This window comes from Ochotona princeps, chromosome 18 (assembly GCF_030435755.1).
Source record: "Ochotona princeps isolate mOchPri1 chromosome 18, mOchPri1.hap1, whole genome shotgun sequence".
Classification (NCBI taxonomy): Eukaryota; Metazoa; Chordata; class Mammalia; order Lagomorpha; family Ochotonidae; genus Ochotona; species Ochotona princeps.
The window spans coordinates 34297739-34422362 of NC_080849.1; the positions used below are offsets into that span (position 1 = coordinate 34297739).

General features: G+C 41.7%; 1 protein-coding gene across 1 annotated transcript; it reads left to right on the forward strand.

Annotated features, from left to right (window-relative positions):
* The first annotated feature begins 416 nt into the window (after nt 1-416).
* On the forward strand, nt 417-94483 carry TAF4B (TATA-box binding protein associated factor 4b). The gene is made up of 15 exons (XM_036493589.2): nt 417-879; nt 5835-5980; nt 6980-7087; nt 10960-11121; nt 11228-11350; nt 13289-13378; nt 15818-16435; nt 24838-24958; nt 26286-26391; nt 48114-48283; nt 51730-51860; nt 56880-57005; nt 64798-64854; nt 74751-74855; nt 93484-94483. The coding sequence occupies exons 1-15, from the start codon at nt 543-545 to the stop codon at nt 93649-93651; spliced, it is 2568 nt and encodes an 855-aa protein (XP_036349482.2). The 5' UTR covers nt 417-542; the 3' UTR covers nt 93652-94483.
* The last annotated feature ends 30141 nt before the right edge of the window (nt 94484-124624 follow it).

Here is a 124624-nt window from a genome sequence, read left to right on the forward strand (position 1 = left end):
AGGCGCCGGCGACCTAGGCGCGTGCGCGAGAGCTCCGCGTGGCTATATAAACATGGCTGGCGTGGTCGCGCAGCCGGGTCGAGCCGGGCGCGTCTTGGGGGTTTGCGGGTCTCTCTGGGTCTGTAGTTTTGAAATTTTTGGCGGGATGGGGGGAACCGCCTGGAAGAGTTAGGTTCGGAGGTCTACTAGTGGCGCCGTCCCGCCATCCACGGGATCTGCGGCAGCAGGACCCGAGGCTGTGGTGCCGGGTTGAGCCGGCGCACGTGTGAGCCCCGCTGAGGGAGCAGCAGGCGGCCGTGCCGGTGGTGCTCTCCCGGGCCGCCCAGACTCGCGCGGACGCGGGGCGGAAGGTCTGAGACGTGCGGGTCCCGGTGCCAGGTCGGCGTCCGCCACGGACTCATCCGCCGCGGCCCCCGCGCCTGTCGTCGCCCGCGATGCTGTGGAGCCTGAAGTGCGCTGGAGCCGGCCGCCGCTTCCCGAGCCCCACCTCGCTTCAGCTCCCGGAACGGCAGCGCCGCGGCTGCCGCTGAGCCCCGGAGGGGATGCCCGCGGGCCTCACCGAACCGGCGGGCGCCGCTCCCTCAGCCGTCGGGAGCGCCTCAGGGACCGTGACCATGGCCCCCGCCGGGACTGTGCCGCTCCGGGTGGAGAGCGCGCCCCTGGCCGGCGTGACGAAGAGGCCCGTCGGTGTCTGCGCCGATCCCTCGGCGTCTCAGCAGCCCCTGCGGTCCCCGGTGGGGACCGTGGTGACCAAGGTGGCTCCTGTCAGTGCGCTTCCTCAACCCGGCGGCTCTAGGCTGCCCGCGCCTCAGATAGTTGCGGTGAAAACCCCCAACACCACGACCATCCAGTTGCCGGCTAATTTGCAGCTTCCTCCAGGTAGGTGGATCGCCCCTCCTGGGCTTCTCGGGCGGCCCCAGATGGCTGCCTCTCGCTGGGATCTCTTCGAAGCAACGAGCCTAGGGATTCGGCCGTGATCTTGACTTTGCGGGCTGTGCTTTAGCTTTCTGATGAGTGTGACCTCTTTGTACTTTGGCTCCGATCGTAGTGTAACGCGTGTTTTCACCCAGGTGACACCGTCAAAGCTGGACCAGCATCTCCAGGGAGCTCCCGGGGGCTTTGGCCTCTGGGTGTCGGGGTGGACAGGTGATATAGCTCAAGTTACCTTGCCAGGGAGAGAAAGAGCCGGTTGGTATTTTCACGCACATGGGACTGGATGTCTCAAGTGTAACTGAAAATGTCTTGTGTGTTAAGACTGAAGGGCAGTTTTTAGTGTCGCTCAGCGAGAGTGAGTGTTGAGCTGGCCGTGCAGCGCCAGCAACACGCGGCTCCCTGCGCGGTGTGTGATGCGTGGCGGTTGTAGCTTGCAGTTGAAGGAATCTCTCCGGGAACAGGTGTCCGAGGGGACAGGGAAGGGGTGTGACCGCCCCTGTGCCCGAGTCTTGGTGTCCTTCTGGGGGCTGTCTCGATGATTCACACGCACATTTTTGCCTTGTGAGCCTTCTCATACTGTAAGTATGCTGAATGAAATCTGAGAGTTTTACCTTCAGTCTTTCCTCAACTGGGTAAAATCGTCTGGAATTTGTCTTCTGTTAATTTCCTTAAGCAGCGGTTGGAGCTCTTTCCACAGGGCAAGGCAGTGAGACACCGTAAGATTTTGGAAGCCGCTAGCAAAATGACAGGAGTTCTTTCTGGAACTCTGGGAGCAGATTACATCCTGGACTTCTGATGAAGTTTTGTTTTAGTTTATGGTACACCAGGTGTGCACACTTGTTCAGGCCGTGTGCAGCACCACATGTTTTTTTTTTTTTTTCTTTTTTCACTGAATCTGGGTTGCCCTCTTGCATATAGACTCGTATAATACATTTCTGTCTGGTTACTGGTTTGTTTAGAATTACTCAAAAGTATTAGGACAGATAGGCAAAGGTAGGCGAAGGAAAAAGGAGTCTCATTATATTCTTAGTATCTGAACTCTATTGAATCTGTTCAAACTAAAAAACTAAAATAAATAAATAAAGGTTCACAGAGAAAAAATGGTAGTAAGATAGAAGGACTGTCAAAAGTGAGAGCATTCCAGTCAGTTGCAACTGATGACTTATCAAGTTTTACTGTGTTAGATGCTTTTCTACGTTTATATTCTTTTATTCGTTGGACTTAAAAGGCAGGTAGCAAAACGTGCAAAAAGGTCTCCCAGGATAAATAATTTGCCCAACTCATAGGTATTTCAGAGGGGATTTGAATCCAAATCTATTTAACTGTTAGCACATACTGTGGTTACCACTGTAAGCTTCATTATATGTCAGTGCTGAAAGGCAATTTAGAGAGTTTTAGAGCCTAGCTTTTGATTCTATACACCAAGGACCGAAAGCTGAATCTTGTCTGGATTCAATAGCAGTAAATTCAGACTACAGCCTGGTTATGTTGATTGTATGGTACTAGGCTGTTTTATGTGGGGCCAGCATCGACTTCGTGGAACACCTGTAATCCGTGTCAGAGCGCCTGGGTTTCTGTCCCAGCTGCCCTCCTGATTCCTGTCACTGTGCCTCTGGGGAGGTAGCAGGTGACGTCTCTGGTCCGTGGGTCCTTGCTGCTCGTGTTGGAGACTCCTGGCCATTGGAAATCTTTGGGGAATGGATCTGTAGATAGGTACGTTCACCAACTTTCTGCTTCTTAAATAAATAGAAGAAATTTGAAAAGATATTTTAGACCTTGGAAACCCCCCTCACAAAGGAAAGAACTGTTGGTGGGGAAGTTCTTTATTGAGCTGCTTTGGGGAGTTTCTGCTGTTGTGTAGCTGAAGGGCGTACGAATACATTTGTGCACTTCTTGGTGTAGAATAAGGTAGTCAATAGTTGAATGAATTGGAAGCACCCATTACAGTGATTTAAAAAGAGGTTATGAATCTTGTGTTATTTCATTTGTAGTGAGAATTAATAGCGATGCTGAATATATATCAATTCTGTGCGATTTTCAATGTGCTAAATCTTTATTTGAGAGTTTCCTCTGTGAACAAAACTGGTCTTAAAAATATACATATCCCCCACAGGTTTTTCTACAGAGTAGGGGCTGGAAATAAAAAGTTATGTGGGGGACCCTATGAGAAAATGAAAGATCTTTTTGCACTTGCGAATGTGTGGAATTTTATGTCAAAATGTTGCCCTTTCTCTTTTGGGTGTTCTGAATCTCTTCTGTCACTTGAGTGATGGACAAGGACTTGATGATGTCTTTTCTGTCATAATCTGTGACAGTTTCTTCATTATAGACATATCGTTCAAGTTTCTCAAAGTTGTGGAGCAATTGTGGTCTTTTTTTTCATTAACCTGATTTCATAGTGAAGAAGAGCATAGAATTTACGTATTCTTTCTTTAGTACCAGAGTTACAGAGAGGAAGAGATAGTGGGATCTTCCATTCACTGGTTCATTTCCTGAGTGGTCACACTGAACAGGGCTCAGGTGGAAGCTAGGAGTTTCATTCTTGTCTCCCACATGGGTGGGAGGGGCTTATGCAGCTGTGCTGTCCTCTCCTGCTTTTACATATGACTAACAGGGAGCTGGAGCAGAAGTGGAGCAGCCAGGACACGAACGGGCACCCGTATGGGATACCTGTACTGGCAGATGCTTTACGAGCAATGCTGCAGCACCAACCTTGTTAATAGCCTTTTTTTTTTTTTTATTACATTTGATTTTTTTAAAGATTTATTTATTTTTTATTACAAGTCAGATGTACAGAGAGGAGGAGAGACAGAGAGGAAGATCTATCGTCCGATGATTCACTGTCCAAGTGACCGCAACGGCTGGTGCTGCGCCGATCCGAAGCCAGGATCCAAGAACTTCCTGCGGGTCTCCCACACTGGTGCAAGGTCCCAAAGCTTTGGGCCATCCTCGACTGCCCTCCCAGGCCACAGGCAGAGAGCTGGATGGGAAGTGGAGCTGCCGGGACTAGAACTGGTGCACACATGGGATCCCAGTGTGTTCAAGGCAAAGACTTTAGCCGCTAGGCCATGCCGCCTGGCCCTATTACATTTGATTTTATGACAGTTTCATAGGCTCTGGGATTCCCCCAACCCCTCCCCGTACCTTTCCCCCATGGTGGATTTCTCCACCTAGTTGCAGTATTACAGTTCACATCCAATCATAATTCTTTCATTGCAAGCATGTACTTTGCATAGAGTCCAGCATCTTATTGTCCAGATAAGCTCAACAGTTTCTTGGGCAGACCATCTCTGGTCTGAAGGCAGAGCTGGCAGAATATCATCCTGACCAATAAAAAGCCACAACATAGCATCAACAACAAATCATCAACAATTGAGTGACCAATATGTTAGAAAAGATAATAGCCTCTCTAACAGAAGTGAAATGATCATTTTGTGGATTTGATTTGCATTTCCCTGATCACTGGTGACAGTGAGCAATTTTTATGTTTGTTGGCCATTTGTATTTTTTCTTTTGAGAACTGTCAGTTTAGGTCATTTGTCTTTATTAACAGGATTGGCTGTTGTTTTATTGAATTTTCTCAGTTCCTAATATATTCTGGACATGAATTATTTGTTGTATAAATAGCTTGCAAAAATTTTCTTCAATTTTATTGGATTTCGAAATTGATTTTTTTGGCAGTGCAAATGCTGAGTTCAATATAATTCCATTTGTTTAGCTCTCTTTTAAAATTTTATTCCTGTTTTACCTTTTAGGGCTTTATTCAGGAAATCGTTGTTGAAGGACGGTGGGTTAATCCATGGCCTTGTGATGCCAACCTGACCCATCCTGGACTTTGTGGCCCCTTGGGGAATGAAGCTGTGGGTAGAAAACTAAATTTAAAAATGGAAGAAATAATTGCCTTCCAAAGTCTTGAAATGTTTCCCCTATATTTTCTTTTAGTATTTTTACAGTTCTTACATTTAGGTTTGGTCTATCGTACTGAATTTTGTATATGGTGAGAGGTTGGGATCATTTCAATTTTTAGTGTATGTGCTGCCAAAGCAAGCATCTGACAGGTGGGATCAAATTTCATTCTTAATATGTATGTCCAGATTTCCCAGCACCATTTGTTAAAGTTTTTTTTTTTTTTGGTATGTGTCCTTGTTACCTTTGTAAAAAAAATCAATTGGGTGTAGGTATGTGCATTATTTTCTGAGTACTGCATTCCATTGTTCTTTTTCAGTTTTTAATGTCTGTTTCCAGGCTGTTTGAATTATTATAGCTTTGTGATATGCTCTGAAACCAAGTATTGTGATGCCCAGAGCTTTACTTTTTTCCCCCCCAACTCAGGGTCTTTTTGGCTATTCTGAGTCTTTGTGGTTGCATATGAATTTTAGGATTGGTGTTCGTAATTCTGTTAAGAATGTCACTATTTAATATTGGTATAACATTAACTGGGTTGTTTTAGGTAATAGGAACATCTTAATTGTATTCTTCCAATCCATAAGAAAGAAAATCTGTCCATTTTTTGTGTTCATGATTTATTTTAATCAGTGTTTTATAATTTTCATTGTAGAGATCTTTTGCTTCTTTGATTAATTTATTCCTAAATATTTAATTTTTTTTCAGTGGAGTAGCTAGAGTTCCCCATGCACAGGTTCATGCCATGTTAATTACTATAGTTTATAAAATTTTTTGATTTTATAAAGGGAAAAGGCTTTGCATTATTTAGGATTGCTTTGTCATATGCTCAGATTAGTCGTATTTTAATTTGAGTGAAAATAGTTCTCTGTGTTGTATGTGATAATTAGCACGTCTGGAATTCAGTGTACCAGCTAGTCTACTCAGAGGAATGCAAGACAGTATGTGATGTTTATCTCTTGTTTTCTCAAGTTACTTTTGTTTTTTTTAAACTATAGGAACAGTTTTGATCAAAAGTAACAGTGGTCAGTTGATGTTGGTATCTCCCCAGCAAGCTGTGACAAGATCTGAGGCCACAACTAATGCACTTTCAAGGCCAGCAGTACCAGCAAATACTCAAACAGTCAAAATCTGTACCGTGCCGGTAATTAGCTTGAAAGTTCTTTTCCTTTTCCTTAGTTTCCCATTTTGATTTACAAATGTATATATATACCTTTGCCTTTTAAAAATGTTGAAGTGATGATCCCATTCAAGTTTCCAAATAGTATATTTCTTTGAATAAGTTAATTTAACAAGATTTTTTGTGTTATCATTTTATAATTTGTGAAATAATGAAAATTCTGAATGGTCTTTTCAAAGGAAAATGTGCATCTTACTAGGGAGAAAAAGAAGCATTTTGCCTCAATTTGTGGCAAAATATTGACACTTTATAGTATTTATTTTTATTCATATCTTACAGTAATTATCCAAAAATACACAATTTTGGCATTGGTAGAAAATGACTTATTTTGTGTACATAATGACCTTTCTAGATATCTGAAGCTTACCTTAAATGACAGAATTTTTAAAAATGTGTGGGTATTTTTATTTAAACAGAAAATGCTGAATTTCATTCAGCATGACTCAGGCTCAACCTGTGGAAAGACTGAATTATTTTTAATGTGAATCATTCTCTTCCAGTGTTGTGTTCTCCTAATTTAACCGGAGGTGCTCAATTTGTTATTTTTTGGCAGTAATGGGTGCTCCTTCATTTACTAATTTGGTTTATCTAACTGTTGTGTTGAGATAATGTTAGCCAAGTTTTGTTTGTAATTAAATATTAAAAAAGAAGCTATATGTTTTTATATGAACCAAATAATCAAGTTTAAATCTTCATGCTAAATGCTATAATACTTACTTTGAAATTTCAGTTAATGGGGTGTATTTATTCAGTCACTTGACGCCTCACAAACCTGCAGTAAGTATAAACTAAACAGTTGGTGAGTTAGATTTATAGTGTAAAATGCACATAAAGCTGACAAAGCTATAAAGTCAATTATGAAAAGTAAGTTTGCTATGGTTAAGTATGCTACTATTTAGCATAGTACTGATTCCTCAGTCACTAATGCTGATGACTTTGTCTTATTTTGCCTCTTCTCCCAAGAACTCTAGTTCACAAGTAATCAAGAAAGTGGCATTGGCACCTGTTAAAAAGTTGGCACAAGTAGGAACTACTGTGGTAACCACTGTTCCGACGTCTTCCTCAGTACAAGTAAGTTGTGACTTACTTGTAGCTATGTGTACGCTGGTCATTTAGCTATTTCCTGCCAAATGCATGTTATTGGCTGAGTGTGTTTGCAAGAGCAGGGATCTTTGAGGACCAAAACCAGTGCTGTATGAGATACATGCTGCTGGCTCCATATACTATACACTTCTCAAGGCACTTTACATCTGTCATCTCATTTCATCCTTCCGACTATAAATACAAAAAAGTTCATTGAAAGATGAATTTGAAGGATGAGCGTATTTTGGGGTAAATATTTTCAACTCTATATGCGATATTTTCATAATATGTGTTTTCCATGAAGTTTTCAAGGACCCATTGTGTGCGCAGATCCATTTTTCTTCCCAAGCCAAATATGCTTAAGCCTTTTTTAAAAAAAAGGTTTATATATTTTTATTTTATTTATCTTTAAGATTTATTTTATTTTTTACTGGAAAGTCAGATTTACAGAGAGAAGGAGAGGCAGAGAGAAAGATCTTCTGTCTGCTGATTCACTGCCCAAGTGGCTGCAATGGTCAGAACTGTGCCAGTCCAAAGCCAGGAGCAGGAGCTTCTTCCGGGTTTGCCATGCGGGTGCAGGGTCCCAAAGCTTTTGGCCGTGCTCTGACTGCTTTCACAGGCCACAGGCAGGGAGCTGGAAGGAAAGTGGAGCAGCTGAGATTAGAACTGACGCTCAAATGGGATCTTGGTGCATGCAGTGTGATGACTTTAACCCTAGGCTACTGCGTCAGGCCCTGTACTTTTATTTGAAAGACAAAATTGCAAAAGAAGAGACAAAGACAAGGCCGAAGAACTTCCTTCCACTGTTCCTCTCCCCAAATGGCCACAAGAGCCGGAGCTGGTCTGGTCTTAAACCAGGAGCCAGGAGTTTCTTCTGGGTTTCATGTGTGGGTGCAGGGTCCCAAGGACTTGGAGCTTTTTCAACTGCGTTCACAGACACATTAGCAGGGAGTTGGATTGGAAATGGAGCAGCTAGGGACCTGGTGCAAAGGCCCAGTGGCTAAATCCTCACCTTGCACCCGCTGGGGTTCCATATGGGTGCCAGTTCCTGTCCTGGATGCTCCATTTCCCATCCAGCTCCCTGCTTGTGGCCTGGGAAAGCAGTGGAGGATGACCCAAAGCCTTGGGACCCTGCCACCCACATGGGAGTCTTGGAGGACATTCCTGCTCCTGTCTTTGGATCAGCTCAGTGTTGGGTATTGTAGTTATCTGGGGAGTGAACCAGCAGATGGAAGGTCTTTGTCTGTCCTTCTCTCTGTAGATCTGGTTTTCCAATAAAAATAAATATATACATATATATTTTTAAAATAAAGGATATGGAGTAGCTGGGACTGGAACAGTGCCCAAATGGGATGCTGGTACTGCAGGTAGAGGCTTAGCTTGCTATGCCATGGCGGTGGCTCCTGCTTAATTTCATTTCTCATAAACTTTAAGTGCCCTCACTAGCTAATTTTATATATGTGGAAATAATTGTAGAGAGGTTAAAAAACTTGCTTGCTTTCCAGCAAGGTGATGCAGAGTGAGAATCTGAACCTAATTCTCTCTTATTCTGGATACTGAACCTGTATGTTGAAGGTCGGACAGTGTAATAAATTTGTTTTGGTTTTCTCTTGTATAATTTTTTAAAAAGTTTTGTTTTTAATTGGAAAGTTAGACTTATAGAGAGAAGGAGAGAGAAAGAAAGATGTTCCGTCTGCTGGTTTATTCCCAAGTGGCCACTACGGCCGGAGCTGAGCCAATCTGAAGTCAGGAGCCAGGAGCTTTTTCTGGGTCTCTCATGGAGGTGTAGGGCTTTGGGCTGTCCTTGACTGATTTTCTAGGTCACAGGCAGGGAGCTAGATGGGAAGTGGAGCAGCTGAGAGAAGAACTGAGAGAAGAACTGGAGCCCATCCAGGATCCCGGCGCATACAAGTGAGGACTTTAGCCACTAGGCTACCGTTCCGGGCCTGTATAATGAATTTTAATAACACTGTTGTGCCAGGCCCTGCACAGTAGCCTAGTAGCTAAATTCCTCACCTTGCATGTGTTGGGATCCCATATGGCGCCGGTTTGTGTCCCACTGACCCCGTTTCCCATTCAGCTCTCTGTTTGTGGTCTGGGAAAACAGTCAAGGATGCCCGAAACCTTGGGACCCTTCACCCATGTGGGAGACCTGGGAGAAGCTTTTGACTCCTGGCTTCAGATTGGCTCAGTTCCGGCCACTGTGGCCACTTGGGGAGTGAGTCATTGAATGGAAGATCTTCCTCTCTGTCTCTCCTCGTCTCTGTATATATGATTTTCCAATAAAAATTATAAATATTTATTGACCAAAAAAAGGTTGTTGTGCCAAAGAGTATGAGTTTAAGCCTGTTGAAAGCTACCACTGTATTATCAAAGTGCTCAACTATTTTAGTTAGTGGTACTTTGAGTAAAACAGCTTGTTTTTTTCTCTTAAAATTTTTATTAGAAGATATAGTATTTGTAATGCTTGAAACATATGTATATATGCTGAGGAAATTCCACTGTGCTCATTATTCTTCAGGGCCCTTCTAGGAGTAAGTTTAGGTTTGAATTTCTTAGATGTTCCTCCCTTGAGTATTAGAGATTTTCCACTTCCACTGACTTTAATCTCCTCGTTGTCAATTTTGCTTCTTTGTTCTCTGAGTATTGGAGTCTTACTATTTCTGAAACATGAAAGCTTGAGTTCATTTAGTTGGTGATCACAATTGGTGGATAATAGTTATGTTTGTGATTTTTTAAAGGGACAGGAGCAGGGGTTTATAAGCTAAAATGTTTGAATTCAAATGGGAGAAAAACCTTTATTTCTTTATTACATGCCTGTGAAACATAATGCATTTAAATTAACATGGTAATACAATATTGAGTTTTCTACGTGAATTATAAGTACTGTTTTTTCTCATCACCTTCATGCTTTTCATATGACTGTAACTTTTAGTATTTGTCTTTAAATAACATTGCCGTTTTGTTTCAATGGCATTTTCTCAGTCATTGTCCCATTTATGATTTCTTGTGCATTAACCTTTTGGTCCTGCAGGTGGTGCTGGAGTCATACCTCATTTCATTAGAGGATAGAAGAAATAATTGACCTTTTCAGTATGAAAATATCATGTTTGTAATCTTTTTGCTTACTGTAGTGGTCTACTTAGAAGAAGCATATCTGAGTATCAGATTATCTGCTCACTTTGCTTTGTTATTGAAGAAAAAGCAGAAAATTACAGGACAGGAAATTTTATATTTTCTTAGGCTTTCTATCTTAATTATTTTTGGAGAAGCAATAATCATATTTTGAGGGCCTGTATGCTTGACATTGTTTTTTACAAACAGCTTTGGAGCAGTAAGTACCATTGCTGTGTGTGCTTTTTTTCTAAGACAAGGATCAGGATTTGCAGGGTTGAAAAACTGCTATGAAGTCAGTACTGCATTGGGTGAGATAAGTAGGAAGCTGGATGAGAATGAAGCTTGGATCTTCTGGAGTCCAGAGTTCTTAAACTTTGCTGATGCAAAGGAGAGACAGAGAGAAAGATCTTCTATCTGATGGTTCATTCCCCAAGTGGCCATAATGGCCAGAGCTGAGGTGATGTGAAGCCAGGAGCTTCCAGGTCTCCCATGCGGGTGCAGGGTCCCAAGGCTTTGGGTCAACCTCTACTGCTTTCCCAGGCCGCTAGCAGGGAGCTGGATGGGAAATGGAGCAGCTGGGGCATGAACTAGCTACTGTATGGATTGTGGTACAAGGATTTAGCCACTGAGCCATTGTGCCAGTCCCAGACTTGTAGAATTAAACATTAAAGCAAATTTCTAGTCTAGTAAGTTTAAAGGTAGATACTTGCTAATCTTTGTTATAATTCTTTTTTTAATTTTAGTCCATGGCTGTGCCAACCAATACTGTCACAGTAACTCCTGCCAAGCCGTTGAACACAGTAACTACTCTGAAACCTTTAAGTGTGGGAACATCATCCACCTCCTCAAATGAGCCCAGTCTGAAAATGGAGGGGCCAGCAAGTGCTCAGACCACTCTTTCTCCAGTAAGTGCTCGTGTGTACCTTATGCAAATATAATTCTTACAAATTTTGTTGAATCCTGTCTGCTATCCAAAAATTACGATTTTCTTGTTTATATTTTCATATTTAGACAATGCTGGAAAATGTGAAGAAATGTAAGAACTTCCTTGCAATGTTAATCAAACTAGCATGTAGTGGGTCACAGTCCCCAGAAATGGGGCAAAATGTGAAGAAGCTTGTGGAGCAACTTTTGGTAAGTGAGGACCATAAAATCTTGCAAGCTCTGTGAGAATCTACAGAACGTACTTTAAATGGGAAATATTTGTTTTAAATGAGGTTATTTTAAATATGCTTCTTGATAAACTTGGTTTTTTGCCTCTTAAAATCTTTGTAATGGTTGTAAATCTTAGATGAGTCCATCTAGTATGCATTACTTTAAAATTTATTTTAACATTTATTTTTATTTGAAAGGCAGAGTTACAGAGGGAGAGGGAAAATGTGAGGGGGAGAGAAAGAGACAGAGACAGAGCGAGCGAGCGAGCTTCCATATTTATTGGTTCACTTTCTGTATGGCTGCAATGACCAGATAAGTATGTTCCCATGCCAGGAATTTCTTCCTTTTTTAAAAAATTTATTTTTCTTGCAAAGTCATATATATATAGAGGAGGAGAGACAGAGAGAAAGATCTTCCACCTGGTGATTCACTCCCCAAGTGGCCACAATGGCTAGAGCTGTGCCTATCCAAAGCCAGGAGCCAGGAGCCTTTTCTAGGTCTCCTATGCAGGTGTAGGTTCCCGAGGCTTTGGGCCGTCCTTGACTGCTTTCCCAGACCACAAGCTGGGAGTTGAATGGGAATTGGGCTGCCGGGATTAGAACTGGCAGCTATAAGGGATCCCAGCACACACAAGGCAATGACTTTAGCCACTAGCTACCACGCCGGGCCCCAGGAATTTCTTCTGGGTCTCCTACATGAGTTACAGGCATTGAGTGTAGGCAGTGTAATGTGAAACGCAAGTGTATTATCCACTAGATCCAATACTTACCCTCTACTTTATTTTTTTAATTCTTATTTTTTATTTTATATATTTTATACAGTATGTTTTTATATATGTATATGTAGTTAAATGTATAATCTATTTTTCCTCTATATCAGTGTTTCTTCCCTTAGCCTGAAGATGTTGGAGAGAAGGCTGCAAGTAGATTGTTATTAAGATTATAAAGTACCAAAAAGCTAGGCTATCAATAGACAAGATTATAAAATACCAAAAAGCTAGGCTATCAAGTTCTCATATGTCCAAATATCAAGCCTTGGGCTTTCTGGAACTTAACTTTCTTAGAGCTCAACTTTCTTATCTGTAAGAGGAGTAAAGTAAATGTGATGTTTTTAAAGGTTTCTATAACTGCCATAGTACTCTGTCTTAGCTACAAATTATACATCCTCAGCTGCTTATATCCTCCTTCAGGTAAAATGCTTTGATACAGTAAAGAGAAAGATGGTGAAAGTTAGCTGTTTTTTTATATTATGAATTGAACTGCAAGAAACATGGGTATGCAAATAACTCTTTATGCTGATTTCGTTTCATAAAACTAATTTTTATTGCTTCAGCAAGGACATAATTGGTTCTATTTTTTTTAATTGTCATTGTCTTTCTTGCCAGCAGGTATACTTGTTTACTTTTACACCATCAGTGCTTAGGACAATGCAAAAGGCAAAAAACAAGGCAAAAGCAGACTTAAGTATTAATCTGAACATAATTTATTCATCAGAGAAGCTAAAGTGCCTCCAATGTAGTTCTTTGGAACTGCTACAATGGATTGGTACAGTGTTAGGTTGGTTACAGTGATTTAAAAGTTGTAATGACAGAATACCTTAAGGCCACCACACCTGTTCTCTACCCTTTCTAGTTGTGTTTGGATTTAGGAATGGTGCATTATTCAGGTCATCAGATCTTCTCTATTACTTTGCTTGCTGGAGTCTTCAAAGAAAGAAAAGGAAAAACAAATTATCCCATAATTATATTCCCCATGGGTAAACCTCTGTATTATTTGCAGATACTAAGATGATATGCAAAAAGAAAAAGGCTTCTTTTAATGATGATCTTTACTGATTGTGAAAAGTCATCAGTTACACAATTTGTCCTCAAATATTAGAACACCTAACTGTGTTGTGTTTCTCCCGTTCCTCCCTCAGGATGCAAAAATTGAAGCGGAAGAGTTTACTAAGAAACTGTATGTTGAACTGAAGTCTTCACCTCAGCCTCACCTAGTTCCTTTTCTTAAGGTGGAGTTACGTAATTGTTTGGGTTAGGTTACCTTGGAATAATTAATAACCTGATTGTTTCAATATGCCAATAGTTCAGAGATATTAACAGTGTGGTAGAAACCTTTCTGTGCTTTGGTAAATTACAGATCACACTCAGGATTCTTTTGATTTGAATACTGTATGAAAGCTGAATTGGCCTCTTCTTCATGAACAGATTTATGATTTTATACTACAGGAATATATAAATACTCAGAAGATTTTGGGGGGTGTGTATGAGAGAGAGAGACAAAAAGAGAGGGGCAGTAATTGGACCTTTTGTTTTAGGCCAATGACGTTTATAATAATAAACCACATATTGCTAGGTTTGGTGGGAAGGTGAAAACTTACTTCGCATATGCTTTTTTTTTTGTATGATTTATTTATTTTTATTGGAAAGGCAGATTTACGGAGAAGAGACAGAAAAATCCTCCATCTGCTGATTCACTCCCCAAATGGCTGCAGTGGCTGGACCTGAGCTGATCCAAAACCAGGAGCCAAGTGCTGTTTCTGGATCTCCCATGTGGGTATAGGATCCGAAGGCTTTGGGCCAACCCACACTTCCTTCCCAAATCACAAGCTGGGAGCTGGATAGGAAGTAGAGCATCTGGGACATTAACTGGTGCACATATGGGATGTTGGTGCTTGCAGGTGGAGGATTAGCCAGTTGAGCCATCATGCCAGCCCTAGGCATAGGTTTTTGTATGATTTATTGAATCACATCTATTTTTTTAAAAAGATTTTTTATTTATTTTATTGGAAAGTCAGATATGCAGGGAGGAGGAGAGACAGAGAGGAAGATCTTACAAGCGCTGAATCACTCCCCAAGTGGCCACAGCAGCCAGAGCTAAGCCAATCTGAAGCCAGGAGCCAGGAGCCTCCTCTAGGTCTCCCACACTGATGCAGGGTCCCAAGGCTTTAGGCAGTCCTTGAGTGCTTTCCCTGGCTACAAGCAGGGAGCTGGATGGGAAGCGGAGCTTCTGGGAAATGAACCGGCACCCATACGGATCCTGGTGTGTGCAAAGCGAGGACTTTAGCCACTAGGCTACTGCGTCAGGCCTTCACATAAAGTTTTGACAGCAATAACAACTTAAAAACAAGAGTTTGTTTTGGCAGATTGTGTATTTGGGACTGCAGTTGTGGCTCAAGGTGCTTCAACACCCGCGTCCTATATGAATGCTGGTTCAACTCTTGGCTCCTCTGCTTCTGATCAAGCTGCCTGCTAGTACACCTGAAAGGGCAGAGTGATGCGACAGATGTTTGGGCCCTTAACCACGGCGTGGTAGATGTAGGTGAGGTTTCTGCCTTCTGGCTTCAGCTCCACTCAGTCCTGCTGTTGGCTATTATTTGGGGAGTGAACCAACAGATGGAGACCCCCTACCACTGCCCTCCGCTTTCTTTTTCCATCTCCCTCTCACCTTCTTCTCTAGCTCTTAGTAGGCAGTTTGACTGAATGTGTCATACCAGGAAATATTCTAAAACCCAAAGATAACCATCTGTGTTTTTGCATCTCATTTTTTTTTCCTAGTAAATAAGAAACAAACCCAGAGGATGACAAAGCTAAACATACTGGTTTTACATTGGAAAATTTTTAGTACTTATTTATTTTTAGTTGAAAGGCAGATTTTACCGAGGAAGAAGGAGAGACATAGAGAGATCTTGCATCTGATTGGTTCACCCCCCAAATGGCTGTAATGGTTGGAGCTGAGCCAGTCTGAAGCCAGAAGCCCGGAGCTTCTTCCAGGTCTCCTATGTGGGGCCATCTTCTGCTTTCCCAGGCGCATTAACAGTTTGCTGGATCAGAAGTGGAGCAATTGGGACTAAGTGACCATTTGGGATGGTGGTACTGCAAGCTGAGGCCTGTCTTGCTGTGCCTTGGCACCAGCTCCTGACTTATCTTTCTTCTTCTATCAGGATACAAACATAGACACAACACTTGATATCCAGTCAGAAAACATGCTGGTTCAATTAGGAATTTAGTCACAATTTACTATTTACTTTGAGTTAGTTTTATTTTTGTGCGGAGATCACTTTTGTTCAAGGTTCAAAACTATTTGCAAAAGGATCTAGCTTCTGTTGTGATATCAGTGAGTTTATAGAGTCTAAAATTATTTTCCTTTAGGAATTTAAAAAATTATGGAAATGTGTGATTCCGTGTTTTGCTTTACTAGTGTGCTGTTGAGTTATGTAAAATAAGTTCAGTACTAGTGTAATAATGTAACATTTTAATTAATAGTGTTTGGGAGCTTTAAATTGATTGTATCCTGGGTATTGACAGAATGTAAGTGACAATTAAATTCCTTTACTGAAACATTTGATTTTGACTTTATATTTCTAAGATGATGAAGAGCAAAATTTTTGTTTTGTCTGTAGCTAATCTCTTTAGTTATTAGTGTTTCTTTTTCCCCCTCATATTTCTAGAAAAGTGTGATTGCCTTACGACAGCTTCTACCTAATGCCCAGAGCTTCATTCAGCAGTGTGTTGAGCAGACCTCTTGTGAGGGTGTCATTGCCACCTGTACCACAGCAGTGACAACTGCTCCCGCGGTGACGACTACAGTTTCCGTCATTCAGCCTGAAAAGCCCATTGTGGTTTCTGCAGCAGCAGCACCCAGAGCTGTGTCGGTGCAGACTCTGAATACACTTGCTGGTGCAGATGGAGTAAAACCTGGAGTTGTGACTCTTCATTCTGTGGGTCCAGCTACTGTACAAGGAGGAACAGCAGCTGGAACTGTTTTGCTTCAAACTTCAAAACCACTTGTGACATCTATACCAAATACAGTTACAACGGTCCCACTTCAGGCTGAGAAGCCAGTTGCCTCTGGAGCAGCAGTGACCCTGGCCCTTCCTTCAGTAGCTTTTCGAGAAACTTCAGCTACAGCTCTTTGTCTTCCATCTGTAAAACCTGTTGTTACTCCTGCTGGGAGCACATCTGACAAGCCTGTTGTTGGCGCTCCGGTCCACATCAAAATTGCCCAGCCGAGTCCTGCTCTTTCACAGCCAACTGGGGTTCCACAGGCAGTCAAAGTCAAGCAACTAGTGAGTAACATTTTGCTTTCTTTTCTTTTTTATGTGATTTATTTCTGTGTTGTTTTTTACGTAGTTGAGAGGGATGCATGCCCATGTGGGCTTCCAGTTAGGGTAGAGAGCGTCAAAGTATGGAGGAAAGTGGGTGGGCAAATGTTTTAGTTCTTTTTGTTTCTCCTGCGTTTGCTGGGGTGGAAGGAGAGGGGAGCCACTTGTCAAACTGCATCAGCACTGGGGATGGCGGAAGGGGGGTGGCTTTTTGATGACATTTTAGACACCTTGCTGTGGGGAAGAATGTAGTGGGTGTTAATTGAGTGTTTGTTTTTTTTTTTTAAAGATTTATTCATTTTATTACAGCCAGATATACACAGAGGAGGAGAGACAGAGAGGAAGATCTTCCGTCCGATGATTCATTCCCCAAGTGAGCCGCAACGGGCCGATGCGCGCCGATCCGAAGCCAGGAACCTGGAACCTCTTCCGGGTCTCCCACGCGGGTGCAGAGTCCCAAGGCCTTGGGCCGTCCTCGACTGCTTTCCCAGGCCACAAGCAGGGAGCTGGATGGGAAGTGGAGCTGCCGGGATTAGAACCGGCGCCCATATGGGATCCCGGGTCTTTCAAGGCGAAGACTTAAGTCGCTAGGCCAACCCGCCGGGCCCAATTGAGTGGTTTTAATAGGTTTGAGTTGCCACTGGCTTTATTGCACCAAGGTTGAGAAAATCTTTCCGTAGTCTGTTGGCTGACCAAGTCCACCTTAGTGCATCCACGAGCCTAGGAACATGTTGCAAAGCTTGGCTAGGAGAGCTGCCCAAACTGTTCTGCTTTCCATCCTCTGATGAGGCACTTGTTATGATGCTAGCCTGGGTGAGCTGTCGTTCCGCTGTGTGCATCTGGGTAGGCTATCCATTATGTGGGCATCGGCAGCTGAGGAGGCTCAGTCCTGACACAGGCACTCCAAGGTCAGAACATGTACATTGTGGTTTCCCCTGTGACTGGTTTGTTTATTTTTATTTTTGTTGATATTTACATAATTGATCAGTGTGGAAAGTATTGAGAGTTAGGGGAAAGTAGGTGAGACCATTGTTTCCAAATTTTCTTTTTCTTCCTCCTGTATGTAGGGTATGGGGAGAGAAAAGGGGAGAAGCCACACCCAGCCTCCCAACTGCTTCAGTACCTGGGGATGAGGGAACATGTGGCCGGGTTTTGAGGCTGCCATCTAACTGGGGAGTCTGCCAAGAAACCTCTCTTGGGGTGACCTCAGACTTGACTCTTGTGTGCACCAGCCAGTGCAGGGTCAGGCTTGGTCTGTCTGCACCAGCCAAAGAACGTAACAGTGGATGCAACTGCATGGTCACCACTGGGTGTATGGCCCAGCCCAGCTGGCTCTACACAAACCCAGTCCTGGTGTATACCAGCAGGTCTGTAGCCTAGTTGGGACTACCACCAATAACCTCTACCAGACCTTCCCCTAACCCTGGGTTTTATATGTGTCAGCATCTGCTGCAACCTAGCGCAACCCAGCCCATGTCCCAGTTGGCTCCTGTGCTCCCCTATGAGTGCTGCAGCTTAGTTTGGCTCACCCCATCCCCATAATCTCTTGTATGCTGAGAGATGCCACCACTTTGTCCAGCCTGGCCTGCCTCTAGTCCTGGTTCTTGTGCTCTCCAGTGATAGGTACACTCCTAGCAAGGGAGTGCATACGGTCCCCCTGCCAGGCATGTTTCCTGTCCCAGATCTTATGCCTATGATCAATCCTTGGACAACATGCACCTAGTCCTGGCAACTTGTCAGCTGGTGCTGCGGCCTACCCCGGCTGGCCCACACTGTCGTCAGTTCCGCATCTAGCCGCATCTCTCATGTGAACTGATGGGTTCTGTGGCCTAGTCAAGCCCAACCCACCACAGGTCCAAGTCCTTACGCATACCAATGGGTGCCACAACCTGGTTGGGGTGACTCCGAGTAACCCCCATTAGGCATTCCCCCAGTCCAAGTTTTTGTATGTACTGGCATGTGCTGCAGCCTAGCTCAGACTGTCCCACATCCCAGCTAGCTCTTACGCACACCTGCAAGTGTCAGGTGAGTTCTGCAGTCCAGCATGGGTTGGCCGGTCACTACCCTCTGCCCTCATGTAAACCTGTGGGTGCTGCAGTCCCACAGAGGGGAGCCTACAAGTGCCTCACAGAATCTGCCCCCAGATCCAGTTCTTGAGTTCTGGAGGCTCTGTGGCCCAGTCTGAAGTCACCTACTTCCTGCTGTGACCCTTGTGGGCAGGTATTGCAGACTAGCCCAGCTGGTCATGCCCCAGCCCAATTCCCATGTGCCAGTGGGTGGAGGGTGAGGCTGTTTAGCTCAGCCCGGGTCTCTCATGTGGGCGGATGTCTTTGCCTGACCCAGATATGCCTTCCAGTTTCCCCCCACTAAACCATTCCATCTCAGCTCTCTGGCCTCCCTGCGTGTGCAGTGGCTGGCCCGTGGAAATCCCCAAGAAGTCATTCCTTTTCTGTCAAACATGCCCTCAGCTGTTCCTTGTCTAATACATCCCCAGACACCCTTCCCTGGGCAATGTGTAGTGCCCAGCCTGGGGGCTGCGGTGACTTGTCTTGGCTAGGTACAAGACAGTCTACACAGTTGCCTACAGCGAGGATGAGTATGATTATCAAATGCAAAAATGTATTTTTTGTCTTGTAGGATTTTTGTGGGTATTTGAATTTAATTTTAGAGATGAAGATAGTATTTTTACTAATAAAATAGTTATTAACCTTTAAAAAATACTTACTTTATTTGATATTTGAAAGGCAGACTTACAGAGAGGAGACACAGAAAGTGCTGGCTCATTATTCAAATGGCTGCAACCCCCAGAGCTGAGCGTATCTGAAGCAGGGAGCCAAGAGCCCCCTGGGTCTCCCATGCATTACCAGGGAGCAAAGATATGGGCTGTCTTTCACTGCTCTCCCAGGCCACAACCTGGGAGCTGGATGGGAAGTGGAGCAGCTGGGACAGGAACTGGTACCCAAATAGTATGCTGGTGCTAGCAGGGGAAGAACTAGCCTGATGAGCCACAGTGCTGGCCCCAATAATAGTATTTTTATTAATAGTATTTCTTTTTTTCTAAAAAAAAAAAATAAGAATTTTTATTGGGAAGGCAGATCAAATTTACGGAGTGAAAGAGAGATAGTGAGAAAGATCCTTGTCTTGCAAGCACCGGGATCCCGTGTTTACACCGGTTTGTGTCCTGGCTGTTCCACTTTTCCAGCTCCCTGCTTTTGGCCTGGGAAAGCAGTGGAAGACGACCCAAAGCCTTGGGACCCTACACTTGCTGGGAGACCCAGAGGAAGTTTGTGGCTCCTGGCTTCGAATTTGCTCAGCTCCAGCTGTTGTGACCACTTGAGGAGTGATCCAGGGGATGGAAGATCTTTGTCTCTCCTCTCTGTAAATCTGACTTTCCATAAAAAATAGATGAAAGAAAAATAAATCTTAAAAAAGTTTAGATTTGTCTCTATGTGCTATCATAATATCTCTTCAGTGTCCTTTGGGAGTCTGCTAAAATGTTCAAATAAAGCAACTAGAATTATTCACAGTTTCTGTGAGATAGAAGTTTTAAAATCCACACTAATAGGCCCGGTATGGTGGCCTAGCCTAGTGGCTAAAATCCTCGCCTTGAACGCGCTGGGATCCCATATGGGCGCTGGTTCTAATGCCAGCAGCCTCATTTCCCATCCAGTTCCCTGCTTGTGACCTGGGAAAGCAGTCGAGGACGGCTCAAAGCTTTGGGACCCTGCACCTGCGTGGGAGACCTAGAGGAAGTTCCTGGCTCCTGGCTCCGGATCAGCACAGCACTTGCCGTTGTGGTCATTTGAGGAGTGAATCATCGGACAGAAGATCTTCCTCTCTGTCTCTCCTCCTCTGCATATCTGACTTTGTAATAAAAATAAATAAATCTTAAAAAAACAAGAGAAATGAAATTGAACTTCTAAAATAAATTAACCCAGAATATTTAAAAAAGAAATTTTGTGTATCTTTTTCTTGTACCTAATTATTTTGAAATACGAAAGATACTTAAAGGATTTCAACCAATACATTTATGTGACATAATCAACCAGTGAGACTGAATTTACCAGTGGCTGCTATTGTCACAGTTCTCACAACCTAGGAAAAATGTTTCCAAGGTATAAATTTTACTTCCTTTACTGGCTAATGACCATTATTTTCTTTAGAGAAGAGATAATGAAGTAGGAGAAACAAGAAGAGTCATTAATTGTACTATGGGCTTAATTGGTTGACTCTTGATTTTGTGTTGAAGTAACCAACCGAGATCAAGACATGCAGATTGTCCTTTTGTCTTCCTTTTTTGCCTTCTATTTCAAAGTGGAAGGAAAGGTAAAATTCAGTTGTTGATTTTAATCTCACTTAAATAAAGCTAATAAAAGGTTTAGTGAAGGAAGAAGATGAATTCAAGTAAGGCATACCCTATATTTACCAGGTATAATTAGGAGTTGCACAAAAACTCTCAGCAAGCTATAATTTAATCAGAATTAGAATAACAGTCTTGATCTATGAATTCATTAATGCTGATTTATTTAGATTTACTTGAAGTTTTGTAAGGTTACATTGAAATTGAAGGAAAATAGAACCTTTAATAATGTTTACAATGTGTATGTCCTTTTTTAATTATGAAAAGTTTCAAATATAGTAAAATTTGAGGTTTGATGTGGACACCAATATACCAGTCATCTAGATTCTCTTGTTTATACTGACAACACTTGATTTATGTTTTATTTACTTAGCAACCAATTCATAATAATTTTTAAAGACTTCTTCCTAAAGAATTGAACATGTATATCACTAATTACAGTTCAATATTTGTTTACTCTTTTTAGGTAAAATTTGTAAGCACAGATTTTAAATATACTACTAGAACAAAAATTTAAAAGGAATGTCTATATTTACCTGAAAGAGTTACAGAAAGAGAGAGAGATCGAGATGGAGGTCTTACATCCACTGATTAATTTAGAGAGAGAGAGAAATAGATGTAACTAGTTTGAGATTGAGATGGAGGTCTTACATGTACTAATTAAGTCCTCAGATGGCTGCTATGGCCAGGAATGGGCCAGGCTGAAGCCAAGAGCTTCTCAGATCTCTCATGTGGTTGGCAGGGACCTAGCTATCCTCCGCTGCTTCCCCAGGCACTCAGCAGGGAGCTGGATAGGAAGTGGAGCAGTATTCATATGATATGCTGGTGACACTGCAGCTGGCAGCTTAGCTCTTTATTCTCCAGTGCTGTTCTCCCCATTAGATTAGATTGGTCTGTGGTTCCAGATCCTTGTGTAATTCAACCTCTCCACCCCATCAAAATACATAATGTCACCACCTGAAAATTTCCTCACACCTCTCTCCAGGCAACCTTCCTATCATTCTCCCAGAAACACCTCTTCTGGTAAGACTATCCCATGGATTAGTTTTGTATGCCCTAGGACTTCATTGGATGGAGTCACTGTTCTCATTGCTTGTTTAATAATACTTATTTCTTTGTTTCCCTTTTTTAAGATGGAATTTCAGAATAGTTCTCATTCAGATATATGTAAAAATAGTTGTCACTTAAAGAATGTTGAATAGTGTTTCTAAGTTTGTTGTAAAGCACTAGAACATTATTTTATGTTTATATCCCAAATCCAAATACAACATTAGAACTTGACAAATAGACATAGCATTAATTCTAGAGGGTATTTTTGGGGAAAAAGCAAGTCAAGAATTTAAAATTTTTTAAAGATTTATTTATTTTTATTAGGCAGATTTACAGAGAGAAGGAGAGACAAAGGGAGTTCTTTCGTCCGTTGGTTCACTCCCCAAGTGGCCACAACGGCCGCTGCTGAGCTGATCTGAGCAGAAGCCAGGTGCCAGGAGCTTCTGTGTCTCCCATGCAGGTGCAGGGTCCCAGGGTCATCCTCTGCTGCTTTCCCAGAACACAAGTAGGGAGCAGCCAGAACACGAACCTGTGCCCATGTGGGATTCCAGGTGTACAAGCCAAGGATTAGGCCACTAGACCATTGTGCTGGGCCTAAGGATTTAATTTTTAAAGAACATATATAGTTTTACTTGCTAACCAGGAGCAGATCTGTTCTTTGGGCCAATTTCCAGTACTCCAGAATAATTTCACACTCTGTAAGATGCCTAATAACTGGTTTTATATGACATTCTTTGGAAGAAGTCAAATGAATTCTCTTGTATGCTAATATTCAGTATATTTCCTTTTGTTCAGCAGGCATGCAAGAGTATGCTGTTTGTGTTTTTTGAGTTTTGGTACCCCAGTGTTACTAAGTATAAGACAAGAAATGATGGGACTCTTGGGTGGTTAAATCCCAACCCGAAACTTAATGTTAAAGTTTTGTGTACCCTTCAGAAATGGTATAAAGACTAATCAGTGAGAGTATTTTATGATCTAAATCTTTTACATAATAAATATATGTTGTATATTTTATTATATAAATATAAATGTATAATATTTTTAATATAAATGTTATATATAAGTATATAAATGGCTTTTTTGTTATATTTCATGATTTATATACTGAAAAGAATACCTAATAGTGTCAAGAAGAAAAACAGTCAATGGAGAGATGAACTAGAACTATAGTGCTTGAGATCTTGAGCTGCACCCAGAATGGCTTAAATGAAAGTCTAGATATACAGTATAGTCTGTACATAATCTCTAAAGCTTTACAATGTGTAAGTATGATCTCAGCTTCATTGAACTCCATTGCTGTTTCAAGTGTTTTATACTCAAAAAATGGTAAGAATTTAATTATTCTAATTGAAGAGTGTATTTCTTCTCTAAGCATATTAGTTCCCACAGGAATACTTATTAGGGTAATTTATGTTTCAAGTAATATACATTTGTTCTAAAGCTTATTTACCAAAATTAGAAAGTAGTATAGAGACTGGCTTAATGGCCAGCTTGTAGTTCTGACATCCCATATGAATGCTGGTTCGTGTCCTGCCTGCTCCCCTTCCCTTCCAGCTCCCTGCTTATGACCTTGGAAAGCAGGGGAGAATGGCCCAAAGTTTTGGGGTTCTGCATCTGCTTGGGAGACCTGGAAGTGGCTTCAGATCACCTCAACTCTGACTATTGCAGCCATTTGGTGGGGGGAGGGGATAAACCAGAGGATGGAAGATCTTTCTGTCTCTCCTCTCTTTCCAATAAGAACAAATAAGTAAATAAGGTGCTATAAATTTTAGTTCCAAGGGGTTGGGACAGTGCAATGGCAGGCTTCTACCTGTGTTATAGTCATCTGTTAAGGGAGCCAGTTAGAGTCTTGGCTGTTTGCTGGGGTCTGTACAGTGGGTGTGGAGGACGCGAAGGTATGTGGAGAACTGATCCCCTCCAGGTAAGGCTGTGAGGAAAATTCCGTTGCGTGGCAGGACCCCTGGGGATCTCTCTGCAACCACCTCAAGGTAGTTCCATCCCCCTTTGCATGGACCACTCTGCTGAGAATTCTGTAATCTATTTAGGCATTGTTGTGCTGTGGGGTTGGTTTTACCATCAATGTGAGCCTGGAAATTAATGAAGGACAGATGTAGACATTCCTTCTGGGGTTCATTGCCCAAATGGCTGCAATGGTTGAAGTTGGGACCATCTGAAGCCTGGATCCACTAACGTCTTCTGGTCTCTCACATGAGTGTGGGGGCCCAAGAACTTGAATCTTTCTTTGCTGCCTTCTAGGCCACAGGCAGAGAACTGCATCAGAAGTAGGATAGCTGCTGGAGGCCAGCTCCAGATGAGCTCGGAATTCAAGAAGGGTGCATGGAGTAGGGATAGAAAAAGAAGAAATGGAACACTATGATTTCTTTTTTTTTTTTTAAGGTTTATTTATTTTATTACAAAGTCAGCTATACAGAGAGGAGGAGAGACAGAGAGGAAGGTCTTCCCTCCGATGATTCACTCCCCAAGTGAGCGCAATGGCCGGTACTGCACCGATCCAAAGCCAGGAGCCAGGAAGATATATCTGAGATTTGGTTTAAAATAATTGAAGATGACAGGGAAGTTGGGGTAGAAGTGAAACAAGGTTAGTCAAGAATTATTCATTATACTGATTTAAGTACTAGTTAATTTTTTTTTCATTCCTATACTTCTGTTATGTTTGAAATTTTCCATGATAAGTTAAAATAAAAATGGGTTCATTATAGAGAATTATAAATTTGAATTTCACTCTAATATAATGTCTGAAGTCATTATGATTTACACTTGTGGACGAGATAATTTTCCCATGTATGAATTTAAATTTTAATTAGATACTCATGTTATGCTAAGATAAAGGAATATTTGTGGCAGAATAAACACAAGCACAAGTTAAAAATGAGAATTTGTTTTTCCAAAGCAGATTTGGATGAATGACTGTGAATGCTGGTTCTTACTGTTTCAGGTGGTCCAGCAGCCTTCAGGAGGCTTTGCAAAACAAGCGCCCACACTTGCCCATTCCTCAGCGTTGAGCATTCAGAAATCTGGGCAGAAGAAGATGCCAGTGAACACCGTAATACCTACCAGTAAGTTCCCTTCAGCTGAATACAGGTTAATATCAGCCTCATAGCACTGTGTTTGGAATGTGGTGATGTTTTGGGCAGGGACCAGAGCCAGGAGACAGCAACTTAATATCAGTCTCCAGTGTGAGTGATAGGGCATTGACTATTCGAGGATCACCTGCTGCCTGTGAGTGTCTTCCTGCCTCTTATTAGCACGAGGCTGGAAGCAGGAGCCAAAGCCAGCAGTGGAACTCAGGCACTCTGATATGGGATACAGGCATCTCAGCTGGCATGTTAACTACTAGACCAACTGCTAGACTCTATGAGGGGCAAGCAGCTTTTTACTGGTAATATTAAGAAGAAAGATTTGCTCTTTTAAAGTTAATATATATGAGAGAAGACTGAAAGATAACTATTATGTTCTTTGTATATGCATGATAATTTTATTGGTTATACGCATTGTTTTGAAATAAAAGAAGCAACTGTTCATGGTGCTTTGTACTTTGATAAAACAGTACCTACTGATAAATACTTATTTTAATTTCTAAGATTGCCATACCCCACTTCTTTTTGGGGGCGCGGGGCACTTCTTTTTAGAAGGCAGTCATTTTTTTTTTAAAGATTTATTTATTTTTATTGGAAAGTCAGATATACAGAGAGGAGGAGAGACAGAGAGGAAGATCTTCCATCCGATGATTCACTCCCCAAGTGAGCGTAGCGGCCAGTGCTGTGCCAATCTGAAGCCAGGAGCCAGGAACTTCTTCCAGGTCTCCCACACGGGTGCAGAGTTCCAAGGCTTTTGGATGTCCTCGACTGCTTTCCCAGGCCACAAGCAGGGAGCTGGATGGGATGTGAGGCTGCCGGGATCAGAACCGGCACCCATTTGGGATCTTGGCACGTTCAAGGCAAGGACTTTAGCTACTAGGCCAAGCTGCCTGGCCCAGAAGGCAGTCATTTCACCCACGTTAGGGACTCAGTATTAGAAATGTAAGATTGAAGAAAAAAAAAAAAAGAAATGTGAGATTGAGTGTGTGTTTTTAAAATATTGCTGATATAAATCATATCGACATGTTTTGGTCACTTTTATTTGTGGTCATTTGAGGCCTTATTAAGAAAATGGAGGTATTTTTATTTTTATTTTTTTATTTTTTAAGTTTTTTTTTTTTTTTTAATTACAACACCGTGGTTAGGCAGTGAATAAACTTACTATCATATTTGAATTTAAGCATAGTTCTAGGACAGCCAGAATTTTTCTTTGATTATAAGTATATATAAAAATCTGTTGTCCTAAATTTTTCCTAATGTAGCATAATTGCTTTTTTGTATCTTTTTTTCTTTCTTGTTTTTATAGCTTCTATTCTAAAGCAAATTACTCTGCCTGGAAATAAAATTCTGTCGCTTCAAGCACCTACTATTCAGAAACATAAAATAAAAGAGAATGGAGCAACATGCTTCAGGTAAAGAAAATAAATAGGACTTGATCTGGTTTAAGGAAGTCATTTTTAAGAAATAAAGAAGATAGTAGAATAATGCCTACATAATGTAGATAAATTGAGGCTTTTAAAGTCGAATAATAATTTATGGAGTATAATTTGTAAACACAAATAATAAGTGTTTGTTTTAATAGGATTTTGACAGAATATACTTTTGTAGGCATAACTTGGATCAAGATATGAACATATTCATCATCACCTGTTTGCATCTTTCAGATCAATTACCACCATTTTCTGCCTCTAGCAGTGATTGGTCTTGAGTCCTTCACTGAAGATTGTTCAGCTTTCCTTTTTGCAGTTTCAATTAACCGTACTTAACTGTAGTTAGAAAATTCTAGAAATAAACAATTCATGAGTTTTAAATCATGTGTTGTTTGAGTAAAGTGATAGGATCTTACACCATCATGCCTGGGGTGTGAATCCTTTCTTTGTCCACAGTATCAATGCTGTATATACTATTCCCTGCTTAGTTACTTAATACTTGAATGTTATGTCATGATGCCTACATCATTCACCTCATTTTGTTTCATCATGTAGGCTAACAGGATGAGCACAAAAATAAATAAATAAATAAACCAGAAAAACAAAGAGGAAAAAATAAACAAAAAGGAGAGCAGTGTAAGAATATATTGTAAAAAAGTGACAGACCATGTAACATAACTTTCACATATTTATTTTAAAAGTTATGGAGAGGATCAGAGAGAGAGAGATGTTCTGTCTGCTGCTTTTTCCCCCAGATGGCCACAATAGCCAGCACTGGCCAGGCAGAAGTCAGGAATTTCTTGCATGTTTTCCACATTGGGGGCAGGGTCCAAAGTACTTTGGCTATCTTCTGCTGCTTTTCTCAGCAGGGAGTGGGATCAGAAGTGGAGCATCTGGAATATTAACTGAACAGGTGTCCAGCAGTATTGCAAATGGTGGTCTCACATGCATCACATAATTTTTTATTGCAGTGAATGTGTTATAATTGTTCTGTTTTATTTTTAGTTATTTATTTCTTACTGTGCCTAACTTATAAGTTAAACTTTACCATAGGTTGTATGTGTGAGAAATACTGTGTCTGGGTTGGGATGAGGGGAACAACAGATTTGTTTCAGGAGCCTCTGTGAATATCCAAATCCAAAATCAGTAAATAAACTCAAGTCCCTTTATAAAATGGTATAGTATTTGCTTGTAATCTGCCTACGTACCTTCCCTCATATACTTAAAATCTTCTCTAAATTACTTACAGTATTTAGTATAATATAGATAGTTGTTCATTGTATTGTCTAATACAGAAGAAAAGGTCTGTGTTCCATGTAGATGTAGTTTTTTGTCAGATATTTTCTGTCTGTGGTTGACTGAAGTGTGGTTGGTTCTGTCTTGAAGCACTTTAAATCTCCCCTCTTTTGTTTCTTCTACCCTTCTAAAAAAGTGCTTTTCTCCCCTTTTGCCCTGATAATGCCCAAGATTCTACACACTGTAAGGTCTGCTGATTTAAGTCATATGTAGCTCATACTTTCATATGCTTTTTTAGTTTTCTCTTACTTGGAATGTCTTAGTCTTTCTTCTCAAAATACACATCATCCTTATGTTAGGTGTTTGCTTTCTGGTCACTGTCTTTTTAGTAGTTTCATAATTCTGCTCTTGCTCATTCTAAGCCTTAAGGGAATTGGGGTGAGAAATCGGGAGGATATGGGACCCCACAGGATGGATAGAATATGTAGTAACTAATATTTGTTGTTTTTCTTTTTCATTTATAGATGGTTTGAAGTTTAGGTCTTCATTATCTTGATGGTATGTGCTTAGGCTGTGCTTACTGTTCTGCATTATTTTGGAAGCATATTGAAAGACAGTGATTACTAGACATTTTCTTCCAGTTAGCAAGTTTTGATAAAGGCTAAACCCATGTACCAAGTACCACAGTCAAGATACACTGAGTGTTTTCACTACACTAAAGGATTCGTTTTTGCTGCTCCTCAACCAGTCTCCACATGATAGGACTCCACAAGTCCTACACAGTCAGTCATCTGTTCTTCGTCATTGTAGATTAGATTCATTGTCATAAAATTTTGCATATAGTTTATGTCTTGTGTGTACCATCCTCTCCTCAGCATAATGTTAGTGCACAAATCAGTATTATTACTTTTAATGCAGAGTAGTATTCTGTTACATGGATATATTTTTGTTTGCACTTAATTGCTTCTCTTCACCTATTGATTGGCATTTGGGTAGTTTCATTTTTATCAGTTATGAATAAAGCTGCTAAGAACCCTGTGTCCAGATCTTTGTGTGCACATACCTTTTCTGTAAGTGATTGTAACACTTCACATTCTCACCAGCAAAATGTGAACTTTTCCTTTTTAAATTAAAAATACTTGAAATGCAAAAGAATAATGTTGAGAGATGACCCATTTGCTGGTTTATTGCCCCAGGTAACTGCAATGGCCAGAGTTGGCTGATACCTGAGGCAGGCCCACATTCTGGGTCTGTCTCAGGGACCCAGCTACGTGAGCCATTGTATCCCAGGGGAAGAGTGAAGTCATGACTTGCACCTAGGCAGATACAGGATGCACGCATCCCAAGCAATATAATCCATTATATTTTACCTATTTTTAAATTGAGTGTTTTTTTCTTCAGTTTTTCTTTTTTTTTTTCTTTCTTTTTTTTTTTTTTTAAGATTTACTTATTTTATTGGAAAGGCAGATGTACAGAGAGGAGGAGAGACAGAGAGAAAGATCTTCCATCCATTTGCTCACTCCCCAAGTGACTGCAACGGCTGGAGCCAGGAGCCAGGAACTTCTTTCCGGGTTTTCCACGTGGGTGCAGGGTCCCAAAGCTTTGGGTCATCGTTGACTGCTTTCCCAGGCCACAAGCAGGGAGCTGGATGGGAAGAGGAGCTGCCAGGATTAGAACCAGCGCCCATATGGGATCCTGGCATGTTCAAGGCGAGGACTTTAACCACTACACTACTGCGCTGGGCCCATTTCTTCAGTTTTAATACTTATTACAAAAGTGAGGAAATTACAGACCCTTGTGGCCCTTGGATTCTGATTAGGATGGAGGCAGGGAGAAAGTGCACTGCTGCTTGCTGGCACTACTTCAGAGCCTGGAGAGGAGATAGTCCTTTGAGGTTATTTGAGGCCCAGATATGGGGAATAATGTTCCAAGGGTGTTACTTGAGTGGTCTTGATTACTCTGGGAGATAGTTAGCTTTATTACATCAGAGGAGTGAAATTCTTTCTGTGGGACTCTGATTAGTATGGGGGTTGGGGAAAGATGGGTGAGATCAGTGCTTCTGTTTTTCCCTCCTGTGTCTGCAGTGGGGGAAGGGGGAAGCATGCTGCTCCTTGCTGTCATACTGCATCAGTGCCTGGGTAAGGGGGCGGGGAAGTCTGTTGCTTGTGTTGCCTTTGAGGTCCCAATGTGGGGAAGAATGTTACCAGGGTGTTTCTTGAGTGACTTGGGTTTTGTGCTAGTGGTGAAATCTAAGGTCTGTTGGCTCTCCTTTTCTACCTCATTGCCCACAGACCTAGGTGTTTATGTTATAGCCTGGCATGGAGTGCTTTTCAACTTCTTCAACTTCAGCTTCTTTCCATCCTTTTTAATTTAAAGATTTATTTATTTTTTTAATTGGAAAATCAGATATACAGAGAGGAGGAGAGACAGAGAGGCAGATCTTTCATCTGATGATTCACTCTCCAAGTGGCCACTATGGCCAGAGCTGAGCCAGTCCGAAGCCAGGAGCCAGGAGCCTCGAGTCTCCTGGGATCCCAAGTGGGTGCAGGGTTCCAAGGCTTTAGGCCATCCTCAACTGCTTTCCCAGGCCACAAGCAGAGAGTTGAACGGGAAGCAGGGAAGCCGGGATTAGAACCAGCACTCATGGGATCCTGGCGTGTGCAAGGCAAGAACTTTAGCTTCTGTGCTACCATGCAGGGCCCCTTTCCGTCTTTTGATTGAGGCACTTGAAGTCTTCTTTTGGCTTAGATGAACTTGCTGTCTTGTCTTCTGTGTTAATCTGGATTTGCTCTTCATTCTTGCGTGGGAGTCAGCATCTGAGGTGGCCCAGTTCTGCAACATGTGTTCCAGGGTCAGACCAAATGTCTGGTGATTTTCCCTGATGTCAGGGATTGAGCATAGCAGTGTAGTTGAGGAGCTCCCTAAGAAACCTCACCTGGGAAGTGTTCAGACCTTGCACTCATGTGTACCAGCTGGTGCAGAGTCAGGTTCAGACTGCTGCCCCCTGTCCCGGGCAACACATGGATCAATGGCTGCAGCAGCCTGTCAGTCCTACCCTCAGCCCTGGCTCTCACATGAACCAGGAGGTGTTGCAGGTTAGCTCAGCCCAGCCCGTTCCCTGGCCTGGCTGTTGTGCTCCAGTGGATGCTATGACCTATTTGGGGCAACCCCAAGAACACCTTCCTGGCCCATACCAGCTCCATTTCTTATACATGCTGCATTTGCAGCTGGTTCCCATGTATGCTAGTAGGTGCTATGACCAGCCTTGCCAAGCTCATTCTCAGGCCCAGCTCTTGCCTATACCAACCGGTGATGCAGCCTAACAGGGATGTTCCATAGGTTCCCATACCAGGCCCTCCCAAACCCTGGTTCTCACATGCACCAATGGGTACTGTGGGCTGGCAGGAGTGTCCCAAAAGATCCTCTACCAGGCCAGTCCCAGCCCTGATTCTTATGCATGGTGTTGGGTGCTACAATCCAGCCTGACCAAGCCTTGCCTGACCTGCTCCTGATTAGCTTTCACTAGTGGGTATTGTGGCCTAGGCCTGCCCCAGCTCTGGTTTTTCCTTGTACCTGTGGGTGCTGTGGCCTAGCCCAGCCCACATTAGCCCACCCCCAACCCTAATACTCGTCAGTTGGTGCTGCAGGCTAACCCAGCCTGCCTTGCCCCCAGGCTCGACTCTCGCATATGCCAGCTGATGCTGCAGCCTAGCAAGGGGTATCCCCAAGGATCCTCTCTGAGGCCCACCAACAGCCCTGGTTTTCATGTGCACTGTCAGGTGCTACAGCATAGCAGGGGTGTCTCAAAGAATCCCCTGCTAGGCCCACCCCCATCCTTAATTCGCCTGCCTCCTGGCAGGTACTGTGATCTAACCCAGCCTGGCCCCTCCCAGCCCCAATACTCATAGGCAGGTATGGTGGCTTAGCCTGGCCTGATCTGTTTCCAGTCCCAGCTCATGTCACTGGATGCTGCAGCTTAGCCCTGGTTTGCCTACTCCTAGCCCCAGCTTTCACATACACTGGTAGATGCTGTGGCCTAGCCCAGCTTGGCCTATTTCCAGCCCCAGTTTTCGCGTATGCTGACAGATGCTATGGCCCAGCCTGGTGTGGGCTACCCCCACCCCTCATACCCATCGCAGGTGCTGCAGTCTAGTTGGGGCTACCTCCGAGTAACCTTACCAGACCCATCCCCCAAACACTAACTACTCCTGTAAGTTCTAGTGAGTGCTACAGCCTGGCTTAGTCTGATTTTCCCGGGCCCAGTTCACTTCCTTTATGATGTATTTTAGCAAACTGAAATTCTTAACTTTAAAGTTGACTTTGGCAGGTTTTTTTCTGACTAGTGCTTATTTTGGCTTGAAATATAGAGATAATAATCTCCTTTAGAAGTTTTGAAACTGGGCCTGGTGGCGTAGCTTAGTGGCTAAAGTCCTCACCTTGCATGTACCATGATCCCATTTGGGTGCTGGTTCATATCCCGGTTGTTGCTCCACTTCCCTTCCTGCTCTCTGCTGTGGCCTGGGAAAACAGCAGAGGACAGCCCCAAAGCCTTAGGACCCTGTACCGGTGTGGGAGACCTAGAAGAAGCTTCTGACTCCTGGCTTTGAATTGGCTAAGCTCCGGATGTTGCAGTCACTTGGGGAGTGAACCAGCAGATGGAAGATCTTTGTCTGCTTCTCTCTGTAAATCTGACTTTCCAATAAAAATAAATCTTAAAGTTTTGAAACTTCTTGAAGTGTTGAAGTTATATTCTTTGTAAATCTGTTATATCATCAGGAGTTAATTTTCTTTTTTTATTCCCCTGTGGTGGTGTATGGTAGGTGTCCTCTTCATTTTTCTCATGTGTGAATAACCATGTGTCTGCACAGTATCATCAGTTCTGTCCTTAGTGATCTGTAATATTTCCTGTGTTACGTCTGTATCAGTCTTTGCTGATCTACCTTTTGGTTACTTAATGTTAAATTTCTAGTAGTGTAGTCCCTTACTTTGCACAACTTCAATGTAAATTCTACCTGATAATTCATGTCCCCTACCTGTCTCTCCTCTACTTGTCTTCCACCATTCTTTATGTGCTCTTTGCTTTTCTTTGGGATTTCCTTGCTTGTCTATGGGCTTTGGCTATTTTAAGAGTCATAAATTCCCAAGATATTATAAATTTAAGACTTGTAAGTTTAAGAATTAACTTATTTATACCCACCAAAAAGCTCTGTTGGAATTTCAATAGCCATGACCTTGAATCCATTGGTGCATTGTCCTCCAGCTAATTTCTTTGTAGTTTTGAGCCACTGTCAATGAACATGATTTATGTCTGCATTTCTTCATCATTTCCTTTTAATAAATATTTACTCTATTTATTTGAAAGGCGAAGTTATAAAGAGCGAGAGGGAGAGATAGAGAGATCTTCCATGTGCTAGTTCACTTCCCAAATGCCTGTAGTGGTTGGAGCTGGCCCACGCTGAAGCCAGGGGCTGGAAGCTTCCTCTAGGTACCTACGTGAATGCAGTAGCCCAGGTATTCAGCCATTTTCTACTGCATTCTCAGGCTCACTAGCAGGGAGATGGATCAGAGATACAGTAGCTGGAACTCGAATTGTCACTGATATAGAATGCAGGCATAATAGATAGCAGCTTAACAGGTTGTTCCACAACGCTGTCCACTGCATGATTTCTTTTATATATTTTAATAAAGTGCTATAATTCTATGTATATAGAGTATATGCAGTTTGTTGCACTTAGCTGTTAGGTTAATTTCTATATACCTTATTCTTTTTTTGTTACTACAAGTAATATTTTGATAATTACCTTCTTTGCTATTAGTATGAAGAAATAGAGATGCTTTGTTTTAAAAATGTCAGTGGCCTAATTCTAATAATTATTAGGTTATTTAGGTTGCTTATAGGCAGTGATTCAGGGAGGAGATTCGAATTACGGGTTGGGGGCTGGCATAGTGGTATAGATGGTTAAGCTGCTGCTTGTGAACCTGGCATCCCTTATCAGCTTGTGAGTTTGAGGCTTGGTTGCTCTACTTTCAATCTAGTTGCTTACTAATCTGTCTAGGAAAGTAGTGTAAGATGGCCCAAGTTCTTGGACCCTGCCATCCATGTGTGAGACCTGGATAGGGCTCCAGGCTCCTAACTTTGGTCTGACCAAAGCCCAGCCACTGGGACCACATGGGAATTGAGCCAGTTAATGGAAGCTCTCTCTGCTCTCTCTTCTTCTTCTTTTCTGTCTTTCTCTCTCTTTCCCTCTCCTTCTCAGTCTGTCCCTCTTTCTCCAACTCTGTCTTTCAAATATATCAGACATTAGAGTTCTTAATGCTCTAAAAAGTTTGTTCATTGGCTGTTTTTTTTTTTCACATTTGAAAATGTCATTGTTGGTTTACTAGTAGTCATGTCGATGTTCACAATCAAAGAGGAAAATTTAAAAATGCCACCTTGAATTAGACTGTGGGGAAACAGCAACATGTTTGGAACTAAATGAATTCAAACATTGAATGATCAACTATTGAATGTTAAACTATTATAAAATATTTAAAAATAAAATATGGAATAAAAAGTGAAAAAGCAGTAAATATCTTTAAAATAACTACAAAGGCCTGGCGTAATCGCCTAGTGGCTAAAGTCCTCGCCTCTCATGTACTGGGATCCCAAATGGGTGTGTGTTTGTATCCTGGTGGCCCTGCTTCCCATCCAGCTTCCTGCTTGTGGCCTTGGAAAACAGCAGAGGACAACCCAAAGTCTTGGGACCCTGTACTCGTGTGGGAGACCTGGAAGAGGCTCCTGGCTCTTGACTTTGGAATGGCTCAGCTCCAGCCATTGTGGCCACTTGAGGAGTGAATCAGCAGATGGAAAATCTTTTTCTCTGTTTCTCCTCTCTCTATATCTGACTTTCCAATAAAATAAATAAATGTTAAAATAAAAACAAAGATTTGAAGAAGAACCAAATTGACATTCAATATTAAAAATGTAATTGTTAACTTAATACTTTATTTTGCCACTGAGAGTATACCTGAGGGCCCAAATTGAGTTTGCTTACCTCCAGAGAGGATTTGTGACTATTGTTGGTAGGAATTTTGATGACTCTTGACTTGAAACCAGTCCAACTAAGCGTTGTTTGGGAATGTGACTTGCCTCTGGAATCTCTGATAACCCTGATCCCTGTGTTGGAAACCCAAGAACCAGTGCTAGCCAGAAGCGTTTGCCCTTGAGAAAGGTCTTCCTTTAGGGTGTTCTCATTCCTTATTTTTCCTGACACTTTTTTTGACAGGTTCTGTGAACCCAGCAATGGAATGAAAATGTTTTAATGCTGTTCTAGCTATAATGGCATGTAATGGCTTCTGGATAAATGTAGTTCACTTGCTGCCTGAAGCAAACATGTCACCATTAGTATTTTCTTAGATTTCTAGCTAATTACTTTTACGCATTTATCTGAGTGCTTATTGGTTTCTAGACTGATGTATATGTATTAGAGAGTAATTCTTTGTCTATGTTACAAATATTTTCCTTGTAATTTTTGGTTCAACATTTTTTATTTTAAATATTTATTTTAAATATTAAATATTTTTAAATATTCTAAATATTTTTAAAATATTTATTCAAATATTTCTTAAATATCTTAAATATTTAAATATTTATTTTAAATATTTCATTTTAAATATTTTAAATGTTTTATTTTAAATATTTATTTTAAGTATTTTAAATATTATTTTGAATATTTTATTTTTAAATATTTTTAAGATTTATTTCTTTTTATTTGAAAGGGAGATTTACAGAAATAAACAGTGAAAATTCTTTCTTTTGCTGGCTTACTCCCCAAATGGCCACAACAGCTAACGCTGAGCTAATCTGAAGCCAGGAGCCTTTCCCAGGTCTCCCATGTGGTTATAGTGTCCCAAGTACTTGGGCCAACCTCTGCTGCCTTCCCAGGCCACGATCAGGGAGCTGGATCTGATGTAGAACAGCTGGAACATGAACCTGCATCCATATGGAATGCCGGTGCTTGAAGGTGGAGGATTAGCCCGTTAAGTCACAGTTTTGGCCTCGAATCATTTTATTTTGAAAATCAGACTTACACAGAGACAGAGAAATCTGACATTTTCTGGTTCACTCCCCAGATGGCCTAAATGGTCCTGAAGCCAGGACGCAGTAGCTGCTGCTTCTTTTTTTTTTTTTAAATTCATTAATTACATTGTATTATGTGACACAGTTTCATAGGTACTGGGATTCTCCCCACCCCTCCTCAAACCCTCCCCCCATGGTGGATTCCTCCACCTTGTTGCATAACCACAGTTCAAGTTCAGTTGAGATTTCCTCATTGCAAGCATATACCAAACGTAGAACGCAGTAGCTTCTTACAGATCTCCCGTGGGGGTGGTCAGGCCCCAAGCACTTGGTCTGTCTTTTAACTGCTTTTCCCAGGTTGTTAGCAGTGAGCTGTAGTGGAAGGGTAAGAACTGAAACAAAAGCTCATGCCCATATGGAATGTCAGCATTGCAGACTGTGGCTTCACCCTCTATGCCACAGAACTGGCCCTTTTTATTGTCTTTTATATGTGGAAATTTTTAAATATATTAAAAGTTTAAACAGTCTCTTCCTTTATCACTTTTAAATTTATTTTGTTTAATTTCCAAATTGAGATACAGTGGAAGCTTCCATCTGCTGGTTCAACCCCCAAATGCTCACAGCAGCATCGGGAGACACTGTCTGGGTCTCTCACGGAGCTGGCAGACACCTGGTATGGTGGATCATTGCTGTCTCCCTGGATTTGCATTGTCAGGAAGCTGAAGTTAGGAGCCAGAGCCAAGAATTGAATCTAGACATTATATGAGATGTGCAACATGGGCATCTTCAATACTGGGCCAAAGATCCACCTCCTTTATGGCTTTAGAATTAAAAGAAATACTTTCCTCAAAATGATATTCCCTTCTGTTTTCTTCCAAGACATCTATCCTGATTTACCTTCTATATGCACATACACCTTTTCATCTTCAGTAGCTTTTTAAGATTTAACTGAAAGGTAGATTTATCAGAGAGAGAGAGAAAGAAAGAAAGAAATCTAAGATCCATTGATTTATTCTCCAAATTGCCCTAATGGCCAGGGCAGTGCCAAGCTGAAGTCAAAAGCGTCGTCCAGACTGGTGCAGAGTCCACTGATTGACATAGTCCGTCTTAGAGTTTCCCCTTGTCCAGTTTTTCGCTGCAAACATATATCTGAGGTGGTTGATTGATCTACTCCATCTTCTATCTTTTCTTGGTTAATGTTTTGATTCAGTCTCATCGTACCTGGATTGTTGCTGATCTAATTGATCAAGGTGACGCTCTGCTGGCTCTGCCCTCAAACCTGAGAGGGCCTCCCTAAGAGGCCGTTGAACTTGACTGGACAAGTGGGATGCTGGACTCTGTATGGTGTGAGCTTTTAATTAGGGAGTCTCGGTGGAACTTGGGCTGTGGTTATGCATCAAGGTGGGGGGACTCACCATGGGGGAGGGGTTTGGGGTGAAGGGGGGAGAATCCCAGTACCTATGAAATTGTGTCATGTAATACACTGTAATTAATGAATAAATGACTAGAAAAAAAAAAAAGCGTCGTCCAGGTCTCCCACGTGGATGACCAGGATTTAAGCATTTGGGCTATCTTGCTCTATTTTCCCATGCACATTAACGGGGAGTTAAATCAGAAGTCAAGCAAATAAAACACATATCTGTGTCCATATGGAATGCCAGTATCACAGCCAATAGCTTAACCTGCTGCAGCACAACACTGACCCCGCCACCTTTCTTTTAGTGGAATGTTTTTGTTCTATTTTTCTGTCAAGACTTTGTTGTTTTTGGTCAGTGTAACACAATTATTTTTTTTAAGTTTTATTTTATTGGAAAGGCGGATATACAGAGAGGAGGAGAGGCAGAGGAAGATCTTCCATCCATTGATTCACTCCCCAAGTGACTGCAAAGGCTGGAGCTGAGCCAATCTTTTTTTGTTTTGTTTTTGTTTTTATTATATTTTTGACAATCTTTACATAGTTAATTACGGTAAAAAGGTTCAGGGGCTATAGGGAAGTGGGTAAGACTATTATGTCCATATGGTTTCCTTCTTGTATCTGAGGAAAGGGGGATATTGAGGGAGAAGCCCTACCTACTTTCCCATCCACCCCAAGTCCCGGATGTGGGGCATGCTCTGAGATACTTGCTCAAGTGGTTTTAATAGTTCACCAGTTATGAATCGCTGCCAGTTTCGCCACTCCAAGCACAATGAGGTTGTTGAAGAATCCACTGATTGACATAGTCCATAATAGAGTCTTCATTTGCCCAGTATTTCGCTGCCAACATATAGCTGAGGTGGTTGATTGACTTGTTCTTTCTTCTGTCTTTTCTTGGCTAGGGTTCTGAGGTACTCCCATACCAGATTCTTGTATGTTCTAGCATGCACAGGGCCCGGCACAGTCCATCATCACGATCAGCTGGTGGTTGCAATTGCTGGGTTGGTTCTGTTTTCACTCCCGACTTCCGCTGGAACCAATGGGTGTTGCAGTCCCGCCTGGTTCTGCCCAGCACATACTCGGACCTCACATCAACCAGTGGGAGCTGCAGCCTAGTTGGAGCGACCCACAATAACCCCCACCAGACCCATCCCCTACCCTGGTTTGCCAATATGTATAGCAGACTAGTCTAGTCTGTCCCGCATCCCATTTGGCTCTCGTACTTGTCAATGGGTATTAAAGCTTAGTTCGATCTAACCAGCTCAACTATCCAACCCTCACGGATGTTGTTGAGTGCCTCTCTGTCTAGCCATCCCAGCCCAGTAATGTCTTTTTAACTTAGGTTTTATTTCCTAGGTACTTAGTAATACAAAAATTAAAATAGACCCAGATGTTGACTATTTTTAAGTTAGAGAAAGTGGTAGTTTAAACCACTACCTTGACATAGCCAAATGAGATTTAATAATATAGAGTGATATCTTTTTTTTTTTTTAAGAAGCTATGTAGATAGCTTAATTTTTATGGTTCATTTGTTACTTTCTGCACTTAGGAATGTTCTGTTCTGTTGGTAAATGGGTGGAATGAATATCGGGAGCTGTACTATGAGAAGACACAAGAGGGTGCCAGAGACTCATGTTTTATCCATTCAGACTTTGGGCCTAGAAGTTAGCGAGTATTCTAGTACTTCTGTGTGTTTAATTACCCTTATTTAAACTGATTGGATTTTTGATGATGAGTACTCACTATTGCTTTTTTCTTTCTTTTTTTTTAAAGATTTATCTATTTTATTACAAAGCCAGATATACAGAGAGGAGGAGAGATAGGAAGATCCTCCGTCCGATGATTCACTCCCCAAGTGAGCCGCAACGGGCCGGTACGCGCTGATCCGAAGCCGGGAACCTGGAACCTCTTCCGGGTCTCCCATGCGGGTGCAGGGTCCCAGTGCTCTGGGCCGTCCTCAACTGCTTTCCCAGGCCACAAGCAGGGAGCTGGATGGGAAGTGGAGCTGCCGGGATAAGAACCGGCGCCCATATGGGATCCCGGTGCGTTCAAGGCGAGGACTTAAGCCGCTAGGCCATGCCGCCGGGCTCCCTCACTATTGCTTTTTACAGTTTTAGAAGACTCCTTGTATTTTAGTCCTCCGTAATGAAATATTTGTTAATGGGTAGTACCAGGGTGTTTCTAAGCTTTGTCAGGCTTAGTCCTGGCCACCCTAATCCTGATCCAGCTCTTGGCTAACACTCAGAGGAAAGCAGTAGATGGCCCAAGCACGTGGAAGGACGTCTGGGCTCCTGAGTTCTGCTTGTCCTAGTCCCAGCTGTTGTGGCCCTGTGGAGAGCGAACTAGCAGATGGAGGGAATCTCTCTCCCTCCTTTCCTCTTTCACCTTTCCTCTTCTCTTTTTCCGCCCCATGCCTCTTTCTCACCTTCACATAATCCCCTCCTTCTTCCCCCTCCTTCACCTTTGCCCTCTAATTCTCCCTCTCCCTGTAACGCTGCCTTTAGAATAAGTGTCCTTAAAAGTACATTTAAATAATAATGTACATTAAAAAAATGTTTTGAAGTACTCTTGTATGAACATATATTATTTATATTAGTGAAGACATTCTAACAGTAGTAGTTTAGTATTCTTCAATATTTATTTTAAAGACACTTTTTGGGCCTGGCACGACAACTCAATAGTGAAATCCTAGCCTTGCATGTGCCAAGATATGGGCACTGATTAATACCCTGGCTGCTATCCTTTCTACCCGCTGCCTGCTTGTGGCCTGGGAAAGCAGGAGAGGATGGCTCAAAGCCTTGGGACCCTGTACTCTGGAGGGAGACCCGGAAGAAACTCCTAGCTCCTGGCTTTGGATTGGCTCAGTTCTTGTCATTGCAGCCCGCTTGGCGAGTGAACCAGTGAATGGAAGATCTTTTTCTCTGACTCTCCTCTTTGTAAATCTGCTTTTCTAATAAAAATAAAATGAATCTTTAAAACACTTTTTGAAACTAATATTAAATAATGTTACATACTATTTACATAGATAATGTTACTTCCATCAGTTTTAATGTTCATGTTTTCCACATTGGAAGAATCTGATTCTCTATTATGTATTACATGTATATTTAACTGTCACCCTGTGTAACTCATTGTCTGCTGTAGTAAGATATCTGTTTGTCCTTATGAGTACAAATGTATCAGTTATATATGCTGGTTATATAATGTATGATATCATGGTTAATCATCCCTGTGCAGTAATTTTTCTTAAGATCTACAGAGAGGAGGAGAGACAGAGAGGAAGATCTTCCATCCTCTGGCTCACTCCCCAAGTGACCTCAATGGCTGGAGTTGAGCCACTCCAAAGCCAGGAGCCAGAGCTTTCTTCAGGTCTCCCATGTGGGTGTGGGATCCTAACGCCCTTGAGAACCTCTCACTGGCCTCTCAAGCTACAAGCAAGGAACTGGACAGGATGTGGAGTAGCCAGGATACAAACTGGTGCACACATGGAATCCTAGTCCATGTAAGGCAAGGATTCAGCCACTAGGCTATCACACCAGGGCCTGTGCAGTAATTTATTTATTTATTTATTTTTATTGGAAAGTCAGATCTACAGAGAGGAGGAGAGACAGAGGAAGATCTTCCATCCGATGGTTCACGATGTGCGCCGATCCGAAGCCTGGAACCAGGAACCTCTTCCAGGTCTCCCACGTAGGTGCAGGGTCCCAAGGTTTTGGGTTGTCCTCGGCTGCTTTCCCAGGCTACAAGGAGGGAGCTAGATGGGAAGTGGAACTGCTGGGATTAGAACCGGCGTCCCTAGGGATCCCGGGGCATTCAAGGCGAGGACTTTTAACTGCTAGGCCACTACGCTGGGCCCGATTTTTTTTTTTTAAAGGGGAAGCAGTCTCTGGTGACAAATCTCTATCATGGGAAGACGGGAGTCAGGAAAAAAGCATCTGCCAAAGAACGCAGAATTAAAATTAAGTGGAAAGGTCTCATACTAGCTCTTGATCTGAGGAAATTAGATTTTTGAACGTTTCACACAGGGGATTACATGAGTGAAGATTCAGAGATGAGATTATGAAGTTTCAAAGTTTTCAGCTATGCTTTGTTTATGGAAAATTATCCCTGTACTCCTTTTATGCAGAATAAATTGAAATGAAAAGACTTTAAAAGTTGATGTTCTGTGGTCAGGAGACAGGATGTATCTTATTTATGGATTTTGGGTATCTTCAAGAGGGTTTAAATCTAAGAGACGGCAACAGTGCTGTGTTTGATTTATGCTGAAAAGAATCTGAATAGGATTAGTATAATGATGCATTAGAAACTTATTAATATAAGAAACAGCTACCATGTGCCTTTGAAATGCTTTATAAGTAAGTATTTTCTATTGTAGTAAAGGTCAATAATTTGTTAGCCAGGAACTTAAAATTTTGGATTCTGGTACAATAAAGAATGAAATCTTGGGAGATTGTATATGACAAGAATTTATTTTTTCTAAAAATTTTTTTGAGATTTATTTATTTTTATTTTAAAGGCAGGGTTAGAGAGAGAAGGCAAGAAAGAGACATTTCCATTCACTGGCTCACACATCCCAAAGGCTGCATTGGCTGGAGCTGGGCTGGTCTGAAGCCAGACACCTGGAATTTCTTCCAGGTCTCCCATGTTGGTACAGGGCCCAAGGATTTGAGCCAGCTTCTGTTTTTCCCATCTTGTGTTGCTTTCTCCTTTGTGAAATGTTCTCAGCACATTAACAGGAGGCTGGGTCAGAAGTGGAGCAGCCAGGACATAAACCAGCATCCGTATGGAATGCTGGCAGCACAGTCCTCTGACTGCTTAGCTTATTGCGCCATAGTGCCAGTCCCCAAGAATTGATATCCGAAAAACACCGATGGAGTTTCTGATGTTTACTATGATTTTAGGGGCTTTGCAGCAGCTCCCAACGTGGCCTACAGAAGAATTTTGAAACTGATAACTCACTCAGGATTTTTGAGATTCAGACACTTTTCATCATCATTATCATAATTTTACTTGCATTTTTTTTCTGTTTTCTGTATTGATAGCTTAAAAGGCATAGTGCTGACACTGCGACAGCTTAGTGCAAGACAGAGTGGTACCAGACTGTCCTGTGGCTATTTGGTTTTTACCCTCACATCTTTTTCTTTTTTTTTTTTTTTGAAGATTTATTTATTTTTGTTGGAAAGGCAGATACACAAAGAAAAGGAGATAGAAAAGAGAAAGATCTTCTGTCTGCTGATTCACTCCTCAGCTGGTCTGAACAGCTGGAGCTGAGTCAATATGAAGTCAGGATCCAGGAGCCTCTTGCAGGTCTCCCAAGGTCCAAAGACGGGTGCAGGGTCCTAAGGCTTTGGGCCATCCTCGACTGCTTTCCCAGGCCACAAGCAGGCAGAAGAATAGGAGTCAAGTATTTGAGACATGAACTGGTGGCCATATGGGATCCCAACTCTTGCAAGTCAAGGATTTTAGCCACTAGGCTACTGCGTCGGACCCCCTCACATCCTTTCAGTAAATAAAAAAAAGGGTTAAAAAGGTAACTTTAAAAAAAAATGTATTTAGCTCTGGGCCGAGTGTACTAAGCCAGGTCCACCTCTCAGAGGACGAGGAGGACAGTGAGGAGTTCCACTCCAATGCTGGGGACAGTGACTTGGACTCTGATGAATGAGGCTTCCTTTGGGCCTCCTTGGTCAGCCTTCCCTGTTCTCCAGCCTAGGTGGTTCACCATTCCCCAATTTAATTTGTTTCTATTTGTATGCTGTCTGATCCTGAAATCACTAGAATAACTAACACCTTTAGCCTTTAAAAATAGTGAGTAACTAGGAATAAATCATCTCTCCTGGTCTGGGACAGTGTTACCCTCTGATCAAAACAAAGCAACTCCCTTCCCCCTTCCACTACCAGATAGCAAACAAGCTCGTTCTTCGTTGTCTTCCTTTAACTTCATTTGTTGCTCTTGATCTAATTTTTCTCTAGGAAGGAGAAATTATAAACGGACTAATTATGTCCTCTTGATGTGTTAGGAATTTCCTAGCATAATATCATCTCAGTTTTCTAATTTGCAGGCTGAATAAGTGAGAATTCCCCTGCTGGGACAGAGAATTGGGATCTGGGAGGCTCTGGGCCACATTTAACAGACCTGCTGGACAAACTACCCGTTATCTTGTGATTTATTTGATTATGCAATGCCTTGTTCCTAAATGAATTTGAGGCAAATGACTATAGATTTTTGAAACCAACTATATGTCAGAAGCAATATGTGGTCTTATAATAAATGTGTTCTGTCCCTCCCCCATCCACCCAGGGGAAATAATAGGAAAATGGTAAGTTCCTTAGGACAAAATGGTAAGTTTCTTTTCATGCTTGGGATATGGTTCTGTGCATAATAGGTACCCAGCAAATGTTCCTAAAGCATTGGTTCCTCAACAGTTAAATTACTGAGTACCTGCTCCAAGATGAACACTCCATCAGATCCTTTGGATGGAAAGGTAACTCAAAACATGTAAATGAATTACTGCAGTACTGTGAGATAAGTACAATTAAGAAGCTAGCTATAAAGTATGGGGTAAATAGAGAAGTGATTATGTCTTGAAAAAAGTTGGGAAGTCTTATCTTCTAGAGATCATTTTTAAGCTGATTGTTGGAAGAATTAGGGACTTGCCAGATGGAAAAGTCCAGGCAGAATGTAACACAAAGTGAAAAGGCCAAAATCTAGGAATGACAGAGTGTGTTCCTAGTTTGTTTGATTGTACTGCCTTTGTTTCAGGAAGAATTTAAGGTAATTTATGTTCCAGTCTTTTCATACTGGAGTGGTTAGAGATGAGACTCAAAGATGGCAGGAAGTATATTATCAAGAGTTTTGTAATTGATGCTTGAATATGAATTTTATATAATGGAAAATGAACCCAAGAGGACTGATAATCAGATTTGTTGTGAATTTTCTGAATATTGAATGAATGAAGATAGAAATTGAAGATTAATATGCACATTTGCATGATTTCATTTTTGTAAAAGGCAAAAGTGCATTTATGTGTGTTTATATATACTTGTATATACAAAGGAAAATGTTTCAAAGGATATACTTTAACTTGTTCACGGTGATAACCTCTGGGGAATGGGATTAGAGGGAAGGGGATTTATGTGGCTGTCTGTATACTGGGTGGGATATTGTGCTTTTATTTCTGTATTTGAATTTTTAATAAATATGTATTATTAAAAAAAAGTAAAAAAATGTATTTAACAAGGCAACATAAATTATTAGATCTGAACCCTTGAATATCTTTTAAATATCCCGTGTGACAGAATGGGAAATTTGTATAAAGCTCTTTTGTTGCAAGCCAGAGTACAGAAATTATCCCATGATATATGGTATTTTTTTTGCCTGCATTTGATTTGTAAGCTGAACTTACCTATTATTTTGTAGATTATCATTTTTACTTAAAAGAACAAATGAAGAAAATTATGGTTATTTAAACTTGGGAATTTTACAGACATCTTGGAAAAATCTATAGTACTATGCTAATAATTTAGAGCTTTCAAGAAAGAAATAAAATTTTGTAAAGCTTCACTCACTATGTGCACTTGATCACTTGGCGATACTTAGATTTTCTGATATGATGGAGATGCACCTAGGCGGATTTTGGACTTTGTGTGCTGCGTCTGAATTTAGGACTTACGAACTGAATTCACTGTGTAACTCAGTTTTCCACACTACGAAGGCACGATGTCAAAAAACTGCACATAGGTGAAAGATCTATTCAAGGTGCAAGAACTCCAGTGGATATTTTTAAGATATTTAAATTTTTATTGGAAAATCAGATATACAGAGAGAGGAGAGACAGAGAGGAAAATCTTCCGTCTGATGATTCACTCCCCAAGTAGTTGCAATAGCTGGAGCTGAGCCTATCTTAAGCCAGGAACCAGGAACCTCTCCTGGGTGTCCTATGTAGGGCAGGGTCCAAAGGCCCCTGGGCTGTCCTTGACTACTTTTTTAGGCCACAGGCAGGAAGCTGGATGGAAATAGAGCAGCCAGGGTTAGAACTGGCACCTGTATGGGATTCCAGAGTGTGCAAGGTGAAGACTTTAGCCACTACCTAACACTGTTCCAAATCCTGGATTTGAAGAGATTAGCAAAAGTGTAAGACAAAAGCCTTTGTTTTTACGATTTATTTTTATTGAGTTTATGTTCATAAAATATTGCTTATGTTATTGTGTAATAGATGTGTTATTTTTCAGTCAATTCGTAATGTTCACTTTCAGTTTCTAGTAGTTCTCAAAATTTCCTGCTACAATTTCATCTCTATTTTAAAGTTAAGGGGAATAAAAAGGTAAACAAAACTTGTCCACAGCTATTCTATCAATGACTATCAAAACAGGGACTAAAACTGATTCTTTTTAACTCTAAAACCAGTATTCCTTAATTGTTATGGCTCAGTATTGTTGTGGTGCACCGGTCTTAGTCTCTCAAGACTGTGTCAGATGTGACCCAAGTTTACTACCCTGCCAGAGATGCAAGGTGCAGTTCATAGGGGGCTTGTTCTGTGTCCCAGGCTGAGATGGTAAGTACTTGAAGTTGTATGCATAAAATTCATGGAGTTATCTTTGGTAAGGAAAGGATGAGATTATGTGAAGAGTCTTCAGAAAATTTGCAGATGGGCCCTCGTGATAGCCTAGTGACTAAAGTTCTTGCCTTGTGTGTGCTGGGATCCCATATTAGTGCCAGTTCGTGTCCCAGCTGGTCTACTTCCCATCCAGCTCCCTGCTTGTGGCCTGGGAAAGCAGTCGAGGATGGCCCAAAGCCTTGGGACTCTACACCCACGTGGGATACTTGGAAGAAGCTTCTGGCTCCTGACTTCGGATAGCTCAACTCCGGCCGTTGCAGTCACTTGGGGGAGTAAACTAGTAGATGAAAGATCTTTCTCTCTGTTTCTCTTTCTCTCTGTCAATCTGACTTTCCAATAAGAATAAAATAAATCTTAAAATAAAAAGTTTGCAGATAAGTGGAATTTTAAAATATCATTAGGTGCAAGCACTTAACCTAACCATGAAGATGCCAGTCAGGACACTCAGGGCTCCCATCAGGCTGCCTGAGTTCAGTTCCTGGCTTGGAATCCTTGTTCCTGACTCTACCAGGGGACCATGTGGATAGGTCAAGTGGGTGGGTTCCTGCCATCTACAGTTCCCAGCTGCAGCACCTGGAGCTTTCGAGGACATGTGGGGAGAGTGCTGGTAGCTGAGAGTTCATTCTCTTTTTTCAGCCTCTAAAATAAGATAAATATTATTGTTTTGTTTAATTTGGGTTCAAAACATTTTAAGTCCATATGTAACTTTTTTTTATCATTTTCTGTGAATTTAAAAAACCTTGTATTATTTTTATTTTATATGAAAGAGAAAGAGACAAGTTCACTACCCAAATGTCCACAATAGTCAGGATTGTGGCAGGTGCAAGAGAGGAGCCCACACTTGATCTGGGTCTCTCATATGGGTGGCAAGGACCCATGTTCTTGAGCCCATCACCTGCTGCCTCCCAGGGTGTACGTTAGCAGGAAGGCAAATGGAAAGCTGAGTAAAATGGAGTTTGAACGAGGTACTAAGTTTTGAATTGCAAGTTTTCTGAGCTAAGTGCCTCTTTTTTCTCCTCTAGTTTTCTCCTTCCCCTGCAACATGTTTGTAGTTCTCGCCTTTGTGCACATATAAATATGTCTTCAGTTTACAGTCTCCTTTTCCCACGTTCATCCAAATTCTTTTCAGTGTCTGAGGAACTGTAGAAAGGAGGTAATCTAGATTAGTAGTTCATCCCTGTTGGCATGAAACCACATAAGCCATTTGGCCCATGCCATAAAAAGAAACGCCTTTTTTGTTGTTATTATATTCTGTACATTATATTATGCATTAATATGTTATGAGCACTAATGTCTTTATTAATACATATTTTGATAAGCATATTGTGAGAAACTAATTTTTCTACCCTTAATCATTATATACCCATTTTAGTATTGTAACCTTTTAGCAGTTGTGTAATATAAGTGGCTTTAATTTTGATGTGTGAAGCATTTTGCATTTTATATGTGTGTCTTATGTACATGTGTGATTTTACAGTTTCTGAAAATAGGGCCCCTTTTCAGTCGTTTTCTTGAGGACAAAGTTTTAATGAGTTCAGTTAGACCAAATGGAGCATGCTTTGAAAATCTGAAACAGACAAAACTAGTTTTATAAAGACATTTCGGAAAAGCTGGTTGAGTAGGTTGCTTTTCAAGGCTCTTTATGAGCCTGTGGACCTGTCAGGGGATTTACGCTGCCCCTCAGAGAAGTAGAACACATGGGGACATCTGAGGGACTTTAGTTATTTTGGATGAAAACCAAGATGTCTGTTTGTTTGAGTGTTTTGTTTTTCGTTGCAAAAGGATTTGTAGGTGACTTAGTGTAACTTCAGATCATTTTTGTGTGTGGTTGTTTTTAAAAGATTTATTTATTTTTATTGGAAAGGCGGGTATACATAGAGGAGGAGAAACACAAAGGAAGATCTTCCTTCTGACGGTTCACTCCCCAAGTGACCACAAAGGTTGGAGCTGAGCCCATCCAAAGCCAGGAGCCAGTAACCTCTTTCCAGGTCTTCCTCGCGGCTGCAGGGTCCCAAGGATTTGGGTCGTCCTCGACTGCTTTCCCAGGCCACAAGCAGGGAGCTGGATGGGAAGCAGGGCCGCTGGGATTAGAACCGGTGACCACTGCGCCACTGTGCTGGGCCCCCCCCCCTTTTCGGTTTATTGAAGAAATTGGTCTCAGAAAACAGAAGTTGCTTCTCAACTGTCTTTTTGGCATTAAATGCGAACTAGTGACTAGAAACAGTAGTTAGCTTTAAAGACTTATGGGGAAAGATAGCCGTTCTTTACTTCTCACTTTAACTACATGAATTGATTGTAAGAAGATATTTATAATTTCCTCACTGTAACCATTCTCATCCATGCTAAAAAAAGAAGCTACTTTTTTTTTTTTTTTTTTTAGAGATGAGGATGACATCAATGACGTGACTTCCATGGCAGGGGTCAACCTCCAGGAAGAAAATGCCTGCATATTAGCAACAAACTCTGAACTGGTTGGCACACTCATTCAGTCATGTAAAGATGAACCATTTCTTTTCATTGGAGCTCTTCAAAAAAGAATTTTAGATATTGGTAAGTACAGAGTTAAGATACTGACCTGAAATGAAAATCAGGAAAAATGCTACTCTGAGAGATAACTGGAAATCTAAAGCTTAAAGACTAAAAAGTACTGATTTCATTGGTGTTATTTTTATTTTATTTTATTTTTATTTTAAAAATTAGTCATACATATTAGGGTATGTGATCTATGGTTTCTGATTTGGATCATAGATATTAATCTCCATCTCTATGGAAGAATAGATGTGTATATTTTTGCATTAATATTTACTATGGCATAATAATTTTTCTATTTTGTTCTTTCCTTGGTTGAGTTTTTTTTTTTTAAAGATGTATTTATTTTTATTGGAAAGGCAGATATACAGATAAGAGGAGAGACAGAGAGGGAGATCTTCCATCCGATGATTCACTCCCCAAGTGGCCATAATGGCCAGAGCTGAGCTGTTCTGAAGGCAGGAGCCTGGAGCCTCTTCTGGGTCTCCCACGCAGGTGCAGGGTCCTAAGGCTTTGGGCCATCCTCAACTGCTTTCCCAGGCTACAAGCAGGGAGCTGGATGGGAAGTGGAGCATCTGGGATCAAACTGACACTAATATGGGATCCTGGAACATGCAAGGAGTGGTCTTTAGCCACTAGTCTACTGCACTGGGCTCTCAGCATCTTTTTTTTTTTTTTAAGATTTATTTTATTTTTATTGCAAAGTCATATTTATATAGAGAGGAGGAGAGACAAAGAGAAATATCTTCCGTCCAATGATTCACTCCCCAAGTGACCACAACGGCCTGTGCTGTGCTGTGCTGTGCTGATCTGAAGGCAGGAGCAAGGAACTTCTTCCTGGTTTCCCACACAGGTGCAGGGTCCCAAGGCTTTGGGCCGTTCTCAACTGTTTTCCCAGGCTACAAGCAGGGAGCTGGATGAGAAGCGGAGTTGCCGGGATTAGGACCAGTGCCCATATGGGATCCTGGCACGTTTAAGGCAAGGACTTTAGCTGCTAGGCCGTCATGCTGGGCCCTCAGATAGCATCTTAACTGCCAGGCTGAAAGCCTCTCTTTACTAAGCAGTACCCCTCACCTCCAAAGCTTTGTCATTTTTTTGGAAGTAAACCTGTAGTTTGACTAGAGTTACATATTTCTAGGAATGTTTACTATTGATAATAATAGTCCATATTTACAGATGAGGTCAAAGGAAAAGCCATTCGCTAAAGTTAGAAATTACAAATTTTCAGGCTGGTGTTGTGGTGTAGCCCATAAAGCCATGCTAGCATCCACAAATGTCATGGTTCTTGTTCCAGCTGCTCCACTTTCTATTCTGCTCTCTGCTAATGGCCTGGGAAAAGCACCAGAACATGAATCAACATACTTGGGTCTCTGGCCACCCACAGTGGAAACCCAGAGGAAGCTCTTGGCTCCTGACTGGCTTGGCCCAACTCTGGCCCATTGGAGCCATCTGGGGAATGAATCAGTTGACAGTAGATCTCTCTGTCTTATCTCCTCCCTTCTTCCCTCCCTCCCTCCTTCTAACTGTGACTTCCAAATAACTATGTAAATAAGTCTTTTTTCTTTAATGAAACTATAAATTTACTCAAGGAATTTTCTTAGAAAAAAGAATTTTTTCTACTTGAATAATGTTATGAGATTTAAAATAAATTACGTAACAAACATGCAAATATCAACTAAATCTTTTTAACTCTGAAGTGGGAACTATTCTACAAACTTTTTTTTTAGAGTTGTTTATTTTCATTGGAAAGGCAAATCTGCAGAGAGGGGAGACAGAAATATTTTCCATCCTCTGATTCATTCCCCAAATGGCTGCAACGGCAAAGGCTGAGTCAATCTGAAACTAGGAACCAGGAGCTTCCTCTGGGTTACCCAGGCAGGGGCAGGGTCCCAAGGCGCTGGGCCACCATTTACCAATTTCCCAGGCCATAAGCAGGGAGATGGATGGAAAGCGGAGAAACTGTAACATATATTGGCACCCATATGGGTTCCTGGCACTTGCAGGGGAGGATTAGCAAATTGAGCCATTGTGCCAGGCCCTCTATAAGCTTTTTTAAAAACTGGGCATGTCAGTTGCCTTTTCTTTTTGGGGGAAGATTTTTTAAAATTTTTACTTGAAAAGCTGAGTTAACAGAGAAAAATTTTTTAAGGATTTATTCTTATTAAATGGTAGATTTTACAGAGAGAAGTGGGGGGGGGGGGAGAGAAATATCTTCCATTTGTTGAGACAAAGAGATCTTCCATTTCCTGATTTGCTCCCAAAGTGGTTACAATAGTCAGAGCTGAGCTGATTTTAAGTCAGGAGACAGGAGCTTTTTCTGCTGTTTCATGTGGATGTGTGGACTCAAGGAATTGAGCTATTTTTCACTGCCTTCCCACGCTGTAAGGAGGAAAATGGAGTAGCTGGGACAAGAATCAATGCTAAGCTTGTGATACACTGGTACTGCAGTCAGAGGCTTAGCCTACACCATGGCACCAGCTTCCTCTACAAATTTGTTTTGGAAATTTACGTTGTATTTTAGTACACCACACAGGCCCTGTGTCTTTTAATTAAAATGCATTTTTGATACAGTTAGTTGCCTTTTGATGAGCATGTTTTACAAAACTTAATATGCAAACTCAAATAATATTTTAGAATTTTCTGTGTATGTATGGTGTTGAAAATAATTGCAGTGTTTCTTTTAAAAGCCCATTTAAATGGGGTTAGGTGATTCCTATTTCTTCAGATTTTGATCTTTATCAATATAGGTAGATGCACCGTGCCCAAAGGATACTGCTTTAATACTGTAAAGGCTGATTTATGAGCGAGTCTGTGCCTTTGGGTATGTGGTTCAAATTGTTTTTCTGAAACTTTCTAGAAAGTTGAGAGTTATGGAAAGGATTTATAGTGAGGACAAATTTTTTCAAATGTGTAGGGAAATAGCAAGGCTTTAGCTTTCAAATTGATTACTAGGTTGGTTTATCAGAACATGGGCAGTTCACATAAGCATGAATGGTGATGGATCTGAAATGTGTAGGTGTATATTACACATGAGGCATTAACAGAGACTCACAATCTGAATGTGTTGAAATAAATTGTTACCAGTATCATGGCAAAGTGTAATTTCCTGTTTTTTTAATTACTAAAATTAACAGAATATGGCACTAATTTCTGTAGTTATCATTTTCTCCCTGAACACTAGACTTGATTTGTGTTCTTATTAACTTTGTCCTATAAATGACCTTGCAAGGAGAATGATTCTAGAGGCTAAGTGAAACAATGTCTATATTTTCTGAGGCTTCAGGCTAGGTTTTATTAATGTAATGTCTAAGATCTTTGAAGTTGTGACTTTACCAGGAAAATCATAATCTCCAAACCTTTATTCGTAATGGGTATGACTTCCAGGGGGAACAGAATACCTGCTGTGCTAATTATTTCAATTATCAGTCACTACTAAAACATGTAATGGATTTTCTCTGCTTCTACAGGTAAAAAGCATGACATTACAGAACTTAACTCTGATGCTGTGAACTTGATCTCCCATGCAACGCAGGAGAGATTACGAGGCCTTTTAGAAAAATTGACCACAATTGCTCAGCATCGGATGACTACTTACAAGGTAAAGGAAACCATTAAAGAAATATAAACGCTTTGTTTTGTAGGATTCAGAGTCATTTTTTGGTCAAGGATACGAAGGAATGGCTTAGACTTATATTTCACACTAGTAGGGATATACTGTCATGCTCTTAATTCTACTTATTTAGATGTGCTTACAAGACAAATATTAAAATGAAAATAGAACTTAAATGATTCTCAAAGCTTTCATGTCAGTGTAGATTTAATCTGCATGTGTTCTGCCTGAGCTTCTCCTCCTTAAGCTTTTGATTGTGAAGTAGGATATGTTTGGTTGGAATATTGGCTGCTTGTGTACTCTTCAGTGGCCTAGGTCCTGCACCACTGCTGTTCCTTTAGTTAGTGTCCCAAGTGCTGTTGCTCATGCCACTCACTATGTTATTGCCTGCTTTTATAAGCAGTTGAACTCATTAAGTGACTGACTAGTGTTGTGAATCCGATGGTTTGCCATTATCAAATGAAAGCATTTGATACATTCAAACTAATTTTCAGAGAGGGCAAATATACCCTGGAATAAAAAGAACAAGATAATGTTCACGTTTTTTTAAAATCAAGAATTGTTATTTGCTAGATTTTGAACAAGATGATGTATAGCTAATCTTATGAGGTTTAAATTTGCAGGAATGATCACAGCCGTAGGTTAAAAGGAATCCAGGAAATTATCAGCCACCTGTTCTATTTTCATGTTGCTTCATTTAGAACTATAAAGGAACTATATATAATTGCTGAGATCTTCACTAGTGTAAATCTTTGTGAGAATTTGGACTTAAAAAGGTATGAACAGCAGAGAAAAAGATGAGAAAAAAACAAGATTACTACCAGTATTTCTTTTTGTGTATTTCTAGGTATTTGTTTTCCAAGTTATCTAATTTCTGGTTTATATGTATTTGTTCATAGTATTCAGTATTAACCCTTTTTATTTTTTTAAGATCAGTAGCAATGGTTCCACTTTCTTCTTTTTTTTTTTTTTTTTTTTTTTGGAAGATTTTTTTTATTTTTTTATTTTTATTTGGAAGGCAGGGTTACAGAGACAGGAGAGACAGAGTAAGAATTCTGTTATCCACTGGTTCACTCCCAAATGACCTGCAACAGCTGGTGCTAAGCCAATATGAAGCTAGGAGACCTCCTTTCCCAGGTCTGCAGCGTGGGTACAGGCACCCAAGGACTCAGGCTACCCTCCACTCTTTTCCCAGGCCATAGCAGAAAGCTGGCTTGGAAGTGAAATAGCCAGGACATGATCCAGTGCCCCTGTGGCATGCCGCTGCCACAGGGCTGATGATTTGCTGCTGTGCCACTGTACCAAGCTCCCAGTTTCGTTTCTAATATTGAGTTGTTTGAAGCTTTGACCTTTTTTTGTACAGTCCAACTGGTGTCTTACCAATTTTGGTATCCTTGAAGAATAAACGCTTGGTTTTTATTAATTTGTTTCACTGTTCTTTCATTTATCTTCTATTTTATTTATGTCCTCAAATTATCTTTGGTTTTAGTTTACTCTTTTTTAAATTTAATAAAACATATTAAATAAGCTGTTAACTTGTTCTTTCTTTTTTATGTATTCGCTGCTGTAAATTTCCCTCCGAGTACTGCTTTCATTGCATTTAATAATTAAAGCATGTTATGTTTTCATTTGCATAAGAATGTTTTTCTATTTCCTTTGTAATTATATATATTTTATATATATCTTGACTAATTGGCTCTCGTCAAAATCAGGTCCATAATTTGTTTTTTCTAATAGTTTTAATTCTATCTGTTTCTGATAATAGTATTAGAAAATCATGCTATACCTTACTTTGGTGATTATTTGCATGAAATATCTTTTTATGCTCTTTCATTTCTCATTTATAGCGAGTCTTGCACAACAAGTAGCATGTTGCTGTATCACAGTTTATTTCATTTTGTCCATTCTGTCAGTCTCTATCTTTTGGTTGGGGAGTTTAATCCATTTACATTTAAAATAATCCATTTACATTTAAAGTAGCTTTTTTGCTATTTCTTTATGTATGCCCTGCAGGTTTCTTTGGTGTTTAATTGTGTGTTGTGTTTTGTTTTGTTTTGTTTGTATTGTGCCAGTTTGGTACTCTTACTTTCTTTTGTGTATGTTTTCTAGATATTTGCTTAATGGTTACTGTGGGATTTTAATTAACATCCTAAATGTAAGGCAGTTTTGTTAGATAATCAGAAATTTTTTGTTAGAGAAAAATTACAGGCTTCTTCTTGGCTTTTTAGCCAAAACCTTTACTTACTGCTTACTTTTTCAAAGCTGAATTTTCCCTACTCAGTTTGTTAACTCTTCAAGAGATGTTTCTGTGATTCTCACTTTGTGTTAGACAGTTTGGATACAAAGTGAAATATGTGTAATAAATTATGGATTAGAAATTTTCTAAATAATGTCTACTAAGGGCCAATTAGGGCTCTATTGCATATCACTCTCAGATGAATTCTTCAGTTGTATATAAGCAGAATAAGGCACATCAGAAGCTTTGTGAAAAAGAAAAAGTGAGTTTATTTTGGTGAAAACAATACCTTTTGATATAAGGGTTCCTCAGAGAGTTCATGGAAAATGTACAGTGTAAAAATTTCCATGAATGTTACGAAAGGAAGATTCAATTGTTAAAATCAGAATTTTACCATCACTTCTATGGGAATATATTTACTTTTGGTAATCTTTTACTTGGTTAGATGTAATTTTCTAGTTAACCATAGGTCTTAAGCTGAGATTTAAGTAAAGGAGTAGGAAGTACTATATAGTCAAAGCTTTTTGTCTTGCTGCCAGATGTTTTCCCACTGACGATACATTATGTGGTCTGCTATTGAAAAGTGTTGTGGTGTTGTTTAAGTTAAGATTCACTTGGTGGTGTTACCATTTGGTTTGGGTCATTATATTTTCATGGCTAAACTAAATATATAGTGACATTGCCATTGGGTAGTGAAGATTTCAGTTAGGCCTGCTGCAGACAAAGAATGTGGTAAGATTTGAGATAAGTGTTATTCAGGTAACATTAGGGATTCCACAGGAATGGGCAGATAGGGAAGCACTCATTTATTTACTAATATCTGAAAGAAATACCATGAGGCATTTACCACCAAGAGGCATTTACCACCAAGTTGGTAGGTAGAGAGGACTCTCAGCACTGTTAAAATTTAGAAAGTCTGTGCTCTTTTTTTAATTTAGACTTTATTGTCCCCTTTAAATTAAATCCTGAGAGTAAATTATCTGTAAGAGTGAACACAGTAACAATAAGGATGAAGTTTTTTAAGAAACCACAGTTACGTGTAACATCCATAGTTGGCCTGTAATATATTCCATATTCTATCTTGTACTAATTTAACTTTAGAAGCATTTGGGAATTCTTTTTGTATTAAATATGAAGTAAAATAAGTAACACTAATACATCCTTGTTCCTTAAACTGTGTAATACTCTCTTGATCTCGTTAAATACCAACAATGAAAATTTAATTTAAAAAGAATTTTGGTCACATGAAATCTCTGAGTCCAGTTAATTGAATCAACCATGAGGTTATATAATCACGGGGATAAAAGAAAGATGATTTCCAATCCGGGCAATGATTGTTAAACTAGATGTTTGGAAATGCTTGGTTTGTCTGCTCTTCAGACTACCTCCGATGTCTAAATGTTTAAATCCCTGAGTTGAGGAAATGACAGAATGTCTTCAGTGTTGAAGAATGGATCCCCTTGCTCCCCCTCAACCACAGCATATACTTCCATGCTGGTATATGTGTCAAAGAAGAGAGGCAGTCAGACAGTTACAAATTGGAAAGTGTTCAGATTGGGAAATCCTGTTTCACATGCTGGAGTATCCACATAAATAGATAATTTGGATTTTATCCTTTAATGGAATGAGTCTTATGGCTCACAGATCTATAGTTCTTGTCTAAATTCTTAAAGGAAATACTCAGAAAAGGATCTGAGGATTTTAATGTTTGCCTTCTTCCTTTATGTTATATTTTGGTGATTATATTCATTTCTCAAGGTCAGATCATAGTAGCCAGAGTGGTGACTTTCATGTTTAGTCTATTTTTTGTTGAGATGGTTATTTCTTGCTTTTGTATTTCACAGTACTAATGTTTAACTACTAATACAGATTAAGTGTCCTATGTTGCAGTTGCTTAGAACTAAATGTGCTTCAGATTTTCGAATAGCTGCATGAACTTTAGTGGTTGAACATCCTAATTCTTTATAGCTTACGAAGTAAGAGCACTTTAATTTGAAAATCTGAAATCCAGAATGCTCTAAAATCTGAAAGCTTCTGATTGTTGTATCTCTGCTTAGAATTTTTCAGACTTTGGACCCAGCGCGATAGCATAGTGGTAAAGTCCTCACCTTGCACAGGCCAGGATACCATATGGGCACTGGTTCTAATCCTGGCCGCCCCTCTTCCCATCCAGCTCCGTGCTTGTGGCCTGGGAAAGCAGTCAAGGTCGGCCCAAGGCTTTGGGACCCTGCACCTGTGTGGGAGACCCGGAGGAACTCCTGGCCCCTGGCTTCAGATTGGCTCAGCTCCGGCCATTGCAGTCACTTGGGGACGGAAGATCTTCCTCTCTGTCTCTCCTCTCTGTACATCTGCCTTTCCAATAAAAATAAATAAATCTTTAAAAAAAATTTTTTTCAGACTTCAGGTTACAAATACTTACCTTTTATGAAAATTTTTTGTATGAGTAAAAATTTTAATTGTATGCGGGTAATATACCCTTATGAATCTTGTTGCTATTGTTAGAACTTCCTTGACTTAATTTCTTTTCCTCCCTCTAAATAAGGTTTACTAGGAAAGCTGCTTGCAGCATGCGTACTTAATCAGCTCTCAGATTTTTGAGAATGCTTAAAATCCTCCTCTTTCCCTTTTCATTAAATGTGTATAATAGAAGAAATATTATTTATTGATAGGTTCTTGTGTATGTTTGTACTATTGTGTTTAGGTATTATAATATATCATGCAAAATGTGTAGCTCACAATCATCAGAAGATTTTCTTTGTTTTTTTTTTCAGGCAAGTGAAAATTACATCCTGTCTAGTGATACCAGGTCACAGCTTAAATTTCTTGAAAAGCTGGATCAATTGGAGAAACAGAGAAAGGATTTAGAAGAAAGAGAAATGTTACTTAAGGCAGCCAAGGTAAGGGCCTGTGTGACTTAGGACTGTTTAAGGCCTGGAAATGAGGTCAGAATTGGGTGTGTCATTGGTTGACTGTCTTCATTTTATTAAGTCTTTCAGTTTCTCTGGAGATTTTCTTAAAATGAAGTTACTAATAGAATGTCCCATAGTAGGATGATATGATGCAGTGGCTTTCAGTTAATTTAGTATAAGGAGTCACAATCTTTGTCTCCTCACCTTAATTTCCTGTGTGTCTCACAGCATAATTATTCACCGCTCCCACCCTCCAGGTAAAATATTTATAAAAGTTTTAGTCTTTTTGGGGACATGATTTGATATATCTCAGGTTAGGGAATGGGGGCAAATCAGAAAAATTGCAACAGGGATTTGGATTATATGGAACAAAGTATAGGATGAGCAAAAATGGGTTAGAGTGTAAAAGAACAGGTTGAGGCTGTTTATTCCTTTCTCTCTTGTTTTTTAAAAAGACTTATTTATTTTTTTTGTTGGAAAGAAGATTTACAGAGAGAAGGAGAGACAGAAAGAAAGATATTCCATCTGCTGGTTCACTCCCCAAGTGGCTGCAGTGGCTAGAACTGAGCTGATCTGAAGCCAGGAGCTTCTTCTGGGTCTCTAGGTGGGTGCAGGGTCCCAAGGGTTTGGACCATTCCTTGCTGCTTTCTCAGACCATAACCATGGAGCTTGGTGGGAAGCGGAGCAGCCAGGACACAAATGGCTACCCATATGCCAGCGCTTGCAGGCAAAGGATTTAGCTAATTGAGCCATTGTGCTGGACCCTCCTTCTCTGTTGCTTTAACTAACTGACCAGAACTGTTAGAGCCAGAGAAGGTAAAAGCTGATTGCAGTATATTTTGCATTTTGTAGCTGCGCATGTCTTTCCAGAAAGAGTTGATTTTTTAAATTTTTAGTTTCTAATATCTTAGAAGCCTCCCTTTTGGGATATTTATTCCTAATTATAAACGAGTTTTATTTTCAAAATAATTTTACTTCAAATAATTCACATTTTCAAAAAAGCTACAAGAACAGTACAAAGAATACTTACTCCTTTTTCACTTTTCCTCAGATTCTTTTAAAGTCTGTAAAAATGTTTTTTAAATTTATTTTTATTTTATCTGACAGGAAAAGAGACAGAAAATCTTCCATTCACTGATTCATTTCCCTCATTCTCTGAACAGTCAGGGCTGGACTAGACCTGAACTCCATGTGGAGGTTCCTTGGTAGGAACCCAAGTGCTTGAACATCACTTGCTGTCCCTCAGAGTGCACAGTAGGAGAAAGTTGGATTGGAAGCAGAGTAGGAATAGTTGGCACTTGGACCAGGCACGCCATCATGAGATGGAGGCATCCCAAGCATCTTTCCCTACTCCCACACCATCATTTTTGCTGTTTTACTGAATTTGCTCCATCTCCACCACTTCCCCTAGCCTTTATACAGACTCAGTTTGATAAGTGCCTGTATGTGTCTTTCCACCCTCCCTTCCTTAATTTGTAACATTTAAGCGTTTTAACACAATTGTGTAATTATCACTGTTAATCAGCCTTTTTGAACCGTTTGTAAGTCATTTTCCAGCCAATATCCTTTTAGTCACGCCTCCATCACTAACTATCCTTATTTGTTAGTATAAGGCATTGTAGGCCCAGCTTTTTTTTTTCTGTTCCAGTCCTAGAATCAATCATTTCTCCAGAAAACTTTCTTGTTAATTAAGGATGATACTTAGAACAGAGTAGAGAGTAGAACATGTAGCGTACTCATGTTAATAGGATGTCATTCATTATGTGTAGGCACTCCCAATAGATCTAGGAAACACATACATACCTATATGTACACATCTGTATGAATGTATGCAGGTACAAATCTGTAACTTTCTTTTAAAAAAACAATTTTTAAAGAGTTTATTTTAATTGAAAATGCAGATTTACAGGGAGAGAGACAGGGAGGAAGATCTTCCATCTGCTGATTCATTGCCCAAATGGCCACAACAGCTAGAGTGGAGCCTATCCAAAGCCAGGAGATTCTTCTAGGTCTCCCACGTAGGTGCAGGGTCTGAAGGCTTTCCCAGGCCATAAGTAGGGAGGTGAATGGGAAATGGAACAGCCGAGACAAAAATTGGTCCCTTATGGGATGCTGGTGCTTGCAAGGGAAGGATTTAGCCAGTTGAGTCATTGTGTCAGACCCAAAAATATTTTTTTGTTTGTTTATTTGAAAGGCAGAATTTGAGAGAGGGAGAGGCACAGATCTTCCATTCACTGGTTCATTCCCCAAATGGTGGCAACTGCCAGAGATGAACTGGTCGGGAACCATGAGCTTTATCCAGGTCTCCCACATGCTTGCTGAAGTCCTTGTGCCCCGGCAAGCATCAGCCTTTCTAACTATTTCTATATCTGTTTGTATATATTATAGAATCATGAGTTCACATGACTGTGTCTAGCTTTAATCCTGCACCTCCTTTTAACCTTTCCACTTCTCCAGTAGTAAGAAGGTTGACTACCATTATTCTTGATTTATTTATCTTTTGCCTTCATCAGTTTCCTTATTTGATCTTTGTAAGTAGTTTTAGCCAGCCACGTTGGCTGACTTGTGTGCTGCTGTTGTTTACTCCATCATTTTCTAACCCAGATAATTGGCCATCCTGCCTACTGTCCCATGCCCTGATGAGGCCCCCGTTACTCATTGCCTTGGAACCTTGGTTACTAGTCTGCGCTTCATGTGCCCTAGCTCCCACCCCAAAAGGACATGGGCACCATAGCCTTGTCACTGTTCTGTAGGTTCAGTCCTCATATCTATCCTCTGTACTGGAAAAGGCAAGAAGATGCCCTTTACTACAAGTATTATAAGCAAGCAGTAAGCTATGGTAATGATGTAGTTTATTGGTAATTTATTTGCAATTTTAGTGGTGAAAACAAGGTCATAAACTATTAATATGAGTTTAGTTATTACAGGATAAGATATTTTACTTAAGTATTTTTTTACTTTTCCTCTTGTACCAGGATTTTCAATGCTAGAGCGCCTCGGGCTCCAATCCTAGGTCTTCTCTGCCCGTGTTCCTCTGAAATTATATTTTTTAATTCATCGTACGTTTTAAAACTCTGGATTCCTATTTATTGGCTAATAGGCATCTTAAATTTAGCTTATCTGAAAGGACTGCTGACAATCCTTTCCCCTGTCAGAGGGTTTCCTAAATGAAACCACAGTTTGTTGAGACATTCAACTCAGAAGCCTAGGAGTCATCTCTAATTCCTGTCTCTCTTCTCCTGCTACATCTAGCTTACTTCCTATTCTGGTCCCCAAAGTTAGATCCTCTTCTTTTCATCACTGTTGTCACCATTGAAGTCAAAGTCATCTTTCACTTGAACTTTCATAATATGTTTAACTGATTTTCTTTTCCTTCAACAATCCACTTTTTGTACTATTGCCAGAATGTTTATTTTCATGGTAAGTCCTATGTGTTTCTGTTCCTTAGAATGTTCTCTGCCTTCCTGCTGCACTTTTGAATCACATAGACTTAAAAAAAAAATTCAGTTATTTTTATTTGAAAGGTGGATTTTACAGAGTCTTCCATCTGCTGGTTCACTCCCCAAATGGCAGTAAAGGCCAGAGTTGAGGTGATCCAAAGCTGGTAGCCAGGAGCTTCCCCTCGGTTGCCCATATGGAATGCCAGCACTATATAACAGAGTATTGGCCTGATGTACCACCATGCCAGACCAAATTTATGGACTTTTTTTTTTTAAAGAAAATATTTATTGATATATTTATTTTTTAAAAAAAGATTTATATATTTTATTGAAAAGGCAGATGTACAGAAAGGAGGAGAGACAGAGAGGAAGATCTCCATCTGATGATTCACTCCCCAAGTGGCCGCAACGGATGAAGCTGAGCCAGTCCGAAGCCAGGAGCCAGGACCTCTTTCTCGGTCTCCCACGTGGGTGCAGGGCCCCAAAGCCTTGTGCCGTCCTCGACTGCCTTCCCAGGCCACAAGCAGGGAGCTGGATGGGAAGTGGAGCTACTGGGATTAGAACCGTCCCCCTAATGGGATCCCGGTGCATTCAAGGCGAGGACCTTAACCACTACGCTATCACACCAGGCCCAGAAAATATTTATTTATTCATTTGAAGGGCAGAATCATGGAGTGGGAAAGAGAGAGAGAGAGACAGAAAAAGTGATATCTTACATCGTGTGGGTCATTCCCCAAGTGACTGCAACACCAGGGGCTGAGGCAAGGTGAAAAACTGGGAGCCAGGAATTTCTTTTTTTTTTTTTTCTTTTTTTTTTTTTTAAGATTTATTTATTTTTATTGCAAAGTCAGATATACAGAGAGGAGGAGAGACAGAGAAGAAGCTCTTCCATCCGATGATTCACTCCCCAAGTGACTGCAACGACCAGTGCTGTGCAGATCCGAAGCCAGGAGCCCAGATCCTCTTCTAGGTCTCCCATATGGGTGCAGGGTCCCAAGGCTTTGGGCCGTCCTTGACTGCTCTCCCAGGCTACAAGCAGGGAGCTGGATGGGAAATGGAGCTGCCAGAATTAGAACCGACGCCAGTGTGGGATACCGGTGGGTTCAGGGCGAGGACTTTAGTTGCTAGGCTACAGCGTAGAGCCTGAGCCAGGAATTTCATCCAGGTCTCCCACATGGTTGCAGAGCTAGAAGCACCTGGACCGTCTTGGGCACGTATCCTGGGACATTAGCAGGAGGCTGAATTAGAAGAGGAGCAACCATGACCCAAATCATTGCCCTTATGGCATGTAGTGTTGCAGGTTACAGTTTTACCCACTATACCACAATGCCAGCCAAAAGATCCAAGCCTTTTGCCAAATTTTAAATGGTCTAATATCATCTGGCATCTTCTTTCCATTTCTCTGAGATTGCCTCGTATCCTGTCCTTCACTCTGTCTAGTGACACTGATCTTTCCGTTCCTTCAGTATATCAAGCTTTTGCTTATCTGAGGTTATTTTTTTTTTTTTAAGTTTAAAAGAAGGTTGAGATGTCTAGCTAACGGGATCCCTCGTCCAGCGAGTGAAGCCCCGACACAGGTGCTTGCTCTTATGAGGATTTATTAAAGGACAAACTAATTATGTAACATAACAAAACAAGAAATCCAAGTATAATACAGAAGGGCAGTAACTACAGCATATTTACAGGCTTCCTCTTCTACTACTACTACTACCATTACTCCTCTCTGTTCTCTTCCTCTTTTTTCTCTCTCAAACTTAGGTTAAAACCCTATCACCAGCCAATTCCAACAGGGCTGCTTGGCCACGCATCAAACACACCAATCACAGCCTTGATCACGCACACACACACCAATCACAACTCTGATCACACGCACACCATGCAGACCGCATGAGACCTGGAACCAATCTTCTGCAACTTCTTAAAACTTGTTTACTGACTTTGTGCTGTGAGAAGACAATAACAAGCACCATCTTGGGGCATAGTCCCGCTCTCCACATCTAGCCTTAAATTTGCTATTTGTTAGATCTTCATATTCACAGAAATTTGGAAATACCGTCTTCCTAGTTGCCTACACAGAATTCTAGGAGTTGTCTTTGATCCTTCTCTTTACTTTTCACTTAGCATTCAGTCTACCAACAAATCTAACTTTATCTGCCAAATATGTTTTAAAAATTTAACTATTATTATCATCATTTGTTGTTGTTGTTGTGTTGCCAGCCATGCTGCTATCATCATCTTTTTTCCATTCTCTTACAACATTTGTCTTAAAAAATGGCTTCAAATTGCTGTTTGTGTAAGTCTGCATCATTGGGTGTCCTGCAGTGCCCCCAGTACATAACTGCCACAGCAGGATTCCCAAAGTGTCGCAACAACAGCGTTTCACTCCTGTGATCCAAGCCCTCCAGTGCCTTGTTCTTATAACTGGATGCTTATTCATCACCTGTGCACAATCCATTGCCTTTCTCTCCTTTGGCTTTCTCTGTATTTCAGTTAGACTGGGCATGTTGTCTTAGCAAGAGTTGGGAACCTTTTTTCTTCCAAGAGCCATTTGGATTTTTTTTATATACCTGAAAGAGTTACAGAGAGAGGGAGAGACAGAGAGCTCCTTGATCTGCTGTTTCACTCCCCAATTGGCTGTAATGGGCAGGCCTGGGCCAGGAGTCAGACGCTTCTTCCACATCTCCTTTTGGGGCTCAAAGGCTTTGGCTATCTTCCACTGCTTTCCCAGGTGCCATTAGAGCAAGGAGCTGGATCGCAAGTGAAGCAGCTGGAGCTTGAACTAGTGCCTGTATCGGATACTGGCACTCCAGGTGTGGCTTTACCCAGTATGTCATAGTACTGGCCAACCATTTGGATGTTTATGATCTCACTCATGGGCCATACAACATTGTCAACATAAATCATTAAATGCCTGTGGTTGCCTTGACAGGGCCAGACCAAAAAGGCCAGATTTTCCCCACTGTCAGTGTACCTAAGCTTGTTTTTATTTAGCATTTACTGTGCCTTCTGCCAGATCTTGGCATGGCTCCCTGCTTCTTCACATATAGGTCTCTACTCAGATGTCCCACCTCAGACATACCTTGCCTCCATCATGGCCAGGGAATACCTACTGTACTACTTTCTCTTCCTGTTTATCACATTTTTCTATTTGTTTTCTTCATAGCGCTTATCAACATCAACAGTTACTTATTTTGTCTTACTATGTTTCACATCATAAATGTATTTAATTTTTATAAAATTGTAAATTACTTGAGAGCATAGAATTTATGTAAGTATTTCGACTGTGTATCTCCATGATATAAGCCATTGGAACATAGAGATTGGAACCTGTATTGTAAGTGACCAGTAAATATTGGATCACTGACGAAGACTCAATACCCAAATGCTTCCACTTCATGCTGGAGCAAACCGTTATATACACAGAAACAAATGCACACATGCACATATGTATACAGATACCTTTGTATTTCCGCATACTCATTCTCTGATTATAGAAAGAATAACAAGTGAATTTGACTTTGGACTGAGATCAAATTGTTTTAGTATATTGTGGACTGCAATGGAAAAAGTTACTAGCTTTGGGTAGTTATTCAAAGTGTTTGAAATTAGATGGCACTCAATTTTAAATAGGCAGTTTCTTATATTTTTCTTTAGTAAAGGTTCTGGTAAATGATTAAACTATCAGTTAAACTTGGTAAATTCAAAAATGAAAATAGGTTTGGTTTTCGTGTTTATAGTAGTCAGGTAATTTTGTTGAGAAAAGAAAAAAATGTACATTTATATATCCCAACCATGTCTTTCAAAGAACAGATGTTCATGATTTCAGAAATAAAATTCTTTAAGATACTCTAATGAACACACTGAAATGTATTTCTTTTATTTCTAGAAATCATACTTTTAAAGGAGCACATTTGCTTTAATGTTAGGTTGTTGATATTTGTAGTCCTTGAAATGTTGTTCTAAAATGGCTTCACCTGAGGATTAGCCAGTGTTGATTGTTTTCGTTCATTTGAGACAACAGATATTCCTCTTTTCTCTCCTTTCATGCATTTTTTAGTTTCTAGTGTTCTAACAAGAACAACATCATGCCTCAACTGGCCCTGACTGACATTGTTAGCATCATTTTCAGTGTAAGCCCCTCCAGGCTAGAACTGCAGCAGCTAGCCCAGATGATGACAGGGGGGTTGTTAGGGCCAGGGTGAAGCTAGCCTGGATTGAGGCATTTCCCCTGGAGCTAAGATTTTCAATCATAAGAGAAAATTGTCATTTATTAAATATTTAACGGCAACTATGGTGTTTAGGTGCTAGTAATTTCTATTAAATTTTTTTCTCTTTGATAGAGTCGTTCCAATAAAGAAGACCCGGAACAGCTGAGATTAAAGCAGAAAGCCAAAGAGGTAGGACTTTCAAGTTACCATGCTTGTCTTTGTGTTTGAGGAAAGGTTGGCAGAGGTTCTCCTGGCAATTAGGTCAGGGTTTATTTTGCTGGTGCATACCATTTGCAGAAGCCTTGGGGAAGGACAGGAACTGCTGAAGGCAAGGGCAGTACTTCAAATGAGGTCAATGAGTTATGAGCTCTCTTTTTAAAATTTATTTTCAGGGCTTAGGCCTGTCTAGAAATGGCTCTTTGTAAAATGCAGCAGTGTACTTGGAGAAATATAATGTGGGATTAAAAAAAAAAGAAACTTTTGAGATTTAGCATCTGGGAGTGTACAATAGGCTACATTTTTCCAGGGTAATTGTTCGTTTTGTAAATCTGATACTGCTTATAATTCTTTGGCTGGGAGGCGGTACTGGGATTTAGTTTTAAATGGAAAATGCCTCTGGCTTTTAATTTTCTGGGCCCAGCAGTTTTCTGTTCTGGAATGGAGCCCTTGTTTCACACAGTTCATGTTTAGCTGCAGGGGTTTTAGTTTATAGCTTAGACTGGTTAAGCTTTTACTCCCAGAGGCCTCTGCATAGCAACTGTAGAAATCAACAAATAAGTTCATTTATGTCTGCAGCCTCCTCTCAGTAGCTGACTTTTTACATTTCCCAATATCCATTTCCTGACTTTTCTAGCCCCAGAGAAAAAAGCTCCACTAATTGGAGCTTATTTTAATTGAGCCTTAATATTGGATCTCACTGGAGTTGCCCCCAGAGCTGCAGAGAACAGAATGAAATGAAAGTACCTAAGGTTGAAGATGTGGTGTTATATGGGTTTGTGTGTGAAAATTTTCACTTGACCTGCGGATTCTTTTCTCTTCCGAATAAATCACCAAGCCTGCTCATATTTCCAATTGAGGATCTGACAGCAGATGATAATAAAGACAATTGAGGTGTGAGACATGTGACACGGAGCTGAAGAAATTGGTTTCTATAGTTACTTGGCTGATTTCATGCAGTTTTTAAGGATTATTGTCTAAATAAAAGTGATTTTCATGAGCAACCTTTTTGCTTAACTGTGCCTCTTGAACTATGAAATTTGTTGTTGCTTAACATTGCTGTACTTGGCTGCTAGGTGCCAGCAGCAGCAGGTTATTTATGAATGTTTTAAAGACCCTTATTGTTTGGATTAATGTAGGAACTGAGGCAAAACAAATGGAAATCTAGTAAGAGTCTCATAGTCAATGCGTGTTTTCATTAATATGGAGAAGAAAAGTATGTGAACTCTAGTTGCAGGGGTTTAGGATTGGGATGAGGAATACTGGGAAAGGAGACCATTCAAGTGGTTTGTTACATGAAACATTTTCTTTTCAAAACAAATACTCCTGATAATTAATTTACTTCCAGTAGAGTAGAAGATATATTTAAAAGCATTAACATGAGAATTATGCCTATTATTCTCCTTAAGCAAACCTGATTGACAATAGATTTCTAAGATGCAAGCAACCTGTTGTTACTCTGCTGTCGTTTAGTTAAGGATTGATTAGTTACTTTTCTCACTTCAAATTGCAGCCGCTTTTTGGAAAATCTGAGTCAGTAAGCTTAGCTTTGAACTTTGCAGATGTCTGTCTGCTTTCCTTTATAAATCTTCCTAAACATGTGTAACTTCATTTTTCCTTCAGCTTTGTGTGACATGGTTTTGTCTTTTAATATTGTGCATATTCCCTGAAAATTGATTAAGTGGACAGGATTTTTTAAAGAAAACAAGAGCAAACATTCCCCCAAAGGCCTCTGTTAATGAGATCAGGTTAGTAGTAAATCTGGCTTTCCTATCCCTTTTGCACTTTTATGTTTATTTTTTTCCCAGGCAAGATTAAAATAACTCAACATGCTTTTTAAAAATATATTTTAAATATTTTCTGGTTGCTTCCTACCTTAAATCTTCTTTGATTTAATAATGGATCAAATACATTGGCCCTATTCCAAGAACAAAATCACTGTGTTTTAGTTGAACATGTTTGGTGAAAATTAAATATTGTCATTTTTGTCATTCTTTTGCTGTCTAGAGCTATTAGTAATTTCAGTGTTCTAAAGGGCTCTAATTCAAAAGCAAGCACGTAAGGCTATGGCATTACTGCATTGATAAGTCCTTAATATAGGGTTGAACTGTTCTTAAATAATAAATTGTAAGGTTTGCATTTGGAAGGTACTAATTGCTATTGCATTGTTGCAGCATTGTTACGGTGGGATAAAGTGTAATGCTTTAGTTTCTGATTGCTGTTTTTTTCCTTACCATTTAGCTATCAAGTGTGTGTGGTTTTGGACACCCAGATCTCTTACTGCTGGGAATACACCTCTGGGGGATGGGCCAGGGCCCTCCCTGCACTGCGTGTTCCTGGCACTGTTCCCTACATCCTGTATTGGGCATCTCCAGAGGACTGGAGAAAGGCTCCATGCGCAGAGCTTCCAAAGCATCATCTGCCTGGAAGGCCAGTTACTCTGTGGCTGGAGCGTGGGGGCTTGCCCTCTGACTGGTGAAGCCACCCTTCCCAAGGGTCTTGCTGTGACGCAGCAGCTGGTTATCATGTGCAGTTGCTGCATTGGGTGGCCACGTGGCAGTGCCCTCAACGAAGTGCCTGAGCTCGAAGACCATACTCGATTCTGGCGTGTTTGAGAATGGTGGTTTGGGGATGCTAGATCATGAGGAACACACCCTAGTGGGTAGAGGGGTCCTCCCAGCAATCCCCCTCCCCACACCAAGTCAGTACTTCTTGGTTCAGGTATAAATATTACCACAGATGCCTTAGGATTGCTTGATTTAGAACTGCTTTACTTTCCCTTTGACATAGCTACTACCTATCTACCAAGCTGGAAACAGGAAATAGATGAATGATAATTCCTTATGAATCTAGAATTCCAAGGAACCATGTGAAGAAGTTGTAGGCATTATGTATTCTGGGAAATGTTTCCACAGTATTTATTGTACAAACGTTAAATCACAACCTGAAATCTCTTAAAAATTCAGGCTTACCTTCAGCTGTTAAGGATTAGAATTTTGTTCTGATCCTTTCTCCTGCAGTTGTTCTTTTCTCTATAGAGTTTTAGAAGTTGTTCCTTTCCTTTTTCATTCCATGTATAAGGACAATTTGTGTTAAGTTGGACAGGCTTCTATAATGGTATTTGATAATTTCTTTACATTCTTTTATTGGCTTCTTCGATTTTGTTATTTTTCATATTGCACTATGGAAAAAAAATCTGCTTTTGGTTTTGCCTCCAGCTCAGTCTCAGCTCTCTGAAGCAGTTCCTGTTGTGTCTGTTAGAGACCTGACAGGTGGCTATTTGGAAACCTGGCTTTCTGTAGCTGAAGTGTCTTGGAATATCTCTATAAGTCAGGCATTTTATTTTAAACTTTCATCTTTTTTTTTTTTTAAAGATTTATTTATTTTATTACAAAGTCAGATATACAGAGAGGAGGAGAGACAGAGAGGAAGATCTTCCGTCCGATGATTCACTCCCCAAGTGAGCCGCCGAAGCCAGGAGCCAGGAACCGCTTCCGGGTCTCTCACGTGGGTGCAGGGTCCCAATGCATTGGGCCATCCTGGGCTGCTTTCCCAGGCCACAAGCAGGGAGCTGGATGGGAAGTGGAGCTGCTGGGATTAGAACCTGCGCCCATATGGGATCCTGGGGTGTTCAAGGTGAGGACTTTAGCCGCTAGGCCACGCCTCTGGGCTCAAACTTTCATCTTTTGTTTTTGTCTGAAAAAATGCTATCTCTATCACTGTCTTTGTATGCATATTCTCCCTCTTTGCCCACACACCATTCTCTTCCTCTCCTCAACCTCATTCTCAACCTCATTTTATCAATAGCAGTGGCGTTGTGAGTTTTGGAATTTCCTGGATATTTTCCCTCATACGTGTTGACCTTCTTCCTTTTACCACCTATTTGCAAAGGTTTTAAGTAAGTTACAAATTGGTGGATTTGTAATTTCAAGCAAATAGCATATCCTTGTTTGACGCAGCTGAGAACTTGTCTGAAATATGTTTGGTGCGTCCTAGATTTACATGTAGTCCTCACTGTTTTCCTTTCTGATCATATCACCCAGAATTCTGAAGAACAAGCCTTCTGACCTTACACTTCAGACATTCTAATTTATTCAGCATTTGTTATGTATGTTGTGACTTTTACTTCCTTTTGAATTTCTTTTGGGAAATGAGTTCACTGTATCAATGCAGAGTGAGGAAAAGAAGTCATTTAATTGGTAAAAAGTCTCTTTGTACCAAGTTCTAGCATTCTAACTTTCATTTGTTATTAGACAGTAGAGGGCAGAAAAGAAATACATGTGCCTCCTGGCACCTTAGCTTTGGCAGCGCAACCTGTTGGAACAGGGCACAATGATTAAAATGCATAGCCAATTAGAAGACATATACCCTGAAGTGTTTAGGATTTTTGTTTACTGAAAATATGGGATATATAAATGGTAAGCACAACTCTACATAAAACATTATTGCACAAGAAATAAAATACTGAATCATAAGAGACATAAATGATTAGAGAAGTTATTCTATTTAGGTAGAAAAGCACTGCATACGGGTGTTTTGAAAATGAAATTTGAAGATATGGAATCACTGAAACATGATAATTAAAGTCCAACTGTTATTACAATTTTCACCTAGACCTTATTAAACCAGCTTTGTATATTGCCAAAACTCATGGAAGATTATAGAAAACAAAATGAAATTTGTCATTAAAACATACATGTGAGGGGCATTTGCCACAGTGATCCCCATGCTGCTTGACATGCCCACATCCTACGTCAAGAGTGCAGGTCTGATCTCTACTACCGATTCCAGTTTCCTAATGGTGCAAACCCTAGGAGGCAGTGTTTGATAGGCCAGTACTCAGGTAACTAACTCCCAGGAGGAGGTTGAAATTGAGTTCCAGGTTCCTGGCTTTGGTCCAGCCCAGCTCTTTTCCAAGTATTTGGGAATCAACTCAGTGGATGGAAGATCTATTTTTGTGTCTCTGTCCATCAGATAAAATTAGAAATTTTTGTGAAAATCACAGGTTAGCAATCAAATTAAGACAGTATGGGGAGGAAATTGTAAAGATGACAACTTATAAAGATTTTATTTATTATAATAATGAAAAAACAGACCCAGAGTATTGATTGTCTAGGACAGTGATTCTTAGACGTTAGCATGCATGAAAATTATATAGGGGACATGAAAAATACAGATTGCTGAACCCCACAGCCAGAATATATGGGTTAGTTGATTTGGCTGGACCAGATAATTAAATTTTTCAGAAGTTCCCATATGCTGTTGCTATGACTGCTGTTGCAGCTCTGCAGATTATACCTACATTGGTCTAGGAGGCAAATTAGGAATATCAAAATGTATTACTTTCACTTCCCTTTAACAAAATGGTCAGTGAAAATGAAACAAAATGCCATGATATGGGAATCTGAGATCTGGTATCTTGAATTGGCATAGTTCAGTTACCACCATAGACTTGCTCTTGGAACCAAGAAGACTATGATAAAATTTTTCTTGGATTTTTAAAATTTAATCTTAATACTCATTTCGAATGTGAGGGGATTGCAAACCCAGGCTGGCCACTCATTGGGATGAAGAGAGTCAGATAGGATGGGTGAGAGAAATGTTTCTGCCTTATCTCCTGGATTTTTTCTACAAGAGATCTTGTTGGTTATATTTCTTTACTGGTGTCTTTTGCATGGAAACCAAAGTATTGTATTTAGAGATATATCAGAAGGTTGCACACATCCTTAATTTAAAAGGGTAGATGCCAAGTGTCTTGGGAGACATGTTACTCTGTTTTTAGTGCATTTTACCAAAGAAATAGCATTAACTCAAAGTCAGGGATCTTGGCTTCTGGTTTCAACCTGCCTTTTTAGTTACATCTCATTTTCAGGAAGCTGCTTTGCCTTTTTAAAATCACTTCACTTTCCTTGTACTTAAAAGTGAGTGTAACAATGTCTGTTCTGCTTTGAGAAAGGTGAAAAAAAGTTACCTGTAGAAACATTTACATTTAATACTGTCAAGCTACATACTTGTCAGTGTGGGAGACTGATCATGGATATGTTTGATTTGTTTTTTCCCAGATAACCACAAAAAAAAGTGGGGAGGAGGAGAATAGGAAAGTGAGGACTAGAAAAAATAAGTTTAGTAGTCTAGAATAGCTATAGCACATTATATTTTAAATATTTTTAAGCCAAAGTGAAAAAGTGAATTATGAGGAATATATCATTTTCCTGGAAGGTGGGATAGATAAGAAGGACTGACCAATAATGCATCAGAGTGTGTATTTCCCAAGTTTTCTGGACAATGTGTAATAATGTGTGATACCTTAAACAATTGCCTTAGTGGTTGGGAATAAAAATAGTAATAATGAAATTCTTTACTGTTTGATTCAGTGGGGTGCTTGGCCTGTAATTGTCTTTGAGTGTTTGAAAAAGATTTTGCGTTTCTGTTGTGTATTTTAGATGACATATTGATTTTAATTGTATTTGGTTTCTCTCCTTTAAGAGTCACCATTTTTTTTTTTAAGATTTATTTATTTTTATGTCAAAGACATATATTTACAGAGAAGGAAAGATTTTCATCTGCTGGTTCAATCCCCAGAAGACCACAACAGCTAGAGTTGAGCCAATCTGAAGCCAGGAGCCAGGAGTCTCTTCCAGGTCTCGCTTCTGGCTGGCCCAAGGACTTAGGCCATCCTATAGTGCTTTCCAAAGACATCAACAGAGAGCTGGATGGGAAGTGGAGCGGCTTGGACACAAACGGGAGCCCACATAGACGTGGATACTTGAAGGTGGAGAATTAACCTGCTGAACCTTCACTTTGCTCCCCACCACTAATGTTTAATGATTTTTTTTTCCTGTTGTGGTACAATATTTTAGGATGTAACCTTAGTTTCCTGTGTAGACTTGGTATTTTTAGCAATAATTCAGAACCAATTACAAGCATCTTTGAACATTTTAGAGCTTGATCAATGATTTTTCCGTTGGCAAATTACAAGTTCCATTTAAATTGTGCTGGTTTTAGGAGTTTATCCCATTCAGAGTAGAGATTTAATTATTATCTTTACATATGCTTAACTCTCACAGTGAGATCTGGGCTTGGTTGTTGTCATCTTCACCCATGGTTCTATTAAATCTGCTTTCCTATCCACAATTTGCTCTTTTCTTGGTTTTAAGTAATCTGTGCTGGGCATTTTAAGTTGTTTTTGAGAAAGTTTGTTGTAAGTATAGGGCCAACCAAAAATATCATCAGTTTTTGTGCTTCAGAGATTAATTGACATCACATTGTCACCTAAAAGTTCTGAATTTTGTCTATAAAAGATAAAAACTCATGTCTGCATTTATCTGTATTTTTTTTTTCTAATTTGAAAGCCAAGCAGTCACAAATGATACTTCACAACTTCTAAAAATCACCTTTTTTGGTAATTTATAAGGAAGCCCACAGTTTGGAAGAAGGATTTCTGTCCTATGATTTGTGGAGAAAATGGAAGTTGATTCACTTTCTTTAATTTTTGTCTTAATCTGTTTAGGCTGCTGTAACAACAGTACCCTATTTGAAGGACTGATAGGTTATGAATACCAAATCAGAGTTTTAGCAGGTTTGGTGTGTATTGCTGCCTGTTTCTTCATAAATGGCGCCTTCTCTCTGTACTCTTGCATGGTGGAAAGGGTGAGGGTCCCTCCACCATACTGTGGAAAGACATTATTCCGATTGATGAGTTTTGAGTCCTTCGCCCTCATGACCTAATCGCTTCACCAAAGCTTACTCCTGATATCATCACCTGGGGTTTGGATTTATCATAAATTTTGGGAAGGTACAAACATGTGCATTACAGAATTGTCTTGTGCTTTTCTTTGTTTTCACTCTAATATTAACAGAATTTGGCGTTTTTTAACATGGTGTTTATTTACTTGATGTCTCCTTGAAACTGACCACTTGACCACAATTACTTGCTATTTTTATCCAGTTCTTTTTGAAAATGAGTGCTAAAAATTTGGTCAATACTTGTCCACAAGCTGTTATTTTTGTAGTTGTTTGAAAGTTAGAGTAATGCGGTGGGGAGACAGGCCAAAACCAGGACCTTCATCCTAATCTGCCATGTGGGTGGCAGGGGCCCAAGCTGTGGGCCATATTCTGCTGCTTTCCTCAGGCCATTAACAGGGAGCTGTGTTAGACGTGGAACAGCTGTGAATCAAACTGGAGCCCATGTGAGATGCAGGCATTGCAGCTGCAGCTTTATGCATTATATCCTGCCTCTAGCCCCTCCTCACCAACTATTTTTAGTTGACAATCTTGATCTTATTTGAATATGTGACTGTCTGCCAGCCTCAGATGGTTTCCTGCTTGCTTTCTACAGTAGTAGGATTCTTCTGGAAAAGCTGATTTGTTTTATTCACTTGAAAGGCAAAGTTTCAACGAAAGAGGGAGAGATAGATCTTCTAACATCTGATTCAATCCGCAAATGGCTGTGGTAACCAGACCTGGACCAAATGAATCCAGGACCTTATTCCAAATCTCTCACGTGGTGTAGGAGCTCCAGCACCTGGGTCATCTTCTGCTTTCCTGGGAACATTAACAGGGAGATGGATCAGAAATGGGGCAGTTGGGACCTGAACTTGTGCCCATGTTGGATGCCTTCATTGCAGGTAGTGGCTATACTTGCTTTGCCACAACGCCAGCCCCTGTGATAGAATTTATTTGACTGTCTCACCTTGTAATTTTTTTTTATTACAATGCATAATTTGATGCTTGTCTACCTTGATGAGATGGTGTTGTTTCTGCCTTTTAATAGGACATGACTCATGCATAGTGTTCCCCACACATCAGAAAACTGTATCCTGTAGATTTGTATGATGAGAGCTGAATAATAGAACAGTGAAAAAAATAATCACTTTTGGGCCTGATATGGTAAAGTCCTCACCTTGCACACGTGCTGGATCCCATATGGGTGCTGGTTCTAATTCTGGTGGCGCCACTTCACTTCCCATCTAGCTCGCTGCTTCTGGCCTGGGAAAGCAGTTGAGCATGACTCAAAGCCTTGGGACCCTGTTCCCGTGTGGGAGACCGCGAAGAGGCTCCTGGCTTCAGATTGGCACAGCTCTTGACTTTGCTGCTTGAGGAGTGAATCATCGGACAGAAGATCTTCCTCTCTGTCTCTCCTCCTCTCTGTTTATCTGACTTTCCAGTAAAAATAAATCTTTTTAAAAAATCACTTTTGACTCTTGCCATGAGGAAAAATATAAATTTATGATTTTAATTTAATTTGCAAATGTACAATTGTGTATAACGCAGACTTACAGTGACAACATTCAATGCTGACTGCCATCTGTATGTCTTAATACTTGTATGACTTTTATGCACTTAATCCAAGCCTTAGGAGCCTCACTATTTCCATGAATAAAAAGAGGATGACGTGTCTGGGCAAATCTCATGTATGATAGCAGTGTTAAAACCATTCTGTGTGATGAGTGTCAGGGAAGTACATTGTAAATGATAGAGCGTGGTGGGTCTGGAATCTGTCATACAGTAACTGTCGTCTGAAGGGTTGACTGCACTATGATCAATCTGACTTCAATTTATTTCTCAACTTATTTTTCAGCTATTTCTTCCCTATGGTGAAAGTGAGAGGAAATTAAACTTTAGATATCTTTCTTCTCTACTATTTTTTTCCTGCATTTCCTCTTTACTTAAGTTTGCACTTTTTTGAATATAGTTTGCTAAAGTGAAGGAATCAGGAAATATGCCCTTGGCTGTTAGGGGAACCTGATATTTATCTTATACTTTTACTCTATTTAGTGAAGAATACGTAAGGTGCGTAAAGATCAGTTTCTTTCTCCCTCTGAGTATGACTGTGTGTAAACATGGATTTTTTTTTTTTTGTCTTCTAGTTACAGCAGTTGGAACTTGCACAGATACAGCACAGAGATGCTAATCTCACAGCTCTTGCAGCTATTGGACCAAGGAAGAAGAGACCACTAGAATCTGCAAGTGAGGTACTAAAACTGTATCTGCTACTTTATCTTTTATGGCAAGAAAGTAAGCCAAAAGAAGCCGGAAAAAAAAAAATGGAAATAGTGTGCTCTGGTATAAGCCCTATTGCTGTCAACTTTTGTTGAAACTCTTCCTTGACAATTTTATGAAATCATGTTTTATTGGGTTTTTGCTGTATATATCATTCTGAACTTTATTGCTATTTGATTCGTATTTCATACTTCTTCCTGTTCTCTCACTCCAGTCAAGCTGAGTCTCACTAATTCAGCTATTTTTTTCCTGGCAGTTTTATATAATCCTCTGTTTCTCTGAATCTGGATTAGTTAAGACTGAATTTGCCGTTTAATTTCTTCCGTGAACACGGACGATTCAGTCTAACAAGGCTCCTCCTTTCCTGAGCACATCATGTGTTTGCTGACTGAAGTGTTTTTGTATGATTTTTCTTTTGTTAAGTTACAGATATCTTGATAAAGAACTGTGACCTCATTCCATTGCATTCCTTGTAGAACATGGTCCAACTATGCTCAGTAAATACCACTAATTTGGGGGTTAATATCAAAGAAGGATCTTCCTTATTTCAGAGTAATTATTTGAGATGAAGTCGAGAAGTTGGTCAGCAGGGCTGAAACGAAGGTAGTCTTAAGATCCCTTGGATGAGATCAGCAATTTATTCATTTGAACATTTATTCAGCAGACCATCAGAGAGAAATCTTTTAATCTGCTTCTTCACTCAGATGGCCTCAACAGCCAGGGCTGAGGCAGGCCAAGCTGGGAGCCAGGAGCTCCATTGCACAGGGATGCCAGGGGCCCAAGTGCTGGCCGTCATCCAGGTGCATTAGCAGGAAGCTGCAATGGAAGCAAAGCAGCCAGGACTTAAACTGACATTCTGATATGGGATGCTGGTGTCACAAGCAGTGCCTTCACCCAGTGTGTCACAACGCCAGCCCTTCCCTTTAGAATATTGATCAAGTTTGAGGCAAGCTGCTCACCAACGTGGTAGTAGTTCTTAATGTTCTCACAAACATTAGTAGTTCTTAAATGAATGGCAATCACCATAATTGGCAGTTAAAAAAAAAGATTTATTTATTTATATGAATGGCAGTTACAGAGAGAGGGAGAAAGAATTTTCCGTCCCCAAATGACCACAATAGCTATAGCTAGGCCAGTCTGAAGCCAACAGCCAGAAACTTCTTCCAGGTCTCCCGTGTGGATGCAGGGTCCCAAGCACTTGGGTCGTCCTCTGCTGCTTTCCCAGGCATATTAGCAGGAAGCTGGATTGGAAGTGGAACATCCAGGACTTGAGCTGGCACCATATTGGATGGCAGAGTTACAGGCTGTAGCTTTACCACTAGGCCATAGCACTGGTCCCAGATTACAGGTTTTTTAGAATTCTAATTCTTTTTTATTTTAAAAATAATATAATGAATATAATATTCTCTTCACCTGCTGCTGAATTAGGTGTAACAGATACTATAGTTTTCACATATTCTTCAAAAAATGTTATGAGCACATATCTGATATTCATTCACAAATTTTGGTTTTATTTAAATGTGATCAGACTGTCTTTTGTTCATCCTCGATGTTTTCTCTCTTTCCATAATGTACATCATATAATTTGCTTCCATATTTTTTGAAAGTGTGTGGCTTTACTGAGTTAAGATATAGTTTATTTTTCTGTTTCTTCTAATGGATATTGGATTCCTTCCAGGTTTTTGTTTTATTGTCACAGAGAACTCCCTTATAGTTACATAGTTGTATGGTTGCTTATACATGTAGGTAGAGGCCAAATTCCTAGAAATGAAGACCTGGCTTAAAGGAATTAAGTATTTCCAGAGGGAAACTCTGGAAATACTTAAATATATACAGAGATAGAAAAGTATAATGTGATTCCATGTACTTTTCATAATATTCAGCTTATGCCCAACTTCATTTCATTTTTATCTATACCAACTTTCTCAAGTAAGTTAATTTATACTCAGAGTACTCATTATTATTTATATTTATTTAAGATTATCAGACTGAAAGCCCCCATCTATTAGTTCACTCCCCAGATGTTCTGCATGGCTGGGCCTGAGGCTACAAATTGAAAACAATCCAAAAATTCAACTGCCTGAACTATTGCTGCTTCCCACAGATTCTACAGGAAACTGGAGTCAGGAACCAGAACTGAAGATAAAACCCTGACACTTTGATGGGGAATGTGGGCATCTGAATTTCTGGGATAAATGTCTTTTATCCTTCAAATTATTTTAAATTTAATTTCAAACTTAATACCATTTCATTTGTAAATATTATTTGCTGCTCTTAATTTTTTATAACTTTTTAAATATCTGAATAAGTTGTTTCCATTTTCATTTCTGTTAGTGCCTATCTCTCTATACTCTCAGTGGTCCTGGGACACTAAAGATTATTTTTGCCTTTTTAAAAACAAGATTATTTGTTTTAATTGAAATGGTAGACAGAGAGAGAAGGAGATGTGGAGAAAAAGATCTTCCATCCATTGGTTCACTCCCCAAATGGCCACAGCAGCTAGAATTGAGCTGATCAAAGCCAGGAGCCAGGAGCTTCTTCTGGGTCTTCTATGCAGATGCAGGGAGGGTCCCAAGGCTTTTGGGCCATTCTCTGCTGCTTTACCAGGCCACAAGCAGAGAGCGGGATCAGAAGTGGAGCATCTGGGACACAAACCTGCACCCAATGGGATACCAGCATTTGGAGGTGGAGAATTAGCTTATTGTTGTTGTGCCAGTCCCAATTTTTGCCATTTTATGTATGAAAAACAATTTTTTAATAGGCCATTATTAGTGAATTAAATGATTTTTTTGTGTGTATGTTCTACCAATTGCCCTTTGTCCAATTGAGTTATATTTTTCAGTTGATTGAGGAAATAAGACACTCCCTTGTTTCTTTTAGTTTTATTCATCTAATGGGGTGGGAAACATCCAGTTCACAGGCTGTGTGAACCCCATAAAATCATTTAGTCTGGCCCTGCCAAGCGAACAGTAAGTGGACTTAGAATTCAGTAAATCTACAGCAGGCTGGTTTTTAATTGGCTATTTTGTATGGCTTGCAAAAGATAAGTATCCAAATGGCCCTTGGCAGAAAAAAAGATTCATCATCCCTGCTGGTGAAATTTTTCTTCATCAGTCATTCATGTTACTCTTCTATGTTTATGTCTAAGACTCTCTTCTTAGATTTTTCAGAGACAGAGCACATACAGCTTCCATCTGAGGTTCACTCCACAGATGTCCACAATGGCTGGGCCTGGGCCTGGACCAGAGCCAGGAACATGAGAGGAACAGTGACACAACTGTGACAGCCATTGATCACCTGCTGACTCCTGTGGTCTGCATAAGTAGGAAACAGGCACCTGGGAGCCAGACCTGGTGCTCAAACTCAGATATGTAGTCTTAGACACAGACTTACTATTTACTAGGCCAAATGCCAACCCACAAAGCCCGTCATGCTCAGAGTTGTGGATTAATACTTTTATCGCTTCTTTTTAAAGTATAAATCTCTGATTACTCCGGTATTTATTTAAAGTAGGAGTTAGATATGGATTTAGCTTTAACATTTTAGTTCTGTCTCATTCTCCACTAAATTAGCAAATTGTCCCTAAACCATTTACTCAGTTACTCTTTCCTTCACTGATATGAAATGCCAGTTTGTGATATTTCAGGTTCACACAATTTTGTATCAAATACAGATTATTATCTGTGTTTGAGTCTGTTTCTGAACTGTAAAGCAGTGCTATGATGGATTAAAATCATTTTTTTTAATTATTTATTGTTTAACTTCAGTAATTACATTGTATTATGTGACACAATTACATAGATACTTGGGTTCTCCCCACCCCTCCCCAAACCCTCCCACCATGGTGGATTCCCTAAAGAGAAAGATTTCCCATTCCTGGTTCACTGCCCAAGTGCCCACAGACCTGAGCCAAGCCTAACTCAGGAGCCTGTACTCCATCTGGTTCTACCATGTAAGTGATAGACCACAGACCTGAGTTCCATTACCTGCTGTTTGCCAGAAGACACACTGGCTTATAGCTGGATCAGAACCAGAATATCCAGGACTCAAACTAGGTACCCAGGACTGGTATCAGGTAAGCACTTGCGTTTTAGGCTCCTAAGTAGTCTGAACAATTGGGAAGGATACTTTATCTCTTCCAGTTGGTCAGAGAAGTTCTGTAGATCCAGTTCCTGTCCCTACATTCTGCACTTACCCTGTGGGTGGCAGAGGCCATCTGCTGCTGCTTTTCTCAGCCATGAGTAGGGAGCCAGTACAAGTTTTGAACTGAACCCCTAGAGCATGTTGGGCTATTTTATGCAGATTTGTTGGACAGGATCTGGATCTACAGAAGAACCATTTTGAACAACCTGCTATACCAACATATTCTGGTTTAATTCTAAGTTCCACAGATGATAGAAACCTCCCATCTTGTGTCCACTGGAGGAAAGTATCCTTTCTCATTGCCCAGGCTTCTTATCAGCCTAGAATGAGGAATGTGTGCCTGATTCCAATCCCAGGTGAGGGGAGGTATATTCTGGGGAAGGGGTACTTTGATTGAAAGATAGGTGGATAGGATTACATGGAGTAGGGATAAATGGCTTCCAACTCATGACCACAGGTAATTACCTATCTATTCTCTCTCATTCCCCCTAAAAGATTTCTTAAGATTTATTATTATTTTTTTTATCATTTTAAAAATTTTTGTTGGAAAGGCAGATCTACAGAGAGAAGGAGAGACAGAGAGAAAGACTTTCCATCTCCTGGTTCACTCCCCAAGTGGCTGCAATGGCCGGAGCTGAATTGATCCGAAGCCAGGAACTTCTTCCAGCTCTCCCACATGGATGCAGGATCTCGAGGCACTGGGCCGTCCTCTACTACCTTTCCAGGACACAAGCAGGGAGCTGGAAGGGAAGTGAAGCAGCTGGGACATGAACCACTGCCCATATAGAATCCTGGCACACTCAAAGTTGAGGACTTTAGCCATTAGGCTACTGTGCCCTACCCCCAGAGATTTTTAATCCATAATCTTAAGTGTTGCTAAAGAATGAAGATTCATCACATCTTCTATACCTACTTTCTGCTGATTATGGATGTAGACCTTGCCTATCCCTGGCTCAGACAGTGGGTCCATTTCATGAGCTGGAGAATTTCCAGTCAGTGCCAATGTCTGTATCTCCCTTATGGTCCTCATTACTCCAAGGAGTTGTTGGATTCTTTTTGTCTTTTGTAAGGGTGGTTGAGGTCTCCTCTTGGTTCACTGGAGTAGGCAGGCTTATCTTTCTTTCTTTTTTTTTTTCTGAGAACTAGTAGTTTTTTTTTTTTTATGAGAATAATTGGAGGACATATCAGCAACACATAAAAATCAGTTGCACTTCTGTAAACTAGCAGTGACACATCTGGAAGTCAAATTAAATTCCATATGCAATGTCTTAAAATTTTTGTAACAGATAAATTTAACCAAATGGTACATTTAAAACTATTAAAAAATTACTAAGTGAGCGTAAAGACACTGCTTATAGGAATAACTTATAATTGCAAGGATTGCAAATCCCCTAAATTTGTATATATACAAACACATAGGCAAATGTATTACACAGACTTATCTTTCATATGCACCTGAATATGTTCCTCTCCTTTGCTCAAGAGTTTGGAAACGTGGTAACCCCACATACAATTTTGTGTACCAAGATCAAAGCACATAACCATGGGCTCTGGTCCCTGAGTTTGGAGATCCTCGGGCACCTGAAGATAACCGGACATGAATGCATGGGTGACCTGCTGATGACAGAGACCATCAGTGGGACCAAGAGTAAATCTGATAAAGGCAGGGGTTCCTGGGAGGCTCAGGTGACTGACACCTAGGATTTGGAAGCAACACAGGCAGCAGCACCCCCAGAAGATCCCTATCCATGTGGGAATGGCTCATAGGCCACATGAGCCCGTCCAGCCCAGCCATTTGACCCCTGCCTGTTTGACTCAGGTACTGTTTTTCACTTTGAAAACACTTTTGTTCTAAAAGAAAGGTCTCAAGTTGAAATGCATTGGTCAGAATTGTCAGAAAATCTTTATTCGCTTGTTTAATTTTCTCATAGATAACACAAAATGATGTATGGAATTATTTTTAGAACTTTGTGCTTTGGGGACTGGTGCAGTAGCCTAGTGGCTAAATTCTTTCCTTACGTCCACTGGGTTCCCAAATGGGTGTTGGTTTGAATCCCAGCTGCTCCACTTCCCATCCCAGCTCTCTGCTTGTGGCTTGGGAAAGCAGATGAGGACGGCCCAAAACTTGGGAACCCTGCGTGGGAGACCCGGAAGAAGCTCCTGACTTCAGGCTTCGGATCAGCTCAACTCTGGCCATTGCATCCACTTGGGGTCTGAACCAGCAGATGGAAGATCTTTGTCTCTGTCTCTCCTTCTCTCTGTATATCTGCCTTTCCAGTTTAAAAAGAAAAAGCAAATCTTAAAAAAAAAAAAAAAAGGTATTCTGTAGTTTGGAAACTAAATCTCTGCTTTTAATTTGCTTCATCCTTTATAGATGAGAACTTGAAACCTTATCTGTTTGATTTAAATTTGTTACTATAGCACTAAATCATGCAATATAAGTGACAACACAGTCTTCTTTCCCCCAGGTTATAATGATACTCACGAGTCCTTGACTCTGGTATTAATATCCATTTTAAAGAAAAAAATATAAGTGTATGTAAATAATGTGCGCATTTGAGATATATATGACAAAATTATTAAAAATGATAAAATTTAAGAACTTTATAAAACTTAAGGTCTTATTAGTACTTATTATACTAAGTGGGACAATTTATCTTTTTTTCTGACTCCAGTTTGTCATGTAAAGCATTAAGATAGTTTTTCCTGGGCCCAGAGTGGTGGCCTACCCTAGTGGCTAAAGTCCTCGCCTTGAACACGCCAGACTCCCATATGGGCCCCGGTTCTAATCCCAGCAGCTCCACTTCCCATCCAGCTCCCTGCTTGTGGCCTGGGAAAGCAGTCGAGGATGGCCCAAAGCCTTGGGACCCTGCACCAGTGTGGGAGACCTGCAGGAAGTTCCGGGCTCCTGGCTTCGGATCTGCACAGCTCCAGCCGTTGCAGCTCACTTGGGGAGTGAATCATTGGATGGAAGACCTTCCTGTCTCTCCTCCTCTCTATATATCTGACTTTGCAATAAAAATAATTAAATAAATCTAAAAGAAAAAAGATAGTTTTTCTCATTTGGAATTATACAGTGGGGAAGTCAAGAGGATTTTTGAAAGGTTGCACACAAATAATCAAAATTAGGGTACAGATGTAAATGATGAAGCTATTCAAGAGAAAAAAGTCTCAAGAATCCTTCCTACATGTTTTCTTTCTTGTTATTTGAACGTATGTTGCCATAGGACACAAATAAAATAGTTCTCCTGGTCCTCTGAAGGGGGCCTGCCTTATTTTGAGTTACACATACCTCCAGTTTCTGTAGTGAGCCCAGATTCATTATTTTCTACCTGTTGTATAATTTTAAAGATTTTTTAAGAAGTAATCACTTTTTTAGGAATGAACTGAACTTAGTTGACAAAGTGTTATCTATAAATCAGTGCTGAATCTGTGTAAAAGTAGTAAAACACATTAAAGAAAATGTTTGTGGTAGGTAGCTAATTTTTCTGCTCCATGCCAATCTGATAGCAAGTATTTCCTCTCTCCCTCCTCTTTTTCTGTGCTTCTGTGATGTATTGTCTCTGGGAAGTGAAAGTCAGCTAGTTCAGTCCTGGAAAGCAACAACTTCTATTCATTGCAAAAAAAAAAAAAAAAAGTCTGGGACACTAGAGAGGAGTGTACTGAAGAGACAGTGATGGTGCTGCCAAGGAGTTATGTCCTAAAACACTCGGAACTCAGATGATTGACTTGTGTTCATACCAGATGAAAGAAAAACCCGGAGGCAGGGTGGAGCTGCTTTGTCTTGAGAAAAGATGCCTCTTAGGGATTTATGGATTTAATATTTTCCCCACTCTTCTTTCTATAAATCATTTGAGTGTATAGCAGTACTAGACCTATGGTAGTGTTTTTAAGCACAGCATGCTGGCCAGTTCTTGGTTTTTTTTTTTTTTTTTTTTTTTTTTCCTTTTCTGTATTCTCCCTCATCCCCCAACTTCCTTCTCCTCCCTTCCCCATCCTTCTTCCCTCTCATTCTCTTGTGTTCTCTCTCTCTTCTTTCTGTTTACAATGGAAAAACAGGCAAGTTTTATGGCACAGCATAGCTGCCACCTGTATTGCCCACACCCTGTTTGGGTGCTTCCTGGGTGTTGCAGCCATTTTGGGAATGACCCAGCTAATGGGAGATGTCTGTCTCTCCTTCCCTCTGTAATTCTGCCTCTCAAAAAAGTCTTTTTTTGAAAAAAGAGAAAGATCTCCTGTCTTCTGGTTCAGCTCCTAGCTGATCCACAAGTGGTGCTGGAACAGACTGAAGATGCCAGTCGGGAACTCATTCCAGGCCTCCATGTGGATGACAGGGAACCAAATACTTGAGCTGTGACCTGCTGCCTTCCAGAGCGTGGAGTAATCAAAAGCTGAAACCCATAGTCAGGCTGGAACTCAGACCCAGGTACCCAAGTGACGTCATAATTACTGCACCAAATGCTCACCCCAGTTGTTTAACTCTACCTGTCAAAAAATATTTCTTGACCTTCTGTAACCCCACTGCTTTAAAACTACACCACTGTATTAAAGACTGGTTCTATAGTGTCAAAGCAGAGCTCTTTGGAAAGTATTATTTAGATCAGATTTTAAATGAGTTTACCTTGATAGGTAATCTTTTTTTTTTTTTACTAGTAGAACTTTTTATTAATTACATTGTATTATGTGACACAGTTTTATAGGTACTGGGATTCCCCCCCCCCACTCTTCCCCTAACCCTCCCCCCATGGTAGATTCCTACACCTTGTTGCATAACCGCAATTCAAGTTTAGTTGAGATTCTTTCATTGCAAGCATATGATAGGTAATCTTTTAAACACTCCAGTGCCACAGTTCTTTCAAGTTTTCTTTGAAATGAAGAAGAGTCTTCCTAGAAGAGTATTGTAGGACAGTAGATTATTCAGTCAATAAGTGATTATTAGTTTGTGAAGGAGAAAATCCCCTTCCGTATGTCTACATACTTTTACAGATTATCAGTTTGTTCACTTTAAAGGCAGAATTGCCAGAGAAAGGCAGAAGCAGAGAAAGAGAAGTGTTCCATCTTGTTTCTCTTCCCAAATAACCTCAACTGTCAGGGCTTGTCCAGGTTGAAAGCAGGAGCCAGGGGCTCCCTCTGGGTCTTCCAGATGGCTACAGGGGCCCAAGCACTTGAGTTATCTTTCACTGCTTTCCCAGGCACATTAGCAGGGAGGTGGAGGGGAAGTGGAGCAGCTGGGACTGAAACTGATGTCTGTGACTCAGGGCCGGACCCTAAGTCTACATGCTTTCAGTATAGTAATGCTTAAAGCAAGGATTATAGTTTCTTATTTATGAAGAGATGGCTACTTATGATCATGTTGAAAATGTACAAATTAAAGTAGTAATGGAAGTTCTTTAAATTTCCTGGATATCCTTCCTGATAATTCCCTTGAATCTGTTGAACTATATAATCCTGTCATTTTTAAGTTAAAAATGATTTAATATTGGAAATTTCATATAGTTACTCTAACAATTGTATATACATATATATTCTTTAAAATACATAAGCAGCAATCATTGCTTGCTTTTATCAAGCACATGTATCACTAATCGTCATTTCCTCTGTAAGAGCATATTATTATTTCCTTCAAACGAAAGATCTTGAGGAGTAGTTTCCACACTAGGAGGTAATTTACATATCCCAAGAATTTTATATTTGTACTGTGAGCTATTATAGTCAGATATCCATAAAATTCTATTCTATAACATGTGGTTTAATGTATCATGTACATTGTATTAGAGTTCTCTAGAAACAAAACCAGTGGGATCGATACAGCTAAATCAGGGTTTTAAGTGTTTTGAACATTTATTTACTGTTTTGAAAGGCAGAGTTACAAAGGTGGAGAGAAAAAGAGAGCACGTTTCCATCCTGATTCACTTGCTTCTCCCCTCACCCCCACAAATGGTCACAATGGCCAGACTGATTCATTCCTAAACTAGGAGCCAGGAGCTTCTTCCAGGTCTTGCTGGAAGGCCATAGAGCATTTTTCAAGATTTTTGTGAAGACATGTTTTATAAAAAATCTTTTCATGGATTCCAAAAATTGTTTGTACCCAAAAAGCCATAATTTCAATTTGGCATAAACACATACATACATATATACTTACCTATACATATATATTCACACACACTCACACTCACACACACACACAGATAGGCACACACATATTTAAGACTGGAAAGCAGTTACAGAGGGAGAGATCTTCCATCTGCTGATTCATTCTCCAGATGGCTGCAGTGACTGGATCTGGGCCAGATGGAAGCCAAGAGCCAGGAGCTTTATTCAGATCTCCCAAGTGGACGACAGGAGTTCAGGCACTTAGGCCCTCTTCTGTTACATTGCCAGGTGCATTAGTAGGGAACTGGATCAGAAATGGAGCAACCAGGTTACAAACAGGGCCCATATGGAATAGCATCATTGAGGGTGGGGCTTAATGTGCTGTGCCATAGAACTAGCTCCTGGCATGAACAATTTTAGCAAAATACTAGGTGATCTGTGGACCTAGTTCACTGAAGTTTTCAGAGGAATATCTTTTTTTATCTTTTAAATTTATTTATTCAGAGTAGTATCTTAATACAGGCTGAAAATAGCGATACTTTAATAGAAAAATTCTGACAGAGCCTTCTTAACCTGGAGGAAACCATGAAGGTGCTACCTTTTAGAGTTGACTGTTTACTTAGCTATTTACTGTTCCTCAGTAGTTTATCATTTGGATTTATAACTTCCTCAGTATTTGGGAAAAGTTACGGAAAATAACCTTTTGGGCAAATTCTACCTTGTAGCAGGTTGGTGGATCTCAGCAGGTGAGGTAAGTCATGTGAAGGCTGAATATTTTTTGAGAATAGGTTGTTAAAACAGTTTGTATTCTTCACCCCAAAGTGGTTTGATGTACAGCCAAAGATGATAACAGGATCTTTAGTTAGAAGGTCCAGAATCCACAATGTGGCTTACTTTCACTGACAGTAGGCACATGGTCATCCTGCAAATGGTTGACTACCACCTAAGGGCCAAACCCTGTAAACATACTCACAACTAGGCCCATTGTGATGGCCTGATAGGCTTGCGCTTGTAAGCACTGGGGAAACACAGCACCTCAGTTGGATCCTAAAGAGAATGCATTTTTCAGGAAGCAAAAATGCTATGTGCAATTCAATGTGTATATCAGAAAGGAAAACGATATTCTATTCCATGATCAATAGTGTGAAACAGAAAGGAATGAGACATGAGATTGAGGAGGTAGGCTTTGATGTGGTGGTGGATAACAATATATGTTGAGCTTAGGTATTTGACTTGGTTCTGTAGATTTTTGACCTCAAGGATATTATGTGGGAAAAGATTAGAAAGATATTTCTCATTGTAGTGCACTATATAGAGAGGCTTCTCAGAAGCTTGCTTAAGTAATTGAGGCAGAAATAATAGAAGTCAAAAATGCGGGAAGAAATTTGGAATGGTTTGGGAACAGCTTGGGGTAGTTTGAGATGGTTTGGGAACTGTTAAGGGCATAGAGTTGCTAGTAACTGGTAGGTGTACTATAAAGGACAAGGAGACTGAACATGTCATCCAGTTTTCTGGCCTGGGTTTTGGAGGTGATTGATATTATCATTCTTTTAAATATAAAAGAGAAGAGGAAGAAGGAAAAATATAATGGCTAAGAACATCTTGAATTTGAGATGCCTAGAAAACATTCAATTGTATACCTCATTAGGAAATTGAACGGTTGGATCTTCAATTTAAGAAATGTTCTGTTGGAGATAAGGATGGATAGTGGTCAACAAACTGTGCCAATTAGTCTTTCTTCTTTAAGCCCCCATAATTATAGGACTACAATTAGAATTCAAAACCCATGATTCCTTATCTGATGTTTCTTTGCTTCTGTAGAAGACTGTTGAGACACACATATTTTGTCATGACAGTGTTCTAGGGCAAAAGTTAATGTGCAGAGTTGTCTGTATTCTGAAATAATTCTGAAGGGATAGTAGATGATGGTGAAGGTGGATTTTGGAGCTTCATGTGTTCTGCTTGTTGACCGGTAGAGGGCAGTCAATCTTAAAGCTCAGTATTTTCTACTCTGTTCTTTAGAATGTGGATTTTTCATCCTTCTTGTTCCTTCTTGTTCCTTCTTGTTCCGTTCACACATCCAGGGCACTTTTATTTATTTTTACTCCCAATACTTAAAAGGTAAAGTTTTGTTCTGGGGCCCTGTATTCATTCTTGTAATCCCCATGTCTAGTTCTTGTTTTTTTCCTCAAAGTTTAAAAGAATTGAGTTATCATTTAATACGTACATGGTAACGTTAGATTGGGACTTAAACATGGGTACCAGGGGCTGTTACCATTCAGTGTAGACCAACTTTGGAGATAATTGCTGTCATTATCTCTAGTTTAGTTTGAAGTTTGTCAGGCAGGAAATAGCTAGTATTGACCACTGTGGTACTTAGAATGTTTCTTTACCTGTAACCAGTGCTCAGTAATCCAGAAAATTTTGAATCAAATCAATAGGGACTCATGACACTGAGCACGTCCACACATCAGTGAAGCCACTGGATTCACAACACTGTGGTTTCTGCTTCTCACGCTGTAGGAGTGATCTAATTTAAGGGAATGTAGAAACACAGGTAGAGAATCTTGTATTTCATGACTTTATTAGGTTGATGGGATAAAAATTGAGTGCCTAGTTATTTTGAGTATTTTGTACCCTTCTTAAAATGGTGCTACTTCTGGACCCAGTGTGGTAGCCTAGCAGCTGAAGTCCTTGCCCTGAATAATCTTGGATCCCATATCGGTCCCGGTTCCCATCCTGGCAGCCCCGCTTCCCATCCAGCTCCCTGCTTGTGGCCTGGGAAAACAGTTGAGGACGGCCCAAAGCCTTTGGACCCTGCACCTGCGTGGGAGACCCAGAAGCAACTCCAGGTTCCTGGCTTCAGATCAGCTCAGTTACAGCTGTAACGGTCACTTGGCGAGTGAATCAGCAGACAGAAGAGCTTCCTGTCTGTCAATCCTTTTCACTGTATATCTGACTTTCCAATAAAAATAAATAAATCTTTTTTTTTTCTTTTTTTTTTACATGGTGTTACTTCTTTGAAACTGGTGACTGGTGATACTCAGGGATTTTTTTTTTTCGTTCTCAAAAGTTTCAACAGAGGCTACTTCTTACGGTATAGCTGATTAAGCTATGGCCTGCAATGTCAGTATCCTGTCTGAGCAGCTTAAGTTCTGGGTGCTGCACTTGCAATCCAGTTCTCTGCTAATGCATTTGCAAAAGTAGCACAAGGTGGCCCAGATACTTGGGCCCCATCAACCAGTGTAAGAGACCCATAAACAATTCTAGGCTCCTGGCTTTGGCCTGTCCTAGTCACTACTGTTGTGACCATTTGGGGAGTCAATGAGCAAATGGAAGATCCATTTCTCCCTCCCTCCTGGGATACTCAAATAAATTAATTAATATATGTTTTTTTAAAAATTCAGAACCTGTCATGATAGCCTCTACTGGCTAAAGTCTCACCTTGCATGTGCTGGGATACCATATGGGTACCGTTTCTAATCCCGGAGGCCCCGCTTCCCATCCAGCTCCCTGCTTGTGGCCTGGAAAGCAGTAGAGGACGGCCCAAAGCCTTGGCACCCTGCACCCATGTGGGAAACCCAGAATAGGCTCCTGGTTCCTGGCTTCGAATCAGCACAGCTCCAGTCATTGTGGTCACTTGGGAGTGAACCAGTGGATGGAGGATCTTTCTCTATGTATCTCTTCTCTCTGTATATCTAGCTTTGTAATAAAAAAAAACAAACAAATCTTTTTTTAAAAAAAAAGCTAAAAAAATTATTTTTGGGGCCAGCATTTCAGGTAATTCTCTGCCTGCAAGCCCCAGCATCTCATATGGACACCAGTTCATGTCACAGCTTTTCCACTTCCAGTTCAGCTCTTTGCATGTGATTTGGGGAAGCAGTGAAGGATGGCCTGAGGCTTTAGGCCCCAATCTCCATGGGGGAGACCTGGAAGAATCTCCTACTTCTGATCAGCTCTGCCTGTTGCAGCCATTTGGGGAGTGAAATAGCAGATAAAAGAGCACTCTGTCTCTCCTCTCTGTGTAAAAATCTACCTTTAAATAAAAACAAAAATTTTTAATTGGAAAATCAGATTACGGAGAGGAAAGACAGGGAAAGATCTTCTATTCCACTGGTTCTCTCCCTAAGTGGCCACAATGACCAGAGCTGAATGGATGTGAAGCCAGGAACCCCTCGTGGGTGTAAGGTCCCAAGGCTTTGGACTGTCCTCTATTGCTTTCCCATGCCACTAGCAGAGAGCTGGATGGGAAATAGAACAGCCGGAATAGGAACCAGCGCTCATATGGGATCCCAGCACATGCAAGGCAAGAACTTTAGCCACTAGGCTACTCTGCTGTGTCCAAAGCAAACTTTTTTTAAGCAGTTAAAAAGTATTAATTTTTCATTCTGAAATTAGATTGGGTGGTATAGCTTAATGAGCTAGGGAAGGCTTGGTTGATCTCGTGGTGTTAAAGCAGATTACCATTTATATTTGACTATGCTTCCTAGGACATGTGTTATAGACATGGCAAGTGGATTATTTCTTTCAACCTTCCACTTTATACTCTTTTTCCTCCAAGTCTAGACTAACAAAAATCCTCATGTATAAAATTGATCTATATCAGAAATATACAGGACATTGTGAAGAGAGCCTGTTTTTCCTTCCTAAAAATCTTCTGTCCCTTAACTGGGTTAGTATCCTTGGTACTGATAGTGAAATGTAACCACAAATTGGTCCTGGCCAATTTGTGGAAAGAACCTGATGGGCAACAAACAGTTAAAATGGATGGTGGCAAAATGCATCTGTTTTCCGCATCCCTATCCACTTTACAGTGGATATTCTGGCCAAGGCCTTGTGAAACTTCCCTGAATCATAATCACGAAATAAAAATGCTATACTTGTATTTTATGTTCAGGTTTAAGAAATATTGACTTTCTAAGTCAATCAGTCATTGGGGGAAGAAAATGCTGTCACCTTCATAAACTTGTGAAATATGAAAGACATTTGTGTGGGGGTTACTGGATGTCCCTTGGGGTTTGCTTCATTTCTGGTGTTGCCTCCGGCCCTCGGCTGCGTCCTGTTGGAATGGCCTCCTTTTCACCCCGTGCTGGCAGCTGTCATGCGGCTCTTTCCTGCTGGGCCTCTCAGGCTCATCACATGACGAGCGTGAACTGTGACCTCTTTGTTCTTATGCAAAAGATTGAATCTCTTTTTGTCCTGTTTAACAGTTTTGCCTTATATTCTTATTTTTTCTTTTTCTCCCCTTTCAATTTCCTATACAACAAGGGCATTTGTTTTGTTTGCTTGCAATTTAATTTTTTATTGAATAATGCAATAAGTGCATGAATCATAAGTTCACTGAGTTTTCACAGCAGGGACACTGCCATGAAGAGATAGATCAGGATGGGGAAATCACTAGCACTGCAGAGAGCCTCGGGCCCTCCTGGTCACTTTCATTGCCTCATAAGGGACTCAAGACAGTGTTTTTTTTGCTTTGCCTCTTTTGGGGCTTCATAGAAATGGAGTTATACAATGTGTGTTCCTTTATTCTGTGTCCTTCATTTAACATTTTGTGATAATCGTTTATGTTATATATAGTTGTTACTGCTGTATAGTATTCCATAGTATTGAATTGCATGCAGTTTACTCTTTTTAAGAAGATTTAGTTATGTATTTCGGAAGAGAAACAGAGAGACAGTGAGATCTTCCATCTATTGGTTCACTTTTAAGTTGGCTTCAATGGCCAGCCCACTCCATGCCAACAGTAAAAGTTAGGAACTTCATCTGGGTCTCCAACATGGATAGCAGGAGCCCAAAACCCTTGGGCCATATTCCACTGCATTTCTCAGATGAAGCGCCTGAGGGAGCTAGCTAGGTCAGAAGTTGCCCATTCCACCAAAGTCTTCCCTTGCAATTGAACTGACAGCTATTGTGAGTAATAATGCTGAGCATTCTTCTGCATGTTTTTTGGTGAGCATGTGACATAATTCTGGAATTTTACATATGAAGTGGAATTGTTGAGGCTAATGCTGTGGCATAAAGGATTAAGCTGCCCCCTGCAATGCCAGCATCCCATTTGGGGGCTGGTTTGAGTTCCATGTGCCCCACTTCTGATCCAGCTCCCTGCTAATGTGCCTTGGAAAGCAGCAGCAGATGGCTCAGATGCCACCTATATGGGAGACCCAAAAGAGGCTCATGGTTTCCACATGGCCCAGTGCAATGAATCTTTAGAAAAAAGAAGACATAGTACCCATGCAGCCTTTTAGTTTAAAATTCACATAAAATGCTGAACTATGGAGGCGCACATTTGGTAGTCAACATTTGCAGATGTATACAGATTCGGCTTTAGCACAGTATACCTATTTATGGCTAAGGGAAGTGTTGTAATGGCTCAACTAGCCAATCCTCCCCTTGCAGGCTCTGGGTTCCCATATGGGGACCAGTTTGTGTCTTGACTGCTCCACTTCCCATTCACCTTCCTCCTTGTGCCCTGGAAAAGCAGTGGAGAATGGTCCAAGTCCTTGGAACCCTACCAGCCCATGTGAGAGACCCAGAAGAAGCTCCCGGCTCCTGATTTTGCATTGGCTCAGTTCTGGTTGTTTTAGCCATTTAGGCAGATGAGAGTGGATTGGCCTAAAATGGCCCTTTGCTGATCTCTGCATCTTGGCAGAAGAGCCGTATGGCTGGAAGTAAGATGCTTTGTAAAGGAGCAATGGGAAATAAGACTGCAAGGAAGCCAGGGGAGTACTGAGTTTGTACCTGATGTGGTGGATCATATAGCACATTGGTTAAGAGCACTCAGCTTTAGATTAACTTAGACAAGTTCTGTCCCTGCTTAACCCTGCTATATCACTTTGAACAGATTGTTTAACATGCCTATGTTCAGTTTCCTCGTTTCATTAATTGGGTAGCACTCATGTAATTTGTGTATGAAAGGAAGGAGGTAATGTTTGAAAGTACTTAACATTTAACAATCACTCAAGTAGCCACTCTGGACAATTACAGATTTTGAAATCATGATGTGGTGAATCCTAAACAGTGCAACATTTCCTTTTTTGTTGATATACAGAGCACTGCACACATTTAAAGTGTATATTTCATTCAATTTTCATGAATGCATATGCCCATGAAATCATCACCACAATCAAACTGACAAATAGGGACCAGCACAGTAGCCTAGCAGCTAAAGTCCTCGCCTTGCATGTGCCAGGATCCCATATGGTGCCGGTTCTAATCCCGGCGGCCCAGCTCCCATATTTGTGACTTGGGAAAGCAGTCAAGGACGGCCCAAAGCCTTGGGACCCTGAACAGTGCAGGTGACCAGGAAGAGGCTCTGGGCTCCTGGCTTTGGATCAGTGCAGCTCTGGCCATAGCTGTCACTTGGGGAGTGAATCAGCAGATGGAAGATCTTCCTCACGGTGTCTTCTGTTCTCTGTATATCTGACTTTCCAATAAAAGCAATAAAAATAAATCGTACAAACTGACAGATAGACCCATCACATTGTTAAGTTTTACATAGGAGATGGAGGTTAAGCCCGACAGCCCTTATGGACCCCTATTGCTCCACTTCTGATCCAGCTCCCTATAATCCACCTGGGAAAGCAGCAGAGGATGGCTTAAGCACTTGAGCCACAATAACCACATGGAGACCTGGAAGAAGCTACTGGCTCTTTGTCCAGCTCTGGCTGTCATGACCATTTGGGGAGTGAACTAACAGATGGAAGATCTCTCTGTCTCTCCCTCTTTGTAGCTCTTTCAGATTAAAAACAAACAAACAAACAAACAAACAAACTGGGCCTGGTGTGGTGACCTAGTGGCTAGAGTCCTTGCCTTGCATGCGCTGGGATCCCATATGGGCACCGGTTTTAATTCCGGCAGCCCTGCTTCCCATCCAGCTCCCTGCTTGTGGCCTGGGAAAGCAGATGAGAACAGCCCAAGGCTTTGGGACCCTGCACCTGCGTGGGAGACCTGGAAGAAGCTCCTAGCTCCTGGCTTCGAATCAGCTCAGTTCCAGCCATTGCAGCCAGTTGAGGAGTGGAACATTGAATGGAAGATCTTCCTCTTTGTCTCTCCTCCTCTCCGTATATCTGACTTTACAATAAAAGTAAATAAATAAACCTTATTAAAAAAAAAGTTTTGTATAATACTTTCAAAGAGGAAAGTCTGGTGTACAATGTTCAGGAAACAATGGAGCAAAGTGGAGTGTGGAAGTGGAGAGATCAGTTCAGAAGCGCTCTCCAGCATCCAGGTAAGAGACTAAGGGTAGATAATGCATGGCAGCTGTGTAAGATGGAGGTGGAATTGAATCTTCATCATTGTATGATCTCGGTACCTGGGCCAGTGAATGAAAGATTCCTTAAGTTGCTTTTCTCACCCATTTAGGGCTTAAAAGACTACATTCTTCCTTCTGGGACAACCAGCCTAACAGCCACCAAGCAGTTGCTTCGTCCAAGAATCACAAGAGTCAGCCTCAGGGATTTGATATTTTGCATGGAACAGGAAAGAGAGATGAAGTATTCCCGAGCTCTGTACCTGGCCCTTCTGAAGTGACCACTCCACTCTCCATGCAGATCTTTGCTGTTTACTGCCAAAGAAGACATAATAAGCATTGTTGCACTATCCTGAAATTCCCATTTCTGAAAAATAATCACCAGTATGGAAAAGCATTGTTTACAACTACAAACTGTTATTAAGTCTTACCTAAACATCCCATGGAGTTCTTACAGACCAGAACTTAGCTTTCTTTTCTGAAAATCAGCTGTGAAACATAGTTTACACAGAAGTGGACATCTGCCTACTTGTGTGTTTAATTATAATCTGTTACTATTCATTTTGTTTGCCAAACTATAGTAGTTTGAGATGTTTTTCTCTGATATGTTACTGTTTACCAAGAAAAATGTATTTTATCCTGTACTGAGCCTTTCCCAAACTGTTAGGTTTTCTGGGTTGGAGTCAGAAGTTACTTAGGTAACTGGGACCTGCCACAGTTAAAGTGACAGCTAAAGAGTAGGGCCTGTGGTGACTTTGGTTGGCTGAATCCCAGTGTTGCCAGAAGGAGACAAGTGGAAATAGTTTGTGCCCACAATTGCTGAGGATCTGGTTTATCTCCCCATGGGCTACATTTCACTCCAGGCGAGAGGGCACCCTTGTCAGGGAAACCTTGAAGTTGAAGCTACTGAAACACCTCGTTGGAAAAGGTAGAAAGCATTGGAGGGAATGCTGAGCATTGAGTTCAAAACGAGGGGAAATTAAAATGGCCTCATGAAACAGAAAGTGTGCTGTGTGTGCCCAGAGAGCAGGGCTAGAGCTTCACCTCCAGAAGAGCTGCTCCATTTTGTTGTTGGAGGAAAAATAAAATTCACAGCCCAACCAAAATAAAAAGTATGCCGAACAGTCTCAGAGCATAGAATCTCAGAAAGAATTTGTCATGCGGGGGGGGGGGGGGGGGATTTATATTATTTTAAATTCCAGGCAGGATGGTTTTTTTTTATGATTTCCTTTAGTAAAATCTTTTAGTTATCCTGAATTTTAAGCATCTTGGTGCACTTCAAAGAAACACTAATTAATGATTGAAAATCTCAGACTGTGAGACTGCATGTTGGAGTCTGTTCTTAAAGGGTACTCTTCAGCATGTCTCGGGGAGATTGGCTGTAAATGTGAGGCGCGTGTCAGACATCTGAGGAAGAGGCTGATGTGCAAAGCAAGCCCTCTCTCCTTGTTTTCCTTTCTTCAGTCCCACCTATGAAGAATATAACTAGTAAAAAACAATAGCTATGGTTAGAATCTCATACGGAAAGAACGATTAAGTCCTACAAGCAGGATTTTTAAAAATTGGAAATGCTGTGCTTCTTAGAAAAAGAATTTGGGGGGAAAAACACCTCAAATATGTTACTTTTCGTCCTGTTCTTCCAATCAGTACTGTTATGGCTATTTTCTGCACCATAGTAAGTTTTAAATTGGCCACATTTGTTGTTTCAGCAAGTTATGTAAAATGCTATAAATTATGTATATGTTGAAAGAGTGCTTTAAGAAGAGATCTATATTCAGTGTTGTTTTGTATATTTAAATGCTTAACTTTATTTTTTGTAAAGTGCAGCATACTTATTTGTGCATAATCTTATTGATCAGATGTTTAAGATTGTTTCAAGTACTTCATTAAAACAATATTTTATTATAAGAATAATTGCTCAGTCACTGCTTTGTAAACCTGTGTCGTAAAGTAATCAGCTTGTCAGGTACCTAATGTGCTGGGCAATGGCTGTTGCTTGACAGCTGTTGGTTTCCATGCTATTTGACTTGTGAAGAAAGCCAAGTATATTCATTACATAAGCTTTTGTTGGCTCATCAGGGTTTTCTTATTAACATACTCTTTTCAAAAGAAAAATAAGTTTTAAGATTTTTAATTTATTTGAGAGTTACAGAGAGATATTCCTTCCCCTGGTTCACTCCCCATGTGGCTACAAGTATGCCCAAGGTGTTCTTGCTCAGTTTGCCAAATGATGTCTGGGGGAGGAATAGATTTGAGCTACAGATGCCTTCTTTTTGATTCACACAAGAAAGTGTATTTCTGTTTCTTTTGGAAGATTAAAGCTGGAGTTACTAGGTATATGCGGTACCACTCCACGTGAAGCAGCCAGCAGTGTCCTCTTTTCAAATGGAGTATGAATTTAAATTCCCTTGATGGATTACTTAAAGTGTTATGTTTTGTGATCCTCAAAATGACAATTGATATTTGGTCATGAGCCATTCTTAATATGAGGAAGTACCAGAAATTCTAAGTCTTACTATTTCAAAAGCAATTTTATTGAAGTATATTTTACTTTAAAATTCTTTAATTGGGGGCAGATGGCTATGGCATAGTGGGTAAAGCTACTGCCTACGGTGCTGCCATTCCATATCAGTGCCAGTTCAAGTCCTGGCTGCTCCACTTCCAGTCCGACTCCCTGTTAAAACACGTAAGAAAGCAGCAGAAGGCAATCCAAGTGCTTGGACCCCTGCACCCATTTGGGAGACCCAGATGAAATTCTTGGCTCCTGGCTTTCCATCTGGCCCAGTCTAGGCTGTTATGGCTATTTGAACCAATGGGTGGAAGATTTTCTCTCTCTCTTTCTCTTCCTCTGTCTCTGCCTCTCTCTATCTGTAATTCCGCCTTTCACATAAATAAGTCTATAAGCAAAAAACTTTCTGCCTTTGGGCTGGTGTACTGCAGTTAGTTAAGCACAGCTTGCAGTGATCCAGCATCCCATATCAGACAATAAGTTCCCAGCTGATCTGCTTCCAATCTAGCTTTCAGGATCGCGGTACTTGGGCCCATGCCATCCGTGTGGGAGACAGGGTAAAATTCCTGGCTTTGGCCTGGCCTAGACCTGGCCGCTGGAAACTTTTCCTCAGAAAAGTCCCCAGGCAGAGGGAGATGAGGAAGGACAGAGCTCCCAAGCACTGAATCTCTCTGTGTGGCCTCGGTAGACTCATTTGGGCCACTTCTGCACTAGCGCTGGAGCTGGAAGTTGGGAACCCCCAACTGGGTCTCCCATATAGGTTACAAGAATTGGTTACTTACTGCTTCCCAGGGTCTGCATTCCAACGAGGCTCAAGAGCCAGGAATTGAACCCATACATTCCAGTGTGGAGTACAGACATCTTAACCAGTCAGCTAAATGTCCACCCCATTCCATTTGCTTCCTATCTTTTTTTCTTTCTTTTCTTTTTTTCTTTTTTTTTTTTTTTTTTTTTTTTTTGAATGGCAGAGTGACAGAGGGATAAATCTTCACTCTCCAAATGGCCACAGTGGCTGTGGTTGGGCCAGGCCAAAGGCAGAAACTCCATCTGGATCTCCCACTGGATGATAGGGTCCCAAGTGCTTGGGCCATGCTCTGCAGCTTTCCCATGCATGTTAGTTTTCATCCACTTGACAAGAAGAATGACACACAGAGACGGAGAAATCTTGAATCTACCCATTCATACCCTAAATGCTTGAACTCCATTCAGATCTCCCATGGGGATGGGGGGGGGCCAAGTATGTGGATCATCCTTCACTGCTTTCCCAGGTGGATGAGCAGGAAGCTGGATTGGAAATGGAGCTATGGATCTGGAACTGGCACTCCTTTGGGATGCTAGCATTGCAGGCGACCTGCTATGGCTTCTTGTCCCTCAAATCAGGCATTTTGATTTGGAGAGCTAGTGACCTAAAGTGGCAACTTAATCTGTTATACCACAAGGCCCGCTCCCTTTGAAGCCTGTATCTAGAGGTGGTATTGTGGCGTAGCTAGATCAGAATGGAGCAGCTGGGACTCAGCTGTCACTACTGTATGGGATATTTGCACTGCAGCCAGCAGTTTAACCCAGATATCACAATGTCAATACCTGGATTTGATGCTTCTAAGAATGGCTGGCATGCCTGATACCTTAACTACTCATTTAGCAAATGTGAAAGGATTTTCTCCACATAGACAACTAAGGAAATAAAGATGTACATGACAGTCTGTGTCCTGGAAAGGGCTGTCTACTCAGATGGCATGTATATGCAGATGTGTTAACTCAAGGTAACATAACAGTGTTCCAAGAAGTGGTGACAGGGTGGAAATTGTGCAAATGGCTAAGCTACCAATTGCGACACCTCCATCCCTCTTCAGAATACTGGTTTATACTCCACTTCATATCCAGCTTCCAGCTGATGCATGCTGAGATACAGTAGTTAAATGTTTGGTAACATTTAACTTGGGACCCTGCCATCCATCATGGCATAATGGGTTGCACTGCTCCTACAATGTTAGCATCCCATATGGGTGCCAGTTCAAGTCTGGCTGCTCCACTTCCAATTCAATTCCCTGCTAATGACCTGGGAAAAGTAGTGAAAGATGACTCAATTGCTGGGTTCTGTGGTGTCCATGAGATCGAGAAGAAGTCCCTGGTTTCAGCTTGGCCCAGCCCTAACCATTGTGGTCATTTGGGAAGTAAGTGAACTGATGGAAAATTTCTGGTTTGGTTTTTTTTTTTTTTTTTTTTTTTTTTTCGTCACTCTGCATTCCAAATAGATGGGAACCTTTTTTTTTAATCTTACAAAGTATTGCACATAATAGGTTTTCATGAAATTCTTGGGAAAATGGTATATATGCAAAGAAAAGGAGATAACAGAGAAGGATCTTCCATCAGCTGATTCCTCAAGTGACCACAACAGCTGGAGCTAAACCAATCCTGAGCTGGGATCCAGGAATCTCCGGGTAAATTAAATACTTGGATGTGAAAGAAATAATGAGTAAGATATTCCGGTCACAGGACCATGCATTAGGAGAGAAAATATTACTTGACTGTTGATGAGAGTCATAGTGGAGAAGTGGCAGACGGATTGTTTTAGAAATGTCAGATGGGGACAGTAGATATTGTTACAGTGTCTCAAATCCAAAAAGTATAGCAGAATATATATTCAAGTTCTTCACCTTTGTTGTTTCAGTAAATTCTTCACAATTTCCTCTTGATTCAGAGCAGTGTGGCACCAGGCAGAAAATTTGGAAAATAAAATGCAAGGAGAGTGAAAACATTGGCCTTTCATTCAGCCTTCGCCTTTGTGCCAGTTCTGTACCAGTTTTTGATACGACATTGTGTAATGGCCTATATGTCATTGGTGGTTGTAGTGGGAAATGAGGCTAGGGGAATAAGATATCATTTTCAAAACTTTGTCCCTCAAAGTAGTAGACAGACTATGCTTCCCATTTCCTCAGATAGCGTATGGATGTTTCTAAAATATCAATTTGTGTAGGGGTGAAATGGAAGTATCTTTTTAGTCTCATCATTTACTTAAAGTACTCTTCTACATGATAAGGTAATGTGGAAGACAATTTGCCCTAATTCTATGCAGATTATTTAGTAAATTCTAAGCTAGTTAAAAAGTGAACCCTGAAGGACTGGAGGTACTAATAATACTAATGGAGGCTTTGTCTGAAGATAAAGGGTAAATAAGCACTTGGTGGTTGGTTTCTTGATAAAATTGTATGTCTTCATTCACAATTTGCAGTACAGAAGTGTAAGTTGTGCCGGACAGTCTCCAAGATGGTGTGACTAACTCACTGGGCACCTCTCATCAGCGTTAATTCTGATTGAAAAGTAGACATGGTTACCTCTAATGCCTAGAGGAGGAAGACAATTGAAGAAATTGTGTAGCGTATCTTTTTCACAATTTCTTTCATTATCGAAAGCTGTGCATGGCACCTCACCAGAACCCACTTGATAACAACACAGGAGAGTGGGCATTTAGGCTAACAGTTAAGATGTCTGTCTGCCATATAGGACTACCTGGGTTTGGTTCCTGTCTCTGGTTCCTGATCTAGACCTTAGGAGGCAACAGTGATGCCTCAAGGAGTGATGTCACCCACGAAGAAGACCTGGGTTGTGTTGCTAGCTCTCAGTTTCAACCCAGCCAGCCCCAACCTGTTTTTCTGCCTCTCAGATAAATAAAAATTAAATAAACATTTAAAGTTATACAAGCCTTGTTGCTTATCCCTATCTAGCTGTGTGTTTCCCAGGTCTGTCAGCACATCACCACACACTGGGTGCCTCAAAACATATTTATTCATTCTCAGTTCTAGAGACCAAAAGCCCAAAATCAAGGTGCTAGCTGGTCACTCTTCCTGGTGGTAGGAACTCCACGTTTGCCTCCAACTGTCTTGTCTTCTTATGAGGATACTATCATTGGATTTGTGACCCTCGCTAACACACTATAATCTGGACCATTAACTAATTGTATCTGCAAAGACCCCATTTCTTTTTTTTTTTTTAAAGGTTTATTTCTTTTTATTGCAAAGTCAGATACAGAGAGGAGGAGAGACAGAGAGGAAGATCTTCTGTCCATTGATTCACTCTCCAGGTGGCTGTAATGGCCAGAGCTCAGCTGATTTGAAGCCAAGAACTCAGAACCTCTTCCAGATCTCCTATGCAGGTGCAGGGTCCCAAGGCTTTGGGCTGTCCTCTACTGCTTTCCCAGGCACAAGCAGAAGGGAAGTGGGGCCGCTGGGACATAAACCGGTTCCCATATGGGATGGTACATGCAAGGCGAGAACTTTAGCCAATAGGCTACTGCACCAAGCCCACCAGGGTGACTTCTTTGCACACCAGTTTGAGAAGTACCTCTCTAACTGGTCATTGCCTTCCTGAAAAAACAAAAACAAACAAACAACAAAATCACCATGGCTTCTGTAACATTTTTGATAATAACATACTCACCATGTAACTGGTCACCATCATTTCTGTTTTGCTTCCATCACTGTGAAAGGCATTTCAATTCTGATAGCCGAATCAATGACACAATTCAACATTACTCTCATCGTTGCATATAGAAATAAACGTGCTTTCTGTGATCATTGTCCATAATGTGTTGAACTAGATAGGGGCAGTGGTGAATCCAGATTTGTCACTGCCTCCACCATCAAGCTGAGAATGAGCACTGATGCTGCTTAATGACCAACTGTGTCCATTATCTAAGTGCAGAACTGTTGCCACATTCACAAAATTCTGTGAAGGGCAAGGTGTTTAGTTGTGTGCACTGCTTCATAACTAAGTGGTTGATCAGTTTAGTCACCATTCTTAAAAGCATTGCAATGGTTTGTAAGATCCCCACCTAGAATGGGCTGCACTGGGATCCTCTCAAGTTCATGATTGAAGTCCTAAGCTCCAGTTCCTTGGAATGTAATTGGATTGGGCAATCAGGCCTTTAAAGAGGTAATTACATTAAAATGAGGTCAACAGAATGGACCCTCATTCGTTGAACATTTTCCTATAAAGAGATGAGGACACAGAGAGAGATCAATACAAGGACGAACACAGCACCTGCAAGGCAAGGAGAGCGGTCTCCAGAGACACCCAGCCCACTGACATCTAGACTTTCGGCTTCCACAGAGGTAGGAAAGTGCATCCCTGTGGTTGCAGCTTCCCAAACAATGATGCTGTGTTGCAATGACCCTGGAAAACCAATGCGGCCTCCTCTCTTACCACCTCTGCTGCTTTTTTAGTGGAGTTGATGATCCTGGCTCTGACACAAGGAGCAGAGAGAATATCTGACCATGAGAAAGTTGACTATAAGTCTGTAACATTTAACTGCTACAGAAAATGCTCAGATTAAGTAAAGGGTTGCCACAGAGGGGAAGTCCTGTGGGGTCACATAGCATAGAGGAAAGTTCCTAGTGTCTGCACTCACGGCTTCACGAACATTTACAAGGAAAGAGAATACAGCCATCCTGAAACAAGAAAGAAAAAGCCATTCCTCACAGAGCACAAGCTCCAGCCTGCCTGGCACCCTATCCATTTGGTGTCAGAACGATTTTCTCTGTAGTCTGGCACCTCAGCTGCTCTGTCTCTGCTTCTACTGCCTGTGTTTGCTGTGCGTTCTTCCTCTTGCACATGCTGCACTTCAGCACCATTCCCTCTGTGCCATATTCAGACCTCGTAAGCGAGAGAAGCAGTTGGTTCTTTTAAATGCTCTCCCTTTTAAATTGTGCTTTTGTACTAAATTATTGTGCAATGCCTGGCCTGGCTGCTTTGGGGTGCTTTAGTGCTGGTCTCTGGTACACACAATTTGGCCAGGGTAGCAGCGAATGTAAGGCAAGGCAGATCACAGACAAAGAAACGCTGTTGCAGTGTTTTTTGGAGATTTTAACATAATAGGTTTGTGAGTCAAAGCATAGCCCATGGAGTATCAGTACCACTTGGGCACTTGTTGGAAATGCAGGAGGTGAACCTTTCATGATGGCTCAGTGGCTAAATCCTCACTTTGCAAGCACCAGGTTCCCGTGTGGGAACCAAATCATGTCCTAGCTGCTCCACTTCCCATCCAACTCCCTGTCTGGGAAAGCAGTCGAGAACAGCCAAACCTTAGGCTCCTGCACCTGCATGGAAAACCTGGAAGAAGCTGCTGGTTCCTGGCTTTGGATCAGCTCAGTTCAACTCTGGCCATTGCAGCCACTCGGGGAATGAATCAGCAGACAGAAAATCTTTCTCTTTGTCTCTCCTTCTGTCTGTAAACTTGACGTTCCAATAGGGCATTTGGTGCAATGGGTAAGATGCTACTTGGGACACCTGCATTCTATATTGGAGTGCACGAGTTTCAGTCCTGGGATCCGCTTCCACTCCACACTGGGACCAGCAGTGTGACCAGCCCTGGGAGACCTGGATTGAATTCTTGGCTGCTGACTCTGGCCTGGCCCAGTCCCAGCTGTTACAGGCATTTAGGGAGTGAACCAATGAATGGATCTCTCTCTTTCCTTTTAAATAATAATTTTTAAAAAGGAAATGTGAAACAAAGTTGTGCTATCAGGATCTGCATTTTACTAAGATTCCTAGGTAATTGGTATGTACATTATGAGTTTGAAAAGTTCTTCACTATAAAACTAATGTTTAATAAAGCTAAACCTTTCTGTATGTTAGGTTCACTTGCAACTGCATAGTCTTGTGGGTCAGATCAGATCCTGGCTTAGGAATTTCAGAGCTAAATTGAACATTAGCCATAGATTCAGATTTCAGAAAGAGAAGTTGAAGCCCAGAGAGATGAGTTTGCCTGAGGACATAGCATTTTGATTTATGCACAATTTCTAGAAACAGTGATAATATTAAATATTTTCATATGTAACCTGGCAGTACAAGTCAGATAAATGTTAAGAACTGGGCTAAAATGTAAAGCATTGGGTAACTTAGTTGCACTGATAGACTAACTGTTTAAAGAGGTTGGTGCCGTAGTTATCGGAACAAGTTAGAAAAATTGTCTACCGGGCCCGGCGGCGTGGCCTAGAGGCTAAAGTCCTCGCCTTGAACGCCCCGGGATCCCATATGGGCGCTGGTTCTAGTCCCGGCAGCTCCACTTCCCATCCAGCTCCCTGCTTGTGGCCTGGGAAAGCAGTCAAGGACGGCCCAAACCTTTGGGACCCTGCACCTGTGTGGGAGACCCAGGGGAGGTTCCAGGTTCCCGGCTTCGGATCGGCGTGCACCGGCCCGTTGCGGCTCACTTGGGGAGTGAATCATCGGACAGAGGATCTTCCTTTCTGTCTCTCCTCCTCTCTGTATATCTGACTTTGTAATGAAATAAATAAATCTTTAAAAAAAAAAAAAAAAGAAAGAAAAATTGTCTACCATAGCCAAGCACCAATGCTTTTCATGTTATAGGGGCTGACAAGTGTGCTTGATCTGGTCTTACTGTCCTAGGAAAGATTTTTTTAAATCTGTCCTATTCATAAACAAATCTTCACACTTCTTTAATATTTTAAATTTCCATTTTGATTCTCACACACAGGTATTTCCTTGAAACCAGACAACATGATAAAAAAAAATTATAATCACTAGTAGCACTTGCAGTAGTAACTAGAGTATTTTAGGTCTATCCATATAAAAGAGCCTTTTGGGGCCCAGCGTGATGGCTAGTAGCCAAATCCTCACCTTTCAAGGGCCAAGGTCTCATATGGGTACCAGTTCATATCCCAACTGCCCCACTTCCCATCCAACTTCCTTCTGGTGGCCTGAGAAAGCAGTTGAGGACGGCCCAAAACCTGGGGACCCTGCATCCATGTGCGAGACCCAGAGAAAGTTCCTGGCTCCTGGCTTTGGATCAGCTCAGCTCTAGCCGTTGTAGCCACTTGAGGAGTGGTCCAGGGAATGGACAGTCTTTGTCTCTCCTCTTTGCAAAATATGCCTTTCCCATAAAAATAAATGAATCTTTTAAAAAAAGAGAGAGCCATTTGAGAATTTCTGGAGATTATAACCCTATAAAATTGTGCTATTACAATGTTAAGGGCTTTCTCTGTTGAACTTTCTTTTTGAATTATCAATTGATCCTTGAGATTCTGAGTCAGGTGCCTGCCTTGATAGTTTGTAAGTGGTTGGTAGCAAACCAAGCTGCAGCCCAGGGTAATAGCAAGTTTGCATTTTCCTCCAGGCCAGTAGAGCTTCTCCCGCTGTTGGAGGTGAAGTGAGAACCCTATATCTGGGCATTATCCTGCTGGAAATATTAAACCCTTTGTCCCAGTGACTGAGTTTGCTGTTCTTTTTGATCTGTGTGTTTTCTTTCTTTTCTTTTTGAGTTTTAATTTTTTTTTTTTTTTACTGGAAAGTCAGACTTATAGAGAGAAGGAGGTACGGAAAGAAAGATCGTCCATCCACTGGTTCACTCCCCAAGTGGCCACAATAGTTAGAGCTGAGCTGATCCAAAGCCAGGAGCTTCTTCCAGGTCTCCCTCATGGATGCAGGGATCTGAGGAAATATGCCATCCTTCACTGCTTTTCCAGACCAAAAGTAGGGAGCTAGATCAGAAGTTAAGCAGCTGGAACTTGAATCATCACCCATATGGGATATCAGAGTCAAAGGCAGAGGCTTAGCATACTAAGCCAAGGCACTGGTCCCATTTTGTTTGTTGTGAATGGCATAGAAAGAGATTTTCCATCCTCTGGGTTCACTCCGCAAGTGACCAAAACCTCTGTGGCGGGGGCTGGGCCAGACTGAAGCCAGGAGCCTGAAAATCGAGATCTCCCACACAGGTGGCAGGAGCCCGGGTATCTGGTTCATCCTCTCCTGCCTTCCCAGGCAAAGTCCCAGGGAGTTGGTTCAGAAGCAGAACAGCCCGAACTCAAGCCAGAGCTCTGCTAAGAGTGGAAGTGGAAGCTTAACCCACCACGCATGACACTCACCCCAAATCCATTATGTCTTCTCCATGTTACCACTTGCCCTCCGTGTATATTACAGCTGTTCTTGCTCTCTGGCTTGCCATGTTCCTGCACACACTGAGTGCCTACTGTGTTTCAGAGTTCTAGCTCATAATCAATATTCCTAGATAAAGGAGACAGATGCCTCTGGGAGACCTATTGGGAAGTAGTGATAGCACACCACGAGGTCATGACAAAGAACGCACGTAACAGGAGGGGAGATTTACCATTGTTGTGTGCTTCAACATGTTCCTTTTTTCTTTCTGCCTTTGTGTTCAATTTCCTTGTCTTTTTGAAAAAGAATACCCTTTTACCAAAGAATATATGGTTAATATTAATAATACTATCTTAATTGTCACATCACTGTACTCCAAACACTGGGATGGGTACAGAGATTGACCAAGTTGGTGAGACACATCTTTTATTGCACAGCTACATGGGATGTGCTGACGACTGTGATGGGAAATAAGGCCCCTGCAGTGCACAGGCACAGAGAGAGCTTAGTCTGGAAAACACAAAGGCCTGGGCATGTTTACCCTGAGACTTGAGGAATCTAAAGGAGTTCCTTCGTCTGATTCAAAAGCTTTTTCAGGCAGAAGGCAAGATACCTGGACATGTCTTGTTTGAAGACTCGTTAGTTCCTTAAAACCAGGGTGTGTATGGTATAAAGAATTGAGTGGCAGCATATATAAACTAAACTAAGAAGTACAGGAATTAATTAGACTGTATGTCAGACCCCTCCAGTGGTTTTGCACAAAACGTGGATCCCAAACTCACTTGACTCTGACGTCCCGTCAATTTTAGTACCATGAAAGATAGCATCTGCTTAAATATGACTGGTCCCATCTTTCATCTTACCTCCTTGTGGCCACCCACCTTCATCCATTGGTTTGTCCTTTATGAGTCACCAAGGTCTCTGCTGCTGGCCCTGCTTGCCTGTCAGTGAGGGAATAGCCTGTGGGTTGGTCAGTAGTTGAAGGGAAGCCTTGAAAGGAAGCCTTGCTGAGCCCTTGTTCTGAAACTTCTTACAGGACTCTTTCACAGCACCCCTATTCTCTCTCCTCTTCCCTCCCATCCCCTCCTGTTTCCTTTCCTCCCTTTGGGGATAAGGTTGTGTGGGAACCCAGCTCCGGGTTTGTCAGTCCCTTGAGACCCAGTTGACGCGTGGTGTTGATAACAAGTCACCCGTGTCCCTTTGCAGCAGCCCTCTTTTGGGGAAGAAAGCCAAGCCTAGCCGGAGGTTTGAAGACAGAGGGTAGAGTTGTGAGCCTTGGCTGGATCAGAGGGCTCTATGCCAGCAAACTCCTCCCTGGACACTCAGGACCTGGGCAGCTTTTTAGCTGCCTGCCAGGTAGCTTGGGCCTGCAGGGTGGGGAGGGGAGAGTGCCTACAGAAGGCATAATTAAGGATCTTACTATCCTTTTTTTTTCCTTAGCTCTTTTAGAATGGAAATTCTGGAAGTCAGCAGTAGCCAAACCAGCCAAACAGTCTTCTGACTGTTGGTGGCAGCACAGGCCACCCTTGGAGTGAAGACATGTGTCTTTGGGTGCCGCCCCAGAGGGGTGAGGTGGAAACTCTGAGCACAGAACACTTCATTCACCTCAGGGAAGCCCCAGCAACAGCAGGTCAGCTTGTGCCAGGAAGTCATTCACCCTGGCTGTGCCTCACGCAGATTCCCCCAGGTCCCAATCTCCATCCAAGGACCTCATCACAGCTGTCCTGATTTGCATACTGTCAGGTCCTCACCTGCTGCCACGTGCTCCTCCTGCTGGCTGCTGGCAGTGTGGTAATCGCAGCCATTACATCCTTCCTTATAGGACTGGATGTTGTCCCTCAAGCTGGAAGCCAAGGAAGAAAGATGCACGTTTCCTTCTCATTCTCCTATCCTCATGGAAGCCAAGCCTCAGGCTCCATTGTCCAAATGGAGTGCCCTATTGCCAAACTGTCTCCAATTGCAGCTGCCAGTGTATACTCTGGCACCAGCTAACAGCCCATTAGCAAACAACTGATTCCCCAGTCCTTTTGCTGGGAGAACTGCTCTGCTATCTGATTATAAGGAGGTTAGATGTTGAACAAGGGTGAATTTGTGGGTATGAAGGAGGCTTGCATTTGTGTCCAGATCCTGACAGTCCCTCAGTCAGTCACCCTTTAGGCTAAAGGAAAACTGCCTGATTTGGAGCCGATGCTGTGGTATAATAAGTTAAGTCTCCACGCACAGTGCTGATAGCCCATGTGAGTGTCGGTTCAAGTGCCAACTGCTCCACTTCCAGTCCAGCTCCCTGCTTAAAACCTGGGAAACCTGAAAGATGTTCCAAGTGCTTGGCCCCTACACCCACATGGGAAACCCAGAGGAAGCTCCGGGTTGCTGGTTTTGGATTAGCTCAGTAGGGCCTTTGCACCCATTTGGAGAGTGAATCAGCAGGTAGAAGACCTCTCTGTCTAAGTCTCTCCTCTCTGTAACTCCGGAGGTGTGGTGAAAGAGCTGCCCAGCACCTTCCACCTTTCCTCATGACACCCTGTTGGCCTCCATGGCTCACAGGCCTTATTGGGCCACATTACCTGGGACTCAGCAATGCAGGTCCAGGGCTGGTACGGTGGCGTGGCAGATTAAGCAGCCACCTTGCTGACCATGTCCCACGTGGACACCTGACTGCTCCACTTTCAGTCCAGCTTCCTACTCATGGCACCTGGAAAAGCAGTGGAAGATGGCTCAAGTAGCTGGGCCTTTGCCATTCATGTGGAGGACTGGATGGGGAGTTTTAGGTTCCTGACCTTGGTTTGGGTCAGCAGGGGCTACTGTGGCTATTTGGGAAATGAACCATTGCATAAAAGACTTTTCTTTGACTTTCTATAACTCTGCCTTCCAAATCAATAAATCTTTAAAGACAGAGAGGAAGAAATGGATAAATGCGTTCATTCTATTCCACAGCATGGGAGCAGAGGTGGAGGACAGGTGCTGTCTTTGATGCATTTTCCGCCACCAAGGATAGGATGCAACGAGCAGAAGGGGAGTCACTGCAGTCCCACCCCAATGCCCATTTTTTCCTGTTTAAACCTTCTTCTGCAACAGCTATCTCCAGGGTTCACGAGCCTGTGCTTCCACATCACATCAACCTCTAGGTGGGGTCATGTCATTGCTGGGCACATGTGTTTCTCGTAATTTGTCGATTTCACTGGCAGAAGGTCCTGCCGCCCAAGTCCTGGAGTCTGTGCTTTGCCAGATCACGGGGATGATTCCATATGCAAATGCCCTGGACAGTGGCTATGGCAGGTGGCGAACTGTGCATACTACAAAGTGAACAAACAAGCTTCTCTCTGAGTGTGGGACCTGCAGATATTTCCTCCTTACCTAGGACAACTGCTTCAAGACTCGCGGCTTCAGGAGAGCACCACTTTCCTAGGTAGGAAGCCTGCAGTTCGCAAACCTCTCTCAAGAATCAAGCAGCAAGTGTGTGCAGGAAATAAACCAGGATGTGGGGCTCCGTGGCCACTGCATTGCCCCTCGGCGAGCTGGCTGCATCCCCTGCCAAACCTCCTCAGGGTCTAAATGAACAAGATTGAATGCAATATATGAAACAGAACCCTGGGAGTAACTTTTAATCCTGGATTTTGCAATTGCAAACTTTCATCTAATGTTTTTCCAAGGGACGGAGGATGAGTTTGAACTCTTAATAAAAATTCGGACCATCGCATCATCTGCAGAACTGAAGCCCCTGCTTCCGGACCTGGGGCCTCGCACTCTAAGAGTTTATTGTACACATTAGCATAGCCAAAACTCACTACAGAGTCCTGTTCCCAGGAAGTGAGTGGATGGGTCATTTTTTTTTCCAGTTCTGCTAATAATGTGCTTTCTTTCTCTGTCTTTACTTCTCTTGTATTCTGAATTTGTCCAGCTAACCAGCCTCACTCACAGGCAACCATGTGCTCATTTGATGAAAACAAAGGCCTCTTAAGATGCAGACAGTAAGCTTCCTGCTTGCTACTCTCAGCAGATCCCTTGTTGCAACTGACGGGTGTGTTACTCTGATAGTCATATGAAATAGCCTTAACTTTGCCTTGGGATATTTATAACAAAAACACACAGGATTATTGCACCATAAAGCTTGCTTCACTGATTCTTGCTGATGAAAAACTTTTTGAAAAAGAATAATGCAATAAAAAAGAAGAAGAAGAAGAAGAAGACCCAACAGCTGGCACTCTGAAGACAGCCGAGCTGGAGCCGGGGCGGTTCCTCCCTTTGCCATCAGCCCTGGGCTGGAGGAGCCCAGCCAGCGGTCAGCAGCCAGCAGCCAGAGACCAGCAGCCAGTTCCCGGCCCCTTCTCCAATGTACTTCATGCATCACCTCCCAGCCCACCCTGGCTCCCGGGAAGAATGAAAAGAGACCTGGGAGGGCCAGGCCTGTCTCTCTGCCATGCTGGAGGCCAGTGCCAAGTTTTGCGTTAGGAAGCATGATGGCAGAGAAATCGTTGGTATTAAGGGAGAGAAACATATTCCACCCCGTGCCCTGGCAGACAGGCTCAACAGGATGGAGGCCTTCTTAATTGATGCTGGAACCCTGTGAGGATAAGAAGTTGGCAGGAACTGACAAGAGCCTTTATTCCTCTTTCCCAGGTGTCCATTTGCCAGGCACATCCTCAAGGGCACTGGAAAATCAGGCCCAGTGGGGTTTTTCCTCTCCTGGCTGTTGGCCACAATCAAACTGGTTTCATAAAGCCCTGAGTGTAGACGCGAAGTGTTTTAATTGAATGTGTTCAGCGTTAATCCTCATTTTCTTTGGGTGCTGTGATGAGCTTTCCCATAACCTCTCCTTGTACTTTGTGTCATGTCCTGGAGGCCCTTCCCAGAGCATTGCCACCTTCTCATCTCCTCCCCTTGGTCTGCAATCCCTCTTGGGCCATGCGCATGAAATCCCTACTCCGTTGGAGACGGGGATTTCCCTGAAATCTATCCCAGATGGAAGAGCTGTTTGGAAAAGGACAGGGAGGGGAGGAGAGGAAAAAGAAGGAGAGGGCCAGGTTAGGGAGAGTTGGATTGTAAGGGCCCCTCTTGACCATGCCCTTTGCCAGTCCTGGGTGACTCTTACCAGCATTAACGGAGCAGCACAGAACAAAGCAATCATGATGTGTACACTCAGTGCCCATACCTTGAGACACTCTTGAAGGGCCCTCCTCATTCCTGCCCTGCTTTGTCTCCAAAACAGTCAGTTGTCCTGAGCTAACTGGCCAGTATTCCCTTGCACTTTCTTCTGTCTTGATCGTGTACTGATGTCTCTCTGCTGGGGCTACTTCGCGAGTCCGTTGCAGGATGGAATCATGCAGCCCACAGGCTTCTGCAGGCTGCTTCTTTCTGCCAACATCAGGCCAGCTGAGACTCATCCAAGCTTCACTATGGTCGTAAGTCTCCTTTATACAGAAATATGGCCATTTGGGCAATTTCTAGGCATCCATCAATACAGGCACCGCATGTAGGATATGTATATTCTAGACTTGGCTAAATCATAGCATGTAGGATATGCATGTTCTAGATATGTATTTGTTCAAGACTTTCTCTAGATGTGAAATTACTACATTGTAGGCAGGCACATCTTTACTGCCTGGCATGTGGTATAGTAAGAACCACTTGTTTCTTCATATCATTACCAACATTTGATATTGTTTGTAATGTTTGCCAGTGTGGTAGGCATGAAGGGACAGCTCACTGTGGTTTCACATTCAGTTCTTCTATTTGGTTAGTGAGGATGGGTATCTTGCCATGTGTAAATTAGTTGTGCTAAAGTACGTATCCAGATTCTCTCAACAGTTTTGCAGGTGGGAGGTTTTTGTTTGTTTGTTAGTTTTGTTTTTTGTGTGTCTTCTTTTTTTTAATTTTTATTTTTGAAATGTATTGTACAATTCTGTAGAGTCTGGGATTCCCCTCACCCCATTTTCCACAACTGATTGATTTTTCCCATAATGTCACAACTCTTCATAAGGAGTTACAATTCCATCAGTCTGCTGTTTAAGTGTGCCCCAGCATTGCTGGTACAGACAGTGTCAGACAGTCCATCATCAGGGGGAATTCTTTATGTTCTGCTATTTTGGATACAGATTCTTACTCATCTGTGTGTGTTGCAAACGTACACCCTAAATTTTGATTATTGGGCCCGGCGCGACAGCACAGCAGTTAAGGTCCTTGCCTTGGACACGCCTAGATCCCATTTGAGTGCCGGTTCTAATCCCGGCAGCCCCACTTCCCATCCAGCTCCCTGCTTGTGGCCTGGGAAAGCAGTTGAGGACGGCCCAGAGCATTGGGACCCTGCACCTGTGTGGGAGACCTGGAAGAAGTTCCTGGCTCCTGGCTTCGGATTGGCTTAGCTCCAGCCATTGCGGTCATTTGGGGAGTGAATCATCAGATGGAAGATCTTCCTCTCTGTCTCTCCTCCTCTCTGTACATCTACCTTTCCAATAAAAATAAATAAATATTAAAAAAAATAAATTTTGATTATTTATCTCTTAAGGGTACTGCTTGATAGACAGAAGTTATTAATTTTAGGGGATAGATCCTTGAAACCAGGCTTCCATGTTGTCTTCTTAAATGAAATATGTGTACATACACACACGCATATCTTTAATGCTGCACTGTTTTACTTATTGGACCATAAGTAAGTATTGGCATTTTATAGTGTACCTCACTTCCCCCTTTCTTCTTTAAGTGTGCATTAGATCCAGTACTGTCTTTGCCCCCCATCTCTCCATGTGCGCCCATGTACATTTTAAAATTCACTTCTCGGGTTCCACTAAATGTCTTTTGGTAGTCTGACTTGAATTAGGCTAAACATGTGGATGAATTTGGGGAAAACTGGCAAATTGTTTAAAAAACTTTTCATACTACTCTGAATTGCTAAGTAAATTTTCTATCACTTATTGTTGACAGATGAAATTTCAGTTGATTTTATATGTGGATTTTATACTCAGTAGCTTACTAAAAGTCTATCAGTGCTAATCATCCTTCTATAGACTGTTTAGAAATGTTTCTGAAGACAGTTGAATTGTCTGACTATGATAACAGCTTTGTTTTCTTTTCAGGCTGCATACTTCTTTTTTCTGGCTTGTCTCTGTTGACTTGTATCTCCAGTGTGTTAGTGAAGACATTCGTCCTGTGCTAAGTGTTAAAAGGAACCTCTCTGATGTTTCACTGCTGGTGCTGATTTCTGTAGATATCTTGCATTAACCTGATGAAGTTCTTTTCTCAGGTTGTGAATAGTGTTTTTGTTTTATGAAATCATGATTAGATGCATTTCAACAGCTGCTTTTGTTTCTGCTTTAATTGTTAAGATAACATTAGCTTTCTCCTTTAATATGTTAATGGAAAAATTATATTATTAGATTTTTGTGATGTTTATGACCAAGTAGAGTCTAATAAAATGCAGGAACGTATTAGTGTTTTTTAGTCATCTCTTGTTGTATACCAATTGTCCCCTCACTGAGTGGTTTAAAGCCACATCCATTTCAAGGTCAAGACTTTGTGCAGGACCCAGTCCAGGGGAATTCCTGCTCTATATGCACCTGCAGAGTTCAGTTGGTGGTTTCTCTGCTGACTTAGTCCGCTCAGTGCCAGACACCTTGAAATGGTGGCTGAAGATCGGGGCTCATCTGGACCTGCCACCCGTGGTGCCTTACCTCTCCAGTTGGCATGTTTTGGGGGGCAGCCCTGTCCCTTTCACAGCAGCCTGGGGCTCCTGGAGCGCATCCTGAGAGACAAGAGGAGCGGTTACAGGGCTTACTCCTACACCTCACAAGTCACCCAGAGATGATTTTGCCATGACCTATTGATTAAGCACTTTTCTAGAAGTGGCTTTGATCCAAAGGGAAAGGAGTTCATCTCTGTCTCAGTAAAGTAGCAGAAAACACTTGAGCATCTTTAACCTGCCATGGCTAACTAGTAACTTACAACTTTTACATCTGTGTTTCCTAAGAAAGAATATGGCCACCTCAGCTTCTGTTTTTATCTGGTACTGCTACCTTAGGTACACTGTGTTAGCAGGTTCACTTATTTAAAACTGCTCTATGTTCTCAGTGAAGTACCTGTAGTCGATGTGAAGGGATCTTACTTGTATCTAGAGGTGCTTCCTGTATGTGTGGCGTTTATTGACAGCTGATTTGGGATAGTATTTGCTTGGGATGATCATTTTATGTCCTTTCCATCTTCAACTTTTTATTTTCCTTTTTAAATGTGTTTCCAGTAAATAGTATATAGATGGAGTTTTAAGCTGATAGTCTGTAGTGATGTGATAACTGATATGCTTGCATTTATATCTGTATCTGTATATCAGAGGAGACTTCCAAAAAGTCAGAATGAGTGAATTAAAAGATAATGCACATTTTCTGTGAACATTTTGAAGACCTGTCCTATGAGGGTATTCTAAAAAAAAAAAAGTTGTGAAAAAGTGATTTTTTCAAAAAAGTAAAACTTTTAAAACTTGCTGCGAGGGCGGTCACTTGACCTTGTGGTTGCAGGGTCGCATGGGAGGCCAGTGTTCTAGGCAGAGCAGGTTTGAGTCCTGGCTCTGCTTTCTATTCTAACTTCCTGCTAATTCTGACCCTGGAGGGTGACAGCCTAGTCCCTGTCATCTACATTCAAGATTTGTATTGAGTTTCTAGCTTCTAGCATTTGGAGAGTGAATCAGAAATGGGACATACTTTCTAACTGTCTCTCTGTCTTTCAACAAAATAAAATAAGTAAACAGGGCCTGATGTGATGGTTCCATGGTTGATCCTTCCTTTGCAGGTGCCGACATCCCCTGCGGCTGCCAGTTTATGTCCCGGCTGCTCCACTTCCCATCCAGCTCCCTACTTGTGGCATGGGGAGGCAGTGGAGGACGGCCCAAAGCCTTGGGACCCTGCACCTGTGTGGGAGACGCGGAAGAAGCTCTTGGTGGCTGGCTTCAGATCGGCTCAGTTCTGCCTCTTGTGGCCATTTAGGGAGTGAAACAGTGAATGGAAAATCTTTTGCTCTGTCTCTCCTTCTGTCCGTACATCTGCCTTTCCAGTTAAAGTAAATAACTCTTTTTTAAAAATAAAATAATTTTAAGAGCTTGTATTGGTAGAAAATTTTTGGAATTCATGAACAATTTTTAAATAATATTCATTTTCCATGAATTCTTAAAGACCTTCACATGTAATACATGTAAAATGGACAAATCATCTCTCAAGTTTAACAATGATAAGGAAATTTCATTTTGCTTATCCTCTATGCTTTTCTCACAGTCCAACACTAGAGTTTAAAAAACTATTTATTAGAGAGGCAGAGAAACACACAGAGATACACACACATACACATAGCTCTTACCACTGGTTCAATCCACAAGAGCCAGACTCCCGGAGAAGAGAACTTAATCCAAAATGTGCATTAGTAGGAGATGGAAATGATGAATGAAGCTGGCCTGGTACCCGTTCACTCCATTATGGGAGTCAGTTGTTCCAACCGGCACTTAAGCACTAAGCCAAACACCTGTTCTAGGTTGTATTTGAGTAGAAGCAAGCCATCTTTACCATTCCTTCATTTGTTATTCAGTATGTCTTTATAATATTTAGATATTAGAACAAAACTACAAAACCACATTATCATAATTGCTTCTTTTAAGATAGTAAGTTTTAAATATCATTATATACCCAGTTATTTTTTAATTTGTCCAAATTTTCTCACATGAAAAAATTCTTTTTACTCTTGATTTACTTGAATTGGATCCAATATGATCCACCCCTTTTCTATTAAAGTAAATATGGTTTTTGAAAGATTTGTTTATTCTTATTGGAAAGGCAGATCTACAGAGAGAAGGAGAGAGAGGACGATGTTACGTTCGTTGATTCATTCAAGTGGCTGCAGTGGCCGGAGCTGAGCCGATCCAAAGCCACTTGGAGTTTTTTCCAGGTATCCCACACAGGTGTAGGGTCCGAAGGCTTTGGGCCGCCCTCGACTGCTTTCCCAAGCCACAGACAGGGAGCAGGATGGGAAGTAGAACTGGGATTTGTGTGTCAAGGGCCTAGGGTGACAGGGTGTGAGCCAAGATCCTTAGGAGGGAACCATCCAGTCACTGGCTGTTGCTGGGGGCCAAGGACACAGATAAAAATCCAAATTTTTAAAAGCTTGCCGTGAGGGCGGGCACTTAACCTGTGGTTGCAGGGCCTCCTGGGAAGTCTTCCAGTTTTCCTGGGAGACAGCTAGTTTCATAGGGTAGACATCTCACAGGGAGCTTGAAGGCAATGAAGACAGTGTTTTTACGAAAAATTGGCCTGCATTCTGGGCCCCTACCTTCTCTGAATATTCCAGTTTTAGGATATCTGTTTCAGGGACCTGGGCAGAAATCCTAAATGCCAGCAAACTCTTGGTAGGCAACCATTATCAGACACTAGGCAAATCAAAGACAGAAAGTAGGTGAGTGACTGCCAGGGCCTGGAAGGGCTGGATAGCAATGGGCGGTGATGCAATAGGGTTTCTTCTTTTGGAAGCTGCAAACAGTGTCCATTTGATTGTGGTGATGTCATCAATCATTGAACTATTGGCTTTATTGGATTGTATGGGATGTGAATTTTATCAATATAAAGCTATTTCAAAACATGAAAACTTGTTTCTCCCAATCCTCAAGTTAGACTGGCCTTCCTGGAAGGTGAGTGACTTGCAGCTTTTCACCGCTGAATAATCTAGGATTAAAGTCACCCACTTGAGATGCAACATTCTGTCCCACCCACTTGTCAGCTGACAGATTTATACAGACCCAGGAGGTGATGTGACTTGTCAAAGGCTACCCAGTGTCGAGAAGGCAGCCAGGTTTTCCAAACCCCAGTCCAGAGCACCAGGTCCAGTCTCCAAGTGGGATTTCTCTGCAACACTGGCTTCCTGGATGATGGGTTCAGCCCACCTGACCTATATCTTCAGCCTTCTTCTAAGGATTTTTCTATGACTTTCCACGCCCTATATGTCCTGACAAAGGCTATGCCTGTGCCTAAGGCTCCCTCACGCCTACCTTCCTCAAGGGCCAGCGGGAGTGGTGGGTGGAGGAGAGGCCACACCCTTTCTTGCCTGGGGCCCCTTTGAGCCAAAGTCCAGCACTGCCATTGAGAATCTGTGGGAGTGCGAGCCACTATCTATTCAATCCAGGAAGAGCTGGTGATATCTGGATGGAATCTGTGCCAGGACACTTTCATCTTCACCTGCTGGCATTGGGCAAGCCATAACCATGAGCTGTTGGGACCAGATGCGAAGATGGTTCATGTAGGAACTTGCAGGCCCCACAACTTCACCTTCTTTAAATGACCTCATGCTGGGGACCTCTGGGTGTTTCCAGAGAACCGCCTTCCCTGCCAAACCAGAGCTGAATAGGCAGGCTCAGGTGCTCACGGGTAACAAGGCGCCTTTCTGTCTTTGCTGAGATCTTCACCAAGGTCTTGTTGGGTAGAAAAGGCGCACAGCATTTACCTCGATTCTCCAGACATGGAAATCAAAACTTAGAGAATCTAAGCTGTTTGCCCACATTTTTCAGTCAACAGACACAAGAGCTGGGTCTACTCTAGACTGAGCTATTTCCACCATGCTCTCAGCTTAGATTAGCAGTAGCCCATGGCAAATAGTCCTGAGGTTGCCTAGGGCACTCAAACCACATAGTGTGTCTATGAATTTCATTTGAAGACCACCTCCGGGGTAATAATGTTCAAAATCCATCTCCAGAGCTGAGTTTGGGTGGAAAAGATGTCAGACAGCAGCAGTTCTACGTGTACATGGAAGTGTTTCCTAATCACCAAGCAAAGTGAGAAGTGAGTGGCTGCCGTAGGCAAAGATGGCATTGTGAGATATCTCACTGAGGAAGTAGGTGTTTAGTCACCTGTTGGGCGGATGAGCAAGTAGCCTGGGAGACAACTTTCACCAGGTGCTCCTCTTCAGGAAGCCCAGGGAAGAAAGCTGGGGAACGTGGGTCTTGGGGTCAGGGTCAGGACCCCTCTACCTCTCCTGTCAATGAGACCGCATGCCCCTACTGATTTACTTCTGTGCTTCGGGGAAAAGAGACAGTAACCGTGACCTCATCTCATTCATGTGGCCAGGATGGATGTGAACTGAGTGTATGTCAGACATTGTTCTGGGGTGCAGGATCTATGTAAGAACAAAACACATAAAGGGCCCTGCCTCAGGGGAGCTTATAGCCTGCAGAAGTAAACCAGACATTTAAGCAGATCCTTCAGGGACCAGGGCTATGTGTAGTGGGTAAGCCCCTGCTTGCAACGCCAACGTCCCATGTGGGTGTCTGTGCGATGGTTGCTGCGCTTATGATCCAGCTTCTTGCTTATGGCCTGGGAAAGCAGTGGAGGATGACTCAAGTCTTGGAGCCATGAACCCACGTTGGAGACCAAGAGGAAGCTCCTAGCTCCTGCCTTCAGGTTGGTCAGCTCTGGCCATTGCAGCCATTTGGGAAGTGAACCAGCAGGTGGAGGATCTCCTTTCTCTACCTCTGTCTCTCCTCCTCTGTGCTTCAAATGAGAAAATCTTAAAATCTTCAAAAAAATAATAAAAAATACCTTTTAAAGTGTATTGATTGTGTGACACAACAGTGTTGTTTAAGTTCTTTCTAGGCACCTATGGGTTCATGCTGTTCTGTATATTTAAACCTACCTTCCAAACAGGAACTACTGAAATATGGAAGTACAAATGCTCACCATTTCTCTCTCTCCAGTGGGACTGTGTTAGGAGCAAGATTGGAGACCTCTGGCACAGTTGCCCATGACTTCCCCTTGTATTTCTTTATTTTTTATTCTGAGCTGCACTTTTCTAGTATTGCCTCATTTGGTTTTTGAAATTGTGATAAATATATGTAGCAGGGTCCCCTCCCCCACCCAATGATCCATTTGTCGCTGGGCAGGGACATGGCGTTAGATATGTTCCAATTCTGCAACCATCACCACCATCCACCTGCAGGGCTCTGTGTCTTCTGAAAGTGAAACTTTACCCATTAAACAACAGCTCCTCCAGACCTTTCTGTCTACAACCTCTTAGAACACCTTTCTACCTGCTGTCTCTATAAAATTGGACAATTCTGGACGTAGTTGTACTTTGAGCTCTCCTGAGCCCTAGATGTGGGTTTAGCATGTGGGATTCAGTGGTGAGCCAGGCCTGTGAGATATCTGCCCTTCAAGCTGTGATAGCTGCTGTGTTAGTCAAACCTCACACTCCTTTAGTTTAGCATCTTTGCAAAGGCAGGAAGGTTGGTTAAAGTCAAGCTTGGTGTCCTGTATAGCAGATGAAGTGATAACCACAGTAGATCAGAAGGATTTGAGGAACTGAGGCTGGAACTGAGTGAGATAATGATGGGTAACTGAGGGGAGAAAAATTCCCAAGGAATTCCTAAAAACTTGTGGGACAAGTGAGACCTCCTGCATTACATGGCCTGAGATTGCCTTTATCTGCTTGCCTACTTAAAATTTATTTGTTTGAAAGGCAGAGGTATAGAGAGAAATCTTCCATCCTCTGGTTCACTTCCCAGAGGTCTATGACAGCTAGGACTAGGCCAGGCTGAAACCAGGAGCCAGGAGCTTCCTCCAGGTCTCCAATGTTGGCAGTGGGGCCATCCTCCACTGTGTTTCCCACACATATCAGCAAGGAGCTGGCTCAAAAGCAGGGAGGCCAGGACAGGAAATAGTACCCACATGGGATGCTGGCACTGTGGGAGCAGCTTTACTCTCTACACCACTATGCTGACACTGGCTGCATTCATTTGAGCTTGATGCTATGGAGAAAGGTGATCCCAAAAGGCTGATGGACATGGGAACATTAATGTGTCATTGTTGTCTGTGACTTTCACATGACACAGAGCTCAGGATTTGGCGGATCAGGTTTCAGGCTGGAGGAGAAAGGTGAGAGGAACAAGGTCTGCACCTGCCACGGTATAGCTTTGCCACATAGCTCAGAGCCTACCCGCCTTGCACTGCATTACACACTGCTCTCTTTTGCCTATCTTTATCTTAGGATGGAACCGTGCATGTATACTTATGGGTCTGATCAAAAGACAATCTAAAGGTGGGAGAAAAACATCATTTTTCTTATGGAGGTAACCGTTTTCATGAATTTTTCACTAGTACTGCCTTTGTTTTGCTAGCAGTCACTGGCAGAGGTGTAGCGTGCATTTCAGCAAGTGTATATATTTCCACGGGGTTCAGAGGTGTTGGTGGAGAAAACCAGCAGTTTAATGCTGTGACGACTATTGAAGGTCATTGTGGTAGCTTAGTCGTTCCTACAAACACAATGCATCCGGGCATTGAAGCTCAGTCCGAATTCTGGGGTGGAAATACTATTTGCACAATGAGACGATGCTGAGCGCCCGTCCTGTTTCCTTTCAGGGATACATGGAAGGTGATCTCTCTGTGGACATTTTGGTGCTGAAATTGGTCCCTGTGCTCGTTGCACTTACCAAGCAGAGCCAGAGCTTGTTCTTCAGGACTTGGGGTCTTGGATGCGGAATAGAGGAAGACAGCTTCTTCTGTCTGCACACGATATGCCTGGGCATCTGTGTCCTAGTTTCATCCTTAAATGTCCCTTCAGTTCCCTAAACAGCTTACCCTAGCCTCTCAGAAGCTTTTGCTGTGGAGGAAATACAGTCGGCCCTCCCTACGCAGCTTCCCAAACCGCCGCGTCCCCATCTGTTCCTTCTGTCTTTGAGTCTGCCACTTCCAGCAACTGCAACTAGTCAGGGAAAAAATGCTGCCTGTGCTGAGCATCTATATGTTTTTCTTCTTGTCCTAAACGCCACATCTAACTACTACTTGCATGATGCTATGTTGTCTTCATTATTACAAATCATCTAGAGATGCTTTAGGGTATATGGGAGTATGTGTGCAGGTTCTGTGCAAATACAATGTCATTTCATATAAAGGCGCTTCAGCTTTCACAGGTTTGTTATCCTGGGGGTCTGGAGGCGGACATTCTGATCCTGGTGGCACTGGCTGTGTAAATATGATGTCTTCCCCAGGAAAAGAGGGCGTTGTTCCCTTCCAGCTATCACCTCGCTGACCCCAGGACCTTCTGCCCTTGGGAGAGAGTTTTCCAACAGCCGTGCTTCTCCAGCCAGGATGTCATGGGAGCTGTCCGGCGCTCCCTCCATCAGCTGGCCGCTGCTGGTGCCTGCGGAGTGCAGAGCTGCTCCTGATCCTAAGGATGAGGGGCTTGGCTGGTGTTTAACCTGCATGGAAGTGGGTCAACCAAGGCCTTAACCTGCTGCTCAGCCTTGGTCCATCAACGATCACAACTCTTTCCTTTTTTCTCAGATTGACTTACAGATGACTTCACATGGGACTCCAGCCTCACAGAACAATTTAATTACTCCAGAATGTTCCTGGAGCCTTCTCAGTGCCAAACTCTGGAGGAAACCACTGTTTTTATTACTGTTTATTTCATTGAACACATCTAATTTGAGATCTGTTGATCATTTCAGTGGTAAAATTTTTTGGCTTATTAAATAATTCTTTGTTGGTTAAATTAACCACAATTTGTTTACTAATGCCCCTGTTGGAAGGCTTCAGGCTATTTTAAGTTTGGGCCCTTTTGTATTTTTCTTTTTATTGGGCTATTTTCTCTTAATTTCTAAATATAACGAAATAATTTCAATAAACTTATTTTGTGGTCAGTGTTGTTGTATCGTGTGCTAAACCCCCATCTATGATAGTGGTTCAGGTACTGGCTCCTCTTCCTCTTCTCCTTTTTTCTTCTTCCTCCTCCTCCTCTTTCTTTTTATTCTAATATTTATTTTCTTTGTTTCAAATGCAGAGTTACAAAGAGCACCGGAGAGAAGGAAACATTTTCCATCCACTGGTTCACTCCACAAGTGACTGTAATTGCCAGAGCTGAGCTGATCCAAAGCCAGGAGCCAGGAACTTCCTCCAGGTCTCCTATGTGGGTACAGGGTCCCAGGGCTTTGGGCTGTCCTGTGCTGCTTTCCCAGGCCACAAGCAGGGGTCAATGGGAAATGGAGCAGCTGGGACATGAGCCAGTGCCCATATGGGATGCTGGTGCTTGCAAGGCAGAGGATTAGCCCACCAAGCTATCATGTCAGGCCCAAATAAATAAATATATAAATCTTAAAACAAGCAAACAAAAACCTTATCTCCAGTTAGGTTCCCTGAGCTATAGTGTCATCATAAGTGAAATGGGCTAATAATAGTATCTTTTTCATAAGATGGTTTTGAATATTATACAGGTTAATATACTGAAGTGCTTAGGACACTGCCTGGAAAATGCTAGACGCTTTATAAATACTTGCTATGATTGACATCACTGTTGAGCTGTCCTGAGAATTCAGCATAGCTCCCTGGTCATGTCTCTGTTGCAGGAGTTGTCTCAAAGCATGGATTTTGAACTTCATTTATATCTTTCAACATTCCTCCTTGCAAGCATCATGTCAGCTCACATTTAACCCTAATATTGTTATTATACATTACTGCAAGAATTTGAGATGCTAGGAATAGATATGGTTATTTTCAAATACTTAAACTGGGAAAACAATTGCCTTCTTAGCTTGCTGAGACTCAACCCTCTGCAAATACAGAATTAGGAGTTGCTAGAGTAGAGAGCCTTTCCAACAATTCTTGACCTGTGGAAAGCAGAAAATAAAAACTACATCCAAAGACTGTTCAAGGCGTGCAATTTTTAACAAGGTGAAAAGTTTCAAAAGTTATCTCTCCACCCCTCAGTTCTTGGCCTTTTGGCGAAGATCAAGTGTAGTATCTTGCATGTCTTGCTCTGGCATTTCCTCCAGAAAAAAGAGCTTTCCTGGCATTCTTTTCCTCTGCCAGTTTTAAATGTGTGTGTGTGTGTGTGTGTGTGTGTGTGTGCACGTGTGTGTGTATGTGTGCAGATTTACTTATTTTCATTGGAAAGGCAGATAGGCGGATTTACGGAGAAAGATCTTCCATCTGCTGGATCATTCCCCAAGTGGCTGCAACTGGCGACCATATGGGATCCCAGTGCACGCAAGGCGAGGATTTAGCCACTTAGTCATTGCACTGGGCCACCTCTATTAGTTCTCAAAAAACAGTTTTGCATTGCTGGCTACCCCTGCTGGCTTCCGAGTGGCTCTCCCACCAGCAATGTCTGCCTGTGGATGCTTGCTCCCCAGGATCACTCTCTGTGTGTTGGTGATGGTCTTGCAAAGGCTACCCGATAGGCCCTCTTGCCGTTATCTGTGACTTTTATATCCCTGACTGCTGGGCATTTTCATCTCCTCCTGAAGCTCCCCTATCTCAATTTCCCACCCCATTTTACATGAATTTCCTCCTCCCTTTTACCTGCCAAACACTGATAGTATTGGGACTTCTCCAACTACTGCCGCCATCACACCCACACACCTTCCAGCCATACTTGTCAGTCACTGCACAAAATCCCAATGCAGACATGCAGACATGCAGACATGCAGCGCCTCCTCCCACCGTCCACCTCTGACCCCTTCTCCCACATGACATGCTCATACAATCTCAGATTAGAGTTCTCTTCCCCTGCTTTCAAATGCTAGCTGCTTTTTGGCCTTCCATTACCTTTCTCTCTCTTGCTCCCTTTAAAGGTCTTATTTAATATTTTTATTGGAAAGGTAGATGTATGGAGGGAATGAGAGACAAAGAGAAAGATCTTCCATCTGCTGGCTCACTCCCCAAGTGGCTGTGACAATCAGAGCTGAGCCATTCCAAAGCCAGGAGCCAGGAGCTTCCTCTGGATCTCCCATGTGGATGGTCCCAAGGTTTTGGACCATCCTCTGCTGCTTTTTACAGGCCACAAGAAGGGAGCTGGATGGGAAAGTAGAGCAGGGACATGAACTGGTGCTCACATAGGATCCTGGCACTTGCAAGGGGAGAATTAGCCAATTGAACCATTGCACCAGTCTCTCTTTTATTTATTTACTTAATAAGATTCATCTATTCGAAAGGCAGAGCCACAAACAGAGATGTCATCCATCCACTGGTTCACTCCCCAAATGGCATCCAGAGCTGGTCAGGCCAAAGCCAGGAACCAGGAGCTTTTTTTTCAGAACTCCCACCTCAGTGCCCAGGTCCAAACTGTTGGACCAGCTGCTGCTGCTTTCCCAGGCACATTAGCAGGGAGCTGGATCAGAAGTAGAGAAGCAGGGGCTCAAACCCCTCCAATATGGAATGCCAGCATCACAAGCAGTTGTTTAATCCTCTATGTTAACAACCCAGCTCCAAGTGTTTTTTGTTTGTTTGTTTGTTTTGTTTTGTTTTGTTTTTTACTTGAGAGGGAGAGAGGGGAGGGAGGAAGGGAGAGAGAGAAATCAAACACACTCCCTTCTGCTGATTCACTTCCTACAGGCCCACAACAGGTCATGGTTGAGCTGAGGCTGGAGCCAGGAGTCAGGAGCTGGGAACACAATCCAGGCCTCTCATGGAGGTGTTAGGAACCCAGTTCTTTGAACCTTCATTAGTGCTTCCCAGGGTCTGCATCAGCATGACACTGGAGTCAGAAACCAAAGCCCAAGGACTGTGATACAGGGTGCCAACATCTGCACCAGGCCAGACATCCACCATCTGCCCCCTTTGTGTAGCCTCATTCTTGGCTATTTACTCTTCCTTGTCACTGGCGTCTAATGGCTCATCCAGGTCTGTTTCTGCCGTGGAAATATCTCATGTGTCCACCCAATCCTCCCTCCCAATTGCTTTCATTTATCATTGCTGTGTGCAACAGCCGGAACAAGCTGCTGATTTATCTCCTTCTCAGTCTCGGTTGGCTTTGCTTCCTTCCCCATTCTGCCAATAAAATAGTGTCTCTAGAAATAAATCGTGTGACTTCGCTCTTCTGCTTTACAATGGCGAAGGATTCCTGGCTGCCAACAGCCAGGGCCCACATGGGGTGCCCTGGAACTCAGAGCCAGCTGGACCCAGGGGCTCCCCCAGGGGGATGCTGAGCTAGAAAGTGGGGCCTGTCACAAGATCTTCCTTTCTATCTTCTTCTTCTTTTTGACGATTTACATATTCTTATTGAAAGGCAGATCTTAGAGAAGAAGAGACAGAAAGATTTTCTGTCCACTGGCCCACTCTGCAACCTGCCGCAACGGCTAGAGCTGAGCCGATCCAAAGCCAGGAGCTTCCTCTGAGTCTCCCACGTGGGTCCCAAGGCTTTATGCCATCTTCCTGCACTTTCAGGCCACAAGCAGGGAGCTGGATGGAAGGAAAGTGGAACACCAGGACATAAAGCGAAGGCCACATGGGATCCCAGTGAGGATCCAGCTGCTAGGCCATCATGCCAGGCCCTCTTCCTACCTCCTCTGGGCAGGTTTCCTGGCTGATTTCCCTGTTCCTGCTCTAGCTCCACAAGGAAACTACAACTCTCCCAAAATTTTTGTTAAGATTTATTTGTTCTTATTGGAAAGGCAGATCAGATTTATGGAGAGAACAAGAGTCAAAAACAAAGATCTTCCATCCACTGGCTGATTCCCAAAATGGCTGCAATGGCCAGAACTGAACTGATCTGAAGCCAGGATCCAGGAGCTTCTCCTGGGTCTCCCACACAGGTGCAGGGTCCCAAGAATTTGGGTCACCCTCTCCTGCTTTCCCAGGCTGTAGGTAGGGAGCTGAATCAGAAGTGGAGCAGCCAGGACACGAGCTTCTGCCCGTATTATATCCCAGTAGCGCTTCCGGGGTGAGGATTTAGCCATTGAGTCATTGCACCAGCCTCCCCTGCCCCCATCCTTAAGCTCTTGCTCCAGCTCTGTGAGATCTTCCCATGCGTCTCTAGGACTAGGAGGGCTCTGCTGGAGTCCATCCATGGGCTAAAGTATTCATGGGTTAATAGTGGGTGGCTGTGGTGCCCCGCCTGTGTCTGGTTACCAA

What these genes read in the sequence shown, in the direction of transcription:
- TAF4B (XM_036493589.2), top strand. Translation starts at nt 543, where the DNA reads ATGCCCGCGGGCCTCACCGAACCGGCGGGCGCCGCTCCCTCAGCCGTC. An exon ending in CAGTCAAAGTCAAGCAACTA is followed by an intron (nt 16,436 to 24,837) that starts GTGAGTAACATT and finishes TTACTGTTTCAG; the next exon opens with GTGGTCCAGCAGCCTTCAGG. An exon ending in TGTTACTTAAGGCAGCCAAG is followed by an intron (nt 57,006 to 64,797) that starts GTAAGGGCCTGT and finishes TCTCTTTGATAG; the next exon opens with AGTCGTTCCAATAAAGAAGA.